The 144,179-nt window shown below is 36.1% G+C and overlaps 3 protein-coding genes and 1 non-coding gene across 10 annotated transcripts; 3 read left to right on the forward strand and 1 right to left on the reverse strand.

The window, feature by feature from the left end:
* Nucleotides 1-16,086: 16,086 nt before the first annotated feature.
* Nucleotides 16,087-107,085, reverse strand: LOC106077050 (roundabout homolog 1-like). 4 transcript variants are annotated; one of them, XM_056040314.1, is made up of 31 exons: nt 106,956-107,085; nt 59,271-59,417; nt 54,716-55,006; nt 53,241-53,341; nt 51,669-51,882; nt 50,507-50,803; nt 49,569-49,856; nt 47,768-47,921; nt 46,946-47,064; nt 45,700-45,813; nt 44,827-44,973; nt 44,145-44,260; nt 43,880-44,033; nt 42,785-43,063; nt 40,771-40,903; nt 40,356-40,525; nt 39,923-40,060; nt 39,112-39,285; nt 38,216-38,286; nt 37,751-37,976; nt 37,529-37,599; nt 37,292-37,434; nt 36,579-36,691; nt 35,697-35,840; nt 34,245-34,379; nt 31,168-31,416; nt 26,598-26,640; nt 23,871-24,066; nt 22,823-22,904; nt 21,908-22,026; nt 16,087-21,673 (listed from the first exon to the last, which is right to left on the reverse strand). In XM_056040314.1, exons 2-31 carry the CDS (start codon nt 59,380-59,382, stop codon nt 21,515-21,517), a joined length of 4,752 nt encoding a protein of 1,583 aa, XP_055896289.1. In that variant the 5' UTR covers nt 59,383-59,417; nt 106,956-107,085; the 3' UTR covers nt 16,087-21,514. The 4 variants fall into 4 exon arrangements, with proteins under 4 accessions (XP_055896289.1, XP_055896291.1, XP_055896290.1 ...); XM_056040316.1 differs by lacking the exon at nt 106,956-107,085 and adding an exon at nt 74,911-75,134; XM_056040315.1 differs by lacking the exon at nt 106,956-107,085 and adding an exon at nt 66,679-66,949.
* Nucleotides 35,277-35,409, forward strand: LOC129928457 (U8 small nucleolar RNA). The gene has a single exon (XR_008779999.1). It is a non-coding gene; the product is annotated as a U8 small nucleolar RNA (small nucleolar RNA).
* A 32-nt stretch (nt 107,086-107,117) lies between the features above and the next one.
* Nucleotides 107,118-117,534, forward strand: LOC106073813 (probable low affinity copper uptake protein 2). 4 transcript variants are annotated; one of them, XR_008779662.1, is made up of 8 exons: nt 107,118-107,255; nt 108,192-108,318; nt 110,813-110,882; nt 111,362-111,569; nt 112,316-112,431; nt 113,856-113,999; nt 115,622-115,734; nt 117,359-117,534. XR_008779662.1 is itself a non-coding variant. In XM_056040336.1 (8 exons), exons 2-7 carry the CDS (start codon nt 108,310-108,312, stop codon nt 115,639-115,641), a joined length of 567 nt encoding a protein of 188 aa, XP_055896311.1. In that variant the 5' UTR covers nt 107,118-107,255; nt 108,192-108,309; the 3' UTR covers nt 115,642-115,668; nt 117,359-117,534. The 4 variants fall into 4 exon arrangements, 3 of the variants coding, with proteins under 3 accessions (XP_055896311.1, XP_055896312.1, XP_055896310.1); XM_056040336.1 differs by having other exon boundaries at nt 115,622-115,668; XM_056040337.1 differs by having other exon boundaries at nt 115,622-115,650.
* A 3,670-nt stretch (nt 117,535-121,204) lies between these two features.
* LOC129928347 (insoluble matrix shell protein 5-like) lies at nt 121,205-134,185 on the forward strand. The gene is made up of 9 exons (XM_056042424.1): nt 121,205-121,351; nt 122,773-122,831; nt 124,714-124,829; nt 125,586-125,736; nt 127,037-127,097; nt 128,560-128,677; nt 129,399-129,563; nt 131,888-131,922; nt 133,999-134,185. The coding sequence occupies exons 2-9, from the start codon at nt 122,773-122,775 to the stop codon at nt 134,008-134,010; spliced, it is 717 nt and encodes a 238-aa protein (XP_055898399.1). The 5' UTR covers nt 121,205-121,351; the 3' UTR covers nt 134,011-134,185.
* The last annotated feature ends 9,994 nt before the right edge of the window (nt 134,186-144,179 follow it).

Below are 144,179 nucleotides of genomic sequence, written 5' to 3' on the forward strand. Positions count from 1 at the left end.
CAAACTTCCCGCAGGACGACGGGGGATGGGAGCGGGCAGGGTTTGAACTCTGGACCATCGATAAATCTGAACGACAGTCCAGCGCGCAAACCGCACGACCAGGCAGCCATCCTGATTTTTGCTTGTGATCGACTGGGTCATGAGACAGTATTAGATAATAAAAGCGGCATACAATGGACACTAACACAACATTTAGAGGACCTGGATTTCGCCGAAGACATCTGCCTCCTCTCCCATACACAACAAAATGCTCAGTCTACAAAATCTGGACTTACCTAACACTTATGTTAGATTGTTCTTTATTGATTTCTCATCAGCTTTTAATACCATGCAACTTCATTTACTGATTGAAAAGATCAAAGCGTTAGGGTAGAAATGTAATATCAAAGGCATGCATATTTAACACAGGGGCGTCCCAGAGGGCTGTGACATCGCCATTGTGGTTCATTTCGTACACCACTGATTTTCAATGCGACAGTCATTTTTGCTAAGCAAGATAGAGTTAATAATCCAAAACGATTTTACATGAGTTTTATTCGAGCGAAATCTCTTAGGGTTACAGCTGCTTGAACACAAAGATACCTACTAAGATGCAAACGATATTACTCTCAGAGAGCTCAGACGTAAACGTGTATATCAGAGAAATAGGACACATTGAAAAATACTGTAAAGATAATTTCTTATTATTGTATGTCAAAAAAAAATTATAATCGATTTTCGTAGGGAAAAGAAGGAAAATGATATTGTTTCTGTAGCTGGAGAGACAATTGAAATAGTGCAAACTTTTAAATACCTTGATACTATACTAAACAATAAACTAACTTTTACTGCAAATACTGATTATATCAATATTAGCCAAAAAAATGGTCAGCAAAGATTACGATTACTGAGAAAACTGTCCTCGTTTAATATTAGCGAAAAGACCTTGGTTATGTTTTATCACGCTCACATCTGCAATATTTTAAGTTTTAATATGACTGCCTTGTATGGTAATCTGAGCATTAAAAATAAAATAAACTTCATAAAATCCTAAATGCTGCTGGTAAAATCATTGGCAAAAAAAAAAAATCCATTTGGGTAAAAAGATTATACAAATAAAAAAAAATCACCCCTTTGTGTCAGGATTTTGTGATTTTACCATCAAAAAGAGTATAAGACACTGACAGCAAAGACAAACAGACACAAAACACTCTTTTGTTCTCCTGGCAATCATATCATTAAATAGAAACAATCTGATATAAACTTTTCACATGAAAACTATGTATGAGTCTGGTGTGAATGTACATTTTTTTTCTAGTTATATTGTTTTGTTTGGTGTAATGCACTAATTGTAAGACAAATTTCCTTACTGACAATAAAGATTATTATTATTATTATTATTATGTTAGAAATGAACGAGTAGTCATTCTCTGGCGCTGCCAGGGTCGAGTTTCGCTAAAGAGAAACAAAATTCATCGTAGTCCCTTTAACAGTTTCCACTGAGGAATTTTCTGATGATGTGGCAGGTCTGCAGCAGTACCGCCCTCTGAAAGGCAACGAAGATGTTCCTAGGAATGTTAAGGACCTTGAAGGTGTCTGTGAGGTCAGTTGTTATTATCCCCTCGGTTGATATAACAATGGGGTATATTGTTATTTTGGACAATTTCCATAGACGCTTAATCTCCATGCCCAGGTTCCCATATTTTCTTTGTTTTTCTATCTCAGTTTTTCTTAAATTATGAGACAGTGGTACGGCGATATCGATAATGGTAGCGGTTTTTTCTTTTTTATCGATGAACAGCAGATCCGGGCGATTGAAATCTACCGTTTTGTCGGTCAGAATAGGCCTATCCCAGTACAGCAGATGTTCAGTAGACTCGAGAACCTCTTGCGGAGAGTTTTTATAATAAGGGGGAGTGTCCTTACCGATCGATTTGTACGTCAAAGCCAGGTGTTGGTGTATTAACTTTGCAACTTGGTTATGGCGACCCAGGTAGGCTGATTCTGATAGGCCTGGACATCCTGCCATAATGTGTTCAATCGACTCGCCCACATTTCCACATTTTCGGCATTTGTCGACAACATTGAGTTTCAGGATATGCTTCTCGTAATTTTTTGTCCTGATTACTCTGTCCTGTATTGCTGTAACAAAGCCTTCTGTTTCAGGGTAGAGATGACCTGCTTTGAGCCATGTTATTATCCCCTCGGTTGATATAACAATTATTATTATTATTTTTTGTTTTTTCCTATTTCTGTTCTATTTTTGTTACAGTTTATAATATAATAACTTATTCATATTATGTACAAATAGATAAGAATTGAAAAGATTTATAGGTTTACAATCGACACATTTTGTTTACGATTATTTAAGTGCTCTGTTGATATTGGGCCCGGATTTTTTTAAAACCCCTTTGCGCCCTGGATACTACGCCACTACATAAATAATAAATCAAGTGAAATATACCTAGATGTGACTATATTATGAAACCAGAATGTTTAAAATATCCCCAGTTAGCTCAGCCTTTAACTCTTGCCCGTGTGTTCAAAGCTTCCAAATCTCTAGAAATAATGGTGGGATACACAGACACCAGCTTGGATCTTTAGCAACCAGAACAATCTGTTTAGTCAGGCTGGTGAAAAAAGTTCTTATTTTTTTTTTTTTTTTTTTTGCTGTCCTTGAGTTTCTTGAGCCTTTGGCTCAACTTTATTCACACTTTCAAATAAATACTTGTGGAGCCATAAAAGTCTAGAGTAAGAGGCAATTAGCATGTACAAACCTTATTTCTTTGTTCTGAGCTTTCAACAATTTATTAATAGCGAGTACAGTCAACATTACAATAGTTATTAGGAACTAACTAAAGAAGTTCCTCCCATTTCCTGGAGTGAAAAAATCCAAGGGCAGACAGCACTTATTCATTATGCAGAAGAAAAAAGAGTTTAATTTGCCATTTGACTGTTAGCAGCATCTTTAGTTCTCTTTCAGTTTTAGGGTTAAACCTGCAAGTTGATCCTACCTAGGACAGCCTGTGGGCGTTGGACGCCACTTGTTACGTCTTGATATGCAATGAGACTCTTTAACAATACAACAACGCCAAAACGACAAAATCATCTATACTGTAAAGTAGAAAGTAAGGCGTATGTATGTATGTATAATACGAATAAAACCGTTGGACCAATCTTGATAAAACGTGGCAGAAATGTTCCTTGGGTACTAACTTGGACCGTAGTGTATGTATTGTAGCTCTAAAACAAACTTAAGACCCTCAAAAAAAAAGTTGACCGACTCAATAACAGTATTGTATCTTATTAATCTAGGCTATGTTTACCATGTTGACATGAGAAAAGATCGAAAGGATTTAGATCTAGATCTAATTTTAAGAACTACACTTTGCACAGATAGTTTTTTACTTTGACACATGAAAATTACAAAATATAGTCTATTGACTTAATTATTTTATAAAAATTAACCTTCAAATTTGTGTTTCAAAAAGATTTTACATAAATTCGTTCCTTATATCTGCGAATTTAGTATTCCTGAGGTACATTCTTTAATTAGACATCTCTCTATTCCTAGGTCTAAAACTCTAATTCAACTCCAACATCTCCAGAGCAGGGCACACTTCTTCCGATTACCCCAAGACACAAGACCACAAACTAAAAAAATATGTACAGTTCACAACACAGGTCCAGTGGTCATGCTGGTGACTCAGGAGCAAGTGGCAACTAAACACGGTCTACATGCCCGTATATAACATTCTAAATCACTCCTATAATCAAAATTTACTAAAACAAAAATGCTATTTCCCCATTATGTCACAGAGGCTGATATGAGAACAGTAGCAAATAGCGTTTAATTTTCACCAACTGAATGCAGGCACCCAAAAGTGTTGATTTAACTTTGAGATCTCATTTTAAACTCATGTCATAAACATCCCAGTGCCTCCATTAGGACTCACTTTTGTTATCTAAAAATTCAGCCATGGAGTGAATCAATTTCTTTTCATATAATGACATCTATTAGAAGTGAATCAATTGAAGCTTTCTACTCAAACATTGGTAATTGTAAGTCTTCTTTATTATTATTTTATATTAGTTATCAGTGGCGTAGCTAGGGCATATAATGCCCAGTGCGGCAGCTATTCTTGATGCCCCCTCCTCCTAAAAACAAAACGAAGCAAAGCAGCGAAAAGACTATTTTTTTCAACTTTGTTAAAGTATTACTAGTTTTAAAAAAATTTACAATTTACCACAAATATCTGAGCTGCTTTCTTGCTGGTAAGAAACAGGTCCTTGTTTCAGAAGATCAAATGATTCTGAAGAAACTGCGACAAACCGTTGAAGTCTCTTTCGCTCCAGATGAAATTCGTTTTTGTCAATGTCTTCATGAGCACTATCGAGATTGAGTTCGATCTGAATATTCACTAGTTGGGATGGTGACAAATATTCATATTATCTACCACATCATGATATTGTTCATATCAGATGACATGGGCGCCCGCAGGGGGGGGGGTGCAAGGGGGTGCACTTGCACCCTCCTGGATTCTGAAGAGCCTAATTCCAGCCCCTTTTTTTGCACCATCAGGTCAATGAAAGTCCAAGTAGCAACTGAACAAGTAGTGCTTCCACTGGTGACTGAAGTACAGTTGTTGTAGACTAGCCTAAGCTTATCAGGCATTGATTGCTGACCATTCACGTGCACCCCTCTGAATTCTGGTAGCCAAATTTTAGCCAGTTTTTTACACCTTCAAATAAATTAACCACTGCTAGGAAGCAACTAAACATGTAATGCTTCCGTTAAAAAAAGTTAATAAGGATAAACTATTGTTATAATACATTGTAGTGAGCCCACCTGTCCATAGCTTACTACCATGTACGCTTATTGTATAGCACCTTAGTCGTAACAATTTGTTTTAAATTTTAATTTGCATATAATTGATATATATCATTATATTTAGTAAAGACATAGATAAAAGTGTTGTTTTGTTTTTGTCTTGGAGTAAAAAACCTTGCCAGCTGTCTTTTGATTTGATATATGTGAAAGTTTCTTTGAACAAGATTGAAGAGTGCAGTTATCGTGGTAAATGTATTCACGTTTTGCGGAGTTGCGGTTAGTGTTAGCTCTTGATAAAATAAAATAGCAGGTTAAACAGGACCACCAGTTTCTGATAAAAGAAATATTAAAAATTTAAAAAAAGTTCTTCCCACACCAAAATATACAAGCAGCAGCGTCATGAATTTACTGCGTTGTCTTGATATTTCGTTAATACAATGCAGATATCTCAGGCACTGAACAGATGTGTTTGAGCGTTGGGTTTGTTGATGGCGATTGTACTCGATTAAAATTCAACGGTTTTGCCATTGTTGTTTAGAGAGACGCACTGCCTGTGTCCATATTCATTTTCAGCGAACACATCATGTACTTTTTTTCCCATGGAGAACTACTCGGCCAAGGCTACGATAGCTGCCCAGTGATAGGTAGCATTTAAATTTGTTTTCATGCAAGGATTCGTGAAAAATATCCTAAAGCAGAAATTGTCCATAGCGAGTCCCGCAGACTTAAATGTGTTATTATTGATCTGATTGCCATTTCAGATATACGCAATTCTGTCGGAGTCATCCAGAAGATTAACTATTTCTTCCATAACAGTCCCAAGCGAGAGCGTTGGTGCTAAATTTACTTCTTTGTGTGAGACTCAATGGACTGAGAAATACGAATTCATTTGCACTCTAAGTCACAACTTTAAGAAGGTCTTTGATTGTTTTGCGTATTTTAAAATAACGGCTGTAAGTGAAACCTGACAAACTGCATATGCGCAATCTGTGCCTGCTTATAAGTTTCTGATTTGTCTTTTAATTGTCAGTTATTCATCTTTTCATGAATCAGTTTTCGTGATGTTGCAGTCTGTCCATCTTAGCATAAGTGGCCGCTTAAGAGCGAATCAGTAGTCACATTAATGACATAAATAGGCTACCAACTTGGCCATGTTGAATACTTCAAGAATGGCATCTTGAGAAAGGCGAGACTGCTGGCAGGTAAACGGGGTATTGAGTTGGTGCTACCGAGAATTTGTAGTCGGCAGACACACCGAGGAAAAAAATATATGTTTGGATTTCTGGAGTTACAGTACACGGCTTTACATGACGTCACTTTTTTCGTTAGTTTCTTCATTAACGTTTCGATTTTCTAACAATAATAATGCTTAGTTCAACTTGTTTTGTCTACATCAGTCTGCCAGATTAGCGTTTATCGAGACATGAAGCAATTCAGTAGTAAAGTTATTGACAGCTTCGGTAGCGTTTACATTTTTTGTTTGATCAACCATTGGGATGCACGGACCACACAGAGTACAGTAAATAGATTGTTCACATGTATGGGTGGCAAGGTGCACTATTTCTTTTCTTTTCTTTGTAATAAAAAAGTTGCAGTTACGACTTTGAGCCATTAGTGGCGACTTGCACCCTCCTGCAAAAAATTCTGCAGGCACCCATGTCAGATGATTATTTTTTTAACCATCCCATCCAAAGAAGAATACATTTCCATCCTTAGCTCTTTCTTGTGTGTTAACACAGAATCTTAATCTTTGTCGTCTGGCATCTTGTTGCTAATACATCTTTGATGTTCTGCGCTAATCACCAAATCTGAACACATACAAGTAAAGGTAACACTATTTATGTCTATGGGTAACACTGGCTTCGGCGATGTTCTCCAGACTAGTAGTTAAAATTGTTTTTAATCTTTTCCGCTTAAGTGCGCAGTCTCAAATCGACAATCTCTTGTTTTTGAAGGTACACTTACGCGTCCTTAATTCAGTTAATACAGGGGCCAAAAACCCAAGGTAGGTGAAAAAAATGAAGACTGCATAGCAACTAACATTCCGCCTGCTTCAGATGTAGTAGAAAAGTTTTCATCTGCTCTAGTCAATGTCTCTATAATGTTTGAAAATGAATCCATAGCTATCTTAACGACTTCTCTTCTGGCGTTCCAGCGTGTTTTAACCAAGCGCTTAAGGCTAGTTTCAGTTTTTGTGTTGGTGACGTTCTAGCGGTGAGCTGAAGTCGATAAAAAGTTGTGTAAACGCTCCAGTGTGCCGAAAAATGTTGCTGAATACATTTCAGCTTCAGCCCGAATTCCAGCCAAACTCAGAGGTTCGAGCAGATAATGAATTAAGAAGATGTCAATGAAATACTACAGAATTTTTACCCCATCATTAGCCATGATAATGTAACCTCAACATTAGGAAAAATTGATCCAGTTTTGTGATGTCAGGTGAACTGTTTAAAAAATCGAAAAATATTTAGCTAATTATCACCTAATACTATTGTATTTGTGAAGACATGTATGTGTTTAGTCTGCTTAGTTCGAAGCAACTGTTTTTTCAGCAGTGGATCGTACTTGGATAGTAATTTCACAAACGCCTAGAAATGACCTAGATTTGGTCTTTGTTATTCTTCTTCAACTTGTTCGCTATGCCCATTAGGTGCCAGATTCTGGTATTTTAGATTCTAATGCATTTATTGATAAGCTCTAGATCTAGGTGAAACCAGCGTACCGGTACTGAACAATGGAGTGACAAATAATACTTGAGCGTGTAAAAGTGCTTTGTCTTCAGAGGTTTATGTAGGTACAATGCGATGATTTTATTGAGAAAATGTATCCTAAGTTTGATGCTCCTCACCACTTGATGCCCCTCACCACTTGATGACCCTCACCACTTGATGTCACGTGCGGCCCTCACCACTCGCACACAGCGAGCAAAAACTGAACAACCCAATTTATTAGGAAACTTTCTTCTTTAAGGAAGCGCGGTGGCTGAGCAGTAGAGCGCTTGGCTTCCAAACCGTAGGTCCCCGCGTTCGAATCCTGGTGAAGACTGAGATCTTTGGGCGCCTCTGAATCCACCCAAAGTAAAGGCGGTTAGTCGCTGTGCTGGCCACATGACACCCGCGTAAACAGTAGACCGCAAAAACAGATGACGTTTACATCATCTGCCCTTTAGACCACAAAGTCTGAAAGGGGGAACTTTTACTTACTTACTTCCCCTTTAAATTGGCGGGTTTTGTGACAGACAAAAATATTTTGTTTTGTTTCTTTACCGGAACTAGTGTATGCATATGACTAAGTCAAAACCTAGTACCAGAACTCGGAAGAGAAGAGCGCAAACTCTACGAACAATAAAGATTGAGAGAGAGAGAGAGACAGAGAGAGAGAGAGAGAGAGAGAGAGAAAGAGAGAAATAGAGAACGCGAAAGTGGGAGGGAGACAAGAAGAGAGCGATGTAGAGAAGGCGATAGAAGATCTGTTTCACAAGGGAATCTTTTATAAAGAAAAACAAGATAACAAATTATCAGTAATTGAATAAATTTATAAATGTGTGTTTAGTTTTTCTACGATAAAATTGTTCGAATTTGCCCAAAGATATCAAACCATTTATCTCGCACCAATTTTAAAAATCAGAATCTCTTTCTCTTCTGGCGCCCTGGAGGCTAAGTCTTAGTCTCGGCGTAGTTCTAGGTGGAAGTGGAGTCCAAGATTCTGCTAATTACCACCAGATTATATACATACGTTGGAATTCCCTCAGCAATATAGAGTTAATAATACAAATGGGTTTTATTCGAGCGAAATCTCTTTGAGCTACAGTTGCTTGAACACAAAGTGCTAGTGGTAGCCTCTATTAAGATGTAGACGATATTAGAACGCAAATTAATCATAACGTAATCATCTTCTTTTTTTGAAGTAACGTCTGTATTATATAAGATAAGATAATTATTTAGCATATACTGAAGTGGATTTAATTCATGTTTAATATTTTTATAGCTTGCTATGAACTGTTGACATTTTAGGGGAAACACTATAGACCAGAAATATTGTTTTGTTTAATTAGTAAAATCTCTTTTTCAAATAGAAGCGATAGACCTTCCTAGTGTAATTTTTAAAAGCTTAAATGTTAAGTGTTGCCAATTCATGATCACATTTTCTTCAAAAAGCTTTATAAGTCCTGAATCTTGAGTAAGCTTCCAATACAAACTCCATTGGCCAGTCATCTTGGAAACACAAGTTTTATATTGTCTGTATAACAACATCATAAGAGTTGGCAACAGCTTTACTAACTTTTTTTTTTTAAATAACAAGATTACAAAGAGAGTTTGTGTTACACAAACTCAGAGGCGGCCCCCGTCGAAGTCGGATCCCTGTCGGATCTGCATATTCGCAAACAATATTCAAGAGGTGATTTAATTTTGATGGTCAAAAGTAATAATGTTTCTAAGATTCATTTGCCGTAAATTTAAATTTAAATTAAATAAAATATAGTATATTAGTTTTAGTATATTAAAACATTACAATATTGATCAAAACGTTTGGAAATGAAAATCTACACTTTTTTTTTTTACACTTTAAGTTTAGAAATTGAAATTCTACATCTTAATCTAGTCTATTTTAGTCTAAACTAGATCTAGAAATTCTATATCTAGACTCTAAAATAATTTTAATTAGAATATAAATCCAGATCTAGATATACTGTAATAAAAATCTAGATCTAGTTTAAAAAATCTAGATTAGATCTAAATCAATATATCATTCCTTTTTTAAACGCGAGTCACACAACGAGGCTTAGTAAACATTACTATACCGAGTTCTTTTTTCATTTCATTTGAAGAATTAATTCCATATGACGTCAAAGGAAAAAAAAAACACTACGTCACACGGCCTAGCTAGACTAAAAATCACCTTCATCAATACGAGCCTTTTATCGAGTGTTCATAGACATTGGTGCACCGAGTGCGTTCTTTTAGCATTTCATTTAAAGAATTCATTCCATATGACGTCAAAGGAAAAAAAAAAACACTACGTCACACGGCTTAGTTAGACTAAAATATGTTTTCATTAATACGAGCAATTTTTCGAGGGTTAATAGACATTGGTGCACCGAGTGCGTTCTTTTAACATTACATTTAAAGAGTCCATTCATATGACGTCAAAGAAAAAAAATTCCATTACCTCACAATAGGCTAGTACCGGTACCATAAAAAAAAATGTCTTTATTTACACGAGATATTTAACAAGGGTTCATAGACATTGGTGCACTGAGTTCTAATAGAATTTATTTAAAAAGGATTAAAGCCGCATTGTTTTTGCGTTTTGTCTGTCAGTCGGTCTGTCCGTCATCTTGATATAAAAAAAATAACAACTAAAAGTTATTAAAAATTGATTAACCTTTATTTTACGTTTCAAAACATGGCAATAATTTTTAGGTATGAACACAATAAAAAGTTTATATAATAGATTGTTCCGGATGTTTGTATAAATAGTAAAAGAAAAAGAGAACTTCAGATAAATGTAATACCGTTAATTAAATTTTTTGGATGGTCTCGTATAAAAATTAGATGTACCACAGCCATGTGGAGAGATTTTCATACCTTACTTTGGTGTTTGGATTCTGTTTTCCTTAAAAATCGGAACATAATATTAACGATAATTAGATTTTTTAATGTTTTAGGTAGAAAGTTAAATGTACTGTAAGAGAGTAGTTAGTTAAAATATTTTTCATAAAAATCCTTTAAAACATTATTTCGTAAATGAGAAGATTTTGTTTATTAATTAGAAGAGGGAGTTCAAACAATTATTTGGCGTTAGTAGATTTTTAAATAAATACGGACATTTCTGGTGACGATTTGTAAGAAACAAAATCCGGGACTTTCTTTATCGATTACAAAACTTTTATGTTATGTTTTAGCAAGAAAATTAAATGTCTAAAAAGTAATTTTCAGTAATCAATTCTAGTAAATTACTTTTATTAAAGCCCTGAACAACCTATTGTCGATATTTTTAAAAAATTGTTTAAAGATGAAAATACGGAACAATTTGATATTGATAACCAAATTATAGTGACGCATTGTCAAATAATATAAGTGTAATATTAGTACATTTTGCGATTTCAAAAATTAGTCATAATTCATGTTTTATAAAACAATATCCGGAACATTTTTACACTTAATGAAATATAAGTCAGTATAGAGATTTTGATTTAGCATTAATATGCTATTTACATAAAAAACGGAACAACATATTATTGATAATGTGTTTTTGCAACGTTTAAGCATGGAAATTGAATGTATTATAAATTAGAAGAGCAAACAAACATTTGTTGGGGTTGATTAGTTTTGCACACAAAAATCCGGAACTATCAATTTTTAGATACTTAAAACTATTGAGATGTTACGGGAGGAACATTAAAGTGTAAATCAGATTTTCAATAGCTTTTAGAGTTCTAGTTTTTTTAATCTAATCGTGACGGACAGACCGATCAACAGACAAAACGCACAAAAATAATCTTTTTTTCGGATGAGAGCACTAAACAAAAAATAAATAAAATCTGATTTTTTTTTTAAAGTAGCACCTGATCATGTAGCGACGTTACGCTACTGCACGAAAATCGCTGCATAAAAAGTCCATTACAAAAAATGTGCGTGATATTTACATACAAAATGCATTATTAGCCTTTATAAACAAACAGAAATGTTTGTTTTTTTTTAATTTTAGCAGCTAGTTGACCAGAAAAAACATCTTTAACTATTATTTATATTTGTTGTAAATATTTCCTGTACATTTTTAAAATATATTTGACTTAGTGACACTGAAAATACACAAAAATCGTTCATCTTTGCTAGCATATTGTAACATTGCCTCCCTTACATTTACGTAATAGTTTTAGAATTGGTGTATTTTTATGAAAAAATCGCTTGCATAATTAATTTTATAAATAAAACGGTTTGCTTTTAGAAAACCAAAAGTAGCCGTTGCACCTAAACTTTTCAATCCGCATTTAATGATGAAATAATATTTTTCATATCTCTTCTAGTTTTCGAGATCTGAGTGTGACAGACGGACAGACGGACATTTTGCACAAACCTAATAGCGGCTTTTTCCCCTTACGGGGGCTGCTAAAAATGATACGATATTAGAAAAGCATACGCACATGTGTATCTATTAATATATTTCTGATATTTTAAACTTAATCAAGTGGAATATGGCGACAACGTTTTTCTAAACGTAGATTCCTCAATCACTCGCATCATTTGAATACAAGTTTACAAGTCCTCAGTTAATGCTTAACAATGGCTACAGGCACTGCTGGCAATGAATCCATTACAAATCTGACCTTGCCTTTAAAGACAGAAACAATATTTCTGAAAAATGATAACTCGCTGTACTGTTTTCACGGATCAATAGATTACATCCAGCAATTCCAACAGTTCTCATGTTTCATCAACCCGGTGTTCACAGTTTTTGGTCTCACCTTAAACATCTTCAGTATGATCATCCTTCACAAACATCAACTCAAGAAGCCATCCAACTTACTTCTGTTCGCCCTTGTGATAGCTGACACAATGAACATGATAATAAATTTCAACTTCGCGTACATGCTCAAGTATTTTGGCCCTGTAAAGACCAAACCAGGTTACTGTACATGGGAATACGGTATTACTGCTAACGCCATTATCTTTGGGTATTATGAACTATGCTACTTTATAGGTACTTGGGGGCATTGCGTGAATGCGACCATACCAGTTCTCATCACACTGGAAAGAGCTTTAGCAGTTTTTTTACCTGTGACTTTTACTAAGCTGGTTACGGCCAGATCTGCATTTATTAGTTGTGGCTTGGTTTACGTTGGCTGGTTAGTATGGAATTGTTTCTCCATATCAATATATAAAGTGATCCATATCGAAGTTTCCAGTGGCAAGTTTGTTTCTATAAACACCGCCACAGACTTCTTCCGGCAGAACTACAATCTCATTTATATTTTCTTCATATATGTGGCCGAATCTTTGGCTTCTTGGGTGCCCATATGTTTGGTTATCCTAGGGTGCATCGCCATCGGAATACGGGTCCGAGTTTCCCTTTTGCGACGGAAACGTCTAACGGGGATAAAAGCAAAGCTGAAGTGGTCACCAAGGACGACTCGGACCCTGGTGACCACGTGTTTGATATTTGCCGTGACGCACGCTGTCAATTCATTTATCTCAGCCTTTGTGCCAATCAATGGCACCACTCCAGTCCTGACATACTTTCTTGTGACTCTGGCAGAGTTCATTAATCTGATCAATTGTTCTAGTAATTTCTTTGTCTACGTTCTCTGCAACAGACATCTCTGGGAAATTTTCAAAGATCTCATTAGATGGCCTAAAAAATAACAGACATTTATATGTGTATCCTGTTTTCGCGATTCATTTCATTCACCTTATTATATCTGTGATCTATCAAATGACGTCTCGCTTTCAAGAAAATTTGATAAACGACGGGCCAGGGCTAGTGTATTTGGACGCCATCAAGTGAGAGTGTGGCTGAATAAATAGACCTGTCTGCCTACAAAAATCAATGTTTACCTGTGGTTCTTTCAACCTTTCTTTATGGATCTGATTGTCACACGAGTCGAGTCTATGACCTATTTCGACCAGTTTCTAGAAGATCGAGGTCAAACCAGTGCAAGTGTCCAGCGTAAACAAGTTAATTTTAGGTATCCAATCAAAGAAAGAGGTTAAGGGAAAAAATAGCACACGTCAGCTTCTAGAAGGTCAAAGTTACTAAAATAATTAGGGGAGAAGTTTCCATGATTCTGGAATGTACGATTAAGAAATGGATAAATTAAGGGAAAGTCAGTTACACGGGGTCCTCGCATAGTAGTAATTCTTGTAGAGCGATGGTCCTTGCTCAGTCCTCGATTATTAATGGTTTGATAGAGTTATAAGTGATATTAGCGGGTCCATTAGTTAAAGTTTTATTGGTTGAAAATAAAGTTATGTATCATTTAAGTTTTATTTATGAAGTGTCAAGTCAAGTTGTTATTGAATTGAGAAGTTAATTTGATGTGAAACTCAAAGAAGTATTATTAAAGAAGTTTTAAGAAAATACAGAGAGATGTTTCTTTCTTCATTTCATTGAATTGTCAAGTTTGATATTATAATCCCCGGCAAGTGTGATCGTCACAACTGATACATTTGTACTATTGCAGAAAGCCACCAAGATTTCTTCACGCTTTCACTAAAGATGTTTGCACTTCAACAAGGACAGACGGTGGCAAGACCGCACTACAAACAGCGATGTTCTTGCGAATGCCGGTTTGGACAGTGTAAAGGGACTTCTTATAGTCCGACAGTTACGCTAGGCGCGACAAAAAAAGCTTTAAGGACCCGCAACCTTGCTTTGACTGACATAGAAGAGAGCAATTGGTTGTATCCGGCTTCAGAAAGAGGCAGCTGGAGATCACTGACAAAGGCCGCGGGAAACACATACAAGACATTGAAATAAAATACCCAGCGCTGAGAACAGGCGTAAGGGGAAAAAGAGAATCAAAATCGACCACTGGCGGACAATGGTTTTGTCTGCACTGGGTGTGGCTAAATATGTAGGTCGTAGATGGGGCTGCGTATCCACATAATAAACTATATAACTTATAAATATAAAATAAGTAAAAAAAAAAATACATACATAAAATGTGCATAGTTTTATAACAAAAGAAATACGCTTTGTGACGACTATACAAAGCACTTGCACCTATTTGTAGTACGTGGAGAGGACAATAACGTTAAACTTGGTTGTACTCATGCGACAGTAGTCTACGAAAATGAACCATACAAAACTATTTCATTGACTTTGTTTTTAAAATTGTTTATCTGCATATATATATATATATAATTTGCACACTTAATTTAAAAAAAAAGGGTTTGATGGATCGAATTTCTTTTTAATAACCTTCACACCTAACGTTATACATGAGAATAGCTTTCACATGTTAACATATTCAGGTACTAGCCGGATATTGCCTGCAGGCCTTAGTTTGCATATTACTGATCGCGATGTACAAGATTAAATTTTAATTGATCTAAGTCAAACATGGAGAATGTTCCCTTCACATTTAAAAAAAAAAAGAATAATAATTAAAATTGGAGCGTGAAAATGAATTTATTCGTCAGCAGACATATTCCTATCAAATATTCTTCTTCTAGCCAGCTTTATTGCTGCTGAGCTGTGAGCTCTTTTGCAGACTGTGCCAAGGAAAAAAAGTGTGCTGTTTTCTTCAGTTGTTCAGCACTGCAGTACAGGGTGTTGGTTATGTTGGGCTGGAGTGGAAGTAGGGTCTGCCTATGGTGGATTAGGGAGGGGCATTCAAAGAGGATATGGTTTAATAATAATAATCTTTATTATCCGTAAGGAAATTTGTAATGAGTAAAAACAAAAGTATTCTGAACATTGTATTTCGTAAACTAGTTGACTGTTTATGTAGGGTGAAGCAGATAAAAGAAGATTATAAGTATATTGTGAGTTTATTGTACAACATAGTACTCTGAATGGTAACTTATGAACTACTAAAACAAGTTTGAAATACGGTTTCAAAGGAGTGGGCGCAGTGTCTGCAAAGGGGGAGTTGTGTGGAGTTTATTTTGTTCAGATGGTAATTTAATAGTGGTGTGTGTCCTGTTCTTAGTTGGAAGATTGCAGATTGTTCTTTGCGGGGGAGGAACAATCAAATATAAACATACAGTGAAAACGGGTTTACCCGATAAGTTGCGTTTTTTAATAGAGATACAATTAGGTATTTTTAGTCTATTTTAGTGCCCTCCGGTTGTGGGAGGGACATTGAAAATACACTACGGTCTCCGCCATGATATAGGGAACATTTATGCCAAGTTTCATCAAGATTGGTATTGATTTTTATTCAGGACATAAATTCATACATAGGCCTTATTTTGTGCTTTAAATTATAGATGTTTAGCCTAATTTGTTTGTTTGTTTTGTTTTTAAAATGTTCTACATGTTTCGCATGTTCCTTCAGAGTTGAAGATAGTTTACTTCCTAGTCCAAACCTCCCACAGGACGACGGGAGATGGGAGCGGGCAGGGTTTAAACCCGAGACCATCGATAAATCCAAACGACAGTCCAGCGCGCAAACCTCACATTTCAAACCATGTTTCAAGAATGTTTCCCATCTAGTCAGCACACAATACATCTTATAAACTCATGTTCAATATGAAATATAAACATAAAATAATGTGTCTATAACAAAGTGCTCCTAAGATCAGTGTCAAAATAAAAAGTAAAAACAAAAGTCTTCTGAACATTGTATTTCATAACCTAGTTGACTGTTTATGTAGGGTGAAGCAGATAAAAGAAGATTATAAGTACATTGTGAGTTTATCGTACAACATAGTACTCTGAATGGTAACTGACGAACTACTAAAACAAGTTTTTAAAAAATGTTTCTAAAGATGTGATCAATAGTTTAGGTAATTAGTCTATCAATAGTTTAGGCGACCAACCAACCGAAGGGTGAAAATGCAACGGCGCCTGGTGATTATATATGCCCAACCTGCGATCGCAGCTGTGTATCAAGGATTGGCCTCTTTAGTCACACAAGAAGTTGCAAAGGGAAAAGATCGTCTCTCGAGACGTAAAATGCCACAGTTTAGGTAATTAGTCTATCAATAGTTTAGGTAATTAGTCTATCAATAGTTTAGGTAATTAGTCTATCCATAGTTTAGGTAATTAGTCTACCCAAGAAGAAACCGGGTGTGTCAGCTAGTGACAATTGCTACCAACAGTTATCTATGACAAAACAAAAAGTTGTAGAAACAAGTGCATGAAAGGAATGGGAGGACATCATAAAAGTAAAGAGCCCATTTCATCAGACCTTGCCATCAATAGGGCAGATACATGTTTCTCAGCCTTAAGGTTAACAAGCGTGTCGTGTGGCCGGCACAATGACCAACCGACTTCACTTTCCTCAAGTAATATCATGCACTCATTAGAATGGGGTGAACTCAGGGACATCCTCAAAGTACTGAAATTCAAAATCCCAGTCTTCACGCCGAGATTCCAACCTAGACCCCTGAGGCTTAGAAGCTAAGTGCTTTACCACCCTGCCAACAGATCCCCCCCTTTCCTCCCCCCCCCCCATGTGAGGATATATCTAGTTGAAACTGTTGCTACTAGGTTTCTGTTTACTGTGAATACTGACCACCAAAATGAACTTCCAAGTTTATAATAGAACTCATCAAAATTAATAAGACACAAAAGCGGCAATTAAAGGACAACTCTGTTTCTCTTTGTAACACAAGATTTACATCCCTTGACTGATGAGTTTTAGTAGAAAACATGCACTCTGGTAATATTCAGGCTTGATACAAAAGTTATAATAATATTTCCTATCATAAAACAATAACAAGCAAGTAAATCAAACAACTTGGTTGACATTGTTCACCTTATGTAATTACTCCTCACATAGTAAAATATTACATTGTTTCAAAAAACAGGACCAGTGGTTCCCAAACTTTCTCCTTGATGGAGCACTTCCCACATTCTGAGTATTTAGGGCAACACTTTGCTTAATTTTTTTTAGAGAGATGAATTCACGTGGTGGCCCACTATTTCACTATTCCAGTATTTCATGGAACACCTACTAGTGGAACACATAAGGTTCTGCAGGACACAGTTTGGGAAACACTGATGAAGATGATAGCAAAGTATTCTATTAAAAATTCCAGTTGACAAAGTAACTTACGATCCAAATCCAAGCTTTACTATCACAGATTATGTTGGATTTTAAATTATTTTTCTGGAATTAAATAACACTTTGGTTGAAAAGTTTGTACATTTCAATATTGCACAAAAATATACAAATATCTGGAATGACAGTCCAACAATAATAAGCTTATACAGTATTTTGATCAATAAATATTTGTATCAATATGAAATAAATAGGAACAAAATAATGACAGAAGAAGCTAATACTCATTCAAAATCAAAATATTTACATTTTAATCTTTACTATCTTCCTGCTTGGTTAATTACAAATCCTTAAACTGATATTCACTTCTCAGTTATTCCTATTATTTAAAATATCACAAACAATATCTAGACAAGAACTGTCTAGTTTGATATTTAACAAAACAGCAAAAGAAACCACCCAAAATAAATAAATAAAATTATTATAAATAAGAGAATTGTCTGGTTTATTGCTACAGTACTGTATTAATATGGGGCAAAATTTAAGATTTGGGACTAGTAATCTTAATGAATGTGGATAGAATTAATATTACAACTAGATGTGAAACCAGAATGTTTAAAATACCTAGATGTGAAACCAGAATGTTTAAAATACCTAGATGTGAAACCAGAATGTTTAAAATACCTAGATGTGAAACCAGAATGTTTAAAATACCTAGATGTGAAAGTAGAATGTTTAAAATACCTAGATGTGAAACCAGAATGTTTAAAATACCTAGATGTGCTTTTTCAGTGTTATATTAACTATGTAACATTTTAACAAAGCTGTTTTGATGCAAACTAATGGATGCTTGCGAGGCTCCTCTTCTGAATTAAAAAAAAAGCAGCTATTAGCATCAATTAGATCATTATACCAACATATGTATAGGAAGCAACTGAAGTACAATAGGCATCAGCGAGTTAATAAAAGTAGCGTCAATCTTACACTAAATATGTTAACCCTTTAAGCCAGTGACAAGAGCCATAGCTGACAGTGATATGTTTAATATATATTGCAGGGCTCCTGCCAGGCGCGGTGCCCAATTGAAGCAATGGGTCGAATCAGCTTCAGCCAGCCTTGTTTTGGCGCAAGCCATTTTGGCCCCTAAACCTCTGACAATAATAAAAACCCCCACAAAACTTTATTACCAGCATTTTTCTTCTAACAATATTTGTACTATTAATTGTAATAAAAGTTTGGACTATTTCATGAAAAACATACTGCCAACTAGAATAGGTCAGAGTCATACTTGAGATGTTGACCTGCTTCCCTCCTGTTCCAATCTTTTATCAATCAGCTGTTCAAAAGAGCAGTATGTCAAACACAAATTTTTTTATGGATAATAAAGATTATGATTTTTGTGAGTAAAAACACAAAATTGCATCCATTTTTTTCCTATCATTGTCTCTATCATTCTTTCATTTTGTTTTTGGACAATCTTAAAACCCTTACACACACATCATGAGGTTAGTCACATACCAAATGGTACACCACAAACTTGAATCCCAAATCTTAAGGGACAAAAATAGCTTATTCTTAACATAAAAAAAACCACTTTTGAATACTAATGCAAATACAAAACATTAATATTGATCACTTTTTCTTAAGACATAATAAAATGAACATATAAGATGTGCTAAAACATTTGACAAAGCGGGGCTGCCAAAATGACCACTGAACCAAATTATCCTGCTTAGGTTGCTATATTATAAACAAAAAATGTTTAAAATACCTAGATGTGGCTTAATTAAGAACAAAAAATGTGTAAAATACTTAGATGTGGGTATATTATGATCATAAAATGTGTAAAATACCTAGATGTGGCTATATTATGAACATAGAAAGAATTTATATATTGTATACCAAGGTGTGACTATATTATGAAAATATATAATGTATAAAATACCTGATGTGGCTATATCAAAGACTTGGAGACCACACATGATAGAGATCATATTAATATTAAGAGCATCGATGTACGGGGTATTAAGTACATAAATAAGTTTTGAACTAAAACAATTGATGCATTAACTATATAATACATTAACTAATTCTTCATTTTATTCAATCAAACTTGAATAAAACATTTACAGCTCAACATTATTAATTTATCGTTTTGAGTTGAATCATGTCAGATATCAAATTGCTTAAAAATTAACACATACATCAGTGAGAAACAATTATTGCCATAAGAGTGGATCTAATCAAAACCAACCATTATAGAAGGCCTGAATACTGACCTGCGATGTCGCAACCTGTGGGCAGTTTAGACCATTATATCTCATTGCCACGTCACTGGTCTGACATAATCTGTATTTTCCCATGCACTGACTAGAGGGGAATCCTCAAGACCAACAGTTCACATAGATTTCAATCCCAGAAACAACAGAATAAATCATTTACATTAGAAAACAAAAATACTAACTTTTTAAAAAATTTAACACTGGTCAAGAATCTCAGCATCTTCACCCAACTTATTTGGTTGCATACCTGGCTGATATATATATATTTATATATCTATGTGAATAAAACAACAAACCTGTAAATTATTAATCTCAAACTTCTACCAAATCTTCTTATAGTAATACACAATCTTTTATTATTTACAAATGATCTTGGAATGAAAAATGTTTGTAAAATGTTTTACATGTTTCGGATGTTCCTTCAGAGTTGAAGATAATTACTTCCTAGTCCAAACCTCCCGCAGGACGACGGGGGATGGGAGCGGGCAGGGTTTGAACCTGGGACCATCGATAAATCTGAACGACAGTCCAGCGTGCAAACCGCACGACCAGGCAGCCATCCTGGAAAACGTAATTGGAGTTTGTTATTCCGATTTGTCTTCACTGTATAATTAATAATACCATTGAAATAAAATACCAATGTCACAAAACGCCTATTATTTCACCATATTTGTATACAAATCAAACAAAATATTAAATATTGCACTGATTAATGAAGTGAAATTAGCATTTTGAAATGTAAAAATAAGCAATCAATACAGTGTAGATAAGACTTTCAATGTCAGTACTGAGAGCTTGGTATTCAGAATAATTTACATGGGACAGTTGAACCATTTATATCAATATAGAATCGTTGTAACAGAGGTGTACATGTTGACTGGATGGCACTGTGATAAATTATAGAAAAGTAAAGGCAGTAATTAAGAGAAGCAGAAGAACAAAACTAGTGATATGTTAACACAACGTCGTGAAACTATGCACATAACGTAGCTTCAGAATGATGATAGCCTCAGAATGGCGTAGCTTCAGAAAGATGATAGCCTCAGAATGACGTAGCTTCAGAATGATGATAGCCTCAGAATGACGTAGCTTCAGAATGATGATAGCCTCAGAATGACGTGGCTTCAGAATGATGATAGCCTCAGCAACGGAAGAAAGCTTTGATATTCAAGGACATTACTGGCAGATCAAATTAGCGAGAACTAACAAAGAATCAATGACTCTAATTAGGCAGCAATACCACAAGGATGTTATTATAACATCAATAAGCAATGACATTGCAGGGACAAAAATAAGAAAATCTGTTCATGAAATTAATATCACTATGCAAATGGGGGGGGGGGACACATCCCAAAGTCTAGAATAAAGGAAAATTAACATCTACAAACTTCATTTCTTTGTTTTGAGCTTTAAACAATTTATTCTAATGTGCTTGTACTAGGATAAAACTCAACACTACAATAGTCATAAGGAATTAACTAAAGAAGTTCCTCCCATTTCCTGGCATCACAAAATCCAAGGGCAGCACTTAGTTCATTGTGCAGAAAAAGAATTTTATTCCTTTTTGCCATTTCATTGTCAGCATCATTAGTTCTCTTTCAGTTTTATAGTCAATATATGCCTGCGAGTTGATCCTGCCTAGGACAGCCTGGCCACACAAGGGATCAGCATTTCAACACAGGAAGCACTAGGCATTGATTTACGATTGCAGCAGTGTTTAAACAAGGGCTCTAACTTAAGCAGCAACAATTAAACCATTGTCCTTTCACTGAAGATAACTTCTGCTTCTATTTCGTTCTCTATAAGAATGTCTGTTTCATCTAAGGGCTCCCCCTTGTGGATCCTCATGAAGGCTATAGCTGCTGCAACTTCACTACGCATCCTGTGATTACGTCGGAGTGTCTCAGACTGTAAGCAAAAAAAAAGGAACTGCTTAGTAATTGAAAATCTTTATACATGACATGACTATCCTAACTATCTTTTAATAAAATCATATCTTTTCAAATCAAACTGCGACTTAACATATTAACAGACATATCCATTGGAAGCCAAAAGAAAAAGAAACATATTTTTTTAAAACATGATCTTTGAGAGAAACAAAATATTGAAATTTAAAAGCTAGAGTTCGTTCCCCCAACTTACAGAGATTGAAGCTGTGTCAGAATAGCTATCTGATAATCCTGGGATAGATAAAAAACTTGCACTTGTCTTCTCCTTGGTTATAGCAAAAGCAAAACCAGGATTCTCATAGCCTTCAGAGACTGATCAATGAAAAATATACATGTGATAAATGTTTTATATACAATGGGAATAGTGACAATACAAAATCTTATATATATATATATATATATATATATATATATATATATATATATATATATATATAAAGAGAGAGAGAAAGATGATGATAGTGAGATAGATGTGTCCTACTTTGTTTACCAATATCCAAACAGTGTATATAATAAGGCTGGTTGTCTTTAACACTGTGACTTCAAATGAAAAATAAATAGATTGTAACATAGTATACTGAACTGAAACTGATGAAATACAATCAAACTCTTTTAAACCATGTTTCTAATTGTGCTAGTTAGGAAGTTGAAGTAGTCATATATTTGCTGACTTCATAAACATCTTAGCCACAAAATGAACATTTCTTCTTTTTAAAAAGTAACAAAAGTTTGTTGTAATTAGCTTCAGAAACTTACATTTACATTTTAGTATTGAGCTTAAATACAAGGCTATCAGTCTGAGGTTCATACCAGACAGCTACAAATTATTTTATATTTTAGTATTGAGATTAAATACAAGGCTATCAGTCTGAGGTCCATACCAGACAGCCACAAATTATTACATTTTAGTATTGAGCTTAAATACAAGACTATCAGTCTGAGGTTCATACCAGACAGCCACAAATTATTACATTTTAGTATTGAGCTTAAATACAAGGCTATCAGTCTGAGGTTCATACCAGACAGCCACAAATTATTATATTTTAGTATTGGGTCTAAATACAAGACTATCAGTCTGAGGTTCATACCAGACAGTCAATCAACTTACCATTTGCTTCAGCCCCAGGCTGATCATCATCCAGCTTTGTGTAGGCAAATGATATAGAAATTTTAGGCAATAGATGACTTTTCTGTACAAATGAAAAATGAGTACAAAATATACAAAATAAAGAAAAGTAACAACAAACATTTCTTGTCATTTGATTCCTCTTATTATTTGATTGCCATAACAAAAAGATCAAGATCTTGGGGGCTCACAGAACAACGTGTTTACTCACTAATTAGTGAGGCTGATATGTGAACAATACAATAACAAATAGCTTTTAATTTTCACCTTCAATGAAGTCCAGTATGGAATCGGCACCATAGGCGCCATTATCCCGTTGATTGTTAGAAAGGCTTTTATCCAACAACCAGGCCTGGACATGGGATTCCCCATCCTGAGTCCTGTTTGAGGGCTCCCAGTAGTAGCGGCCATAATGGTGACTATGCGAAAACCTGCCATACCACATACACAGTGCACCGCCCCCCGAAAAGGACCCACTCGCTATATAATTTTCACCAACTGAATGCAGGCACCCAAAAGAGCTGATTAAACTCTGGGATCTCATTTTTAACTCAAATCATAAACCTTCCAGTGCCTCCATTAGGACTCACATCTGTCAGCTAAAGGCTCAGCAGAGGAGTGAATCAATTTCCTTGTCATACAATTGTATCTCTAAGTGTATTTATGTTCAGGCAAACTTTAACAAATATATAACGTTTTAGTGACTATTCAAAATAACTACATAAACTAGAAAACAACTATGCTGACTTGCACTAGTTTAGTTATTAAGATATAAAGACAACAATAAAAGATCAAGTTCATGGTTATTTTTAAATCTGGGTTTTAACATAGACTGGAGTGTTTTCAAGACTTGTGCGCATTAGCTGCTTTTGGGTTAAAAATTTTTGTATAAACAAAAGCTTGATTAGAAAAGATTTAGACAACATAAATTATTGAGATAAAAAAATATGTCAATAAAATACACCCTTTTTAGACAATAAAACTGAATAAATGATTTTAAACTTACAGATAAATGTTTCTGAGAAAGTACCTGCTTTGGTTTTTCTTGGAATCCATGGCTACTGTTGGTACTACTGCTGACACTATTCTCATTTAAGGCACTTGGCTGTGTTACTGTGATGACTGGCACTGATTGTGAGCTTGTGATAGGTGCAGGCTTGGCCTCTGTGTTATCAGTGAAATGGAAGGAAGGGGTGAAGGATGACTGTACTGGAGGTTCCAAAGGTCTGCACAGCAGAAAAACAATGAGAGACACATTGGTGGATTGGTGAAAACAAACTTTCTCAAATATAAATATGTATATGAAAACATTGTCAAATATATATATAAGAGTAACACAGACTAAAAACGCAAAATACCTAGGTGTTACAATTATTAAAAAACTGTCATATTGATGAAACTATCAAAAAATCAAACAAAGCATTAGGATTTATTATAAGAAATTTCTATAAATCAAATAAGAACATAAAACTAAAATGTTATTTAACCTTGGTTAGACCAATAATAGAATATGCATCCTCTGTTTGTAACCCCTCAACTCAAGAAAACATTAAGAAACTGGAACAGACACAAAATAGAGCAGTGAGATTCATAACAAACGAATATTCACATTTGACTAGAGTAACACCATTAGCAAAATCACTCAATTTAGAAAGCCTTCAGGATAGAAGACTTAAAAGTAAAGTAGCAATTATACATAAAACACTGAACCATAATCTTCAAATACAAAAACCAAACCTAATAAAATACTCAGAAAGACACAAAGATAATGGCACATTTCTCGTTCCGTATGCTAGGACAAATTTGTAAAAATGCTGGAATGGGTTGCCTGAGCTAGCCAGTAAAACCAGTGACTTGACAGAATTTAGGTCATTGGTTAATATGCATGACTAAATGCATGACATGTAGGACGTAATCATCTTCTTTTTTGAAGTAACATCTGTATCATATAAGATAAGATATCTATAAATATATATAATCTTTTTATAAGGAACATATAATTTATAAGATTAGTACTGGGCTATGATTTAGAGGCCTCTATGGTATAAAAATAAGACTCTTGTTCGGGTGCTTAGGAACATTTTTCATTGCACTAGTCAGGGACTGAAAGAGAGCCCCAACAAGCCGGTTATGATCCACACCCTATTCCACAATGGGCCTTTTCATGACAGCCACCAGAGTGGTTAGTGTACTTTAAAGGAAAGTGGTGGAGATTCCCCAGTGTACTCTTCCTTCAGCTTTGTCTCTAGACCAGATATAAGAAAACTAAGGATGTGATCGATTAACATCTGCAGGGATGTCTCACAGACAGGAAAAATGTTTAACCAGGCTGGTGGAAGAGAGCTTCTTGCTGGTCTAGAGTTTAAGAGTTTATGGCTCAACTCTCTCAACAATTGAAAAAATTAAATCAGTATCTTCAAATTCAACAGATTTTTTATTACTAGATGTGACGTAGGTAAACTTTTGTTAAGGAATGCCTATCATGTTGTCCTGCTTCCTGGCAGTGAATGAAACACCTGACCTAATCCCATGAACAGTCTGGTTCCATTGTTACTGTATCACTACCTGATTTTGATCAATATAACTTTATATAGGTCAGAGGGCTGCCTGGTCATGCGGTTTGCGCGCTAGACTGTCGTTCGGATTTAACGATGGTTGAGGGTTCAAATCGTGCCCGCTCCCATCCCCCGTCATCCTGCGGGAGGTTTGGACTAGGAAGTAAACTATCTTCAACTCTGAAGGAACATCCGAAACATGTAAAACATTTTACAAACAAACACATTTTCTCATGGAAGACTGCGTGATTTGAATGAGTTTATTTGGGTGAAAAAATATACACATATATTTACAGACAAACATCGCATTGCTAAGTTGTTTGAGAACCATTGAACTCAATGTCTCCAGACAAACATTGCATTGCTTAGTTGTTTGAGAACCATTGAACACATTGTCTCCAGACAAACATTGCATTGCTAAGTTGTTTGAGAACCATTCAACACATTGTCTCCAGACAAACATTGCATTGCTATGTTGTTTGATAATCATTGCACCTATTGTCTCCAGGTTCCATGGATGGCTGCCTTGTCATGCGGTATGCGCGCTGGACTGTTGTTCGGTCTTGTCGGTGGTCTCCGGTTCAAACCCTACCCTCTGCCATCTCCTATAGTCCTGCGGGAGGTTTGGACTAGGAAGTAAATTATCTTCCACTCTGAAGGAACACCCAAAACAGGTGAAACATTTTACAAACTAAAACTTTTAATATTCAAACTATAAATAAGCTGATTACAATTCTTAAATTTTGTAACTTTGAGCCCCATTTGTATTTACAGAGTAAATAAATAGAATCCTTAACAAATTAAAGAGCATGACACATGGCCTAAAATCTGCTGATGTGCCAAAAATCAGGTCAAATCCTCTAAATGGAGTCTGAAAAAAAACCCACCAACTTAACAGAGGTGTTGAAATGCCAACTTTTAGTCATTGATAATCTACATATTCAATGATTCTATTGTCTCTATGTGTGAAGAAACAAGTCCTTTACGTTTAAAGTGTCTTTTAATTGTGGAACATTTTAACAAAACATATATACACGGCAACGTTATGTACAGATCTCCTGCTTCACTCGCTGACCTTTCTCTCTCTTCTTGTTTACACACTAGTCACTCCCCCAAGTCCCCTAACTCTCGATACTCAACACTTGACCGTGTGTCACGGTTGACCACACAGTAACCGTGTCACCACACTATGTTTCACCTACCTGTAAGTGCTAACAGGCTCTTCATTCTCAGCTTCTTCTACAACTGTAAATAAAGAAAAACAAAAATTAGACCAAAAAAATATTTAATAGAAAAAAACGAAACAGGTTGCAGTTCCATTGAAGACAGCTTGCAAAACAACAATGAAGATCTGCAATAATATTTTAAGTTGTAAGTATTTGACTTCAGTTGGATGTGAACATGATATAAAATAAGGTGAGTATAAAAACAGGCATGCAAATGTATACATGAACAAAGCATGATATCAAATCAGATTTTTTTGGGGCAAGATATTCAGATTAAAAAAAAAAAGAAAAAAGCAGGTTTGACATTTGATCTTCATAAAATTTTACAAAATTGTTTGTGTGTGGTTAGTTTCATAGACAGAAGTTTAAGAGTGGCTTAACTGAAAATAACACTTAGTTTTTTTCAGCTTCTATATTGTTTGAATGGCTGTCCTCACAAAAAAGTCACAAACATAAATAATAAGAAATATACATATGCAAACAATAATTAACAACAATATTAACTGAAAATAAAACTTTTAAGGGCGGTAAAAAAACTTTTAGAAATAAAAATGAACTCTAAACAAACAGAAGCATCAATAGAAGGTCAAGGCAACAATAGAAGGTCAAGGCAACAATAAAAGGTCAAGGCATCATTAGAAGGTCAAGTCTATGCAATGATTATTGGTTTTAAATACAAAGGTAAAGGTAACAATTTCAGACTTTGCAATCTATGAGGGCAGATGATGTTAAGCTCGTCTGTTTCTAAAATGACCAGCACAATGACCAACCAACTATACTTTACAACATATGAGAGGTGCCCATTACACGAGTGTCTTCGAAGTTCAAAATTCCAGACTGGGGAGTGAACTCAAATACACGCACTTAGGAAGCCAAGCACTTGACTCCTTGGCTACTACACCTAGACTTATCTAAAAACAAAATGTATTAAAAAAAACGGATCTCTTAAAAAAAGAAAATGAAAAATATACCAATAGATATTTTAATGTAAAAAAATATTACGGATATCATTTACTTTTATGAAAATTAAATTATTTTCAGTTTTATGACTATTGACTATAATGCAGTTTCTACAAATGCACAACATAAATAAATAAAAAACAAATCACACCAAAATAAGTAAAAGTTAAAAGCAAGGCATAACTAAAGTACTGGTAAATGTGGACATTTGAAAATGTATTCATTCAATAGTTGTGAACTAAAAGTAGAAACTTGTATGTTTTTTTTTAAAACTCTGCATCACATCTTAGAATATAAAGTCTTTGCTTTATGTTGCATTCTTTTTCTATTTTAAAAGTAATTTAGTCCTGATCAAGTGTCTTCTAAACTGATTTGTTTCTTCATTTGATTAAATATTGCAGCAAATTTGATTTCAATTTATCTGGGAAACAAATGTGATAAAAAAAACAACTAAAAAAAAAACAAACAAACAAAAAAACAAACAAAAGCATTACAAAAAAACCCAACACTTCCTGCATTCAATAAAGAACTATGTAACAAAAACAAAAAAAAAAGCCGCAAGGACTGAAATCATAAAGTGAAGATGATAAGCTAGTGCCTGGTGATGACATCCAAGACTACAGTGTTAAATCTTGCACCTACCACATGAGTGGAATAGCCTTGGTTAAAGTAAGCATGATATTCTGAAATAAGGTTTTAAGAAAGAGGAAATTATTTCTTTCATCAAGTTCCAGGTTACATCGATGGTTTTAAGCCAATTCAATGGTTACATTGCTATACTTGTAATACAAGACTGTTGACGATTTCCAAATTTATATTTGCACAACGGTTCATCTAACTTGTTTCATAATCTCAATTTAACAAACTCTTTGAACTCAAGTACATGGATATACAAGCTGCCTGGTCATGTGGTATGCAGGCTGGACTCATTTGGACTTCTCGATGGTCCTGGATTTAAACCATTCCACTGCAATCCCCTGTCATCCTGTTGTAGGTTTGGACTAGGAAGTAAATTATTTTCAACTCTGACGAACATTTGAAACATGTAAAACAAAACTAACAAACAAAAAAACTTTCGATAGAACTAATTGAAACAAAGTCAGTTATGGAAGACTTTCAAGAAGAAATGCACCAAGTCTTGGTTGATTAGAAAAGTATAGCTGATTCTAGAAAAGATTGATATGAAGCTATAAATGAAAAAAGGTACCAGGTACAAGCTAGATAGTTACTGTGGTTTCTACCATGACTCTATGCATTTATTACTAAACTTGATAACATAGCTCTTGAAGACTCTATATTGTGATACAAGTTCAAGTCTTCATTTTGTTTCAGGATTTCCTTTTGAACATGTCACAGGAGACAGTAACCTATTACACCGTCTCCACATTGTTAGTGACACTAACTCTCTCAAAAATTATTCTTTGTCGTTGCCTAAGTCCTAAAGGTCATCAATTCATGAACTTTAAAGAATATGTTTAAAACTGTCAAAAGGAGAATCAAATAAAGAAACTGCGGCATCAGATATAGACACAAGAAGTTTGTGATAACATGGAAATGTTCACCTGTCTCGTGTGATGCTAAAATTTGCTGAACAATCTAGACTCTCTGGATACAACTACAGCACAAGATCAAAATAATGTTTCAGCATCCACAATATGTTTTTAAAGGAGAGGAGAGTGAGAGAACAGAAACAAAAGGCAGACAATATGAAGAAGTGTAGATAGGGGGACACCCAAAGTAGAGAAAGACAGGAATGGAGAAAAAAGGCCAAATAGTCATGTCTAAAATGTTCAGTTAACAACTAAGCAGATGATGTGAAAAAGGAGATTCTGGCTGGACAACTGATTCTTTTTTTTCCACCATACTCTAAAAAAAAAAATTACAAATATTTAAAAAAACTGAAAGTACTAAATTTTTTTTTAGTTATTTCATTTTCATGTAATATTAAAATCATCTATTTCAGAGAACTATTTTCAATGTAAATAACAAAAAAAAAAAAAAGATGATGAATGATAAGAAAGCCCAACGGTACATGCTAGAGAGTCAAGACTAATAAAGAATTGTTTGTTTGCAGACAAACACAATCAGACATCATGCTTGAGGAATTGAGAAGAAAACAGACAAACAAACTGAATAAGAGTGAGCCTTATATTATGAAACAATACAAATATCAGTTCCCGGATATGTCATGCAGTAAGCAAATCTACCCATTTTGGTTTATGAAACATGACAAAGACAATATCACATGATTTTGGTCTATGAAACATGACAAAGACCATATCACTTGATTTTGGTCTATGAAACATGACAAAGACCATATCACTTGATTTTGGTCTATGAAACATGACAAAGACCATATCACTTGATTTTGGTCTATGAAACATGACAAAGACAATATCCCTTGATTTTGGTCTATGAAACATGACAAAGACAATATCCCTTGATTTTGGTCTATGAAACATGACAAAGACAATATCCATTGATTTTGGTCTATGAAACATGACAAAGACAATATCACTTGATTTTGGTCTATGAAACATATGACAAAGACAATATCACTTGATTTTGGTCTATGAAACATGACAAAGACAATATCACTTGATTTTGGTCTATGAAACATGACAAAGACAATATCACTTGATTTTGTTCTATGAAACATATGACAAAGACAATATCACTTGATTTTGGTCTATGAAACATGACAAAGACAATATCCCTTTAGTTATACTGTCATGCAGTGGGATCACATATGTATACTCTGATCCTCTAACAATACCTACATTTTTTAGTTGTGTTTCATGTGATCTATATTTCCTGAAGCCATCTTCTTGTGATTTTATCAGAATCTATTCAGCCTACACAAACAAACTATTCACCCACATGCACTCACGGTTACATCAGAAACATGCACACAAAAACTTCATAGTGAACATTCATCATGAGGGTATGTAATGGAGTTTCAGTCAAAAGAACACTAGTTTAGACTACATATACCATTCACAATTAAATCCAGGCTTCTAAATATTATTATAAATATTATAAAAAGTTTTAGTGCAATATAGATTTAGTTTCTAGAAAAGAGACTTATTTAGAAACTAGTATCAAATAAATAAACTATTTGTTCCCAAAAATAGTGTGATAAAGATATTAGTAAAATATAATAAAAAAAATATTAAAGCTATTTTTGTGCAATATTGGCTGCAATTAGAAATGTTTTTTTTTAGCTAATATCAATACAAGGCACATAACCAGTTTAATAGAGCATGCAATCAATTAAAATAAATAGTTCTAATTGACTTTATGTCATTTAGGAATAATGCATTAATGTTTTTAAAAATACAACAATTTATAGATGCATCTAACTGACCATACAGAAAATTTATTATCAATATTATTCAGAAACTTGTTAAAAATTATGTTCAGGAAATGAAACAAAAAAAAAATGATTTGAGATATTTCGGAACCTAGGTAATGTTAAAAAAAAATATTTTTTTTTACCCTTTCTAGACATAAATATAGATAAATTGATAGACAGATATAAATAGATAATTTATACCACAAATAAATAAATGCAAACAACCCATACCATAATTCAATCTTTGTTTCCTTCTGTACTTGATGCACTTAATACAGATGAAAACTGTCACGATAACCAAGGCGATGGTACCAACTATACTTCCTGCCACTATGGCTGCCAGGTTTTGTTTGATGGGGAGGTCACTTTGCTGGGCTAGGAAGAATCCAGTCACATTGCTCACCTCATAAGTCATGTGTGTCAGATACTCTGTGCTGACTTCAAACACATCACTGCTCAAAGTTGACACTATCAAGGCAGCTGAAACAAAAAAATACTTTTTATTTTTCAAAAATGCAAGCTTCAAATAATTTGGAAATATTGTTATAAACCTGGTGGTGGCACAGTTGGGGGTAGTGGTGTGAGTGTAGTCAGACGACGCAAATCGCCCCAGGCCAGCGCTAGACGAGTGGTCAGCCGTGACGAGTTACGACGGTCAGCCGAGTCGTGTGTCAACAGGATGGTTCGGGAAGGATCGCCGTCGCGAACAGAGCTCAGGAGCGTCACGAGAGTTGTAGTCATCTGACCACCTAGAAACGTCGAGCGGCGTTCTGTGCGGTTCGAGAAGGCCAGTAGGGACCCTATATAACAGCGGAGGTGTCGCAGTCAAGATGGTTCAGAAAGGAGGTTCACGACAAGAGTTCAGAACACGGTCGACTACAGCACAGTTCAGCGGTGTGGTTCTGTATGGAGCATTACAACGGTTCAGTGCGGAGTACTATCAAGTACAGTTGAGACGAACGGCGTCTTGATCTTGGTCTGCGATCGAGTCCGACACAACGAGCCTAGTGTGTGAAGTCAGTCCTGAACTGTTGAACCCAGTGCAAGCCCGGAACGAGACGGAGAGGCCAGTGCAAGAGTTGATACGGCGGAACGGTGTTATGGGAGAGATATTTGTACAGTGTACGTGTTGCCAATTGTACAGTATTGGCTGTTATTTATTCAACTATTAAAGTGTTACGTTACTTTGGAGCCCTGAGTTGTCAAGTTCTTTAAGTTGGTGGTGTATGGTGCAGTTTGCAGAGAGCCTGGATAGTGAGATTCGTAACAATATTTTAACCACTTATGTGATAGTAGTCATCATCATCATCATCAAACTCCATTTGAGTAAGGGCTTGAGAGGCTCAAATCCTCTCTTGCAAAAGCCCTGGACAGAAACCCTGCTGTCTTGCGTAGTGCATAAATGTCACCATACAGGTCGAGAATTTTGGGTTTCCAAGACCTGTCGAGACGGAGATCAGCAAGTCTGGGGCAGTCAAACAGAATATGAGGCACGGTTTCCTCTTCTTCCCTGCAGCGGGGGCACCGTGAATCAAAATTTGTCCATAGCCGCGAGAAATATGAGCCAAGAGGACAATGGCCTGTCCTGCACTGTGCTATAATAGCTTGCTCAGGCCTGGACAGCCTCCACCACGGGGAAGTGCGTCAGGGCGCCTCATGCGCTCCCAGACTCCACAGGCTTTTTGGGACTAGTCTCAGCACTCAAACCACTTTTCCATTTCTGTTTTTTGAATTATAGCCAGGGCTTGATGAAAGCTTACAGCCTGTTCAGGGGGTGGAATTTGCCCTCCTATGTGACTCGGTACCCACTGCATTAGTAGTCACTGTTTCAAAAACATTCATTTTCCTCAGTAGGCCTTTTTTTTTTTGGCTTTTTTTTTCTTCAAAATTTGTAGAAAAAAAAAGCTATACACATCTGGTTTTCACTCATAAAGAAACAGTTTATTTTCACATTCACAATGAGATATGAAGAGCTCTTCTTATATGAAAGTTTAAAAAGAATTGCTGGACACTTAATTCTATTCACATTGTATTACATTAGTTGTCTACTATAAACACCACAATCTATAGGAGTTATATATTGAGTTAAAGGGCTATACTGATAAAATAAGTGCTTCCTAATTCAAATTGATTTGTTACGGATGATGAAAGGTTGGTTCTGACAAATACATCACAATAATACAATTCTGAAAATTATTCCGAAAGAGGGAATAATTGTATTGTTTATATTTGTTTAATTAAGGTAAAATATCATTTCTATATTGTCTGTGCATCAGCCATTTAAAAATAATTTCAAAAGAAAAATGATTTAAAGCAAGTTTTAATATACTCTTCAAAGTACATTGAAAAAAATATATTATTTACAATCAACCAAGTTAAGTGAGTTAAAGAAGTTACTTTCATTGTGCCTAGAAGTAATTCCCACTAAGAAAAAAATCATTTAAAAAAAGACCCACAAGTTTTATATATAATTGAGTTAAAGAAGTTACTTTCATTGTGCCTAGAAGTAATTCCCACTAAGAAAAAAATCATTTAAAAAAAGACCCACAAGTTTTATATATAATTTATAATAAAATAAATAATGATAAATAAAAAATAATATAAATATATCATTTATGGTATAATAAATAATAATAAATAAAAATAAAAAAAAAAAAAATGTAGAATTTAAAATTTAGTAAAATTAAATCCTTTAGTAAATCCTTTCAGACCTAGCAATCTATGTGACAGATGATGTTACGGTCATCTGTTTCTTTTGCCAATGGTTAATGAGGGTGTCATGTTGCCAGCACAATGACCAACCGCCTTTACTTTTCCCAACTAAAATCAGGTACCCATTAGAATTGGGTGGATTCAAAATCTCAGTCTTTACCAGGATTTGAACCCAGGACACCAGATTCGGAAACAACTCAGCCACCACATTACCGTAATTTATAATATAATGAATAATAAAAATAATAATTAAAAAATATATAATATATAATGTAATAAATATTAATAATAAATATATAATTTATTATACAATAAATAAATAATAATATAATAATAATAAAATAAATATATAATTTATATTATAATGAATAATAAATCACACAAAAAAATAATAAATGTACAATTTATAATATAATAAATAATAATAATAAAATAATAATAATATATACTTTATCATATAATAAATAATAATAAATAAAAAATGTATAATAATATAACAAAAATAAAATAAATATATAATTATTATTATAATTTTATAAAAAAAGACAAAATCAGACAGAAATATTAATCACAAAGAGTGTATATGCAATGCTTACATGTAGTCACAAGAATATGAATGGCTTCACCACGGCCAGCACCATTCACTGCTTGTAGACTAATACTGTAGTTAGTCTCCGGTGAAAGACTAGTCAATACTAGACTGGTCGCTTCTGTTTGGAATATCACTTGAGCTGAAATACAGACACAGAATAGCAATGAATACTTGCAAATCGTATGTTGTAAATTTTATAGGTGTTGTACATGTAAGCCCCAAAGAAATAGTCAGAAAGGGATCTAGAATAAAAAGAATTGAATAGATTCATTGCACAGCAAACAGGCACACTGATATTCAATATTAATCTTTTCTTTTAAATATGTATTTTTTGAGGTGATATAGACTCTCAATGATATTATTGATTAACTCTTTCTCTCCTAATTGAAGATGCCATCGTTGATTTGACCTCATTAAATTAATTTAATGTTTAATTTTATAAACTTTACTTTGTGTTATATAGAAAAAAGCATGAATTCCATTTTCATTCTATAGGCCCCTATCTAATAAAACATTTTCTGATAACAAATGACAAAGTTATTGAAGCTTAATCATAACTAGTGAAATAGTAACACGCAAAATGAAGAATTCTGGAGAAACTTGGAAAAACAATTAAGAAGAGAAAAGAAAGAGTTAATATTACAATTTTAATGAAATGTAATGTCAAAAAAATAAATAAATAAATGAAATGATTGAAAAACACAATGTTGTTACCGAGAGTTGAAAAGGGGGGATAATTCATGAAAATATAAATTTATTACAATTCTAGTCCATTTACTCAAGGGAGGTAAAAAATATCACTTACATACATGTAATTAATAGATGGTTTTTGTTATCAATTATTTTTTATTTATATCTATCTAATTTTTAAAAATTATATTCTGTTTTTGCAATCTTATGTTGCATAAATAGGCAACATGTAAACAAAGTGTAGTTTTTAAAACAATATATTTGTACTTTTATGCTGATTATTTAAACCTGAATATTAATTGTAAAATTCAAGTACATATAATCCTCCCATTCAAAGTTTCTTTGTCTATCAGTAGGTAATTCTGATCTGTAAGCCCTTTGGGCTTCAGAAAAGAATGATGATGACCGCGGTACATGACTGTAAGTGAGTTAAAACCGCAGGTGGAGAGACGTAACGACCCTCTCCTCCTACCTCTGATCCTACTGATAGACCCCTATTGCTCATACTATGAAAATAATACTTAAAAATAATGAAGAATCACCTAACATTCTTTTGACAACTATGTACTATACATGGCTCACTTACAAAGAACTCACAAGTTTATCCTGAAAAAAAAAACATAGCTTCCTTTCTCTCCTCCCCCTCCCCCCCCCCCCCCTTTTCTCACAGGTCACAGCCAATCAACTTTGTTTTTACTAGTCTATGCTGAACACAGCCATCTTTCCCTCTTACACAGAAAGCAGTTTTTATTTTTCATTAATTAACCTTTTGTATTTTCTGTGCTTGTGGCTGGGTACAGAGCGACATCATAGCTAGTCACATCCCCTTTGGGCTCAGCAGGTGGTTGCCACGACAACCAGATGCTGTCAGAACTAGCTGAGTAGTTTGCATTAATCACAGGACCTGAAACTAGAAGCATAAAATTTGTTTTATAAATAGTCCTTTTAATTTGCTACAATTAATACTTACAAAAACCCAGACCAAAGAAATTATTTTACCATTATTTAGTGTGCTTTATAAATTTCAGATGTTCCTTGAGCAATGAAGATTATAACATCAAGCCCCCAACAGGATGGTAAGGAATAATGGAAGGCTGGGTTTGAACTTGGGAACAAAACATCCTAATACCAATTTACAAGGCAGCCATTAAAATTGACTTAGCAGATACCTAGGCCTATGAAGATGTCCAATGGTGCTGTGTAAACTTGCATTTAGTGATTTTGAAATACTGTTAATTAAAGAAAGGTTTTACAACAAATTATGGACTCTTTTATTGTTACATAACATCTAAGGTTAAGTGCAAGCCTACAGTGGAGAGGATAACTTACATAAAGTTTCTAAACAAAATCTCCAGGGCGGGCTACAAATTAGCCTAGAAGTGCAACATGGGCTGCAATTAGAAATGTTTTTGGCCAACGACCAAATTTGTTTCCTTGACAACATAAATCTCACATATCTAATTTTCCGTATTTATCTTAGGATTATACCCTTAAACCAGTTTTTTTTTTTTTATTAAGGTTTTTATCAATGATCACATAATTAATTAGTATTTCATTCCTTGCTAATTAGGAGTCCCAATAACACTTGCTCTCCTTGGCAGTTGCACATAATCTAAATCAACGTATTTGAGCTAAAAATGCTTCTTACTTCCTTGTAATGTTTTTGAAAGAAGTGGGTATGTAAAGGGACCTAATCCTGGTGAGACATTGTCACAGTAGGCTGCTAATCTAATTTCATACGAAGTCCAAGGATTCAAAGAGCTGTGGATGGAAAGAAAAAAGGAAACAATTCAAACACAATTAAAACATAGTGCATACAAAAAAAAGCTATATCTATTAAGTTTTTTTTTCCATAAGTTTTCTATGTTTGTTCAGAAATAAAAATTATTACATCCAAGCAATTTACTTCTACAGAATGGCAGGGGAAGAAAGTGAGACGAATGGTCATAGTAGTCCTGAATACTAACCTGTGAGGTGGCAACCGCAACGTATAGTCAGGGGAGACCAATAGTTTGTAGCCATGTCGCAGATCTTGAGACATGGTCTCAAGCTATTGGTCTCCACTACCCACAGATTGCAATGTCACAATTACAGGACAGTGTTGAGGCCTACTATAATCATTGGTCTTGATGGAAACAGGCAGGTTCAAACTTAGGATGATTGTGATGACAGTTTGAAGCACATAAGCATGACATAGGAGCCATTGCAATACACACAGTATTACAGTATTCACAGGGTTTTACATCCTAATTGAACAATTCTAAAGGTACAAATAAAAATGAAATAGTATCTTTTGATAAGATCTGAAACAGCACATGTGTACCAGTCAACAAATCACATTTCAAAATTGATCAAACTTACTCAAGTAATGTTTCGAAAAAGCCAGAAAACATAGTAACATTGTAGGAGGGAATCCAATGTTCAACCCAATCAGTTTTCCCTTGAACTCTGAACTGTAGATTGTATCCAGTTATATTACATGTCTGCAGACTTACCTCTACAGGCTGGAACAACAAATAGAAGAATAACATAAGTATTTATAATGAATGTTCACTGATGTAGAAATGATCACTCTAAAAAATGACATTCTAAACTAACCTTCCACTGTAGTTTAAAGCCTGTGGCAAAATAATCAGTAACTGTGAATGACGTCGGGGAAGCTATTGGTGCTGAGGAAAGAACATACAATAATTGAGACAGTAAGTTTTGTATAAGTTGTGTAGTAGTCTAGTCATAGTGTGAAGAAAAAGTAATATGGTAAATAGATGGAATTATATATGAAAAAATTATTTTTTTTGCAAAAGAAGTTTTCAAACTGACCAATAGCTAGAGTCCATATAGAGATGGCCAGTGACATTGGACCAGCCCCAGCCTCATTAACGCCATACACTTGGACACTATACATTCTCCATGGGTGAAGTCCAGAGATAAGAGCTTCTGTTACAGATTTATCTACCTTCAGAGTGGTATTTAGTTTAGATTCGTTGTTGAGGCAAATGATATAATAATATAAAATTGGTCCATTCAGGTCCTGAACAGAATCAACCTTAAAGAAAAAACAAACAAACAGATTATCCTTTCTAAAAAAATAAGTACCGGTAAAAACTAAATAAAGACTCGTGTTAATGAAGGGATAGATGTCACCATTTGTTTTAAAGGAACATCTGTAATGTATAGGATGCTTAGTGAAAATGCTTTAAAAAAAAAAAAGCAAAAAATTAAAAGATAAAATGACTTCAAAATCAAATACAGTACATTTTGTACTGATTTTGAAACTTGAATTACCTGCCAGAGCACTTTGATAGAGTAAGGATCAGCAGCAAAACCTTGTACATTCTGTGGTGACTTAGCCGGCACTAGAAGAAAAGTAAATCATTTTACAAGCAAGAAGAAACTTTAATATTCATAGAGAATATTTTATATTATGATTGTAACTTTTGAAATGTATAAGATAGAATGGTAGAGAAGTGGATTGAAATGGAAAGCAGGGGAAATAAACCCAATGAATTTTTGTGATCAATCTAATATCAAAATAATTGAAATAGCTTTATAAATGATTATTTATTGCTTCTTAGAGATAACACCTGCAGTGCGGTAGAGGAGGAAAGACTTTGGAACCCCAATGCTAAATAAGATGTAGACAGTAAGTAATGTATTTGAAACATCTGGAAATGATGACTAGAATGAAGATTTGCTCAGCTTTGTTGAAGTCAAAATTCTTTGATGGTATGTACATGTAACATCTAACAAACTTTCAATAAAAAAAAAAAACTTTTTAAAAATGTGACTGTAGAATTGTAGATGAAATAGGAAGACATAAGACAAGATAAGTGGATGACAGTCATTAGGATTAAACCATCCTTTCTTTTAAAGAATCATTGAGAATACCCTGTACTGGAGAGCCTGGACAGATGGTGCATGACTAAATGCATGACGCGTAGGACATAATCATCTTCTCTTTTGAAGTAACGTCTGTATTATATAAGATAAGATAAGAAGGTGTGAAGTTGTGTATAAAACAAGAAGAATCATCGCATATGAAGCAGTTCAGAACAACATTTCACTCAGCCTAATTGTAAGATTTAAAGAAAGTTTGAATAATCCTCAATGAAACCTCTGCTTGTCTGAATGAAAATGATTATTTAATAATAATTGCAGACACATATTTTTGTCTTACTTACATGAGGGTAAAGTTTGGAATGTAACAGGAGTGGAGAAGTTACCCCAGAGTTCCATTCTATTTTCAGTATTAGCAGCTTGAACCTGAACTATATATTGTGTATAAGGCAACAGTGGTGACATTAAGATCTCAATAGATGGAATCTGGGAAGCTGTTATATTTACAAATACATAATCTGAAACATAGCGTAATAATCAATGAAATTTAAGATTAAAAAAAAAGATAATGCGAATATTATTACTAGTGCTACATAGATATTTGTTTCTATACATTTTGGGCAGCAAAAGGTTTAGCTATTAGAATGTTTACTAGGAGATTTTTAGAACACTGAATGTTGTAGTACAAATGAATATATTCTAACAATCTAAATTCTCAATAAAAAGTGTCTCAGAGTAGGATGCAGATGTTTATAAAAGAATTATGAAGCCTTTTGTCAAATCAATAACTATATATAGCTAATTGCTTTAACTGAAAGAAAAGGTGAAATTAATTTGTAAGGAAAATAATAATAAGCATTTGAATTAGAGGGATTTTATAACATTGGCAGCCTTAAACTGTTTTTGGTAACCTAGAAATGGTCATGAGCAGAATCCAGATATAATACAACTGAAAGAAACTTTTAAAGGGTTACAGAAAAGAATAATTTCTAAAGCAGCATTCTTATATTTTGTCACAGACTCTCTGGAGACATCAATCATATTATAAAATACAAGTCCAGATTATTGCTACAATGCATGTTTTTGTTTTATATAAGAGTTGCCAATGATGATATAGCTTTAAACTATCACACTTCAATATAATGTAACTTTTACCTGAACTTTCTCTGGCTACTTTGTATCTCATCAGGTACATCCTGACTATGCCATTTGGTTCACTTGGAGGCTCCCATCTCAAAGTAGCAGTCACAGATGTGACATTAGAAACTAACACATTAGAAGGGGTGGAAGGATCTAAAAAAATATCAGAATTTTATTGTATCATGTTAAAATAAAAATGCTACAACAGTAATTATTAAGAAAATTTTAAGATTAATGTACATTTTTTTATAGTAAAAGTCAAGCATACAAGAAATGTCAGATTCTTAAATAAAAAAATGTTTTCTAATTAAGAATGTCAAAACCTCCATTCTTCTTTCATCTTTCAACTATACCATTATATGTTAGTATTATTAATATATCAATAAGAATAACAGAAACCTGTTAGTAAGTGTATTACATTTTAAATGAGCTACAACAACATTCTTACAGGACTGATTGGTGGTAACTGTCAAAGGGTTGCTGCTGTCACTGACGCCAGCGTCATTTAGAGCAGTGATAGTAAAAACATACATGGTGTATGGTTTCAGACCCGATACAAAACCTTGAGAATCATTAGCAGAGTATAAGGTGGGAGATACTACAATCACCTCATTTAGTCTGAAAAAAAAAAGAATTATAGAAATAAAAAGGTATAATGGATGGTAGGGCGATGAACTGAATAGACTTAGGAACAATATTTATTATAAGAAATTTTTATTAACAGAATGGTTTTAATGTGGTTAGGGCTTCCCCGTAGAGAATGTAGCATCAGACAGAATTTAAAAAAAAAAAGGAAGGAGAGGAATTAACATAATTTTAGTTTGTTAAAAGTTTTAGAATTTATTTTTTTTTATTAAAGTTACTTTTCTCTGTAGGATATTTGAAACTGATCCACTCTGTTGGTCATGTCCCCTTGATTCGACCAATTCCATTGTACGCTGACAGAGTCAAAAGTTCTTGGAGAGACACTTGATAAGCTGGGAGGTGTTGGAGCACCTGGAAGTACAAAGGTTAGATCCCTAAGATTTAACTCTCATAACGACAACGTAATTTTCTTTTTCTAAAGATTAAGGTATTTCCCATGGACATGTAAACCCAGTGGTGACTTTCATATTTTCCCATACCAAATGCAGACAAAACTGCTGTCTACTGAGGATCTATTAAAGTTACAACCTAGAAGCAGGTCAAATATGCATATTGTTATAAACCTGGTGGTGGCACAGAGAGGGGTAGTGGTGTGAGTGTGGCCAGCCGACGCAAATCGCCCCAGGCCAGCGCTAGACGAGCGGTCAACCGTGACGAGTTATGACGGTCAGCCGAGTCGAGTGTCAACAGGACGGTTCGGGAAGGATCGCCGTCGTGAACAGAGCTCAGGAGCGTCACGAGAGTTGTAGTCATCTGACCACCTAGAAAGGTCGAGCAGCGTTCTGTCCGGTTCGAGAAGGCCATTAGGGGCCCTATATAAGAGCGGAGGTGTCGCAGTCAAGACGGTTCACGAGAGACAGTTCACAACAGGGGGTCGGAACACGGTCAACTACAGCACAGTTCAACGGTGTGGTTCTGTACAGAGCATTATGACGGTTCAGTGCGGAGTACTGTCAAGTACAGTTGAGACGACTGGCGTCTTGATCTTGGTCTGCGATCGAGTCTGACACAACGAGCCTAGTGTATGAAGTCAGTCCTGGACTGTTGAACTCAGTGCAAGCCCGGAACGAGACGGAGAGGCCAGTGCAAGAGTTGATATGGCGGAACGGTGTTATCGGAGAGATATTTGTACAGTGTACGTGTAGCCAATCGTACAGTATTGGCTGTTATTTATTCAACCATTAAAGTGTTACGTTATTTTGGAGTCCTGATTTGTCAAGTTCTTTAAGTTAGTGGTGTATGGTGCAGTTTGCAGAGAGCCTGGATAGTGAGATTCGTAACAATATACATGACCTTCGCAAGTGAGCAATATGACAAAAAATGTCAAGATATTAGAGAAAGCGACCCAATATGAAGAGATGTCCTTGGATATTAAGATGTTGGTATCTTTTGAAAAATGAAGACAAAAAATGAATGCTGCTTTAGACCTTACTATTTATGTTCATTTATTCTATGTAAAAAGAGTTACGCAGTAACCCTGTGTCTCTGATTATAAGTATTAGAAGCTTTTTTATGCATATGAAACTATTTTTTTTTCTTTAAAGAAATTTAGATCCAATGCTGATTACTGTCATGTCATAGGCAATAAATGTTCGGCACTGCCTAATTCCTACCGGGTTTTATTTATTTAACCAACAAATAACAGGTTCGAGCTGAGTGGACTCAGAAATATTTAATACTGTAATAACTTAAGGGAGGCAACTCAATGAGGCAACGATGTTTATTCACTGGTCATCACAAGTGCATAAAACATGTCTTTAGCACAGTCTCTTCATATGGGCTCTAGGCTTGGGAGGAAATCGTTTTCCTCTTTCTAATGTCGACATTCTTTTCAGTCCAGTCTTTAACAGTGCGCATACTTCTGCACTATCTTAAATGGCGGTGTGCATGGTAGGGTTATAACAATACAATGCATTAAAAGTAAAGTTCCTCTTTCAGGCCTTGTATAGAGCAGATGATGTTAAGGTAATCTGTTTCTTTGGCAGGTGGTTAACGAGTAGGGTGTCGTGGCCAGCACAAAAAACAACTGGCTTTATACTTTCCCCAAGTCAGATCCCATAAAGTTGGGTGGACTCATGGGTGCCCTAAAAATTCTGAAATTCAAAATCCCAGTCTTCTCAAAGATTTAAAAACAAGGATCCAAGGTTTGGAAGCCAAGTGCTTAACCACTCAACCACCGATCCCAACACAATGCATTACTTTAAAAAAAAAAATTAAAAATTCAACTCTCACCATAAACAGTTACAGTTGCTATCTTGTGGTCTTCTCCAGCACTTGAACTGGCCCAACATTCATAGGCACCACTGTCATTTTTTAATGCAAACTCCACATTCACTACCCCCATCTCCCTTGCTTGGACTCTCCCATTGGCAGATGAATTGATTGGCTGTTTCTGGAATATCCATTGTATTGTAGGGGTGGGAATGCCTGATGCTGTACAGGATAAAACAAACCTGGAGAGTTGTCTGACTAGACCTTGAGGGAATGTGATGGTAGTGACTTGTGGAGGTACTGAAAACATTTTTAAAAAAAATTCAAATGTAATGTTTCAGATTGTTTAAATTTGATATTAATGAATAAAAAAAAATCATTTTTTCTAAATCAATTAACTTCTTTTTAAGTTAAGTTCCCAGTATCTGATGATTCTTTTTTGAACACGAGACAGAAATTGATTAGTAATCCTGAAATCTAAGTTTACTTGTACTATAACAATAATGTAGGAGCTATCTAGGCCAAGTGGCCAACAAAAAAATGATAAATAAATTATTAAAAGTGTTAAGGTAAAGACTTTTTACAAAATAAACAACCTTAAGAATAAATAAAACACAACAATTTTATGTATGATAAAATTAATGCTCAATAAGTATAGGAGAAAGCTTTATAATATAGGTCAGCTTAAAAAATACATGCCGAGTGGCAATAACCACTTGGGATCAAGAGGGCTCAAGTTGGAATTTAAACTTGACATGAATTGTGTTTGCTGAGCACTTAAACCCAGCATGGAAACCTTCTCCCAGATACCCCCCCCCCCCAACATGTTTACAAATAAGATAGGACCATATGCAATGTGGGATGTATGGCAAAGTGGTAATTGAGTGGCATAAACCGCTTAGGGGTTAACATTCGAATCTGGGCTCGAGTTGAGTTTGCTGAGTGCTGAAAGGCAGATACCCAGATACCCACTCAAACACAAGTTTACAAAAAAGATTGGACCATATGCGCACTGAGCATGCTACAACATGAAAAATTCACTATATAAAAGCACTTTAAAAAGAAAAAAAACTAAACAGTATGTTGATACAGGAGAATGCTGAAAACGTGTAATACCTTGGACATTGAGGTAGGAATTTGAGAGCGCTCTGCCAACTATGTTCTCACCCATACAGGTGTAGACTCCCTGGTTGTCCCAACTAACTGGACCAATGGTCAGTGAACTGTTCTTCTGTCCCAGCCTGGCATTACTTGGTACAGGTAAACTAGACTTGAACAAAAGATGGTAAAAAAAAATATTTCTTTCCCATTTCAATAACTGTTTAAGGCAGAGTGTAATTGAATAAGAAATACTAGACAAAAGGTTACAAAAGTTACTTACATTGAACAACCAGAAGATGAAAGGTGAAGGCTGTCCATCAAATTCACAGGTGAATGTTATGTACTGACCAGTCACAACACTAACATTTTTCAGGGGCACTGACACAGATGGAATCACTTGAAAAAAAAAAGGTGTACTTTAGTTTTAACCCAACAACCATTTTAACATTTTAACTATTTGGTAAGTGAAAACACCTCAATGTTTTAGACTAGTCTAAACAATATTTTACAGCACTTTATCCCTAACTAACTGTTTCTAAATGATTTTCACCACAGTGATAAGCTTCATTTGACTTTTCCAGTTGAAGACATACATAATAAGACACAAAGAGACTAAGTAAATCAAAGTGATATGCATATTATATCAAAAGGCAATTATTGGACTTTAATCTCAATCCCCCCTGATATGAATCCTGCCTGCCACAGTCCATTGCCATCCTGTAGGAGGTTTGGGCTAGGATGTAATAATGTTCAAGTCTTAAGGCAACCCATTCCATGCTCTAATAGCACTAAGGAAGAAGGAGTATTGGTACAAATTTGTCCTAGCTAACATCATTATATAACTTCTTATTTATTTTGCATAATGCAGCTTATTAAGTGTTAGCAAAACATTTAGTCATGTACTAGCCACATATAGACTCTGTACTCAAATTCATGTCAGCAGAGTACTCTCTGAAACCTACCATTGACTGTCAAACTGCCAGATGATGTAGCATTACCAGCCTCATTGTATCCCAGGCAGGTGTACATCCCAGCATGCTTGGTGGTTACATAGTCTATATGTAATGAAGTATCGGATGTGGTACTGAGCTGAGATACACTTGAGCCATCTAGAAATTAACATTAAGCTTGGTGATTAAAAAAAAATTGTGCTCACTAGAAATTAAATTTTGAAAATGAAGACCTGAGGACTAAATTATAGATCTTATGTCAGCAGTTATTCAGCTAAATTACATAAAGTTGTTGTGTGGTCCATAGGAAAGAAAAATTTAAAGTTTCTATAATTTGCTATAACAAATGTTATATTTGAGCTTATATTTTATATAAGATGAATACCAAAGGTTAACATGCAAAACAATAGCGATCAATAAAGAAATATGCAGGACCCTTGTTAACATTTTCTTGATCTATCTATAAACCAGTTTATCTTTTGTAGGCCATTATAGTATACATCAGCATGTTGTCGTGTTCAATGGACAGAAGAAGAAAACAGCCAAGTGTTCTAGATTCTTTATCTCAATGCAGCAAACTTTTGAATTAAATACACACAGTATGAAGTGATTCCTTGGACGATTTAAGAATCTCTGGGTAAAGTCACTAGAATTTCACACAAAATTTCAACTGTGGACTTATTGCCTTAAGTTTATCAAGCTCCAAATGTGTGTTTAGCTTAAATTGGAGAAATGTGACAGGTCATTGTGCTGGCCTTAATAGAAACTCATACTTTATAGACCAATTTCACTTTGCCTGCCCAATGAAAATAAAGAAAATTTTAGTTTATTCTCAATTTAATTAAAAACTGACCCCCAGAAAGTGTAATGAATTTCTTTACTTACTTAAAAACCAGACTACTGTTGGCTGTGGATCACTGACCACATAACAGGGTATCCTCAGTGAGTCTCCAACTTTAGACACTATGTCCCCAATAGAACTCAGTGACACAGGGGCAACTGAAGAAATACAAAATACAGAAATGACTATAGATATAAAGTTGTATAATTTACTCATGCTTTTTTCACTAAGTGTTAACATAAGTTAAGATAAGATACAATTATTTTACTGGTCCAAACAAATGGAAATCAGTTTGACTACAATTGTCCACCTCAGCGTTACTAATATAACAACAACTAGATATAGATGCTGAAACAAGCAGCATTCACTAACACACACACAACCAGCGCTTTATGAATTAGACTTCTATATAGTATTCAGAGACAACAAATAACCTTACAACACCCTGACTAAAAGCGGAATAAAGGAGTTTCAAAATCTTTCTGTTCTAGCCTTAATGTATGACCACTTCATCCAGATCAATTATTGTAACTGTGGTTTAATGGGTGCAAATAGTCACAAGGAGTGCTGGTAAAATGAATGAGCAAAAGATAAAAATTTTCTTTCAGCCCGAAAATTACACCAGGGTGACAGGGGATGGTGGCAGGCAGGGTTTGAACCCAAGACCATCTAAAAAGCAGTCAAGAGCACATACCACATGACCAGGCAGCCATACAAATAGAAACAGAAATATTATGCAAGGAGTCAAATATAAAATTGAGGACAGAATGTTTAATACACAAAAGCTAGGGAGAATTAAGACTTAGATCCTCCTGCACCGTTTGGTGCACAAGGTGGCAAGCTGTTGATTCTTCCTGTTTCTGTAACAATATTTCAGTTCATTGGGAGAACAACATTTTAAATTGGAACTGTTCTTGAATATGTAAACTAAATAGATCGTCTTATACTTTAAAATATTTTTTTTGGTTAAAAAATATTCTTTATTAATTCACATTTCAAGAGGAGTACACTACTACACATATGCGTTCACTTCCATTCACCTTCAATGAAAGCTAAATGTAGTTTTAGGTACAAAATATATGTAGGTATTAAGGAAACAATGTTAGAAATTTTCTACCAGAGCAAAAGGTCCCCACATGTACCATGTTTTATATCAACAATAACTTAATGCAAATTTTGTTTTAAATTAATGAAATAAAAATATTCAGACATTTGAAATCTAACATTGATATGATTCAAACATGAGGTAAATATTAAATAAGAAGCCAAATTTGAATTGCATGACTTTACCAATGACAGTGACTAGAGCCTCTGCTGTAATTGTTCCAAACTGATTGCTGGTCACACAAGTAAACTGGCCTTCCCATTCTTTCCCCATATCATTGATCCATAGCACCTGACCTTGTTCTCTGGGGATTATATAAGTCAAAGTTGTATGATTTATTCAAGAAATCGATACTAAACATACTGATATATCTACAATTGTTGCATATGAAAAAAGGTTGACAAGATTCACACAATCAGTAATATTTAATGGAATTATCAGCTAAAATGTAACATCAAAGGTTGGAAACATGTAAACAATGAAAAGGGCTAGAAACAAAAAACATTGTTTAACTCATTTACTAGAAAATTTAAATGTGTAATAAAATAATAGTTATAGTGTGGAAAATAAGTTACAAGTAGTTATCAATAAAGAAGTCTGGTAAATAAACCAGCCGACACTGTGGAGAGTCAGTGGAAACAGTGACGCATCTCTTGCAAGAGTGTCCGCAGCTCCGAGAGCTGTGGGGTAGTTTGTCTGCAGAGTCACTTGACCTGTATGGAAGCTTAAAGGCACTACACCTAACAGCAGAGTTTCTCGCCAAGGCTCTACGGGAGGACTGATCCTTCCAGCCTTGTCACCAATTGGAGTTCATCTCAGGTAAATAAACCATCTTTCAACAGCACTTAAAGGATTACAAATATCTTTATCATGATTTTTTAAATTTTATTAATTAAAGATAAGAATTCCAGTGAATCATTAAAATATAGTAAACATCATAAATGACTAACTTGAGATTTAAAAAAAAATCTAACTTTCTTTTTAATAGAATAAAAATATAGACCTACACTAATGTGACTGTTCCAGTCTGTGTGAGATTTCTGCCCTGAAATAACCATGTGGTTGTAGGGAAAGGTTCACCATCAACTCTACAGGTAAGCTGAAGTGGTTTACCTCGGACTATTTTGGTGCTCAGAGGTGGATCCATTATAATTGGTGGACCTGTAGAAATAGATGTTGAAAGATTATTTTCTATTTAGACCATGAATCAATAGAATTTAAAAAAATAATAATGATGGTAAAATGTTCAGTTAGTGTTGAGCTACTGAAGATAAAATACTGTTACGAATCTCCCTATCCAGGTTCTCTGCAAACCGCACCAGACACCACCAACTTAAAGAACTTGACAACTCTGAGCTTCAAAATAACGTAATAGTTCAATGTCAATAAATAACAGCCAATACTGTACAATTGGCAGCACGTAACACAAGACTGTACAAATATCTCTCCACCATATCAACTCTTGCACTGGTCTCTCTGTCTCGCCTCGGACTTGTACTGAGCCGTTGTAACAAACTGTAGATCGGGAAGTTGTGACTCTAGTGGACCTTCCTTCATGAACCGTCTTGACTGCGACACCTCCGCTTTTATATAGGGTCCCTACTGGCCTTCTCGAACCGGACAGAACCCCGCTCAACGTTTCTAGGTGGTCAGATGACTACAACTCTCGTGACACTCCTGAGTTCTGTTCACGACGGCGATCCTTCCTGAACTGTCCCGTTGACATTCGACTCGGCTGACCGTCGTAACTCGTCACGGTTGACCGCTCATCTAGCGCTGGCCTAGTGTGATTTGCGTCGGCTGACTACACACACACCACTACCCCCATTCGTGCCACCACCAGGTTTATAACAATACTAATGAAATCACAAAACAAAACAGAATTATGAGACTTTTTTTCTTTTAAAAATGTTGACAATTTTAGTACCTCACTATTATAGCTTTAAACATCACTGACAGATAGGACTGATGGTGCAAGTTAAAGTAGCTACCCTTTTAGCTAATCAGAAAAATATTGAAGATTATCACTGTGGCTAATCATCAGATGGGCAGATCTGCCCTATGACCTATCAAGTCTGATTAACATGGAAAGATTGTTGACATCACACTTACACTCTGGCTGAGTGGACATAGGAATGCAGATATTCTGATTGGACATAGGAAAGCAGACATTCTGATTGGACAAAGGAATGCAGCCATTCTGAGTGGACATAGGAATGCAGATATTCAGAGTGGACATAGGAATGCAGGCATACTGAGTGGACATAGGAATGCAGATATTCTGATTGGACATAGGAATGCAGATATTCTGAGTGGACATAGGAATGCAAACATTCAAAGTGGACATAGGAATGCAGACATTCTGAGTGGACATAGGAATGCAGATATTCTGATTGGACATAGGAAAGCAGACATTCTGATTGGACAAAGGAATGAAGCCATTCTGAGTGGACATAGGAATGCAGATATTCAAAGTGGACATAGGAATGCAGGCATACTGAGTGGACATAGGAATGCAGATATTCTGATTGGACATAGGAATGCAGATATTCTGAGTGGACATAGGAATGCAAACATTCAAAGTGGACATAGGAATGCAGACATTCTGAGTAGACATAGAAATGCAGACATTCTGAGTGGACATAGCAATGCAGATATTTTGAGTGGAAAAGGAATGCAGCTATTCCTCTTAGTAGCAAATCATGTCTTCACAAGGACATTTGCTAAGATACCCCAGTTTAGATGCTAACCCAAATTGTTAATGGTTAAAAAGAAATTTGAATTAACTAATTTTTTTTCTCTCCTTACCTTTGACAGTAAGTTGAGCTGTGGCTGAAGTCCTGATGGAAGGAGAACTCCAATTGTTTATTGCTACACAGTAATAAATGCCCCTGTCTATAAGTTTTGCTGAGTACAAGTAAAGGCCATGCCCTAGAAGTCTGATTCTGTTCGAAGTCACATTCAAGGGAGAATAATCCTTGTACCAGATGACTTCTGCTGCAGGAACACTGTCAGGTGGATCACAAAATAATGTGACATTATCTCCCAAAAAAGAATTTGTATCTGATGGCTGCTTTCGGAATGCAAGTGACAGGTCTGCAAGTAAAAATAAATACATACATGAAACTTAACAAACAAAACAATGAAGATATTTATTATCTTTAGATGTGCTTGATGTTGTAAATGTTATTACAATGAAACAAAAAATGAGTCAAATTTAAATTGCAACTTTTGAATGAAATATATAGCAAAAAAAAATGTACTTAATCTATTAACTTATAAAATTACATAAAACTGTATTTCATTTGATATCTATTAAGAAATTAAAATAATTTGCAAATTAGGCATTAATTTCTGAGTTAGCCTATAGCAGAAATAAGTATAATTTTACTTAAATGCTTAATTTTGAAACTATTTCAAGATTTCATAGATCACTGAATGTCTTCAAGAAAAAATTAATAATATTGTATTTTCTAGATATATATTTTATAATACATGGTATGGTTAAAAATAACTTTATCTTATCTAAGCTTATAAAATGCAGATGCTACTTCTAAAAAGAAGATGTATATCATATGTCTGTCCTTAGGTCAACCAAGTCATGCATGTTAATCAATGACTTAAACTGCCAAGTCGTTGGTTTTTCCGGCTGACTCAGACAACCCATTCAATGCTGGCAACCCATTCCGTTACCTTATAGAGTTATATTGTTTCACATAATATTTCAAAGATGAACATGAACTTACATGCTGCTGTCAGTGAGATACTTGGAGAGACAAAAACCCCAGCAGAGTTTGAAACAGCACAAGAGTAATTCCCATTGTCACTGGCTAGGTAAGGAAAAAAAGCAAGGCTTCGATTGGTCAAAACATACACTCGACTTGTGGCATTCAAGATGGAATTTTCACGATACCATGTAACGATGGGTATTTCTTTGCTAGGCTTTGTCATGCAAGGCATTATGAAGCTAGAACCTTCTTTTAGTATCAGTGAAGATGGAAGGCTCCAGTCAAGTGCTGATGTATTTCCAACACTTGGGATATCTAAAGGTTAAGAAAAAAAAAATTTAAATTGATTAATTATAATAATAATCATCTGTAGCAGTATTCTCCAACAAGGTGGTAGATTGTTTTGTTTTAATTTTAGAAATTAGTATAATAATACAAGTATTTTTAAAAATTGTCATTTAAGTGACATACAAATCTTTATGAAGACTTGTGCTATGGCCTAAATGCTAAATTCCAAAGTGAGTTAATGCTATTAATAGGTTTCTTTTTTTTTTGGCATTAAATGAGATAAAACTGGTGATAATTTCATCTAAACAAAACTGTTTTTAGAATCATAAAGTATCTCCATTAAAAAGCAAAAAGCTTAATACAGGTTGTGTGTATTTTTGAGAAATTAAAAACCAGCACAGGATCTCATATTTAAAGACAAATGATAAAAAAAATTACTTTAAATTGAAGTAAATGTCTCAAAATGTTTTTATTTTAATTATTAGAATAAAAACAATTTTAAATAATTTCGAACGAATTCAGAAATTTCTGAGATTTTAGTAAATATATCTTTTTTTTTTACATTATAAGGATTACAGATAAAAATAATATTTATTACAAATACACCAACCATATTACACCAATAAGTAAAGTTCCCCTTTCAGACCTTGTGATATTATCTATCTTATAAAATACAGATGTTACTTCAAAAAATGTAAATGTCATTTGTTTCTGTGGCCTTTGCTAATGAATGTGTCCTGTGTCCAGCACAACAACCAACCGCCTTTATTTTTCCCCAACTAATGTCAGGTACCCATTAGATCACACATATTAAACAAGCTAAAACTGCATCTATAATTTAGTATTACGCACATTGGTACATTAGATACAAGAAATACCCTCATAACCTTACCAATATAGGTTACATTGGCTTCTTTACTGAAGACAGAGACAGACAACATCTCATTGGTTGCTTGGCAACTGTAGGCACCAAAGACATCTTCAGAGATGTCTAATGTCAACTTCATTGACCACTGCACAGTCAAACCAGTTGGATCATAGTCACCAAATGAGGCTATCTGCTGGAAGGCTTTCTGAAACTCGCCACCATTTCGTAACCACTTTACCTGTTGGGAAATAAAAACTTTGACTGGAATTCAAAGTTTAAAAAAGTATTTTATTGAGTAAAAGGGCCTCTAAAAATAAAAATTAATAATTCAACTAATCCAGTGCATCGGGAGAAAGCTAATAAAATGTGTTCAATGTTGCAAAAATAACATGCAATAGCATGCTTTGTAAGATGTTTTGAGAAGCTGGTAATTATTGAAACTAAAAAAAAAAAAAATAATGACTTCATTTTAATAAGATTTGTGACATAAACTGTTTGGCTAATCTAACTGAGAGGGCTTGAGATTAAATCCCAATGTGGACAAGGAATTTTCAATTCAAGATTTGACTTAAACTTAGCTGTGTGTACCTTTCCCTCCTATGAAAAAGATTGGACCTCAGTGCCCTAAACCTGCGATAGAAGCATGGAAGATGCACTATATAAAAGTAAAATACTATCTGTTAAAATAATGTATATCAAAAAAAAAGAGGAAGAATAAAAAATGAATGTAAAAAAACAAAAAATATACCACAATTTTTCTAATTCAAAATGAGTTTTAAGTTTTAATATCACTGCCTGGTATGGCAATCTGAACATTAAAAATAAAAATAAACTTCATAGAATCCTAAATGCCGCTGGCAAAATCATTGGCAAAAAAACAAATCCCATTTGGGCAGCTGTTTGAGACAAACATTCATAAAAAAAGCTAAAAGAATCTAGAAATAAAAAAAAAATCACCCTTTTGTGATTTTACCATCACAAAAGAGATACAAAACACTGATAGCAAAGACAAATAGACACAAAAACTCTTTTGTTCCCCTGGCAATCAAATTATGAAACAGAGACTATCTGATATAAACTTTTCGCATGTAAATTATGAGTGAGTCTGGTGTGAATGTATTTTTGGTTTTCTATAATTATAAGGTTTTGTTTGGTGTAATGCACAAATTGTAAGACAAATTTCCTTATGGATAATAAAGATTATTATTATTATTATATATAATTATAAAGTTGCATAATTTTAAAAAAATGTAGGAATACACTAAAGTTTAGTAAAAAAAAAAAAAAAAAAAAAAAAAAAAAAGAAGGTAAAGTTCCACTCTCAGACCTTGCAATCTGTAGGGCAGATGATGTTAAGGTCATCTGTTAACAAGCAAGGTGTCATGTGGCCAGTACAACGACCAACCACCTTCACTTTCCCCAACTAAAGTCAGGTACTCATTAGAGTTGGGTGGACTCAGATGCGCCCTAAAAATATGAGATTCAAAATCCCAGTCTTCACCGAGATTTGAATCCAGGACCCTTGGTTCGAAAGCCAAGGGCTTAACCAGTCAGTCACCAAGCCCCCCACTGAACTTTAGGCTTCAATGCATTTACCTTAATTCTTGGCGAGCTTTTACCAGTGACACATGTCAGGACGACAGTGTCACCAAGGCTGGCAGACACTGAACTTGGATTGATAATGAAAGGTTCGAGATCTGAAAAATAAAAATATTAATCTGAGAAAACAAAAAAAAACTAATTACAAATTACTTAATCCTGCTTTAAAGTTATAATAGGCTACATCTTGTTTGTGTTGATTAACAACAGCCTGTTACTCTAATTACATAATAATTGTAAAGACCTGAACCTAGACTAACATACATTTTTATATCACATTTTTATATCTTAACTTCATTATCAGAATGGCTGGAAATCTGTACTTCTCTGGGAGTGTCATGTATTAATCACAATGGGTTTTTCGGTTGTTGTTGCTGATTTTTATGGTAGGCTTTTGGGACTCTTCAGAAATTTAATTAAGTGTTCATTAGAAAAGGTAGATCTCTATTGTTGTTAAACTACTAGATCTAGGGGTAGTGGACACATTTTATAAATCTAAATGTTAAGATTATTTATGTTTTTAAAACATAAATCTGGGAAGTCTAAAAGTCTCAATTTTGTAGTTTTGATAGCTAACATTTAGATCTAGACAGATTTCAAAGTTTCTTACCAGAATTCAAACATTGTAACAAATACATTAGAACAATAATAAGTAAAACAACTAAAATAGACTTTATATCTTTGTTTTTCTGAGTTAAACAACTAAAAAAAATGGTTGGGTTGAGGTTGTGACATGTTAGCTTACACAGGGGTAAGTTGACACGTGATAGAAAGTCACACACACACACAAAATCATACGAGTTTTGATGTGGCTAAATGCAATATCAATAAAGCAAAATATAAAAAATACTTTAAAAAAAAAAAGCTTATTGAGTTAAGTTGTATACTGTATACATTATTTTGAATCCATCAAGTAATTACTTTTTGGTAGATCTAGATTCTAGAGTATTCTAGAGTCTAGACCAGGGGTTCTCAACCTGTTGGTCATGACCCCTTTGGGGGGTCAATCGACGATTTGCCAGGGGTTGCCTAAGACCATTGAAAATACGGACTGTTATTGTCTACTCTTCTATTGCTGTATGTGTGTGTGTGGGGGGGGGGGTCGCGGCAGAGTGAGGGATTGTAAAAAGGGTTGCCGAGCTTAAAAGGTTGAGAACCGCTGCTCTAGACTAACAATAATAAACACATTTGTGCAATTGGGTTAGTTTTTTTTTTTTTTTTTTTTTTTTAATGTTATTGCTTTGTTTACCACAACTTTCATGCTTATATGCGCTATGGCCTAATCACTTTGTTTGTATCAGGTCCTACATCTTGTCTACCCTACCCTCCCTTAACACTTGAAGATAACCACACACACAAACAGGAAACATGTAAATGTAGACTAGATAGATCTTATCATCTAGATTTTAGTGAACAATCAAACTGGCAACATAAACAAAACACAAAATGAAAAGCAAAAAAAAATAAATTACAAGATTTTATGAGTAGCGCGCTGGCAGACACAGACTCTAAGACATTTCCATTTTCTGTGACCCTTGATACTTCACAAGTGTATACTCCAAGGTCAGCCTCTGTTAAACCTGGTACAAACAGAGAGTTGTTGGAAAATCTGGACACCCTGTCTTGTACTTTGCCGCCATCGAAAGACCATCGGTAAGCCAAGCTGGCAGATGTGTCGCTCGCATCAGCAGACTTGGCCAGGCAAGAGAACACAACATCTTGTCCCAGAGGTAGTGAAGTATTTTCTGGTTTGACGACCCATTCTAATCAAATAAATAAATTTAAAAAAACATAAATTAAAGAGTTAAAAAAATAAACAGGCCTAAATACTGTTTGAATTTGGTTTTATGTGAACAGGATGCAATATTAATAATAATACCAGTAACAAATGGTGATTAATAGGCCTAAAACAGGATGGCTTTCTGGTCGTGTGATTGACGTGCTGGACTGTCGTTCGGACTTATCGATGGTCCCTGTTTCAAACCCTGCCCGCTCCCGTCACCCGTTGTCCTGCGGGAGGTTTGGACTAAGAAGTAAATTATCTTCAACTCTGAAGGAACATCCGAAACATGGAAACCTTTTTTTTTTTACAAACAGTTTAACAATAATAAAGAGCTACTACTCAGAAGTACGACAGTGATGACCATAATAATTTCTGAATAAGAATAAATTGATTTTATTACGTAATGCCTATGGTAAAAGAAGTATAATTTAAAAGTAGAGTAATGTGACTCAAGTTCTCGCTTCTGTCAGACTACAGTTTGCAGCTATGGGTTAGTCTCTATTTTATCTGGTAAATAATAATAGTAACTACGCAAGCCCAGTTGTGACCTGCATATTATTCCAAATATAACCAGACAAAATCGTTGTCCGCCGTGGCTCTATTATGTACATATCTTCTATCAGGTTAACATTAAGAAGTAGTCAAATAGATTTAAAAAAAAAATATAGTCAATGTGATAGGCCTACACTTCGTCAAACAATCAAAGTAAAATCAATTTTGCCTACATCACAGAGGTTAGTTTCTAATCTTGTCATCTAGATCTACTTTCTAAAGTCTAGCGCTTGTCAACACATTGTTTTCCTTTGTTGTTGTTTTTTATTAGGATAACTTGGAATTCATATCATTGTAAGCCTACTGATCTGGCGTATCAGATGCACTATTAATTATCAGTGATCATTAGTGACCCGGCATGATTTAAAAGCGGTTCTCATGTCCGAAATAGTAAGAGGCATTTGTAGTTAAAGAATATGAATAGTGATAAATAGTATACAGTTTGACTTACTGTTTCCTATGTTACATAAGCTTTTAGATCAATAGTTCTCAATTTATTAACATTGAGGCTCACCTAAACCCTTGATTTGCCCCCTCCGCCATCGTTTCTGAGCTTCAGGAATACATTCTCCTGGCGTGTACAATGCATTATTTTGTTCCTTATAAGAAAAGCGCAGTTCAAATACAGTGAAATTAAGAAGAGAAGGGATTTGCTGATAATGAAGTGTGAGAGACATTCAATGAATGCGAGAGCATGAACATTTGTCAAAGGATTGAATGTCGTATATTCTGCTTTGTGTTCAGCTAGACCTCTTGTAGCGGACCTGTTTCGTACACGCAAAAGACGCCAACACAGCGATGCTACGTATTTTGGAAAAAGTCTGCCATTTTGAAGTAGACTCTAGAATCATCTTCTTTTTTGAAGCAAGGTCTGTATAGGATAAGATAAGATAAAAATTGGCAAAGCACATTTTGTATTGGATCTTTGTTATATATGCCTCTCACGAAAACAGTCTCCATGGCCCTATGTAGATAATTGAATGACGTAACTTGATTAAACATTTTAATTTTTTAAATATTGGTCAAATGCCTTTATTTCTTCATTGATACTCGGATACGGATTTATAAATACGATACTCAAGCAATCGATATTTTTCGTCCATTAACAAAATAAGACCGCCTTCGGATCCAAATGTCAGCATCTCGCGCCACCCTACGAAGGTGCATATCTATACAAAAAAAACATGAAACTTAATAATAATTTTAAATATGTTTGAGGAAATGTGTCTGACAAGGTGCATTTTACATAACAGATACACTATAAGGGCAAAGGAATCCTAGAATAAAATACTCCAAGAGAGTATGAGATAAGGTGTATGGTTGTCATTACTTCGGTCAAGGAGGGAGGAAGGTAGAGAAGTTTTCCAGACGTAGGATATTGATCAGACACTTGGGTCATGCACTGGGGGGCGTGGAAGGGACGTGAGTGGTCTTAAGGCGATTAGGGCTTAGGGTGTAGCATCAGAGAGAGATAAGGAGAGGCACAGAGAGAGAAGAGAGGGAGAGACAACGCATAATGAGAGCTAGTCAAAAGATTAGGCGACAATGTTAGAAAGGAAGATTGGAGAGAGAGAGACAGATGAACGCGATATAATGAAGCAGGATACTAAACAACTGATCATGAAAAAATATATATATATGACATTTCGATCTGCCTAACCTATCGTTTGGGCAGGGGCGGACTGGCTATATGGGCGTTCGGGCAAATGCCCGGTGGGCCGGTACCCAATCGTGCCGGTAGGACCACCTGAAGGGCCTCAAGGATGTCATTATGACTAATATGACACGTATTAAATTGAGGTTCTATAATAGTATTTTATAAAAGTGACTTATGAGCGTCGTGTTCAAAAAATCTTTTACAGTGTAATACTAATTTAAGCTAACACATTTTTCCGAAATAATATAATAGCCTACACCCTTAGACAAGAGGCTCGGTGGCTGAGTGGTAAAGCGCTTGGCTTCCGAATCCTAGTGATACTGTGGTTTTTAATTTCAGGATCCACCTAGCTCTAATGGTTACCCGACATTGGTTGGAGGGTGGGGGGAGTTAGGGCAGTTGATCTATATTATCTTATCTTATATCATTATGGGCAGGATTGCAAAGAAATGCCCGGGCCGATTTTGACACCCAGTCCGCCCCTGCGTTTTGGGATTGGGTAAATTTAAAGAATGACCAGACGAGAAATGACTTTCTAAAGTTCAAAATGCAGTGAAAAGTCTGGAGCCGCAACACGTCAAACTGGTGATGGTGGGGGAGGGGGGGGGGCTTACAGTGCAGGGGCGGATTGCCCAAATGAGCGTTCAGGAAAAATGCTCGGTGGGCCTAACACAATTGGCCGGTGAGGCTGCAGCGGAATAGGTTACTTTGAATGAAAGTAAGAAGCTATTTTATAGTATATTCCTATATCGTGATTGACCTCCGTCTCGCTTTTTGTACAAGATATTTTACAGACTAGACGGTGTAATACTAACCTGTGAGGACAGGTACGAATGATGCATATCATATGGAAATCTATTTGTGGGTCGGATTTTGACACCCACCCCGTCCTGTTACAGTTATCTTATTGCGTCATTGTTTGTTGTTGTTTTGTGAACACTACTAGTCCGGAAGTGACGAAATGAAATGAGACCTTGTTCACTTCTTACACGTAGTTGTCTATATTAATTCATTCTTATGTTTCTTAGTTTACACCGCGCCCCCAGATCCACCCAAAGGGAGGAAAGGGGGCGCGAACGTGATTTTTCTTTTCTGCAGTGGAACGTCACAAGAAAAAGTTTGAGAAACACGGATTTATCTATAAAAACTGGTGTTATGAAAAATGTTTGTAAAATGTTTTTGTAAAATGTTTGTAAAATGTTTTTGTAAAATGTTTGTAAAATGTTTTACATGTTTCGGATGTTCCTTCAGAGTTGAAGATAGTTTACTTCCTAGTCCAAACCTCCCGCAGGACGACGGGAGATGGGAGCGGGCAGGATTTGAACCCTCGACCATCTATAAATCCGAACGACAGTCCAGCGAGCAAACCGCACGACCAGGCAGCCATCCGTGAGTTATTCAAACGACGACAATTGGGCCTCACGAAGGCCTGCTGACCGTAGTCAGAAAACGCAATCTCAAACAATATGGCCATAACACCAGGTCGTCAGGGCTTGCAAAGACCTTCCTGCTGGAAACAGTACCAGGGAAAAGAAAAAGAGGAAGACATAGAAAAAAAATTATAGCTTTTATATAGCGCTACTTTCATGCTTGTAGCATGCTCAGAGCGCTATGATCCAATCTAATTTGAGGACCAGTTGAGGGGAGGAGGTATCTGGGAGAAGATTTTCCGTGCTGCCTTTAGGCGCTCAGTAAACACAACTCTGCTCGAGTCGGGTGTCGAGCCTCGAGCCGCCTTCATAGGTAGCCAAGCCAGGCAAGCGTTCAAGCGATGGGAAGATCACATCAAAGAATGGACTAGCCTGTCATTGAAAGAGATTCTAGTCAATTCAAAAGACAGAGAGGAATGTGGAGAAACGGTCGTAAGATCATAAGTGGTGACCAAAACTGTACAGCAGACTGAGGAAAAGGTATAGAAGCCACCCCTAGTTTGCTATAGTATAATTAAAGAGAGGAGGAGAAGGAAACTCTGTGTTACTGTTAACGTAGTTAGGGACGCTTTGAGCAGAGCTGAGCATGTGTAGACATCACTTACCTATCAATGAATGAGCTGAAGTTATGCAGATCAATAGTAGTGCTAATCGAATCTGGTGACCTCCCCTGGGAAACAAAGCGGACATGACGAATACAGCTTCATGTCTTGTCATTTGAGGTGGACATTCTAATGGACATCATCTGGGCACTGTTGGGGAAACAAAATTTAGGGGGAGAAAGAATCATTAATACTAACGAACTAGGTAAAGTATAGATCACATCATTTAATTACACAAATCGATTCTATTTGACAGTTTTTAGTTATACAAAAAGTATTGATTACATTATCTTACAATAGTCGATTATATTTGACAGTGATACTTGTGCCGAGTATAAAATAGGACTTATTAAAAGCATTAGGGTTATTTAAAGAAATTTTTACAAGTCAAATAAGAACATAAAACTAAAATGTTATTTAGCCTTGGTTAGGCCAATCATAGAATAAGCATTCTCTTTTTGGGACCCCTCAACTCAAGAAAACATTAAGAAACTGGAACAGATACAAAATAGAGCAGTTAGATTCATAACAAAAGAATATTCACATTTGACTAGAGCAGGGGTGGGCAAATTACGGCCCGCGGGCCACATGCGGCCCGCCGAGGTGTTTTATGCGGCCCGCCGACACCTACAGAAATCAGGTCTGCCCACAATATATAGATATAAAAATGCAAATATTTTAAAAAAATATCTATATAAATTATTGAAACTGTCTCGTTATAAAAAGTTTTAAGTAAACGAAGATTATGCTTATTGGCTACACATCAATACACTCAATTCAAGACACAATGTCTGAGTGTTGGGTAGGCTTTCAACAAGATGGCTAGTGTAACAACTGATGGAGCTCGATTTTTTGACTGAGAACCATAAACTTGAAACAGGAAAGTTTGCACAAAGCTGCATATAATTTAAATATTAAATAGGTAAAGCAGTTTTGTGAATTAAATTTACTAGATCTAGGCGAGTTAACCATGGGTAGTTCATATTTATGACTAAATAATCCAATGTATCCGCTGGCTTAGCATGGGCAAGGCAAAGGAGAAGAATATAAAATCGCAAGGATGAAATTATGTTACTGGAAGGACATTGACTGTGACGTTGTTAACAATATTTCTAATGAAATTTTAAAAAATCGTAATACAGTGTATATATGAATTAAAAGACATTCTACACAGCAAGCACATCTTTCTAAGATATATATATATATATATATATATATATATATATATATATATATATATATATATATATATATATATATATATATAGTTAGATAGATAGATAGATAGATAGAGATAGAGATAGAGATAGATGTAGATATAGATATAGGTATAGATAGATAGATATTACCAAACTTTTTTAATGCGGCCCTCGATACCAAAATGTTGCCCACCCCTGGACTAGAGTAACACCTAGAGTAACACCTTTATTAAAATCATTGAATTTAGAAAGCCTTCAGGACAGAAGACTCAAAAGTAAAGTGGCAATTATACATAAAACACTGAACCACAATCTTCAAATACAAAATTTAATAAAATACAAAAGATAAAGACACATTCCTTATTCCATATGCTAGGACGAATTTGTACAAATACTCTTTCTTTCCTAGTGCTATTAGAGCATTAAATGGGTTGCCTGAATCAGCCAGGAAAACCAACGACTTGACAGAGTTTAAGTCACTGATTGCAATGTATGACTAGATTGACCTAGGGACATGCGTAGGACGTAATCATCTTCCTATTTGAAGTAACGTCTGTACTTTATAAGATAAGACTGTTACGAACACACGTATGGATTTAAAATGGTTAGAACAAGTAGATTTGAAGTAGTTGAGAGACCAATGAAAGATATTGAAGCTCATTTAGCATCACGTGACGTTATTTGTATTTTGTGTATTTCATCACTGACATAGATAAACCTTGTAGATATGTGTAATAAATAGCAGTGTTATTTTTGCTCATTATAGAGGATTTCAAGGTTGTATTCAAATTTGTGTGTCAGTTATGTCTACAGAACAGAGTAGATTGGATTAGCTGTTTGGTGCTACATTTAGAGTAGATTGGATTAGCTGTTTGGTGCTACATTTAGAGTAGGTTGGATTAGCTGTTTGGTGATACATGTAGAGTAGGTTGGATTAGCTGTTTGGTGCTACATTTAGAGTAGGTTGGATTAGCTGTTTGGTGCTACATTTAGAGTAGGTTGGATTAGCTGTTTGGTGCTACATTTAGAGTAGGTTGGATTAGCTGTTTGGTGCTACATTTAGAGTAGGTTGGATTAGCTGTTTGGTGCTACATTTAGAGTAGGTTGGATTAGCTGTTTGGTGCTACATTTAGAGTAGGTTGGATTAGCTGTTTGGTGCTACATTTAGAGTAGGTTGGATTAGCTGTTTGGTGCTACATTTAGAGTAGGTTGGATTAGCTGTTTGGTGCTACATTTAGAGTAGGTTGGATTAGCTGTTTGGTGCTACATGTAGAGTAGGTTGGATTAGCTGTTTGGTGCTACATTTAGAGTAGGTTGGATTAGCTGTTTGGTGCTACATTTAGAGTAGGTTGGATTAGCTGTTTGGTGATACATGTAGAGTAGGTTGGATTAGCTGTTTGGTGCTACATTTAGAGTAGGTTGGATTAGCTGTTTGGTGCTACATGTAGAGTAGGTTGGATTAGCTGTTTGGTGATACATGTAGAGTAGGTTGGATTAGCTGTTTGGTGATACATGTAGAGTAGGTTGGATTAGCTGTTTGGTGATACATTTAAACACACAGTACACACCCACCAACAGATACATAAATAAAACCTAGCATAACAGTTTCAAATTTAGCTCATTTGCAATTTAACCACTTTAGTTAAAATCAGTTTAAACACGTTTCCCGCGCTTTTTCAAATGACGTTTGGTCATTTCTGTTTCGATAACAACAACGGACTGATGAGTGTTGATAATAAAATTAAATCATGTTCATATGGTAACTTCCTGTTCATATGGTAACTTCCTGTTCATATGGTAACTTCCTGTTCATATGGTAACTTCCTGTTCATATGATAACTTCCTGTTCATATGATAACTTCATGTTCGTATGATAACTGCTTCCTATACACTTAAACAACTTATCCGAACAATATCTACATATATATTGAGTTAACAGATTTGATTATATATTTGTCTCAATGATTAGAAATATATTCTGTTGAATCTGCTTGTAGAAATTCTTATATCAGGTCACATTCTGCCCATTTCTAATTGTCTGATTATACGTTGTTTTTTTTTGTTTTTTGTTTTCTTTTATAAACAGCGATACAAAGTTTTTTAAGGGAACAATGATATAAATAAATAATGCATTGCGTGTCATGGTGCAATATAATATGAATGAAACACAAATCAGCTAATGGAAACGCAGGATCTCTATGTAAATCAGAGAAATAAGATGCACTATCTACTTCACCATACGATTAGAAGCACATGTAACCATGCATGCAATCCTTAAGACTAACGGTCCATCGGCGGTTTTAAGTTAACCCTTGAAGACTTGCTGTCCAAGGGGCTTGAGATGAACAGTTAAATTAGGGTGACATTTGGACAACGATATAAACTTTCCCAGAAAAATAACAAGTACGGCTTAGATCTCGGAAGACTTAACGTTCTGTACAGATAGACCCTACCATCAAGCCATGATATGATCAATTGACCTATATTTCATCTTTGCACTGAGCCCCCAGAGACAAAACAGAACAATAAACATTGATTATTATTGACGCCCTAAAAAGAAATGAATGTATCAGTATTAAATTAGATCTGAACTGGAGACCATTAGTTTGACACAGAGAAGAATTATTACTCAGACACATTGTAACAAATACTTTAAACAAAATTTAAAGCCAGTGCTGTGTGCAAGTGAGCGTTCTAGATTAAAGCGTGAGTAGAAGCCAGGGCCTAGATATTGCAGGTGTTAGAAGCATGTTGACCCAGGTAGTCTACTTAAAGGTTAAAATGCGCATTGAAGACTTTCATAGAGAAAGTTTTTATAAGATAAATCTTGACATGAAATTAAATGCCAGCTTTATACAATCTACATTTTAATATAGTCTAAGGAATTGTTTATACAATCTAAATGTTATTTTATTATTATTATTGATGTTAAAAAAGAGTGTCTGGTTCAATGTCTATTTACGTCAATCTCGAGTCTAGTCATTCTTGTACATTAGAAATGGCACTTATTGAAACTGTCACAAAGATAAAAGCACATTTCTTATTCTATATGATAGAACAAATGCTCTTTTTTTCACTAGTGCTATAAGAGCATATACGAAAAATGATCGGCTCATCTGCCACCAAAGAAAAAGTCACCTTGACCTGCAATGTTTGTGTACGGAAGTGTCTCTCCCAAAATAGGGCTCCACAGTCATATGAAAAAGTGTTCGAGATGAACCATAGTCGTTCTACGACTGAAGGAGGCCGATAATAATATCAGAGCATGGAATGAAATGCTTGAATAAGCCAAACAAACCAAGGACTTATCAGATTTTGAGTCTCTAATTAAACAGCACGAATCGATTTTAACAAATGGACACACATAAGATGCAATTATTTTCTGTTTCGAAGAAATGTCTTTAATTTATAAAACATAAACTAACCAATGGCACGACCAAAAATTAGACTCTCGACTTCCGAAAAGACTTTTATATGGGGATCTGTTGGTGTTTTTTAAAGCGTTCACAGGGTGCAAAGATACTTACAAGAGCTCCATCAAGGAATGCGACAACCAAGCCGGGAAACGGCGGAGCGCTGTGAGTGTCGGCAAAGAGGAAAGCCCGCGGACACGAAACGAGGACAAATGCAGGCGCGTCTCACGTCCGCGAGTCCGGAGTGCCCGAAGCACTGGAGATGACAGTGTCAACGTGGACACAAGTTAGAAGCCGGTGAAATGGAGCTCTTGTGATTTTTAGCTGGCCTAGAGCTTCAAGAGGTCTAACTCTAACTGAAAGTTTTAAACGGTAACATTGCAATAGACCCGGGGTCGGCAACCTGCGGCTCGCGAGCCACATGCGGCTCTTTGGCTGTGAAGCTGCGGCTCTTTAGTTCCATACGCAAATATTAATTATTTTAACGAAACATTAAAAAAAATAGTTCTGAAATGTTTAACTAGTATTAGGCACCGATTCTATTTCTCAGCCTCTTGTACTCGCTTTTCACCACACCCCTTCCGCGTGACACGAGTCGTCACTGTCGTCAGTCCGTTGGAAGCTCTCGACTGACTTAGTCGTTGGATGTTTTTATGTAGGTTTTAATTCTCTTTCGACGCAAGACAAAGTGGCATTTTCACCACACGCTATGGCTGTGACGTATAGTGTGGTGTTTTAAGTAAATGAGTTAGAAGCGATTATCTTCTCAAAGTTAGAAGCAATCTACGAGTAACGCTAATCTGGTAGACTAGAAATTGCACAAAAAGAAACCCATTTACAGATGGTATGTCAAGACTGCTTCCTGCATGCATCTGAAGAACTGCTTCGTGATTTTAAAAACTAACCATAAATCTTAAAAAAAAAGATTTGCCACTATTCGCTAAAACAGTGAGAGATAGAAAAGCTAAAATGTTTTCAAATGTAACATATTTGCAGGTGGAAGATATTCAGCTTTCTTCTGTCTTATCACTTGTTGTGGATGAGTCTTGCGGAATATACACAAGGTGCAAGGTGCCCTTTTTGTCAGGATTATATCTTCCCAAGCTCCAAAAGAATTACTTCTAGGATTACTACCATTCTCATTACAAACTAAAGGGAAAGATAGAGCGAACGCCGTGCAAGAATACCTTGAAGACAATAAGATCGATTTAAATAAAATCATTTCAAAAGCAACTTATGGAGCCAGAAATAGGACAGGAAAAAAAAAAGGGACAACAATGATTCTTCGAAGCAAACTAAACCATGGAATTCTTACATTTCACTACATAATACACCAAGTAGCGCTTTGTGCCCAAAACAATTCCAACCGAAATAGTTAAGGTCATAAATTTGGTAATCAAGATTGTTAACAGCATCTTGTCAAAAGCATCCTACCATCGTCAGTTTAAAGACTTTTTAAATGAAATGGAGACCTTTTTTTTTTCAAAATAAAGTGCGATGGCTTTCCAAAGGTTGAAACGTTTCGCTTTGTGCTTGAATGAAATGCATACATTCCTAAATGATAACGGCATAAATCCCCCTGAATTAGAGAACGGGAAATAGTGGCAAAAAGTTTACTTTATGGTGGATATAACAGAGAAGTTCAATAAGCTGAATCTAAAACATTGCCTATGTTTTGGTAGTAGAATTGGTTTGTTTTGAAGAAAAATTTATTCTTTTTACAGAAGATATTCAGAGCGGTAAGTTACTTCATGTTCAATGTCTAAAGCAGTATCGCTATAAAAATCAGTGCAACTTTTGACACGAATTACTTCAGCACAGTTATAAAATAATCAAAGATGAATTTCTTGACAGACTTGAGCAGTTCAAAACCAACAAAACTATTCTAGCATTCCTGGTACAGCATCTCAACACAAATATTCACGAAATCTACACAAAGGTGTATGGAATTGATGCTGGATCTAATGCAATTGCTCGATTTAAAAAGTAAAGCTTTGTAGGGTAGGAAATTTACAGAGTTAAAAAGCAGAGTTAAAAAGCAAGTTGGAAGTGTTGGAGGTCCAGAAATGTATGTACGTAACGCAACAAAAGTGGACAGCTTTAAAAGGAATGCCGCGAGTTGATTCTGTGCATGGAATAATCTTCCAGATTTCTATAAAGTGTGGTGAAGAAGTTGGCGTTTGGAATGCTGACTATCTTTGGATCGACATATTCGTGCGAGCAAGCATTCTCTTGCAGGAATATTATTAAAAGAAAAGTATGAAGCCAAATAATAAATGAAAATTTAGAGTCGTGTTTCAAACTAAAAACAAGTTATTAGCTAAATTGATCCAAACTTTCTAAAACCTTTGCAAAGCCATCGCTCCCATTGCATTTATTTGCTCAATTGTTTGTTATTGAAGAATAAATAGTGTGAGTACTATTTATAGTTGGCAGGCGAGAAAAAACTTTTGTGGCTCTTTAAAAACTTTTAAATTTTGTAATTTTGTATTTTTTGGCTCTTCCGACTCATAAGGTTGCCGACCCCTGCAATAGACCAAACCAATCCGTGATTGATTGTGATCGGCTTTTCGAATGGGAGGCAGGACTTCCTTCAAATTCATAGGAGATGAGATTGTGCTAATTTTAACAACGAAGATTATGTAAATATATTAATATATATATAAATAATACATTAACTGACAAACATTTTTGACAACATTCAGGAGACAGATGGAAGAAGATGTTAAGATGTCTGCTCAAATTTTTAGTTTTCACACCAACTGTATAAAGAATACATGTTTCAAGATATAGACTCACCCCTGTGTTACTTTTCATTTAATGGCCAGACTTTTTACGCAAGTGTGGGCATAAAAACTCCATACAACTTTGCACTCATAAATCAACAAACATAACAAATCATAACACAGTGTATCGAGTCCCGTCAAGTAAGGATAAGATCTACGGCCCTACATTTTATACCTCGACCTGAACCACCAGAGACAACAAACAAAACAAAATATCGATTCTGTCCGCGTGAGTGGTTTGCGCATGCTAGTATAGCACGTTACGGGACGGTATCGATTCCTGGTGCGTGACTGGCATGGCCCAGGCCGGTACAACAGAGTCACGTGGTGAATCATCTTTACCTCGCCCCGTTACACCGTTAGTAACCCCCCCCCCACCCCGCACCGCCGTCTCTTTCAGTTTTGTCATGTCCAGGTATAGACCCCCCCCCCACTCCACACACACACTTTCTTCTTCTCTCCCTCTTTCATCTTGATAAAGTAATTAATGAAAGTATTAATTATTTAGAATCACCTGCAGTCTTAGAGTGTGTCTGACAATCCCCCCCCCCAACCAATTGAAGCACGCAGACACACACACACAGTTTGATCTCTATCAAATGTACTTCAGACACGAGACCAAAGAACACCAATCATTTATTTTCAACTTACTATAGCGACAGTACAGATACATAGACAAATGAAAGCGCATTTTTTTTTATTCCACAAGCATTCGTCCATATATACATATATCATCTATGTATGTATTGCATTTTTTTACCCTTACTACCGTGACAGGTTATAACTGATTCTACTTCTAGGATTCGCTGTTTCTCGAAATAACAATAGCAGTCTATTTTTTTAACCTAGAAAAAGGTAAAAAGGAATTGAGAATAAAAAAACTTAATATAAAACAATACTTTAAAAACATAGCTTATTTAAGGAGAAGAACCGCAAATCACTGTCATATATATAAATACTACAAGATTTAAGTCTCTTTTTCGATATACAGCGAAATAATTAATTACCATTAATTGATTAACTAATTAAGTTGTTTTTTTTTTTTTTATGAATTAGAGTATTGTCATCAACTTTCAATATTTGAGTAAAATTCCATCTGAATTCGAGATTGGGAAATGGGAGAAAAAACGTGAACAAATGTGTACCAGACGGACATACGGACAGACGGACTGAGCTAATATAAGCTTTGTAAAAACAAGATATGTGTTTATCTTCATCTTCAGACTCCATTTGACCGAGAACTTGAACTCAAATTCATTTTCCCAAAAGCTCTGTAAATAAAATCATGCTGTGGTAGGCACTTCAAGCATGTTACCACACAGGTCAAGGGCTTCCCTGTCCAGACCAAGATCAGCAAGTCTGGGTCAGTCGACAAGAATATGAGACACGGTTTCCTACTTCTCCCCGAAACGTTGATTAAATTTTCAAATTCCTCAAATGGCCATAACAACGAAATGTGACATACTACAATACATAGGTACAAACACATGAGCGATAACTGATTATAATCTGGGATCTCTCTCTCTCTCTCTATATATATATATATATATATATATATATATATATATATATATATATATATATATATTCTTTTCCAGTATGGACAGTATAAAGCAGCGGTTCTCAACCTTTTATGCTCGGCGACCCCTTTTTACAATCCCCCTATCTGCCGCGACCCTCCCCCCCCACACACACACACATACAACAATAGAAGAATAGACAACAATCCATATTTTCGATGGTCTTAGGCGACCCCTGGCAAATTGTCAATCGACCCCCAAGGGGGTTGCGACCAACAGGTTGAGAACCCCTGGTATAGAGGGACTTCTTATGGTCCGACAGTTACGCTGGGCAGGGCACGTATCCCGTATGGGAGACGAACGTATGCCAAAAGCAGTCTTTTTTTTTTTTTTTTGAAGAGCTAAAAGGTGTTCGGCGTAACAGAGGTGTCCCACAGAAACACTTTAAAGACCAGCTTAGGCGCCAACTTGCCTTAGTCGACATAGAAGAGAGCACCTGGTTGCATGCGGCCTCAGAACGAGGCAGCTGGAGGTCGCTCACAAAGGCCGCGGCATACGCATTTGAGACCAAAAGAAAATCCGCTGCCGAGGACAAACGCAGACGACGAAAAGAAAATCTCAATCGACCACCTGCGGCGGACAATGGTTATGTTTGCCCTGGATGTGGCAAAATATGTAGGTCACAGCTGGGGCTGCGCAGACAAGGGAAATACTGCATTCCTCACTAATCTTCAGACTCGAAGACAAGCCTTATTATTAAAAGAATGGAAAGCATAAACGTCCAGCATTTCTCAATTTATGTTTATGTTTTTAAATACAAACAAATATACATTTATCAATGTGTAATCTAATTATTAACCCTTAAAGTGCTGAACTGTTTTACAATGAGTGCAAACACAAGTCTGATGTTTAGAGGCTAAACTACTACACGCGTTTTTAAGGGTTAAAGACTCGCATTCACACACACACACACGCACACGCACACACACACGACAAGAAAGCGACCGAAAGTTTCCATTAAACACACAACGAGAAAACGGTTTGCGTCTTAAATGACCTAAGAAGTAGCCAGGCCAGATGGACACCAAAGATCCAGTCCCCCCCCCCCCCCCCACAAACGTGATGACCATGGGGCTAGCCAGACAAATTACTTGGGGATCAATAGAGCAAACGGGGATCCACGATTAGGAGCTTGGGGGACAGAGAGAGAGTGTGACCATGTTTTCTGGGTGGAACTTAGCCTCTGGCCTCACAACAAAGAGCGGAAGTGACTAATGCAGACTATACCGGCTTATATGCACAGGGTAAAAAAAAAAAAAGTAAAGTTCCCCCTTTCAGACCTTGGGGTCTATAGGGCAGATGATGTAAAGGTCATCTGTTTCTGTGGCCTACGGTTAACAACGGTGTCATGTGGCCAGCACAACGACCAACCGCCTTTACTTTTCCCTAACTTATGTCAGGTACCCATTAGAGCTGGGTGGACTCAGAGGCACCCGAAGATCCTGAAATTAAAAATCTTCACCAGGATTCGAACCCCGGTCCCCGGCTAGGAAGCCAAGCGCTTTACCGCTCATCCAACGCGCCTCCATACACAGGATAGACTCGTCTAAATTTACCATTCTGTTTACAATGTCGAAAGACAGGGAGAGATCTTATGAATGTTGACAAAGAATTCTTTATGATAATACAAGTCAAGAAGGCTTAAGAAAGTTGAAGTCAACTAAGGGCTAAGTGGATAGCTGCTTATGTAATATTTTGCCAGCAATAGATAATGGACCTCATTCACAAATCGTAAACAAACAACATTTAGTCACGTGATCTTATTGATAAACCAACGGGAAAAACGGTCACGTGACAACCATCATGAATTAAACATGAGATCGTAAATTATATAGAAGAGATAGAGCACCACGTGGCTAAATGTTGTTTGTTTACGATTGGTGAATGAGGTCCATTGCTTGCTTGAAGAGTTACCAGGCTATATTTGCCTTTACATTTTCGGGTGAATGTTAGTGCAAACACTGGAGTTCGTACCAGCAGTCATAGAATCTACATAATTATGACTGACCAACAGTTACAGAAGGCCTGAACACTGACTTGCAACGTCACAACCTGTGGGCTGCGAAACCAAAAGCTCGTTGCCATGTCGTACAGACCTATGACGTGGCACAAGACAGACAGGAATAGAGAAATACGGTCAACAGTGCCAAAACTGTTCAACAGACAAAGGAAAAGTTGAAGAAGGCGAATTGAGTAAAGGTACATGGTACAATCTGGAGTTTAGTTCAAGAATTGTTTGTTTGTATTTTAGAACCACAAATCAGCAAGTCATGACAGGCAGAGTATCAAGTTTTAAATCAATTTTTTGCTTTCTCTCTTTATTATATATTTACCTCGTGCTGAAATAGCGAAGCTGAACGAGTTGCTATCACGAAGAAAAACATATAGACCATTTACAACCCAGATTTAACACAAGCATACTACCCAGGTCTTACACTATAATACAACCCAGATCTTAGACAATTATACAACCCAGATGTTACACAATTATATAACCCAGATCTTACACAACCATGCATTGATGTTATCCAACAAAAAGAGGAACGCCCCTTCAAAAATAATGACATTTACTCAGAAGCTATTATTGTACGCGAGAGACAGTCTCCATTATTAGATAGTTTTAAACATACCATATAGCTCGAGATATGGATTGCCCTGACAGGGCCCCACCCCGCATTAAAATAAAACAACAACAACTCAAAACATGTTTTAAAATAGCATTACTATTTGACACAATAACAAAGAGATTTTAAAAAGAGAGGAAAGAGAAGGGATGAGCAGAGGAGAAGATAGAGGAGAGAAAAAAAAAGGGAGAAGACAGAGGGAGGAGAAAACAGCTAGAGGAGAGAAAGAGAATATAAGAGAGAAAGATAGAGAGGAGATAAACAAAGGAGAGAGGAGAGGAGGGAGGGAAGACAGAGGGAGGAGAAAACAGCTAGAGGAGAGAAATGAGAATATAAGAGAGAAAGATAAAGAGGAGAGAAACAAAAGAGGGAGGAGAAAACAGCTAGAGGAGAGAAAGAGACACGGAGAGGGGGAGAGAGAAGAGAGAGAGAGAGGAGATGAGCGAGGAGAGAAAGACGAGAATAAAATGAGGGAAGAAAGAGGGAGAATAAAATAGAGAGGAGTGAATGAGAGAGAGTATGGAAAGAGAGAACGAGAAACCATTACAGCAGAGATACTGTATTGCTTTGTTATAGTGAGTCAATAGTGAGTGCACTCAAAGACAGAACGTGTGCGGACCTCTAGTATTTTGTTTAATCCTAGACCTGACTCCATTATGTTATATTCTTTTGTTCTCCTTTTTAAACATGTTGACTGAATTATTCAGGGATGTTGTTCCGTAGAATCCCTGGTGAACGAATGTAATACGTTGATAACGCCAGCTCTTTTTCTATTACATAACTGTATAATTCAGAACTGAAGGTATCACGCAGTCTAGGGGGTAGGGAGGACAGTGGGCAAGCAAGGGACAGAACCCGACGAATGAGTATGAACACATTGAAATATAATGTATTGAAAGGTCTAATAATTTGAACAAAAAAATACATATACAAACATTCTTCACTTCTCTATTTCTGTCCATATACAAACATTCTTCACTTCTCTATTTCTGTCCACATACAAACATTCTTCACTTCTCTATTTCTGTCCATATACAAACATTCTTCACTTCTCTATTTCTGTCCATATACAAACATTCTTCACTTCTCTATTTTTGTCCATATACAAACATCCTTCACTTCTCTATTTCTGTCCATATACAAACATTCTTCACTTCTCTATTTCTGTCCGTATACAAACATCCTTCACTTCTCTATTTCTGTCCATATACAAACATTCTCCACTTCTCTATTTCTGTCCATATACAAACATTCTTCACTTCTCTATTCATGTCCATATACAAACATTCTTCACTTCTCTATTCATGTCCATATACAAACATTCTTCACTTCTCTATTTCTGTCCATATACAAACATTCTCCACTTCTCTATTTCTGTCCATATACAAACATTCTTCACTTCTCTATTCATGTCCATATACAAACATTCTTCACTTCTCTATTTCTGTCCATATACAAACATTCTCCACTTCTCTATTTCTGTCCATATATAAACATTCTTCACTTCTCTATTCATGTCCATATACAAACATTCTTCACTTCTCTATTCATGTCCATATACAAACATTCTTCACTTCTCTATTCATGTCCATATACAAACATTCTTCACTTCTCTATTCATGTCCATATACAAACATTCTTCACTTCTCTATTCATGTCCATTTCTTTCTTGCCCTGTCTTACTGTGTATTACTAACGTCCTAGTTTCTCACCTCCGAGTTGTGCTTTCAAACGGAAACGTCTCGTGTTTAAAGACGTCCCTGAGTCCAGCTGAAAGTAAAGGCGGTTGGTCGTTGTGCTGGCCACAAGACAGGCTTGTTAACCGTCGGCAATACAAACAGAAAGCCTTTACTTCAACTGTCCCATTTATCAAATGGCCTGAAAGTGGTACACTTAACTTTTATAGGGCACACAAGAATAACAAGTGTTCCGGAAAAATTAAAATTGGAACCAGCACTGCACGTCCGTGTAAAGTGTCACGTGGAAACGTGGGGTCATGTAAGCTACATGCTTTACCGAGAGGCCAGAAGAAGGTAGTAGTCCCCGACCACCTGCTAAGAAAGAGAACAAACTGTGTGAAGTGCTTGATTAGGGTAATCACTGCGCAGTTCAGCTCAGATTTAGTAGCCTAATGGTTGTCTGAACCCAGCGACTTGATCAGGAGAACAAGGTAGAAGAAGAAGAACAGAAAATAGAACAAAAAGAGAAAGAAGAAGACAAAGAAGAACAGAAAATAGAACAAAAAGAGAAAGAAGAAGACAAAGAAAGAAGAAGACAAAGAAAGAAGAAGACAAAGAAAGAAGAAGACAAAGAAAGAAGAAGACAAAGAAGAAAAGAAAATAGAACAAAAAGAGAAAGAAGAAGACAAAGAAAGAAGAAGACAAAGAAGAAAAGAAAATAGAACAAAAAGAGAAAGAAGAAGACAAAGAAAGAAGAAGACAAAGAAGAACAGAAAATAGAACAAAAAGAGAAAGAAGAAGACAAAGAAAGAAGAAGACAAAGAAAGAAGAAGACAAAGAAGAAAAGAAAATAGAACAAAAAGAGAAAGAAGAAGACAAAGAAAGAAGAAGACAAAGAAGAAAAGAAAATAGAACAAAAAGAGAAAGAAGAAGACAAAGAAAGAAGAAGACAAAGAAGAACAGAAAATAGAACAAAAAGAGAAAGAAGAAGACAAAGAAAGAAGAAGACAAAGAAGAAAAGAAAATAGAACAAAAAGAGAAAAAAGAAGACAAAGAAAGAAGAAGACAAAGAAAGAAGAAGACAAAGAAGAAAAGAAAATAGAACAAAAAGAGAAAGAAAAAGAAAGAACCAAAAAAAAAAAAAAAAAAAAGAAGAAGACAAACTGTGTGTTCACTAACGCTTGTGTCACAATGTATATCCAATATCTAGGCGTGTCACAATAAGTACACATATGCATTTATGCCTGTTTGTTATGTGTGTTCGTCTACGTGTGAGGGTTTGTGGTATACTCGTCCAATTCTATCACTATCAAGTTCTCTGTGTGTGTGTGTGTGTGGTGGGGGGGGGGGGTCATTGTTGAACAATCGTCTTGTTATAGTTCCGATTTAATTACTCAGACAAGGGACATAACCGCGATACAGAGAAATGTCATCTTCTGTCAGACTACTAAGTCCTTGAAAAATGTATGGCCTGAAGTTAACAATGACATTTCAGTTGTCAGTAAACAATGGCAACATTATATCTTGTCTGTAAACACGACTGTCCCTGATCCAATGTTTGTATTGACTTCAATGTAGAGGTAAAACTAGGTCACGACGTTAGTCTGACTTGAAAAACGTAACACACCAGTTCACCTGTCATATAGTTTACAAAGGGGGATTACTTCAGATCATCACTGAATTATTTAGTCGGGCCTAATTAGTGTCTTAATTCATTCCAGTTGTCGTTCTTGGAGCAGAAATGATTCATTTACATTTAATACTATAATTAATGCTAATGGACAATTACCTTTCGCAATATAGGTTTAGAGTTAAAGCATCTGAGCTCTCAGAAAAATGTTAAGAATGTGATGATTCTGTAATAGGGATATTGTGTAATGCAGTCATTGTATGTCATAATCATGTCACTGTGTAGTGTGGTCCCTGTATGTAATGGGGTCGTCCATAAAATGGTAAAAAGTAGTAATGTCGTAATGCTGCTGGCGATACTGTTGTCCAGTTTAATTATATATCATACAGAGAGGAGACAGAGTGGGGATAAGTGTATGTGTGTTTGTGTGTGTGAGAGAGAGAGAGAATGAAAAGAGACATTTAATGAGAAATTACAGCAACACAAAAAGAGAGAATCTGTAAAATTGAAAGAAACAGACAGACAGATAGATAGACAGATAGACAGATAGATAGATAGATAGATAGATAGATAGATAGATAGATAGATAGATAGATAGATAGATAGATAGATAGATAGATAGATAGATAGATAGATAGATAGATAGATAGATAGATAGATAGATAGATAAATAGATTAAAACAATCCATAACTACTTTTAAAAAGCTAAGATTGTTATCTCAATTAACTTACCAATTAAAAATAAATGTGTTATACAATGAACAGACTATTCCACATAATAACAGTATTAGATGGCGTACAAACAATCAAGTTCTCAGTAATATTACACACACCAGAATGTTAGGTCTGCACTTCTCGTGAGACAGTAACAGCGAGCAAGTTGATACCAAGAATCAGACAAGTGAACCATTTCCTTCCAAAAATGACGCATGTCAAGGAGAGACGATACCGACTGTCAAAGTCAAGTCGATATCTGGTCACGCTCTAATTACTCCAGTCAAAAAACAACTTACTATATAGATCTAAAGTAGGACTGACACAAATAATTCAAATCGTGGCGTACGCTGAAGGGTGAAACTGGTAGGTCAAAGTGTGGGTGAGGGGGGTAGTCGGGGCGCGGGTCAAGGAGTCTAAGTGATAATGTGCGGATTGAAACAAAAAAAAAAGTATTTCCCCATGAAGTGCACTAGCACACTCCCACATATAAAGTTAAATATTATGACGTAGGAGTCGTGGTGGCTGAGCGGTAAAGCGCTTAGCGAATGAACCGGTGTCCTGGTTCGAATCCTGGTGAAGCCTGGGATTTTTTTTATTTTCTGGATCATTGGGCGTCTCTAATGGGTGCCTGAAATAAGTGTTGGAAAGCAAAGGCGATTGGTCGTTGTGCAGGCCACATGACACCCTCGTTAATTGCAGAAACAGTGGCCTTTACCTTATCTGCACTCTAGATGGCAAGGAATGAAAGGAGAACTTTACTTTTAATTGTGACGTAAAATTAAAGTTTGCACCCGTTTTTATGCCCGTTTTGTAATTGGTTGGCCTCCTTCGGTCGTAGAACGACGATGGAAAAACACTCGTAAAGCACTCTTTTATGCGACTGCAGAGAAACTGCTTACTCCGGAGAAACCTTTCGTCCACACACAAAGCAGTGTGATGGATGTTTATCCTGTACTGAAGTCAACTGTAGATGTTTGTTAGATTTCAATCAATTACTCAGAAGGCGTTTGGGTTTCTTGTTCGGGTGTATTCAATGTAGTTAAACAACAGCACAAAGATAACACACATCTATTTCAACAAGTGAAAAGACGTGGTCAGCACTGATGAACAATGAATAATACGTTTAATCCACTAAAAGGCCACAGTCAAGAGTTTCTGTCAAATAAAACAATAAAACACGTCTTTACCCAAGAGAATCCTATCGCTAACTGATTTTCCAGTCTCTAACCCAAAATATCCCAAGCGTCACTAGTCCCGTTCAATATACGTCTTCTATGGTGCGTCGCTAACTAACTAATAATATAAACTAGGTGCGCAGTAAATGAGTAGAGGAACACCAGGCATTTTTTTGCGCGGCATTCTGTTCTTTCAGAGCTGATGCCATTGCTCTTTTGCTGTCCATAGCTTTCTATGTCACCACGTCTTTCCATATAGTGGGGTCTAGGGCTATGTCTTCCCAGTAGCCAACATCGATGTACGTAGTTTTGAAGTCCCGGTTTGGTTACATCCACTTTACCACAGGTACTTGTCGTTTTAGATATAGACACAGGCAGATTTTCAATAATTTCCATAATTTCATTTTTGCGCTGTTTTTTTTTTTTATTTCATTTAGGGCCACCAAATTCACTTCGTCCAGGGCCTCCAATTATCTAAGGCCGGCCCTGCTGTGATGGCTGCCTGGTCGTGCGGTTTGCGCGCTGGACTGTCGTTCGGATTTATCGACGGTCGAGGGTTCAAACCCTGCCCGCTCCCATCCCCCGTCGTCCTGCGGGAGGTTTGGACTAGGAAGTAAACTATCTTCAACTCTGAAGGAACATCCGAAACATGTAAAAGCAAAACAAAACAAACCCTTTGGCAGGTGCGAGTTCGTATTAATATTTATCTATTCCTCTTTTAACACAGTCAGCATACCTTCACAAGTTTTCTAGATGTAATATTGTCACTACTCATTACGTAGATCTAGACTAGTATCTCATCAATATCTTCATGATCGTAATGCATGAGTGTAACTCAGTTCAACCTATACACTTGACTAGAGAACTAGATAAAACTTACCTTGAATGGATTATATGTCTTCGGGTATTTCCGCATTCATTCAAGACAAATCTAGTCGGACAGTCTAGGTTTTTTTTTTCTGTGTTTTTCAGACTTAACATTTACGTGTCATTTAAAGATTGAGAACTGAACGAAACTTCTTGATGTGCCCAAAGGGCACTCCCAAAGTACACGTGTATGTCCAGTCACGCTCACAAGTCCGAGCCTTATCTAAGAGGTATTCAAACCAAGGACACGATCGCCCTTCCCACAACGGCCACTTAGGGTCCTTACCCCTCCCCTAAAAAAAAAAACTATAATACGACCATGTTTTATATAGAGAGAGATTGGACAAGGATCTTATCTTCTTATCTTATATAATACAGACGTTACTTCAAAAAAGAAGATGATTACGTCCTACGCGTCATGCATCTAGTCATGCATGTTAATCAATGACTTATATTCTGCCAAGTCACTGGTTTTCCTGGCTGGCTCAGGCAACCCATTCCATGCTCTAATAGCACTAGAGAATAAGGAGCATTAGTACAAATGTGTCCTACTACATGGCACAGAAAACATCAGTATATCTTTGTGTCTTTCTGAGTTTTTTATTAAATTTTGCTTTTTTTATTTGAAGATTATGGTTCAGTGTTTTATGTATAGTTACTACTTTACTTTTGAGTCTTGTATCCTGAAGGCTTTCTAGATTTATTGATTTTTGTAAAGGTATTACTCAGGTCAAATGTGAATATTCGCTGTTAAATAGTATCAAATGTTTCAAGACATTTGCCGATATAAAGTTTCTACTAGATGCTAGATTGTGTTGTATTAATATATTTTTAAAACAAAAAAGATAAAAAAAAGATTTCTTATAGTAGAGCTCATATAAAAATAAAAAATGGGCGTATATAAAGTGTTTGTCGGTCTAAATGTTTCTATGTCTAAATGTTTCTATGTCTAAATGTTTCTATGTCTATATGTTTCTATGTCTAAATGTTTCTATGTCTATATGTTTCGATGCCTATATGTTTCTATGTCTATATGTTTCTATGTCTATATGTTTCGATGCCTATATGTTTCGATGCCTATATGTTTCTATGTCTATATGTTTCTATGTCTATATGTTTCGATGCCTATATGTTTCTATGTCTAAATGTTTCTATGTCTATATGTTTCGATGCCTATATGTTTCGATGCCTATATGTTTCTATATCTATACGTTTCTATGTCTATATGTTTCTATGTCTATATGTTTCGATGCCTATATGTTTCTATATCTATATGTTTCTATGTCTATATGTTTCTATGTCTATATGTTTCTATGTCTATATGTTTCTATGTCTATATGTTTCGATGCCTATATGTTTCTATGTCTAAATGTTTCTATGTCTATATGTTTCGATGCCTTTATGTTTCGATGCCTATATGTTTCTATATCTATATGTTTCTATGTCTATATGTTTCTATGTCTATATGTTTTTCACTATCACAGATTACTTCCCTTCACATCTTTGCAAGTTTCCATGAAAAAGAAGGAGATCAGAAATGTCTAGCACACATCTTGAACTTAGTTGCTATGTCTAGATTACTTAAGGTGCATGTCTTAAAAAAAAACACTTTTGTTTTTTAAGGACACTCATATAACAATCTAGATCCGTTTTGGTTTCTAGTTTCCTTGTTAACGCCAAGTCAACTAGTCATGTATAGCTTTACATCATCTGTTTATGAAAAGTAGAAGAGTGTACAGTCATCTACTGTTTGTTTCAAACTTACTTTCAATTCAGCTAATACCATCACTTGAGTCAAGTACATTTTCTTTCTTTCGAGATACCAAACAAAACAATTTATAACCAATGTCTAATTAACTATCTGGTTCATTTTTTTTATTGATTGTCGTGTCGTCACGTAAAAGAGATAATTGTGTAAAATTTCAGCTGGACTCGATATTGGGTGTCGAATAAATATTGTATACAATTATTTTACCAGACAGACAGAGTGAGTTAATATAAGCTTTGTAAACCAGTACTTTTTCAAATACAATATTGAAATCGTTTGTAGACTAGATCATTTAGAGGTGAACACAATTAAAAGGCATGGATCAACAGATTTAGATCATTTCTGTTCATTCAGTACAAATTATTATAACGATTTAGATCAATGTTCCAGGTTGAAACCACTATTCAGAACATGTTTGATATATATATATATATATATATATATATATATATATATATATATATATTAGTTTAATGCATATCGTATAAATAATGAGGATGAATGTCCTCTGGCTACAGGTGATTCACCTAAACAAGGCGAGACTCTCAACTACAAAATGTGTTTGTCCTGCTGATCATAAGCCCAACTTATTGAACCACGTTAAAACTACACATGTAGCCACACATAGCCTCAAGCAAGACACTAGCTATAGAAATATATAGATTTCAGTTTTAAAACACAGACACATACGTTAAAGGGTGATCTGTGTTTTTTTTAACTCTAAAAAACACCAACTTATGGGGTTAAGGAAGAGGCGCAGGAATGTCCAAACTTTTTGTGTATTTTGTTTGTTTAATTCTGGGTGGAAGTGCGATAGTAATGAAGAAAAAAAAGTAACAAAGTGAATGTATCAGATTTTGCGTTCTATAAGGGCAGATAGGGGGTCATCACTTCCACGGAACTACGGTCAGCGTCCCTAACACAACGACCAATTGCCCTTAGTTCCTCAACGTATGTTAGGTACCCATTAGACTCAGAAGACTTAGGGGCCAGCTCTTACAGTAAAAGTAAATTTTCCCCTTTCAGACCTTGCGATCTATAGGGCAGTTGATGTAAAGGTCAACTGTTTCTGTGGCCCACGGTAAACGAGGGTGTCATGTGGCCAACACAACGACCAACCGCCTTTACTTTTCCCCAACTAATGTCAGGTACCCATTAGAGCTGGGTGGACCCAAAGATCACGAAATTTGAAATCTCTCAGTCTTCACCAGCCACCGCGCCTCCAAGCTCAACGTGGTACAGCCTTTATTTACTCAACGTTTGCCAGGTACCCATTAGGGTTGGATGGACTCCAGGTACCCATTAGAGTTGGATGGACTCCAGGTACCCATTAGAGTTGGATGGACTCCAGGTACCCATTACAGTTGGATGGACTCCAGGTACCCATTAGAGTTGGATGGACTCCAGGTACCCATTACAGTTGGATGGACTCCAGGTACCCATTAGAGTTGGATGGACTCCAGGTACCCATTACAGTTGGATAGACTCCAGGTACCCATTACAGCTGGATGGACTCCAGGTACCCATTAGAGTTGGATGGACTCCAGGTACCCATTACAGTTGGATGGACTCCAGGTACCCATTACAGTTGGATGGACTCCAGGTACCCATTACAGTTGGATAGACTCCAGGTACCCATTACAGTTGGATGGACTCCAGGTACCCATTAGAGTTGGATGGACTCCAGGTACCCATTAGAGTTGGATGGACTCCAGGTACCCATTACAGTTGGATGGACTCCAGGTACCCATTACAGTTGGATGGACTCCAGGTACCCATTAGAGTTGGATGGTATCCAGGTACCCATTAGAGTTGGATGGACTCCAGGTACCCATTAGGGTTGGATGGACTCCAGGTACCCATTAGAGTTGGATGGACTCCAGGTACCCATTAGGGTTGGATGGACTCCAGGTACCCAATAGAGTTGGATGGACTCCAGGTACCCATTAGAGTTGGATGGATTCCAGGTACCCATTAGAGTTGGATGGACTCCAGGTACCCATTAGAGTTGGATGGACGCCAGGTACCCATTAGAGTTGGATGGACGCCAGGTACCCATTTGAGTTGGATAGACTCCAGGTGCCCATTAGAGTTGGATAGACGCCTGGTACCCATTAGAGTTGGATGGACTCCAGGTACCCATTAGAGTTGGATGGACTCCAGGTACCCATTAGAGTTGGATAGACTCCAGGTACCCATTAGAGTTGGCTGGACTCCAGGTACCCATTAGAGTTGGATGGACTCCAGGTACCCATTACAGTTGGATAGACTCCAGGTACCCATTAGAGTTGGATGGACTCCAGGTACCCATTAGAGTTGGATGGACTCCAGGTACCCATTAGGGTTGGATGGACTCCAGGTACCCATTACAGTTGGATGGACTCCAGGTACCCATTAGAGTTGGATGGACTCCAGGTTCCCATTAGAGTTGGATGGACTCCAGGTACCCATTACAGTTGGATGGACTCCAGGTACCCATTACAGTTGGATGGACTCCAGGTACCCATTACAGTTGGATAGACTCCAGGTACCCATTAGAGTTGGATGGACTCCAGGTACCCATTAGAGTTGGATGGACTCCAGGTACCCATTAGAGTTGGATGGACTCCAGGTACCCATTACAGTTGGATGGACTCCAGGTACCCATTACAGTTGGATGGACTCCAGGTACCCATTAGAGTTGGATGGACTCCAGGTACCCATTAGGGTTGGATGGACTCCAGGTACCCATTTGAGTTGGATAGACGCCAGGTACCCATTAGAGTTGGATAGGCTCCAGGTACCCATTAGAGTTGGATAGACGCCAGGTACCCATTAAGTTGGATAGACTCCAGGTACCCATTAGAGTTGGATAGACGCCTGGTACCCAATAGAGTTGGATGGACTCCAGGTACCCATTAGAGTTGGATGGACTCCAGGTACCCATTAGAGTTGGATAGACTCCAGGTACCCATTAGAGTTGGTTAGACTCCAGGTACCCATTAGAGTTGAATAGACGCCAGGTACCCATTAGAGTTGGATAGACTCCAGGTACCCATTACAGTTGGATAGACTCCAGGTACCCATTAGAGTTGGATGGACTCCAGGTACCCATTACAGTTGGATGGACTCCAGGTACCCATTAGCGTTGGATGGACTCCAAGTACCCATTAGAGTTGGATGGACTCCAGGTACCCATTAGAGTTGGATGGACTCCAGGTACCCATTACAGTTGGATGGACTCCAGGTACCCATTACAGTTGGATGGACTCCAGGTACCCATTAGAGTTGGATGGACTCCAGGTACCCATTAGAGTTGGATGGACTTCAGGTACCCATTACAGTTGGATAGACTCCAGGTTCCCATTAGAGTTGGATGGACTCCAGGTACCCATTAGAGTTGGATGGACTCCAGGTACCCATTAGAGTTGGATGGACTCCAGGTACCCATTAAAGTTGGATGGACTCCAGGTACCCATTAGAGTTGGATGGACTCCAGGTACCCATTAGAGTTGGATGGACTCCAGGTACCCATTAGAGTTGGATAGACTCCAGGTACCCATTAGAGTTGGATGGACTCCAGGTACCCATTAGAGTTGGATGGACTCCAGGTACCCATTAGGGTTGGATGGACTCCAGGTACCCATTACAGTTGGATGGACTCCAGGTACCCATTAGAGTTGGATGGACTCCAGGTACCCATTAGAGTTGGATGGACTCCAGGTACCCATTAGAGTTGGATGGACTCCAGGTACCCATTAGGGTTGGATGGACTCCAGGTACCCAATAGAGTTGGATGGACTCCAGGTACCCATTAGAGTTGGATGGACGCCAGGTACCCATTAGAGTTGGATGGACTCCAGGTACCCATTAGAGTTGGATGGACTCCAGGTACCCATTAGAGTTGGATGGACTCCAGGTACCCATTACAGTTGGATAGACTCCAGGTACCCATTAGAGTTGGATGGACTCCAGGTACCCATTAGAGTTGAATGGACTCCAGGTACCCATTAGAGTTGGATGGACTCCAGGTACCCATTTCAGTTGGATGGACTCCAGGTACCCATTAGAGTTGGATGGACTCCAGGTACCCATTAGAGTTGGATGGACTCCAGGTACCCATTACAGTTGGATGGACTCCAGGTACCCATTACAGTTGGATGGACTCCAGGTACCCATTAGAGTTGGATGGACTCCAGGTACCCATTAGAGTTGGATGGACTCCAGGTACCCATTAGGGTTGGATGGACTCCAGGTACCCAATAGAGTTGGATGGACTCCAGGTACCCATTAGAGTTGGATGGATTCCAGGTACCCATTAGAGTTGGATGGACGCCAGGTACCCATTAGAGTTGGATGGACGCCAGGTACCCATTAGAGTTGGATGGACGCCAGGTACCCATTAGAGTTGGATGGACTCCAGGTACCCATTTGAGTTGGATAGACGCCAGGTACCCATTAGAGTTGGATAGGCTCCAGGTACCCATTAGAGTTGGATAGACGCCAGGTACCCATTAAGTTGGATAGACTCCAGGTACCCATTTGAGTTGGATAGACGCCTGGTACCCATTAGAGTTGGATGGACTCCAGGTACCCATTAGAGTTGGATGGACTCCAGGTACCCATTAGAGTTGGATGGACTCCAGGTACCCATTAGAGTTGGATGGACTCCAGGTACCCATTAGAGTTGGATGGACTCCAGGTACCCATTACAGTTGGATAGACTCCAGGTACCCATTACAGTTGGATAGACTCCAGGTACCCATTAGAGTTGAATAGACGCCAGGTACCCATTAGAGTTGGATAGACTCCAGGTACCCATTACAGTTGGATGGACTCCAGGTACCCATTAGAGTTGGATGGACTCCAGGTACCCATTAGAGTTGGATGGACTCCATATACCCATTAGAGTTGGATGGACTCCAGGTACCCATTAGAGTTGGATGGACTCCAGGTACCCATTAGGGTTGGATGGACTCCAGGTACCCAATAGAGTTGGATGGACTCCAGGTACCCATTAGAGTTGGATGGACTCCAGGTACCCATTAGAGTTGGATGGACGCCAGGTACCCATTAGAGTTGGATGGACTCCAGGTACCCATTAGAGTTGGATGGACGCCAGGTACCCATTAGAGTTGGATGGACTCCAGGTACCCATTTGAGTTGGATAGACGCCAGGTACCCATTAGAGTTGGATAGGCTCCAGGTACCCATTAGAGTTGGATAGACGCCAGGTACCCATTAAGTTGGATAGACTCCAGGTACCCATTAGAGTTGGATAGACGCCTGGTACCCATTAGAGTTGACAGGACTCCAGATACCCATTAGAGTTGGCTGGACTCGTGGGTGTCTATTAAAATCCCCTAGTTAAACAAACATTCACAGGAATTTGAACTGGAGGACTCTCAGCCAAGCACTTGACCACTCGGTACAATCGCATTAGTCTACCTGATATGCATAGTGTGGTCAGTACATGCATTTTGTAACATGACTTCCAGACATCTCTTGATGTCACTGTGAATAAGTGAGTGGTGAGTAGCTAAACCTGCGCGTGTGTGTGTGTGTGTGAGACAGAGAGGTAGAGTGCGTGTGTATCTGTGCGCGGGAGCAGACAAATGAGTGGTGGAAATTTCCTTCAAATTATTGATGTTTAGAAAATCAATGGCCTGCAACAAAGACTAAAAGAATGATGAAGCGGGAAATTCCAGCGATGATTCAAACACAACAGACGTCAGATGAAAAAATAGAAAAAAAAAAACATAAATGAAACATTATGAAGTAAATCCTTCCTTCAGATAGTTATTTTTATTAATAAATCAAATGAAATAATATACATAGAAAGATATGATAGTGCAGTGATGCCAGCCTACGGCCGGTGGGCCATCTCCAGCCATACAACGCTGTGCTACTCTGATATCCGGTCCTCGGAATGTGAAAAAAAAAAACAACAAGAAGAGAATGTCAGGCGAGCAATCAAAAGATGCCGGCCTTACTATTTAGAAGAAAAAAAGTTCCCCTTTCGGACCTTGTGATCTATAGGTCAGATAATGTAAAGGTCATCTATTTCTATCGAAGTAGGACGTTTTGTCGCGGCCGTTTTGATGCGAAGGTCGTTTTGGCGCAGCCGTTTTTGGCGCACGTTACGTTTTGGCGCGAAATGTTTTGGTCACATTGTTTACGTTCATTGTATAATCTATGTGTGTGTTTGTGTCGAACGTACTTTTCATGTACAGAACAATACATATGTTTGTCCGTTATCTTTGGTATTTAAGTTTCCTTATTAAGTATTGTTAAATCAGTGAATGTGATGTCAACAGGAGTGCTAGAAACAGATTACCGTCAGTACCAAAGAAGAGAAGAAGAGACAGAGAAAGCGACGGGAAGACAACATCAAGGAATGGTCAGGTCTATCACCGAATGAGATTCTGGTTCAGGCGAAAGACAGAGAGGAATGGAGGAAGACGGTCGAGAGATCATGTGTAGGGCCCCAAAGCCCCCCCCCCCCCATCAATGGGATAGGTGAACGCGAAGGTGAACATTCTTGCGAGGTCAGTGTCTGCGACACTAGGCACAAAACTACAGAAAATAATGTAAAAATCATGAATAGGTTATAACTTGCAATTTGAGAACCTCTGCTTTCTTTAAAGCTCTCAAGAAAAGTTAAACAATTTGGTTACTGATAAAGTGATCCAAGCCTCAAGTGTTAACAATATCGTTCATGCTAGTTTGACAGTTTGATTAAATTCTACGGAGAACCAAACTTGTCATACTAAATCTTTATTTATGTTGACTTATTAACGCAAAGCAAATGAAGGGCAGAGGTTCTCAAAGTGCCTCGGTCTTACGCCCTAAAAAAGAATATACCCCATTTAGGGTGTCAGAATCTTTACATGTTGAGAGACCTGAGATTTTACTATTTTTAACGGTTTTGAATCCTAATGAGGGATATAACTTGGTATGTTATAAAGATAAATGTGATACGTGTCATAATGGCTTTTACGGGTTTAACTAGGGCAGTGTTTCTCAAAGTGGGGTACGTGTACCCCAAGGGGTACGGGAAGAGTTTGAAGGGGTACGCGTTCCACATATGCTAATTTAAAAAAAAATGCCCATTTAGTTTATAAATTTGAATAAAATATAAGTTTTAAATCCCTTTTATCATTTAACTCTTTCTCTCCTAATCGACGATACCATCACTGATTTGATAATCATTAAATGAAATTAATATTTAATTTTAAAAACGTTTCTATACGTTCTATAGAAGGAGTATGCATTCCCTTTTAACCCTAGACCAAATAAAACATTTTCTGACCACAAGGAAACAAAGCTATTGAAGCCTAATCATAACAGGGTAGTGAAATACTAATGAGCAAAATGAAGAATTCCGTCCGAATGTGAAACAATAATTACGGAGGGAAAGAGTTAAGTTTTTATAAACTCAAACACGGTGCTATTTTACATTGCAAGACGAATTTCTACCAAGACCAGGACATGGCTAGGGAAGGGATGTGACAACTAAGTTTCCATTTTTTTAAGAATGTATTTGATGTGTCTCTGAAGCATGCAAAAAAATAAACTGACGCAATTCTAGGAGGAGTACACAAAAGTCAAAAGTTTGCGAAACACTGAACTAGGGGAGGGAAACACTGAACTAGGGGAGGGAAACACTGAACTAGGGGAGGATATAATGAACCGGGTTGCCCACCTCGGCAGGCTCATGTGTAGATCAAAGAACAACAGCATCACCAAGTTGCATGATAACCGAACTAAAAATATGTGGTCAGCGATTGAAAATATTTAATACTAAATACAAACAACTTACATTCAGAATGTGTACAAATCATGGAATAATAAAGTAATGCAGTTGTTAATTGTACAAAAGCACACAGCATGTACACTCAGCTCCGGCCACACTGCCCGGCAGCTTCAAATAATACAACACGCGATGCAAAGGCTCAAACTAATCAAGGGCTAGTCACTGCTCCAAGGACGAGCTCAAAAACCACACACTCCATCGTAGCCCCAAGCGTTAAAACGAGGAAACAGTAAAAACTGAAAGAATCTCCAGCCATAACACCCTCTCCACTAAAAGAATTTTACCTTTACTTATCCCTTAGTCTGTTGGACCGTTGGGGCACCAAGCAAGACTCGTCAACCGTCTTTCTCCATTCCTCCCTGTCTTTTGCCTTGTTTAGAACCTCTTTCAATGGCAGGCCTGTCCATTCTTTTATGTTGTCCTCCCATCGCTTTCTCTGTCTGCCTTTTCTTCTTTTTCCTGGTACTGTTCCCTGAAGGAAGGTCTTTGCAAGCCCCGTGGATCTTGTAATATGGCCATAGATTTTAATCTTGCGTTTCTTTACAATAGTTAGCAGGTCGTCATGGGGGTACGATCGCTGCAGTACCCCTGTCTCTAATCTCTAGGTTTGTGATGCGGTCTTTGAAAGTGATGCCTAGGATCCTAAAAGAATACTACAGGAAACTAAGCATGACTTAAAAACACACACTATTCTTGACAACAAAACACGACCCAATGCAAAATGACTCCCATACCTAAAAACACGACTATTTAACAACAGAACACGACCCAATGCAAAATGATTCCCATACCTAAAAACACGACTATTTAACAACAGAACACGACCCAATGCAAAATGATTCCCATACCTAAAAGCACGACTATTTGACAACAGAACACGCCCCAATGCAAAATGATTCCCATACCTAAAAGCACGACTATTTCACAACAGAACACGCCCCAATGCAAAATGATTCCCATACCTAAAAGCACGACTATTTCACAACAGAACACGCCCCAATGCAAAATGATTCCCATACCTAAAAGCATGACTATTTCACAACAGAACACGCCCCAATGCAAAATGATTCCCATACCTAAAAGCACGACTACTAGACAAGAAAACTCGCGCACGCGACAATATGAAGTCGATTCGTTATTCCTACTCTCGACAGCGCATACATGGCTGTAAACTCATGAAGTTAATTAGTTTCTAGGTGTCTAGAGAAGCCCGGGTCGAGGCCTTGACCAGTTGTTGTGTAAACAAATACGCTGGCCAGCGAGGGAAAAAAATACTAAGAAAATTCAAAGAAAGGGTCAACAATCATTGTAGTTTCTAGAAAAGGTCTTTATGAAAAAAATAAGCGAGATATCAAGAGTTTGCTGTAGATCTAGTTCATTTGTACAAAGCTTAGATTAACTCTGTCTGCATGGTACACATTTGGTACACGTTGTTTTCCCCACGTTCGACTCTCGTATCAAGTTGAAACTTATCACAATTATTCCTTGTCCCTAACATAACACGAATTAGTGAAAAATTAACCAAAAAAATTAATTTGTGATAATTAAGCGCTTGATATTGAAAAGGGAAATACATCTTACAGTATTAAGATAATTGCTTGTACAATTATTTCCCTTACATACGATGTTTGTCAAGAAGTATATTTGTGTATTTGGCTTGTTCATTGTTCGTTTCTGTAAATCGTAGTTGGTCACGTCATAGAGTCGGCGAAACTTATCATAAATAAAGGTTAATAGAAAATATTAAAGAGATGCCTGGTCATGTGTTATGAACTCTGAACTGTTGTCTAGCTACCCGTGTTCGAACCCAGCCCGCTGCCATCCCAGTCTTTGAATTTTGAAACAACATCTGAAGCATATACAAACAAATAAAAGAATACGTCTGAATGAAAGAGAGATAGGTATTGACATGAAAGAGAGATAGGTATTGACATGAAAGAGAGATAGGTATTGACATGAAAGAGAGATAGGTATTGACATGAAAGAGAGATAGGTATTGACATGAAAGAGAGATAGGTATTGACATGAAAGAGAGATGGGTATTGACATGAAAGAGAGATGGGTATTGACATGAAAGAGAGATGGGTATTGACATGAAAGAGAGATGGGTATTGACATGAACGAGAGATAGGTATTGACATGAACGAGAGATAGGTATTGACATGAAAGAGAGATAGGTATTGACATGAAAGAGAGATGGGTATTGACATGAAAGAGAGATGGGTATTGACATGAAAGAGAGATGGGTATTGACATGAACGAGAGATAGGTATTGACATGAAAGAGAGATAGGTATTGACATGAAAGAGAGATAGGTATTGACATGAAAGAGAGATGGGTATTGACATGAACGAGAGATAGGTATTGACATGAACGAGAGATAGGTATTGACATGAAAGAGAGATAGGTATTGACATGAAAGAGAGATAGGTATTGACATGAACGAGAGATAGGTATTGACATGAAAGAGAGATAGGTATTGACATGAAAGAGAGATAGGTATTGACATGAAAGAGAGATGGGTATTGACATGAAAGAGAGATAGGTATTGACATGAAAGAGAGATAGGTATTGACATGAAAGAGAGATAGGTATTGACATGAAAGAGAGATAGGTATTGACATGAAAGAGAGATAGGTATTGACATGAAAGAGAGATAGGTATTGACATGAAAGAGAGATAGGTATTGACATGAAAGAGAGATAGGTATTGACATGAAAGAGAGATGGGTATTGACATGAAAGAGAGATAGGTATTGACATGAAAGAGAGATAGGTATTGACATGAAAGAGAGATAGGTATTGACATGAAAGAGAGATAGGTATTGACATGAAAGAGAGATAGGTATTGACATGAAAGAAAGATAGGTATTGACATGAAAGAGAGATAGGTATTGACATGAAAGAGAGATAGGTATTGACATGAAAGAGAGATAGGTATTGACATGAAAGAGAGATAGGTATTGACATGAAAGAGAGATAGGTATTGACATGAAAGAGAGATAGGTATTGACATGAAAGAGAGATAGGCATTGACATGAAAGAGAGATAGGCATTGACATGAAAGAGAGATAGGTATTGACATGAAAGAGAGATAGGCATTGACATGAAAGAGAGATAGGTATTGACATGAAAGAGAGATAGGTATTGACATGAAAGAGAGATAGGTATTGACATGAAAGAGAGATAGGTATTGACATGAAAGAGAGATAGGTATTGACATGAAAGAGAGATAGGCATTGACATGAAAGAGAGATAGGCATTGACATGAAAGAGAGATAGGTATTGACATGAAAGAGAGATAGGTATTGACATGAAAGAGAGATAGGTATTGACATGAAAGAGAGTTAGGTATTGACATGAAAGAGAGATAGGCATTGACATGAAAGAGAGATAGGCATTGACATGAAAGAGAGATAGGTATTGACATGAAAGAGAGATAGGTATTGACATGAAAGAGAGATAGGCATTGACATGAAAGAGAGATAGGCATTGACATGAAAGAGAGATAGGCATTGACATGAAAGAGAGATAGGTATTGACATGAAAGAGAGATAGGTATTGACATGAAAGAGAGATAGGTATTGACATGAAAGAGAGATAGGTATTGACATGAAAGAGAGATAGGTATTGACATGAAAGAGAGATAGGCATTGACATGAAAGAGAGATAGGCATTGACATGAAAGAGAGATAGGCATTGACATGAAAGAGAGATAGGTATTGACATGAAAGAGAGATAGGTATTGACATGAAAGAGAGATAGGTATTGACATGAAAGAGAGATAGGTATTGACATGAAAGAGAGATAGGTATTGACATGAAAGAGAGATAGGTATTGACATGAAAGAGAGATAGGTATTGACATGAAAGAGAGATAGGTATTGACATGAAAGAGAGATAGGTATTGACATGAAAGAGAGATAGGTATTGACATGAAAGAGAGATAGGTATTGACATGAAAGAGAGATAGGTATTGACATGAAAGAGAGATAGGTATTGACATGAACGAGAGATAGGTATTGACATGAAAGAGAGATAGGCATTGACATGAAAGAGAGATAGGTATTGACATGAAAGAGAGATAGGTATTGACATGAAAGAGAGATAGGTATTGACATGAAAGAGAGATAGGTATTGACATGAAAGAGAGATAGGTATTGACATGAACGAGAGATAGGTATTGACATGAAAGAGAGATAGGTATTGACATGAAAGAGAGATAGGTATTGACATGAAAGAGAGATAGGTATTGACATGAAAGAGAGATAGGTATTGACATGAACGAGAGATAGGCATTGACATGAAAGAGAGATAGGCATTGACATGAAAGAGAGATAGGTATTGACATGAAAGAGAGATAGGTATTGACATGAAAGAGAGATAGGTATTGACATGAAAGAGAGATAGGTATTGACATGAAAGAGAGATAGGTATTGACATGAAAGAGAGAAAGGTATTGACATGAAAGAGAGATAGGTATTGACATGAAAGAGAGAAAGGTATTGACATGAAAGAGAGATAGGTATTGACATAAAAGAGAGATAGGTATTGACATGAAAGAGAGATAGGTATTGACATGAAAGAGAGATAGGTATTGACATGAAAGAGAGATAGGTATTGACATGAAAGAGAGATAGGTATTGACATGAAAGAGAGATAGGTATTGACATGAAAGAGAGATAGGTATTGACATGAAAGAGAGATAGGTATTGACATGAAAGAGAGATAGGTATTGACATGAAAGAGAATTAGGTATTGACATGAAAGAGAGATAGGTATTGACATGAAAGAGAGATAGGTATTGACATGAAAGAGAGATAGGTATTGACATGAAAGAGAGATAGGTATTGACATGAAAGAGAGATAGGTATTGACATGAAAGAGAGATAGGTATTGACATGAAAGAGAGATAGGTATTGACATGAAAGAGAGATAGGTATTGACATGAAAGAGAGATAGGTATTGACATGAAAGAGAGATAGGTATTGACATGAAAGAGAGATAGGTATTGACATGAAAGAGAGATAGGTATTGACATGAAAGAGAGATAGGTATTGACATGAAAGAGAGATAGGTATTGACATGAAAGAGAGATAGGTATTGACATGAAAGAGAGATAGGTATTGACATGAAAGAGAGATAGGCATTGACATGAAAGAGAGATAGGTATTGACATGAAAGAGAGATAGGTATTGACATGAAAGAGAGATAGGTATTGACATGAAAGAGAGATAGGTATTGACATGAAAGAGAGATAGGTATTGACATGAAAGAGAGATAGGTATTGACATGAAAGAGAGATAGGTATTGACATGAAAGAGAGATAGGTATTGACATGAAAGAGAGATAGGTATTGACATGAAAGAGAGATAGGTATTGACATGAAAGAGAGATAGGTATTGACATGAAAGAGAGATAGGCATTGACATGAAAGAGAGATAGGCATTGACATGAAAGAGAGATAGGTATTGACATGAAAGAGAGATAGGTATTGACATGAAAGAGAGATAGGTATTGACATGAAAGAGAGATAGGTATTGACATGAACGAGAGATAGGTATTGACATGAAAGAGAGATAGGTATTGACATGAAAGAGAGATAGGTATTGACATGAAAGAGAGATAGGTATTGACATGAAAGAGAGATAGGTATTGACATGAACGAGAGATAGGCATTGACATGAAAGAGAGATGGGCATTGACATGAAAGAGAGATAGGTATTGACATGAAAGAGAGATAGGTATTGACATGAAAGAGAGATAGGTATTGACATGAAAGAGAGATAGGTATTGACATGAAAGAGAGATAGGTATTGACATGAAAGAGAGATAGGTATTGACATGAAAGAGAGATAGGTATTGACATGAAAGAGAGATAGGTATTGACATGAAAGAGAATTAGGTATTGACATGAAAGAGAGATAGGTATTGACATGAAAGAGAGATAGGTATTGACATGAAAGAGAGATAGGTATTGACATGAAAGAGAGATAGGTATTGACATGAAAGAGAGATAGGTATTGACATGAAAGAGAGATAGGTATTGACATGAAAGAGAGATAGGTATTGACATGAAAGAGAGATAGGTATTGACATGAAAGAGAGATAGGTATTGACATGAAAGAGAGATAGGTATTGACATGAAAGAGAGATAGGTATTGACATGAAAGAGAGATAGGTATTGACATGAAAGAGAGATAGGTATTGACATGAAAGAGAGATAGGTATTGACATGAAAGAGAGATAGGTATTGACATGAAAGAGAGATAGGTATTGACATGAAAGAGAGATAGGTATTGACATGAAAGAGAGATAGGTATTGACATGAAAGAGAGATAGGTATTGACATGAAAGAGAGATAGGCATTGACATGAAAGAGAGATAGGTATTGACATGAAAGAGAGATAGGTATTGACATGAAAGAGAGATAGGTATTGACATGAAAGAGAGATAGGTATTGACATGAAAGAGAGATAGGTATTGACATGAAAGAGAGATAGGTATTGACATGAAAGAGAGATAGGTATTGACATGAAAGAGAGATAGGTATTGACATGAAAGAGAGATAGGTATTGACATGAAAGAGAGATAGGTATTGACATGAAAGAGAGATAGGTATTGACATGAAAGAGAGATAGGTATTGACATGAAAGAGAGATAGGTATTGACATGAAAGAGAGATAGGTATTGACATGAAAGAGAGATAGGTATTGACATGAAAGAGAGATAGGTATTGACATGAAAGAGAGATAGGTATTGACATGAAAGAGAGAAAGGTATTGACATGAAAGAGAGATAGGTATTGACATGAAAGAGAGAAAGGTATTGACATGAAAGAGAGATAGGTATTGACATGAAAGAGAGATGGGTATTGACATGAAAGAGAGATAGGTATTGACATGAAAGAGAGATAGGTATTGACATGAAAGAGAGATAGGTGTTGACATGAAAGAGAGATAGGTATTGACATGAAAGAGAGATGGGTATTGACATGAAAGAGAGATAGGTATTGACATGAAAGAGAGATAGGTATTGACATGAAAGAGAGATAGGTGTTGACATGAAAGAGAGATAGGTATTGACATGAAAGAGAGATAGGCATTGACATGAAAGAAAGATAGGCATTGACATGAAAGAGAGATAGGCATTGACATGAAAGAGAGATAGGCATTGACATGAAAGAGAGATAGGTATTGACATGAAAGAGAGATAGGTATTGACATGAAAGAGAGATAGGTATTGACATGAAAGAGAGATAGGTATTGACATGAAAGAGAGATAGGTATGGACATGAAAGAGAGATAGGTATTGACATGAAAGAGAGATAGGTATTGACATGAAAGAGAGATAGGTATGGACATGAAAGAGAGATGGGCATTGACATGAAAGAGAGATAGGTATTGACATGAAAGAGAGGTATTGACTCACGTATGGATTTAGTTTTCTGAAGAGTTTACTTCGCTGCAATACGCTTGGACATATGCATATGTTCTATTGATCGAGCTCAATGATCGAAGCATTGATCGATCATGTTAAGATTTGTGCAGGCCAGAGAACGCTATTTTTTTTTTTAAAGGAAAAGTCTGTGCATAAGGTACGTCAATTAATAATAATGATTAAAAGAGAAGTAGGGTTATTAGCTTCAAATACAAGAGCTCATCTAAGATATAGATGACACACCCACTCAGCCGACCAACGAAAACGTTTCTAGAACACCCAACCAACAAGAGAATGATTCCACGTCGGCAATAAGCAAGCAGCTACACTCTGAATTTTCTACTCTCATTGACCTTTGTAAAAACACCAACCTTAACTCTAGGCCTCTCTGAAGCATGCAAAAAATAAACTCACGAAATTCTAGAAGGAGAAGAGAAGCTTTGAGGGTGTCCCTGAAGCGCTTTCTTTGACCACCTTGCGAGCGCTTTCCTTGGCTTAGTTGGCCATACAAGAGTCGTTTAGGGATGCGGCGGTCTTCCATTCTGCAGACGTGTCCTGCCCATCGCAGCTGAGACTGCATCAGGATTGTGTGGATGCTCTGCAGACCCGCTCTTCGAAGGACTTCAGTGTCTGGTATTTTGTCTTGCCATTTGACATTCAATATTTTTTTCAGACATGTCATGTGGAAGTGGTTCAGTTTCTTTGCATGTTTTCTGTCCACTGTCGACGTTTCTGAGGCCTAGAGCAATGTAGGGAGGATGACAGCTCGATAGATCCCTAGCTTTGTATTTGTGGTGATACCTCGTCTGTTCCAGACGTTTTTAGACAGTCTGCCATAGGATGCACTGGAATCTGGCGATACGCGGGTCGATTTATTTGGATGCTTGGATCCGAGGGGCAGGTTAATATAAGACTTCAGTTTTTCTTGTGTTAATGATAAGGCCAAATTCTGAGCATGCTCTTGAGAAGTCATTGACGATGCTCTGCAGATCATTTTCAGAGCAGACATTTAGGGCACAATCGTTATCAAATAGCAAAGCTTAGCACACTATCTGTAGATCTGTACAAGTTGCGAATACCTATTATATTTCCTTTGATGTATTTACAAATACATCATCGTTTGAAGTGTGCTCTAAATAGGTGGCTGAATAGACAAAACAGCTAGACTACATGCCCAGGGGCAAAACAGAAACCTCCCGGATAGTCTTACCACCCAACACGCTAGTCTACAAAAGAGATTGTGCCATAGCGCATTGAGCATGCTATAAACATGCAAGCAATTAAAAAAATTACACACGTACATTTGGAAATGAAGTTGTTTGTTTGTTTTTCAAACATACATACTTTTTATATAGAAAATGGTTCCCATTTCAGACCTTGCGATCTATGGAGCTAATGATGTTAAGGTCATCTGTTTCTACGGCCAACGGTAAAAGAGCAGGGTGTCATGTGGCCAGCACAACGACAAACCGCCTTTATTTTCCCCATTAGAGTTGGCTGGAATCAGGGGCGCCCTAAAAATACTAGTCTACACCAAGATTCGAGCCCAGGGCCCCAGGTTCGGAAGCCAAGCGCTTAACCATTCAGCCACCGCGCCACATCATCACATGGAGGCCAAGTGGTCCACCCAGGCAGGCTTCAATATTTTCAGAAAGAACATCCGAATGAAATTATATCAAAGACAAATGAGAGATAAGAATGGAGAAGGAAGGTTAACAGATCTTGTGTAGTGCCCCAACGGTCCAGCAGATCAAAAGATAGGTAAAAGTGAATGTAAAGTTAGATGTGAACCTGGCAGAACTAGTTCCCCTTTTAGACCTTGTGATGATGTAAAGTTCATCTGTTTTTGTGGCTTACGGTTAACGAGGTTGTCATTGACCTTGCGATCTATGGAGCTAATGATGTTAAGGTCATCTGTTTCTACGGCCAACGGTAAAAGAGCAGGGTGTCATGTGGCCAGCACAACGACCAACCGCCTTTACTTTTCCCCAACTAATGTCAGGTACCCATTAGAGCTGAGTGGACGTCCAAAGATTCCAAAGTTAAAAATCCCATTCTAAGCCAGGATTCAAGCCCGGAACCCCCGGTTCGAAAGCCAAGCGCTTTGCCGCTCAGCCACCGCACCTCCCCTGGCCTGATGTCTTATAATTAACACAACATTATCTTACATTATTCAATCGCTGAAAATGAAGTTTACAAGATTACTAATCGTTTTAAATTATGTCTAACTTATAATGCATACTAATTAGCTTTTCCACTTTAAAAAACTGCTTGCATAACTGATTTTAAAAATTAGATTTTTCGCTTTCAGAAAAAAAAAAAAAAAGTAGCCGTTGCATCAGAACTTTGAATGGTCTAAAATATTGTATGTCGGATTTTCACTATCTTTTCTAGTTTACGAGATCTAAACGGGACGGACAGACAGTCGGACAGACATTTCGCACAAAACTAATAGCGTCTTTTCCCCTTTCGGGGGCCGCTAAAAAACAGCACGTGTGACACAAAGACTAGTTCCAATGAATACCTATTGCTGTTGATCTTCAGTAACTGTAAAACTAGTGGAATACATTTGAAGCCTCGGCCACACAAGACTTGGTAAATCCTATCAATCGGCCTAAACCAGAGTGTGGGGCGGGAAGGGAGAAGTAAACATTTTGTAATCGTGTGCCCTTGAGAAATGACAACTATTTATGTGCACGTATTTGTATTGAATGTCAGGTCTATGTTTATATTGAATGTCCAGTCTATGTTTATATTAAATGTCAAGTCTTTGTGCGTCGCCCTGAAGTGAAATATTACAATTCTTTGACACGCATTTATCGGTCATATCTCACATCGATCCTACAACTTTTAAAAAAAAAAGGGGGGGGGGCTAGACTATACGTCTTTGTAAGAGTTGAATGTGCTTTGTTGTAAAGACTGTAATCATTTCCAACACTACACTGTACTTAATCTCTAATCAAGAGAATACTTGTTGGCCTACATTGTTGATTTGTCTAAGTGATTCAATATTGTTGGAAACTAAAATACCGTAACTTGGCAAGGGAATGTAACTCTCTCAGACTTTGGACAAAACTGGACAGCGTTGTTCTATACGAAGTCTACCAGATTTCGCCACATCCGCGACGTCTTTTTACAATCACTTAGATCAGTGTTTCTCAAAGTGGGGTACGCGTACCCCCAGGAGTACGGGAAGACTTTGGAGAGGGTACGCATTGCAACTCATTAAGTGTGCTGATATTATGTTATGTGGCTCTGTGAAGACTAGGATTTTTAGGGCGCCTCCCCCCCCCCCCGACTCCAGCCAACTCTAATGGGTACCTGACTTTAGTTGGGGGAAAATAAAGGCTGGCCACAAGGTCTGAAAGGGGAACTTTACTTTTTTACTTATTTTGTTCTGTTAATAAATTAAAGGGGGGGGGGGGCGAGGGGTACTCAGCTTAGACAAGAGGTTGCCACGGACTATATGTTTATAAATAGACCGGATCAGCCTATTCTAACAAATTCACCTACTCCTTTTGTACTCTACAACTCTACATAAACACATATTAACAGGGGCGGACTGGCTATATGGCATTTGGGCAAAAGCCAGGTGGGCCGGTACTCAAATTGGCCTAAAGGGTCTCATGAATGCCACTATGCCACGCATAAAATTGCTAAAGGTTTTATATTATTCCCTTATATAATGGGCTATATGAGCGTCAAGTTAAATACACCTTTTACCGACTACAGTGTAATACTAATTTAATCTAATACATTTTCAAAAATAATGTATTAGCCTACATCAGTAGACAGTGATAGGCTTCATCCTTTTGGGGCCAACAAACATAGCCATTCAAAAGCAACATAAGGCTTATATTTCTTTTAAAGATATAAAGCATGCATACAGTTATCGATACGTCATAAAAAAAACATAATGATTTTGAGAGCAAATAGGCACATAATTGGAGGCCCATCATATGATATACAATTTACGAAATGTATAGAAATGCCCGGGCCGATTTGACATCCAGTACGCCCCTGCATATTAACATAATATAATAATGAAATCCATATAAACAGACGTGGCACAGATATGATCACATTCGTTTCCCATCATACCCATCACTATTTAGTGTTCATTTCCGTTATAATTTCGTTCATGTCTAAAATGAACGCCATGTAACTCCCACTTTAAAAAAGTAGGTCGGATATTTCGCAACCGTTGGTTTTATTGATGAGTAGTGTTATTGCACGGTTATGAGTTCGGCGGGAAAAGTTGTTTGTTTCATAAAAAAAGGGACAGTTTTGACTTGAAGACAATGACGCAACGAATTAAAAAACAAGACGATGAATTTAGGAAGGTTAGCGAAATATAAACAGACTACTTTTGACGGCTTAAGAGAGAGCCTGTACGTAGAGATTTAGCTTGACATTCGACAGTTCTCTTCGCTATTATTTAACTTCTTTTTCGGCATTAGCTATCAGCGTCGGCTAACTTATATTGTTTGCCTTTCGCCTGTGTTATTTGATTTCGTTATTTGAGTTTTACCTCCGTTTGACTTACCTGCTTAAGACACAGCACGAAGCGCATGACAGTAGGAAATCTTAATAGTGTACGTGATACAGTGCAATGAAAACAGATCAACAGATTCTAAGTTAAAATATATTGTACATAGCTCTGGTAGTATAGATTCAGTCTAGAATTAGACTGTTCAAACACACTATTTGAAATCCCAGATACCAATCGGGTTCGAGCGAGAGGCTGTTTAAGTTCGGTGCACAAGCTTTAAGACGGTCTTCTGATCAAGAGTACCATAACCGGTGTGCTAGTAAAGTTGCCTAACAGACGAGTGAGATGACTCTGACGCCAGGTGGCTTTCTACAGATGAATTTTCTGTAATATTTTCCGTAACAAAAAGTAACAAGAACGTTGAGGACATAGGTTGAGACTTGTCCTACCCCCCTCCAAAAAAATCCTGCGAGTGCCCAAGCAGACGAGGTTGTTATCTTCTCTTGTTATTGTTTAGGATGTCCTCTTTGTTGATACATGCGATCGAACAGGAAAGACAAGTCACACCTAGATCTAGCAATGGCTAGACAGCCTTGTGTGTATAGGGTATTGTGTAAACACGGCCATCTCCTCTTTGTTTTGTTCTCGGTTGTTATGGACAGGTTTACGTTAACTAGGCTACATAGATTTAGAAGAGAAGGCGATAGGGGGAAATGTGTTGAGGGGGTGAAACATGGTAATTTAAAGAAAAAAACAAGATTTGGAAATAAACTTATTAAACAATGCCATTGACGCTTTTATTGAAAAATCACTTTGTCAACCAAAGAACGAAAAATTTACTAGTAGATATACGCGAAAGACATTTAATTTTACAGAGCTAAAAATGTATAAATGCCTTTTGAAATAGGCCTATAGGGCTTGTCAAGTCGTCTTACTCCTATGTACACCAAAATAGATATTTAGAGTTATGCACCTTAGATGCACATCTCCAATGCTTGTGCAATCAGAGTCAATGATCAAATTACAGGCTAACTGTACTTAATTGCAATATGTTTATTATTAGCCGACTTAGTAAAGACTCATTTTCAAAGAGGCGTGTAGTGATCTTGTTCTAAATCGTTTTGTTTGGCCGACTCTCAAGTTCTCGTCGCTTCAAAGGCTGGCAACACTGAAGCATTTGGGGACGCTCTCTAAAAACAAAATTAGTTGGGTGCTTGTTATTTATTGAAAGTACGTGAAAACACCGGGGAGAGGGGACGTTTTTATCTTATATAATACAGACGTTACTTCAAAAAAGAAGATGATTACGTCCTACGCGTCATGCATCTAGTCATGCATGTTAACCAATGACTTAAATTCTGCCAAGTCACTGGTTTTGCTGGCTAGCTCAGGCAACCCATTCCATGTTCTAATAGTACTAGGGAAGAAGGAGTATTTGTACAAATTTGTCCTAGCATATGGGATGAGGAATGTGCCTCTATGAAAAACTAACAGGAATTGGCTTAATTTCATGAATTTGCGTGCTTAGGTGCTTAATACATAACAATCTATATACATATATAGGTCTGTGCGTTGATAAATCGTGGATAAGAATTTGTTTCCATTTTCCAGTCTAGATATAATATATATAGGTCAGTGATATTTCATCTGTATTAAAACATCATGAAATTATTTTGTGCTTTAAACGGAACAACTTAAAAAGTTGGATTCCTTTGAGGAAAGCGTGTGAAGTCATGTTCAAATGTAGCTAAGTATTCAAGTATTTTGTTTTTTAATAGTGTTACTTATTTGTGATTAACTATAGAAGTGATTATCATTTTTTTTTTCTATCTTATATAAATAAACACTTAATGTTATTTTCATTTTGAAACACTCATGGGCGTCAATTATTATAACAATAATAAGTTAATTTGTTTCTGACAGACCGGATGCGGGTAACATACAATTAACACATTGAAACAATGACAGGTCAAAGGAATTTTCGGACGGTTAGAGAACTCAACAGAATTTCTTGGGAACTTTGTCACGCCCCTCACGACAGGGGAATAATTGATTGAAAGCAATCAAATCTTTATAACATCGAGTCGATACCTAGCATATAGGAGAAAGGGCTATTGATTAGCCGATGGACGACAGGATGATGAAAGAGGGGGGGGGGGGCGGGGGGGGGGGGGTAGAAAATGGCTTAAATAGTGTGTGTGCGTGCGTCCGTGTGCGTGAGAATTAAAGTTTTTGGAAGAAAGGGCATTTGCCAGGTACAATGATGCATCCGCTGGGGAAAATAATAGACATTTGTTTCGGTGGCTGAGAGGTAAAGCGCTCGGCTTCCGAGCCGGGGACCGGGGTTCGAATCCTGGTGAAGACTGGGATTTTTAATTTCGGGATCTTCGGGCGCCTCTGAGTCCACCCAGCTCTATTGGGTACCTGACATTAGTTAGGGAAAAGTAAAGGCGGTTGGTCGTTGTGCTGGCCACATGACACCCTTGTTAACCATAGGCCACAGAAACAGATGACCTTTACATCATCTGCCCTATGGACCTAAGGTCTGAAAGGGGAACTTTACTTACTTTTTTTTACTGTTTCGTACATAAATCTCAGAAGTTCGTCCACATCCGGTTTAAAAAAGTATTTGATAGCAACAGAGAACACTCATTACAACAATATTTGTTACTTTTTTACCTCCCTTTGTTGTTGTTTTTTTATATGCCCTTTAAAGACTCGTAGACAAGCTTTATTATTATTATCCCCGGGATACATATAACGGATTATCAAAGTTAGTAAGTTTTAAAGGTCGGTAAAAGTTCGTTTCGTTAAAACTAAATGAAACTACTGGAGTGAAATACTTTTTAAATTTTCAATTACACAATACGTATACCTAGGTGCCGTCCACACACAAGACCAAAGGAAACACTGTATTTGGGCTATATTTAAATATATTCACATGAACAGGTATGAATGAATGCGGATTAGTAATATATTAGATGATCTGTTTCTTAACGAGGGTGTCACACGTCCCATTTTCGGATCAAATTAGACAATGACACTTACAAAACATCAATCAATAAAAAAAATATGTATTTATTTATCGGTAATTAATTGATTTTGTTTAATGTAAAAAGGCATATACACAATACAGTATTGAGATATGACAGGAAAATGTGCAGTTCTTCCCTCATATATATATATATATATATATATATATATATATATATATATATATATATATATATATATATATATATATATATATATATATATATATAAAACGTTTTTTTTTTATTTTGCTTGTATTTTTTTATCCATTCTGGACAACACTTACAAAAGACCTCGACGTTTAAGGTAAAACAGCATTTGACCAGACAATGAAAAAACGCTATATCGACTCCAGGCTAGACCTCGCATTGTCGTGGATATGACATGCGCGTCTTCAAAGCCAAGTTAAAGTATTCCACGTCTCATATGACAACGGCTTATTTTCATTGACTTGTTAACCAAAATATTTATTACAATTCTTTAATATATAGATATAGGCGTACACAAGCAGGAGAAGACATGAGCTGCAATTATTCATTATTAAAAAAGACTTCCGGTGAGAGATGTTGGGTAAAAAATTCAATGTAACAGACACCCTTGCAGAAGTAAATAATCGATACCACCTAGATCTAGGGGGAATTACACAGTGCGTCAAGACAGTAAACTGTAACCTCATGGGCACTGACCTGCATAATGTAAGAAAACTGTTCGAGATGTACTTATTAATTAATGTAATAAAGAACAGATGCTGAAGTGGGTGGACGCATCTGGGGAATAGGGATAACTCTTAACGTCTGCAAGTATAACATGACGTCAGTTCCCCTGGATGAAAAAACAAAAAGGTTTAATTTGGCGGTGTACTTATTGAGGCAATGGATTAATTGTGCGAAGTTTCAACTTGATCAGAGAAGGGCAGACAGGCAGACAAAGTATGTTGGTGTAAGCTTTGTAAAAAATCTGGCACTAGTGAGATCTGCACGAGGTTAGGATTAGTGCATGCGTCACAGAGATCTAATAATAGTTACTGAAAGAAAAAAAGAAAAAATTCTGAAAACTTTTGAAACAAACTAAAGTTAAAAGTAGATTTTTTTTTTAAATGATCAGATTAAGAGCATTCAGACAAATCAATAGCACACTATAACAATGACTTCTCATGTATAGCTGGCAATGTGCTTAAAAAAGTTGAAAACATGAACTGAATGGTGCATCAATTTTGTAAAATCCAGGGTCAGATGGAGGGTGTCTACAACAACCTGCTAAATCCCCTCCCTTACTCTCTTGGTCTCTGTCCCTCCACGTCTCTCTCCCCCTTCCACTCTGCCTCTCTCTCTCTCCATCTATATATCTCTCTATCTGCCTCCATCTCTCTGTCTCTCCTCCTCTCCCCCTGTCTCTCCTCTCTCTCTCTATCACTGCCTCCATCTCTCTGTCTCTCCCCCTGTCTCTCCTCTCTCTCTCTCTCTCTCTCTGCCTCCATCTCTCCCCCTTGTCTCTCCTCTCTCTCTCTCTCTGCCTCCATCTCTCTGTCTCTCCTCTCTCTATCTCTCTCTGCCTCCATCTCTCTGTCTCCCCCCTGTCTCTCCTATCTCTATCTCTCTCTCTCTGTCTCTCGTTCCCCCCCCCCACTGTCTCTCCTCTCTCTATCTCTCTCTGCCTCCATCTCTCCCCCACTGTCTCTCATCTTTCTATCTCTCTCTCTGCCTCCATCTCTCCCCCCTGTCTCTCATCTTTCTATCTCTCTCTGCCTCCATCTCTCCCCCCTGGCTCTCATCTTTCTATCTCTCTCTGCCTCCATCTCTCTGTCTCCCCCCCCCCCCACTGTCTCTCCTCTATCTATCTCTGCCTCCATCTCTCCCCCCTGTCTCTCATCTTTCTATCTCTCTCTGCCTCCATCTCTCCCCCCTGTCTCTCATCTTTCTATCTCTCTCTGCCCCCATCTCTCCCCCCTGTCTCTCATCTTTCTATCTCTCTCTGCCTCCATCTCTCCCCCCTGTCTCTCATCTTTCTGTCTCTCTCTGCCTCCATCTCTCCCCCCTGTCTCTCATCTTTCTATCTCTCTCTGCCTCCATCTCTCCCCCCTGTCTCTCATCTTTCTATCTCTCTCTGCCTCCATCTCCCCCCCCTGTCTCTCATCTTTCTATCTCTCTCTGCCTCCATCTCTCCTCACTGTCTCTCATCTTTCTCTCTCTCTGCCTCCATCGCTCTATCTCTCCCTCTCCCCTTGTCTCTTCTCTCTCTATCTCTCTCTCTGTCTTTATCGCTCTGTCTCTCAATCTCCCCCTGTTTCTCTCCTCTCTCTCCCTCTATCCTCCCCCCTCTACCTCTCTCGCCATAAAACAAATGATCGAACCAATGCTCGCAAATGCTGCGCCTGTGTGTCAATCTCTTGTAAAAAAAAAATAAAATAAATGAGTACCTTGTCCTTTTGGCACCGCTATATTTCATGTTAGTTATTTATAATACCGCGACATTGTTTATAGTGAACACAGACGTTTTGGAAGGGATTAGAACCTTACAACACACGAAGTCGTCTCCTGTTCTATTTATTTAACAGTATTGTCTTTATCGATGATCAATTCTATGCATTAAACAAAACTCTTTCAAAAAAAAAAACAAAGAGAAAGAAAAACAAAAAAAACATTAAAAACATTGTTGTTGTTTTTAAATCAATTCTTCCCTTATGAAACATCATGGCGCGCTAGAACTTCGCATTCTATTCATTTCTTGCATTGAGTCACCATTGACAGAAGTCTTTCCAGTGAGCATTGCACCGTCAGGTTCTTCCAGCTAATAATTTCTACACAATTTAGCAAACTCTCCAACGAAAATTGCCGACATCAGGAAATACCCGAAAACGTGTAGAGTCTGTTCAAGATAAAGATTTTCAAGTTCTCTAGCCAAATATTATTTTCTTTTTATACTTTGAACAATTATAACGGTCAAACCATAGTTTTCACAGTGTGACTGACGAACTAGTCAAATTTCTAGGAAAATCGTTAAAGCCGTTTTCGAGAATCGCGTCCAACCAACCTTTGCCCACACAAAAGGTTTCACTCTGAAATTGCATGATACGTATGACGTAATCGTCTTTTTGTCTTTTTTTTTTTAAGTAACTTCTGTATTTTATAAGATAAGATAAGATAAAGTGTGACTTGAATAGAGTTATTGTAAAAAAAATAATCTTTCAAGCACATTGAAGGATCTCCAATAACGTAAAGCGTGTTAAGAAAGGATTTCGACTTTGCTTTCTATTTTAACAGCTTCCGGAATCCAAAAGTTCAGACTCAAGAGGGCGCCACGGATGTCTCTGCACAAACATCAGGTTGAAACAGGCCACCGCGTGCGAGGATTTGGCGGGAAAAAAAAATAGCACCCTATCTGGCTCGATCGTCTGCGTACTTATGTAATGGACGTGACTCCAAGTGCAGGTCAGGCACGTGACCAGCCAGAAAGAAAATGTCAATGGGGCTATGGAATTATTTGTTAAAAGTTAAGCATTTGACTGGTGACTAGAAGAAGAAATGAATTATTTAGCTGTGGCGACCTACCACTGAATTCTAGCAAAGAGCATCTTGCAGACAAAAAAAAAAATTTTAAGTCCAATGTTTCGGCTAATCGGTATGATAATGTTTGTGGAGTTTGTATCATTTTTAACAGTTCTTTTGCTTACATGGAGGCGTAGTGGCTGAGTGTTCAATCGATTGGCTTCCGAAACGAGGGGTATCGGGTTCGAATCTCGGTGAAAACTCAGATGTTTTAGTTTCGGGATTTTTAGGACGAGTCCCTGACATGAGTTGCTTCTAATGCAGGTGTCTGAGTGGGTAAAGCGCTTGGCTTCTGAACAGGATCCTGGTGAAGACTAGGATTTTTTTAATTTTGGGATCCTTGGGCGCCTCTGAGTCCACCCAGCTCTAATGGGAACCTGACATTAGTTGGAGAAAAGTAAAGGCGGTCGGTCGTTGTGCTGGACACATGACACCCTCATTGACCATAGGCCACCGAATCAGATGACCTTTACATCATCTGCCCTATAGACCACTAGGTCTGAAGGGGAACTTTACTTTTACAATTGTAAGACATTTTTTTTTTTTTCACGGATAATAAAGATTGTTCTTGTTATTATAATTCAGTCACCAGCAGCGCATGCGAATCTTTAAAGACAAAACGGAAAGAAAATGTGCAGGTATATAGATCTAGTCATCAACATAAACAAAGTCAGACGTGTGTGCTCTCCTTGGTCATGACGACATTCCTGCATAGTGCGTTCCAGGGTAAAAGAAGCATAGGAAGTCAGATCCGATGGGAGGAATGGAAGGGCCTATCTATGGAAGAGACTAATCCTAGTAAAAGACCTGAATGGAGAGAGACGGTTGGACATGTGTGATGCCCCATCGGCCCAATTAACATACTAAGAGACAGGTGAATCATGGGACCAGTCGCGACAGCGAGCCCCTTTTATAAGAGAATATTATTAAATGTTTTAGTCTTTCTATAATTTCAAGCGTCTCTTTCAACGTCGGCCCACAGGGTGCCGTCCACCGGGCATTTTACCCTAGAGCCAGACCGCCCCTGCCAAATCTTCCTCAGGACAGTGTAAGATGCCGGCGGGCAGCGTTCGAACCCCGGACTATTGAGACGACAGTTCGAATAACATTCCACACGACCAGCCAACGATCTGTAAAATGACTACCAATTAATTAATTTATCCGATTTAGACACATGATTTACATTGTCGTAGCTGTCATACTTTTAATTTAGCGACTATTTTGTTATTAACCCTATAGACTAGGCTATATGATAACTAATAGCCTAAGTCTACATCCAGTTTGTTTAAGCACAACATAAAAATATGTAGGCCCTAATATTTTTTTCACTGAAACTACTGTAATTTACTGCAGTTGCCGTCAATTATGTATGCTTAGCCTAGAAGTAGAACTCCAGCTTGTCTGTATGCCTATTTATAAGTAGACATTTGATACTTTTTGTAAACTCATCTATCATCATTATATAGGCCTAATATAAGTTGGGCCTATCGGCGTATGTAACTACTTATGCTATAGGCCTACGCTATAGGCCTATACTATTACTAGATCTATATGCCGTTTTGCATCATTGCAAATAAAAGTAATTAAGACAAATATGAAGTACAAGTAGGCTACAAAGATTTAGGCCTATGTCAGTTAAATGATAATAAATGGTAGTAGTCCCTGTATGTGTGGTCTAGATTCGAGCATAGTCTAGGCCTACATCTAAAATATATATCTAGATCTATATTTTAGATATAGACTCTAGGCTCTTGACTAGAGGCTAGAGCCGCTACCGCAGAACGTTAAGTAGTGAATCTAACACTAATGTCATGACATTTACGCCTCCTCGTAACCACCCACTTTTGGTTACCACAACTCAGCGATTTTACCTGCGACTTATTAACGAAATTTGGATAATTGAGAAAACAAAAGCGCAAAGAAATATTTATGAAATGAAAATCTTACTTGTTATTGGTGTAGATAATCCACCTCTGTGATTCTTGTTTAATAAAATGTACTTTCCCTAAATAAGTACTATTACACTTGATTCACGGTGGAAACTTAATTCGTTTCGTTTACTTTAAAGACTTATTTTTATAAAAGCCAATATAAACAATGTCATATGGCTTATCATGTGACACATTTCTAGTCTTGTTTATATTCACGTACTGACCTAGGATTGAGACCTGCATATGATAGTCTATATCCAATATTTTAAACAATTTCGAACTCACTACTAGATTCTTTCTACATATCTAGATCTAGGTCTATAATCTTCTTTTTTGAATTAACGTCTATATTATATTGATAAGATGTTAAGTATAGAACTCACTAGCAACATGAGTCTATGATTATACTTTATAGTCTATGAATAGTCTATAGTCTATCATACTCATAGTCTATGACTACTAGATCTAACTATGACTATGGTAAATATAGTAAGTTAGCCTCAATGCGAAAATTACCTCTGGCTCTAGTGCTCTAGTGACTATAATAGTGCTCTAGTCTAGTGTAAAGTCTAGATTTGAGTCTGTCTCAGTCTAGAAATGTAGAATAAGTATAAGAATTAGTAGTCATTGAATAACGGAGTAAGTCACTCTAGAAACTATATATATAGAGACTCTAGTCTATTTATATAATAATGTTATAAAAGTTATATAGATCTAGATCTAATTATTATAATTATGGTATAATAATTATACTATATTATAAATATAATTATACTAGAACTATTATTAACCATACTATAATAATTATAGATTCTACTTCTAGATTTAGATCTAGTAGATTATATTTAGAGAATAGATCTGTAACTGATCTGTCTTAGAGTTAACGTTAGACTATACTCTTAACTCTAAGTCATCTAAATTATTGAATAACTTTAATAAATCTAGATTTATATAGATACTTACCCTATAAACATGCCCATTATGGCCCAGTACCATTTTTGATTAGGGCTATCTCCCATTGCCCTATAATTACAGCCCCCTGTGGGCCTAATGAGCGCAATTATCCTTTGCACATTTGCATTATTAGGGGCCAATAGGGGCAACCCTAATCCATGTGTTGAATCAATTCTTGTTATTTGTTGATATTCAGTATTTGACAAGATCTAAGTGTAAAATACCTCATTTTAACAAAAATACTAACAAAATGCTAGAAAGAATATGTATTGATAAGTATAATTACTTTTTTGTGCAGACTGATGAGATGTAATATTGTTTGAAGTTACAAGATAGATTCAGGTGTTTGATGTTCGAAGAAGTCAGTGGCGTTATTACTTGATGTTTCCTCTCACATCACTATAAACATTTTGAAAATGATGGGAGTAAGTATTTCCTTTCATTTTTTAGTTCATTCAAAAGAGCTTTAAAAAAAAAACCTTTTAACAATTTGTTTTTACAATTAAAGCTTATATCAACTCTGTCTGTCTGGTAAAAAGTTTTAACGTGTTATTTCTCCCACAACCAATCTCGGATCAAGTTGAAACTTAGCACAGTTATTCATTGGCGAAGACAATACATGAATCAATTTAAAAAGTTACCAATTAGTCAATTAATTACTGGTAATTAATTATTTTCTTGGATACCAACAAGAGAAATTAATATTTCATTATTCTAAGATATGGCTTAATATTTGGGGTTTTGTCCCCTTAGATAATTGTACATGTTATTTCTCCCACAAACATTCTCTGAATGAGTTGAAACTTTAACTTTTATTTATTGTACCTAAAAAAAAACATGAATCAATAAAAAAAATTTACCAGTAAGTCAATTAATCATTTGCAATTAATTATTTTGTTATGATTGTTTTGACAAAGGGAAATAACTTCTACTCAGTTGAAAGATATATAGATCTATTGTAAATGTAAAGTATTTACCATTAGATAACCTTTTTTTAAATTATATATTTTGCTTATTTTTAATTGAACTTATTTGACTTCAACTGACTCTGACCTTGCCTTGGGTTAAGTTGAGCACAATCACTCACGCATTTTTCTACCAGGGCAAGAAAAGATACAGAAGACCTCCTGCAAAGCATGCACATAATAGCCATGACTCAGTCTCAACTGCTCTGGACAGGCCATGACTGTAGAATGAATTATTCTCACTTCCCAAACAGGCTCCTGCTAGGCCAACTAGCAATTTAAGGAAAGTAAGTTCAAGGCTTAAGAATTAAACCATTCAAGGAACACACAAAGTGTCCCTGAGTTTGCAACACAGACTCTATTCCTGGAAGACTTGTGCAAACCATAGAACATCATGGCACTACAAGAATTGATGCAAAGCAGCCTTAACAGAAGAAAAGCATCATAACAGCTCCAGCTACTATAGTGTGTCTAGTATGCAGCTAAACATTTTGGACTCAGGACTCACCAGCAAAGTGCACAGCATCTGCAGGCACAAAACTGCAGAGTCAAGCCCTCATTCCATGGATGACAGAAGTGGTCATTATTAAATATTGATGGATGAATTATAAATTATATATCATGTTTCCATTTGATCATTTGGAATGAACACATTCTTATATGCCCACTAGGCACGACATGGCCTAAATTGTGCCAATGTGCCTAAAATCAAAATCAAATCTTATATGCCCACTAAATTATTTAAATATTTTGTTGTTACAAAACATCTTATCTTATAGATTACAGACGTTACATCAAAAGAGAAGATACTTGTGTCCTACGCATTTCATGTTTCAATCTAGTTGTGCATGTTAATCATTCACTTAAATTCAGCTTAGTTATTGGTTAGCTGATTTGCTGTAATTCATTAAATTTATGGGGATTTATAATGTGTTTCGGTAGGGCTTAAGAAAATCTGTTTGTTACTGTCCTACGCATTTCATGTTTCAATCTAGTTGTGCATGTTAATCAATCACTTAAATTCAGCTAAGTCATTGGTTAGCTGATTTGCTGTAATTCATTAATTTATGGGGATTTATAATAAGTGTTTCAGCAGGGCTTACAAAATCTTTTTGTTGCTGTTGTTACTGGGGGTTTTTTTGCCTACAGTAACTTTCATATTAAGATAATTCATTTCTTATGTTACTAATTTTTAAATTTTGTCCAAACGTAACTTTTGTTTAGCCTCTAAGGTCATAAGCAGATCATAAGCAGATGTTGCATCAAAAGGTAGCTCACGGGACAATTACCTCCTAAAAAGCAACAAAATAGAATGCTGCTTTATTTACTTGTATTTGTGATTCATTTTTTTTCTCTAACTTTCTTTGAAGCTTATAGCATGCTTAGTATGCTGTAGTCCAAACTCTTTTGTAAACCTCTGGGTGGAGGTTTCTGTTCTGCCTTTAGGACTTAAGCAAACACAATTCTGTTCGAGTCGCAATTCAAACTTGAGCCCCCTTGTTAGGTGGCCAAATAAAAGCCAAGCAGTTTTGGCCTTTTAGCCACGCATCCCAAGCATTAAATGTTAAGCTTTAATATGTTGTATTTATGGACATTTTCTAGGGCCCCCCTGATGGGTACCTGACTTTAGTTGAGGACCTTGCTTTTATTGATTTAACTGTATGGAATTTAGCTCTGGTGATATGAAGCTAAATTGTGCCGATGTTACAAAAACTAAAAAAACTAAAACTTTTAGATGCGGAAAGTAAAAGCGGTTTGTCGTTGTGCTGGCCACATGACACCCTGCTCATTAACCAGTGGCCAAAGAAACAGATAACATTAACAACCCTAACCCTGCCCTGTAAACTGCATGGGCTGAAAGGGGAACTTTACTTTTACTTTTTATGGACATTTTTATTTATTTTTATAATTTCTTTGAGTGTTTTGATTAAAGTTGTTTTTTTTTTTCTTTCAGATGTATTTTGACACAACTGTACTGATGAACAATATCCTTTTTGAAAACTGGAATACAACTACAGCTGGAGGTTTGTTCATAAAGAGTTTAATTTGTTCAGTTTGACTTTTTAAAATTAACTGTCTAGTTGGGAGTTAATTTATTCAGTTTGACTTTTTAAAATTAACTGTCTAGTTGGGAATTAATTTGTTCAGCTTGACTTTTTAAAATTAATTGTCTAGTTGGGAGTTAATTTGTTCAGCTTGACTTTTTAAAATTAACTGTCAAGTTGGGAGTTAATGTTCAGCTTGACTTTTCATTAACTCCCAACTAGACAGTTAATTTTAACATATATAGAGTTTTAGTTTACCTTTTTTACAGTAGTTAGCAGGTCATCGTGGGGTTCAATTGCAGTGTTAATGCTGTCTCTAATCTCTTTGTTTCTGATGCAATCTTTGTATGTGATACCTAGGATTTATCTAAATTCCATTGCTAGGATCCTCTAGTATATTTGTAAGGGTGTGCTAAATTATTCAATACTTAATTTGTTTATTGATAATTGTTCTACAGGTGTTGTTTTAGCCTCATTTCTGTCTTTCTTTTTCACTGCCTTGTTTGAGGGACTTAAAACTCTCAAATCCTATGTCCTGCTTCTTCGTAAAAGTGACCCATTTGATAAGGAGAGCATAAAGAAAAGAGGACTCCAGTCAAGGGAGTCTCAGATTGATCTTGTGTCTCAGAACTCAAATAACCAAACTAAAGGTCTCAAACAATGGAGGTCAGTTGCTAAGTTTATAGCAATCTTTTCACTATAATCTTATACATTTTTATTAAAATATATGTAATCAACTTAAGATGTTTTTATCAGGATTGTCCTAAACCACTGAGAATGACATGAAATGTAACCACAAGCACTTGATCAGACTAATGGGCTCCTGCTTATGGTTACAATGCTATGACTGTAACTCGTGGACTTAAATAGTAGAGTGGGAAAGAAAGTCCAAGGTATATTAATGAGAAGCTGTAGACATTTACCAGCCATTATTTACCAAGACAAACTTTGCACTAAGGAAACTTCTAAAATGACTAATAATTATTCAATGGCCTTTGTTATACTTTTAATTATGTTTTTTCAGCTGGTACAGGGATTTCACTTTATCATTAGGACTTACACAGAGACATACTTACAACATATAATTCTAGAAAAAGATAAAAAGAACACTTGTGCTTCTCTATTAATCAATCATACTATGCAATGATTGAAAATTTTTTTTTTAGAAAAGGCTAAAAGTATATTTTAAAAAATATTGATTGCAAAATGTGAATTTATCTTAAAAGTTTGATTTTAAATAAGCAATATTTAAAATTTATAAACTGTAAGCTATTAGTAAATAAAATATTTCTATTGTTTTAAATTTTTTAATGGTTAGATTATTGTTAATTATACTTGATTGATTGGCATGAAATAGCTAGCAATAAACAGTAGGAGAATCTGAAATTTATTGTGGTGTCGTAATGTTTCAGAGGAATCATGTTTACAGTGGAGTCAGTGTTGAATCTTGTTAGTTTCTTCTATGCCTACCTCCTGATGCTCATTGTCATGACCTATAGTGTGTGGCTTGTTCTAGCTGTGATAATTGGTAAGTTCAACCAAGACTACTAACTTCCTTTGCTCACCAATGAATTGTAGGGTGTTTATTTGTTTATTGTTTATTGAAAACCATGCAATGACTTGCCAGAATTTAAGCCATTGATTAACATACATGACTAGATTGACCTAGGGACACGAGTAGGATATGTAATCATCTTCTTTTTTGAAGTAATGTCAGTTTATGCTCCTGAACTGATGGGATTGAATTTATAGTCATTTATCTTATCTTATATAATACAGAAGTTACTTCAAAAAAGAAGATGATTATGTCCTACGCGTCATGCATCTAATTATACATGTTAACCAATGACTTAAATTCTGCCAAGTCACTGGTTTTCCTGGCTGGCTCAGGCAACCCATTCCATGCTTTGATAGCACCAGGGAAAAAGGAGCATTAGTACCAATTTGTCCTAGCATATGGAACGAGGAATGTGCCTTTATCTTTGTGTCTTTCTGAGTATTTTATTAGATTTTGTTTTTGTATTTGAAGATTATGGTTCAGTGTTTTATGCATAATTGCTACTTTACTTTTGAGTCTTCTAAGGTTTTCTATATTTAGTGATTTTTCTAGTTAGTTATGAATCTCACTGCTCTATTTTGTGTCTGTTCCTGTTTCTTAATATTTTCTTGAGTTGAGGATGATGCATATTCTATTATTGGCCTAACCAAGGTTAAATAACATTTTAGTTTTATGTTCTTATTCGATTTATAGAAATTTCTTTTAATAAACCCTAATGCTTTGTTTGATTTTTTTATAGTTTCATCAATATGGGGATTCCATGACAGTTTTTCATTTATTATAACCCCTAAGTATTTTGTATTTTTAGTCTGTGTTACTAGTTTACCATGAATAAGATATGTGGAATTAATTTGTTTTAGTTTTATTGTTACTCTTAATAACTGACATTTTTCTGGGTGGAAAGACATGCTCAAATTTGATTCCCATTTCTGTAGTTCATCTAATTCTCTTTGTAAAATTTCTATATCTTGTGTTGATTTTGTTGTTCTATATAGTATTACTGATTAAAATTAAAGCTGTTTGGATTCAGAGGTTCCCTAAAGATCCTAAAATTGAAAATCCCAGTCTTTATCAGGAGTCAAACCTGAGACCCCCTGGTTTGGGAGCCAAGTGCTTTACAACTCAGCCACTGCGCCTCCAAAGAAATGCTTGGTTCAATGTTATACTTTATTATTCTGTTGTTTTTTGTTGTTGTTTTTTCTACATTTTTTTATACTTGCTTAGAGACTTATAATATGTTTTTATTTTCAAAATTATTGCGCATCAAAATTTAAAACCTGTGCAAAGCTGAGTAAATTACTTATAATAATTTATAAAGAACACAATTTTTATTTATTACTTGGTCTCCTCATCATGTGAACTAGTGAGACTTTCTACTCTTTCTTATGTTTCAGGTGCAGGTGTTGGTTACTTTTTCTTTCACCCCATTAGTGAAAATTTGGTAGTGAAATTTGCAGCAAAACCAAGTCCACCGAAGCCAGTTAGCTGTTGTTCAACTACAGCTGATGCTAGTAAAGGCTCACAGGAACAACCTAAAGGTATTTAGAGGATATCTGAACTAGCGATCATTTTTTTACAACTCCTTTATTCAGCTTGCAAATTCATTGGAAACTGAAAAAAATATCGGCTATAATGATTTACCTAAAAATTTGAAAGTTAATGTATATGTCTGGTAAAAGAATAAATAGCTGATTCTACATACTGGAAAAACTCTAGTTTGACAGATATAATTTTTAAAATATTATCTTCTAAAATTAAATTTGGTCATAAAAATATTTATCTTGAACAGATTTGTCAGTGGATTCTTCGGCATATAGGCTCTATTCATTAAAGGTTTATAAGTCTGAATCTATAGGCCTGTCATTAGAATTTTATATACTCTTACATTCACTTCACACTTCCTTGTTTCATGAGGAGGGGGGGATTAGGGTAAAAATATTCCTTTTTTTTTTTTAAAATCTATTATTGATTAGTTGCTAAGAGTAAAATAATCACTCTTATCGGCCTGACATTCATTGAAAGAGGTTCTAACTAAGGCAAAAGACAAAGAGGAATGGAGAAAGACGGCAGACAAATCTTTACATGGTGCCCCAACAGTCCAACAAAGGGATAGGTAAAAGTAATGAAAAGTCATCAGTTTCTTTAAGGAGGATTTGTCTTTACATTTTTTTTTCTATTACTTGTTTATGTCATTGATATTCATATTCATATTAAAAAAACGTTTAACTTTTAACTATAGCAGCAGCTAAGTATTTAAAAAATTAATGTTAAGAAACAAGAAAACAAGAAAGATGTCTCCTGAGATGTTTATGGGTATAGAGCCTTATCATTGAGATTTAGCATAAGTTGCCTTCTATCTATGTGTTTAGAACATAGCTTTTGAAACCTGCCACATATAAAACACCAAGTAGTTATTGAGACAGTCAATAAAACATCTTTTCTCTGATTTGCTTTTCTTTTAAAATCTAAATATGACTTCAATCAATATATATAGGACATTAAATTTGACTTTAATCAATCAGACATTAAATTTGACTACAATCATTCAGACATTAAATTTGATTTCAATCAATCAGACATTAAATTTTACTTCAATCAATTGGATGTTTAATTGGACTTCAATCAATCAGATATTAAATTTGATTTCAATCAATTAGACATTAAATTTGACATTAATCAATATCTATAGGACATTAAATTTGACATTAATCAATATCTATAGGACATTAAATTTGACTTCAATCAATAGGACATTAAATTTGACTTCAATCAATAGGACATTAAATTTGACTTTAATCAATATCAATAGTACATTAAATTTGAATTTAATCAATAGGACATTAAATTTGACTTTAATCAATACCAATAAGACATTAAATTTGACTTCAATCAATAGGACATTAAATTTGACTTTAATCAATACCAATAAGACATTAAATTTGACTTTAATCAATAGGACATTAAATTTGACTTTTATCAATATCTATAGGACATTAAATTTGACTTCAATCAATAGGACATTAAATTTGACTTCAATCATTAGGCTATGCCAACTTTGTTGTATCTTCTTTTAGTTTTGTGTGACTCATTTAGTTCTATTTTTCTATTTTGTATTTACTACTTATAGAAACTAATTTGTTTGTTCCCTATGCTTGCCCAGGAAATAGTATTGTTATTTGACAGGATCAGGTGCAGTATAAGACCAAAGTAGATCCAATCTACATTGTATCATTGTTTGAATTTCAACTTGTTTCCCACTTTTGTAACCATCAAGTAAATAACCACCACACAAACTAGTTAATCTCAAACAATAAAGAATTCAACTCTTTTTTTGTATTCTCTTTTACCTGTATTGACCTTTTTTTTTTTTTATTTCATCCTTTTCTATTGAAGCCTAGATTTTAAACCTGCTTTCGACATTGCCCTATATCAGTGTTTCCCAAAGTGGGGTACTACACATTAACTATGCTTCTCCTTCTCATTAATGCAAATTAAAGTTATATAATAAAACATTTATTTATATTTTTTTATGAACAATTTTACTTTTCATTTTTTATTATCTATAATTTTATTCTTTGGGGGGAGGGGGTACTCAGGAGTTACGAAAATTATTGAAGGGGTACACATATGTTGATAGTTTGGGAAACACTGCCCTATATCATACTTTAATAACTTGGCATAATTCATAGTTGGACATTGTTAAATGTCTTTATTTATGAACATTTTATTTTTAAGTAGTTCATTTTCAAAAATTGTAATTTAGATATTTTTTCCCAATCAAAATTTCAAAAGCATCAATAATTTTTTGTTTGTTTTGAAAACGTCTTTTACACATTAAGAAATATAATTTTAAAAACAATGGTTGGGGGAGAGATTTGTATAAGTTTTAAATATTAATTTCTCTTAGCACCACAAATGAATCTTTATCAATTTTTCACATTTTATTTTGAATCCTTTTATTTTTTTCCCGGCAATTTATTGAAATAGTTCAATGATATGTGTGTTCCTCTCTGGAACAAATCCCTGTAGCACTTTCTTACTTTTTAATAAAGAAACTATAAAGCATGCTACTCTAGCAAAAATTTTATGACTGTAAAATAATGTATGGAAATTGTGTGGAAAACCCTGCTTAACTCTCTCTCTCCTAATTGACAATGCCAACGTTTATTTGACCCCCCCCCCCCCCACTAAACTAAATTGATTTTTGGATTTATAAACTTTAATTTGTGTTGTGTAAAAGAAGCATGCTTTCTCCTACAAGTTGATACCAAATATAACATTTTCTGATAACAAACAAAAAAGTTATTGAGTTTAATCATAATATGATAGTGAAATACAAATGAGCAAAACAAATAATATTGCTATCGAAAAGAGGAAAATGATTACGGAGAGAAAGAGTTCAGATGATTTGTATTGATTATATTGATGTATTGATATGGCATTGGTTTGTATAGTCTCCAGTTATTACGGTGCACTTTAATTTTTACTAAAATATTACCAAATTAAAATGTAATCATCATCATCATCAAACTCCATTTGAGTGAGGGCTTGAGAGGCTCAAATCCTCTCTTGCAATAGCCCTGAACAGAAATGTAATAGCTGTTGCTATTAACACAAAAAAGCAAATAAATTGATAACATAACTTTAGTTGTTTTTTTTTTCGCTATTCTACTTTATTATTTATGTTAATTAATATGTCCATTTTAAAAGCATACAATCATAATAAATAAGCATTTTAATTTTTTGTTATCAATCGCCAAATATGGAAGTACATTTTTTTATACAATGCATTCAGATTGACATAAGTACCAAATATTAATTCTAAGGCTTTTGTAATTTAGATCTTTTAATATTTTTTTTTGTAGTTTAAATTTTCCAAATGTTTTTTTCTCCATAGAACATGCAAGACTACTCCAGGCATCAGTGAGAGATTATCAAGGAATTAAATAAATAATATTTGGAAGATTCTTTTTTTTCAAAGTGAAGAATGAACAGCAACAAAGTTTTAATTTCACATCATTGAAATCCTATTAGATCATTCGTACAATTTTTATCATGAATAGTTTTTTTTTTTTTAAATAAAAAATCAAAACCTTTAAATCATGAAATTAAAAAAAAAAATTAATGAATTTTTTTTAGTATTTAGGAGTTTCTTCTATCTTCTAAATACAAGCCATGAATTAAAATAATTAATTGTTGATCTCTGTTTGACTTAAATTATATAATGGAACATACTTTATTCACAAGTCGAAATGAATAAAATGAGTTTATGAAAAAAAAGTTTGATTCAAAATCTAAAAAATTTAGTTATTGATATTGGTTTAGAGATTATAGTTCAACTAAGTGATGTCAGTAAAAACAGTATCAGTAATAAATTTTACATATCTTATTATGTTGATAAACTTATATATATGTTATGATAAAATTAATCAGGAAATTCATCATTTATATATATGTATATGGCATAAAATATTTAATATTTCCGCATTCCAAACGTCTTTCATCATACTGTTTTGTTTTATTTTGCGATATTGTGATTCCTAGCTAATGATTTCCCTCAAGTACATTTGTAACTTGTACTATGTAACCAGAACATTTGGAGCATATTACTTAATTTTGTGGAAGGCTTTAGTAAGCCTATTTTACAGCATTACTGATAGCAAATAATTTTAAGTTCACTATATCTAAAATAGAATAATAAAAAGCACATGTCTTTGGAATATATTTTATAAATAGATCAATTTTCAAGAATCATACTTTATTTATGTTAAATATCATTGTTTTATTTAGAAATATCTATTAAAAGAAGTTTTTATTTCATTTTTTTTTAATTCTGTAAAGCTGTTAAGACATTGATATTTGAACTTACACGACCTTTATATGCATGGAAGATGTTAAAAGCTGATTGTTTATTGCAGCGTATGAAATTAAATTACAATTACCAATCCGTACGTAGACTGATACATGTATAATAAGATGATTCTTATGTATCAAATAACATTTCTTTATAATTCTTGCTAATTAAGTTACTTGAAATTCAAATCTTTATTGTATTATTGTTTACCAATAGCAACAGAGTGTACCTTATATTTGTATATGTATTTTATTTGAAGAGGTGATGTCAACCAACAAATGTTGTAGACTTCATTGTTGATAGTAATGTTCTATTCATATATGCACACTTTTATTGATTAAGTCTTAACTAATAAGAATGTATGATATCTCAATGTAACATTACTTTGTTGAACAATATGTGTTTTGTGTATATTTTTTTTAAAGGATTTGAAACAAATACTCTTATTGTAACAATAATCAATTGGAAGAAGTGATTCTGTGGTGATCATCTGTTCTTAAAGTTCATGGATTTAATTTTTTATTTCTGTAAGTTTAGGTCTGAATTGAGCCCCCTGAATTCTTCTATATCTAACTGTGTACTTGTCTTAAACAAAGAAAACTTGACTTTAAGACTAAGACTGCTTTATTGATCCTTATGGAAATTTGTTGTGATTACAAGGACTCTTTTCTCATATAAAGACAACACAACAGGAAAACTTGACTTTTACAAGGAAGTCTTGACTTTAACTAGGAAAGGAGTTTTCATCTTTTTTGTACTGGTCACATATAACATGTTAACTATGTAACCTTACAAAAAAAAACAGGCAAACTTTTACATTTGAACATTAGATTTTGAAGAACCCTTTTTTAAATTGTTTGATTTAGATTTTATTTATTAGACCAAAAATAATCAAAATGCTAAAAAAAATTATTTGAAATTTTGATGTCATTGTTTTTATATGATAAACTTTACAGATGTTGTTACATGTTATTGTTTTCTATTATTAAAGATAAACAGAACCTTTTGCAGTCTCAGATGTGTTGAGTACAAACAAACTATATATTTAGAAGACTTTTACTAATTAAAGAGTTTCTTTCCCCAAGTGTTATGACTATGTTGTACTACTGCACACCCTGGATGTACTTATTGCCTGCTCTTGTTTGTTATCCACTTTGAACTATCATCATGATAGTTTCTTGTTCAAACTCCGACAGTTGTCATTCTCTTCTTGCAAGCAGTTTGGTCTGGAACCTTCTTCATTTTATATTGCAGGGTTCAGCCTAGTAATCATATATCTGAGATATAACTGCGCAGTGGTTTCCAGATCAGGCAGTTCTCCGTATAGTTTTACTTCTATATGAGGGTTTTGTTCATTCCTCTTGACGCATATTGGCCTGGGAGCAAATAATTTTGATTTCTGATGAAATGCCTAAAACTTAAAGTAAAGAGCTAGTTTAGTACGAAGCTTATATCAACTCCTTTGTCTGTCTGTCTGGTACACATTTTGTCTCTCACTTTCCATTCTTGGAACAAGTTGAAACTGCACAATGAAACAAAACACGAATCATTCAACAAATGAATTAATTAGTTGTCATTCATTAATTTTGTTTGATATAGAAAAAGGGATTATCCATATTCTTGAACCTATAGTCGAGTTTGCAATCTAATAGGAGGAATAGTAAAAATGAGGTCAGCGGAAGTAGACAATCAGAAGACTTTCACATTAAAAGGAACATAAGTCACACTTAGAAGGAAAATAGCAGACACACATAATAGATCTAGAACAAAACGGCTACACATGTAGACTAGATCAATCTGGTGACACGGCGAACAAGGCTTCTTCCGGACCTCCTTGGGTGAGCTTTTTGGTTTCTCTCTGTGTGTGTGGGATTGAACTAATAGCCCGGTGACCTAGTCCAAAAACAAAAAATCGGCCACGAATGGGGACGTCATAGCATGGGCGCCTGTATTTGCTGTTCTTGTGGCGGTTAAAGTTGTTTAGGAATGTTGGGTAAATCCCCCGTAGCCAATTAACTCAGCCTTCGGCCGCTGATAGCTAGCGATGGCTATGTGCTATCTAAATGCACACCACCGATGGTCTGGAGGGTGAAGAGTTTCCGGCCCCAGCCTGGATAAAAGCCTTTGAACGTAATCGAAGCTGAGAAAAACTAGAACAACTAAGAACATAAATAAATTATAGCTTTTGTATAGCGCTACTTTCATGCTTATAGTCCAATCTCAGTCGTGCGGTTTGCGCGCTGGACTGTCATTCAGATTTATCGATGGTCCAGGGTTCAAACCCTGCCCGCTCCCATCCCCCGTCGTCCTGCGGGAGGTTTGGACTAGGAAGTAATTATCTTCAACTCTGAAGGAACATCCGAAGTATGTAAAACATTTTTTTACAGTTGTGGACCAGTAAACACAACTCTGCCCGAGTCGGGGTGTCGAACCTCGAGCCCCATTCATAGGTAGCCAAGCCAAGCTTAAGTTCAAGCGCACTTAGCCTCTCCAACACGCTTCCCACATAATGGGACAAACAAGAGAAACGATTTAAAAAAAAAAGTGACGCGGAGTAAAGCAGACGACATAGACAGATATAAATTAATATGAAATGCAAGATTCACTCGAAATAGAACAATAAATATAAGCTTAAATTACAGATGTTGTTGTTGTTTTTTTAGAACAGTATAATCACAATATACTTAGGCCTAAAGCACAAGTCACTGAAAACAAAAAAATATAGCTAAGTTGAATGTCTTTCAGTCCTGAATTAAGAGCAAAGATAATCATGTTATACTATTTGCTCTTGTTTCCTTAAAAAGAAAATTTTAATGAAAATACGAATAAATCCAGCAAAAAAAAAAAAAAAAAGACTGAATGTTGAAACGTTACATTAGTCAATGAGATTGTGGCAGATGTATTCTAGATAAGAGTTGTAGACAGCTGAATGTCTAGGAACAGACTTATATCAGGCCATATACGTGCTTCACTTGACTGTGTCGTTAGAGTCATTACTAACATTGGGATAAAATCTGATCTAGACAAGTCATAAAGGTAGGTACTAAAACCCTTTGTGATCCTTAAATACGTGAATGGCTCGTCAATGAGTTGATTTGTCGCAGTAAAGAAAATAAAGTCGATTTGATAACGATCATAGTAAGAATTGACAACCAGCCTATTAAGATTTTTAGAGTCACATTTCATTTTTGTTTTGTTAAATCATTACAATTAATTAAAAGCTGAATGTCGAAAAGAAAAAAAAATAGCTAAAGTTTTTTTAAATTTATTTTTGTTATTACAATACCTCTATTCTACTCATAGCTTCATGGAACCTGTGTGGGCTCAAAAACCTGGACACCGATTTCGAAAACGGCTCTAAGGATTTTCCTAGAAATTTGATAGTTGCTGTAAATCGTTGGGAAAAGAATTAATAGCTTGTTAGCCACACTGGGTAACGCTAGTTCGACCGTTATCATTTTTCAAAGTAAAGAAAAAAAATTAATTTGGCTAGAGCTCGGAATATACGAGTATGGTGTATTCATTCGAAGAGTTTAATACATTATTTTTCAGGAACACTTTGCGCATCGTCTTCTAAGTCTAGATCTAAAGGCCTATATCTTTGGAATATTATAAAGTGTAATACCATAGACTTATTATATATATATATATATATATATATATATATATATATATATATATATATATATATATATATATATATATATATATATATATATATATATATATATACATTCGCTTAACTAGGATTCTTTCTGAAGGGGGTGGGAATGTGATGGGGTAAAAGTTCCATTTTTAGAATTTAGCATACATTAGTCATAAGTTGTATAAAGGAAAGTATGGTAATTTTTTAAAAATAAAAAGTATTTCTGGTGTATTTCTTGTTTTTGTTAGAAAGTCTCTCGATGGTGATTTTTGCCTCAAATGTGAGGCAAAAGTCCCCCCCTCCCCCCACCTTTTTAAATATAATACAATAATTTGAAAATTTCTTGACAATGGCCTATAGATTTACTCTTCCGTTAGTGGGCGAGGAAAATCTGTATCATTACCAGAACAAGACGTTGAAGATAAATTGATATTAATATTGTAGCGTTAGCCTACTAACTGAGGTTTCTTTCACGGGGTTTCTATGCCAGACCTTAACTTAGCCTACTAACTGAGGTTTCTTTGACGGGGTTTCTATGCCAGACCTTAACTTAGCCTAACTGAGGCTTCTTTGACGGGGTTTCTATGCCAGACCTTAACTTAGCCTACTAACTGAGGCTTCTTTGACGGGGTTTCTATGCCAGACCTTAACTTAGCCTAACTGAGGCTTCTTTGAAGGGGTTTCTATGCCAGACCTTAACTTAGCCTACTAACTGAGGCTTCTTTGACGGGGTTTCTATGCTAGACCTTAACTTACAGTAATAATGTTTAACGTTACATAACGAAAAGTATTGTTCTTTATTTGACTACAGATGAAGGCTCTAGTTCTTGTCATCTCCTGCCTTGCTGGACTATGTGCCTGTCAAAATGAGTAAGTGTTTGGTTTTCATGCATAAAGCTAAATTTATAATCCCAGACCTATCTGGCAGCATGGTCGTGCGGTTCCCAGGTACGCTGTTCTGCCTCATCGTGGCACCCGGGTAGAAACGACCATTAGAGGAAGTGGTTAGGCTAAATGAATGGCGAAACAAAACTCCCGTGGGGGTGTCCTCGGGTAGGCGAGAGCTTACCCATTGCACGGAGCGAAGTTAAAAGAGAGCCCTCACGGTCCTGTCGATAATCCATGCGCCGTTCTTCAAGGGACCGTTTACACTAATGGCGAGTCCTCCACGGTTAGCTTGGTACAACATAGGAAAATGGCAGAGGTTCCCGGTGCACTCGGCCTTTGGCCGTGCATCGGAAATAGCAATGCTTTACATAGGCATTGACTTGGGTCTCTTCCAGACAGAACTGTGTGTTCACATAGGTTTTTTTTTTTTACTGTTGACGCTCAAACAGGATTTTTTTCAAACTTAGAGCTCGAAGAGCCTTCGGCTCAGTTCTTAGACGATCAAATGGTCGTGCGGTTTGCGCGCTGGACTGTCATTTGGATTTATCGAGGGTCCTGGGTTCAAACCCTGCCCGCTCCCATCTCCCGTCGTCCTGCGGGAGGTTTGTATTAGGAAGTAAACTATCTTCATTTCTGAAGGAACATCTGAAACATGTAAAACATTATACAAACATTTAGAATGAGTATTTTTTTTTTAAAGTTTAATAAGATAAGATAAGATAATTTTTATTGATCCAATCTAATGGAAATTCAGTTTGACTACAATTGACAAGCTCAGCGAAACTACTGTACATAAACAATATTGATTAAAAATTCGAACAACATTCACACGCGAAACACATACATACACATTCACAACCAGCGCTTTATGAATTGGACTTCTATGTACTTCTCGATGACGACAGATGATCTTGTAACACTTTGACCGAAAGTGGGATAAAGGAGTTTTTAAATCTTTCAGTTTTAGTACTAATGGAAAGGAGACGACTACTTCGTTCAGATCTTATGTAACAGTGGTTTAATGGGTGCAGGTTGTCTTTAAGAATCGTGAGTGATTTGGAAAGGCATCTTTCTTGGAAAAGCTCTTCAAGAGATGGCAGGACGTCGGTCTAATATCTAAGATGAGATAATTGTTTACATTAAAATATGTTGAACTATTTCGTGTAAATTATGGTAACAATTATTATTTAAAGCTGTATAGAGATTCGCCCCCATCCTTTTCTTTCTGTTTAACATTTTTGACTTGTTTTTATGTGAGTTTAACAGATCGTGTATGTTTTTTTTTTTTTTTTTAGAACTGGGGGTAATTGGATGAACAGCTTGCTTTACTTATGGTATAACCGGTGCACAATGTAATTAGTAAAAAAAAAATAATGAAGCACTATTGCTTAGACTGAGAGAGATTCCATGACATTTTATATTTGTCTTCAAAATCTCTTCAGATCTTTGTCTATTCTGGTCTGCGGGTTTTCTCAGTGCACGGACCTAAGGTTTGGAACTCACTCCTCATTGATCTCAGACAGACAATATGCTACACTACTTTTATGAAGAACAATAAGACCTAACTGTTTAAAACGTTTTTAGATTAGTTTTGTCATTTTTAGCGCATTGAGCCTACATTTTGTTCGTTAACAGCGCTCTATAAATCAAATTATTATTATTATTCAATTTCTGACATTATTCTTCAGTTTCCATTACATCACTTCCACATTTCCGTATTTCGCTTTTTCTTATTCTCTGTTACTTTAATGAATGGCTTTTCAATATAAGCCGGATCTTGAAAATCTAATCGCCTACAAAGAGTAGTTTTAATTTTTAAAAATCCTTTAATTGAGAGACCTACATTGAATTTCCTTCTGCCTAGCAACATGGACATGATGGGAATCATTAACATGCTGTACATCAAAGCTGACCAAAACGCAGACGGGAAAATAACGCCGGCGGAAATGGCCAACATTTACCAATTTATGGACCAAAACCGTAAGTAGCTTTATCCAAGCAATAATTTAAAATAAAATGTAAGTTCTAGTAGCTGAATGGTAAAGCGCTTGGCTTCTGAAAAGGGATTTGGAATTTTTAGAACCCCTCTGAGTCCACCCAACTCTTCTGTTATCTTTTCGCCATCTCCGTCTGTCATCGGCAATGGATTCCCGCAGCCTGTGTAAGAAACCTCCTGCTGTCTCATTTGAAAGTCGCCTGCTGCCAGGTTTTTTCTTCAATGCTAGTTAAAGCAAGTTGCCGCTTTAGAGTTATATAAGCTTGCCTTTATCTGCCTGTCTGTGGGAAAGATCCAAGCAGGTGTACATTATTTTATCCCTATTACCGATGGCTCGTACCCCAAGACGCTAGGATTAAAAGCGATGCAAAAGGTTGAGAACACAGGGGAAACTTACCCGTATAATAAAACGGCCCCTTGAGGAACGGTGAATGTTTGTTGAGGGCTTTCTTCCATCCCTATCAGTGCAATGGATTCTGTCAGTAGGCACCACAATGGGGATTCTTTTTTTGCTTTCTTATTGGTCTAATCGTCTGCTCAAACGATTGTTTCCACTCGAGCGCCACCTTGAGGCTGAAAAGCAATGCCAGAAATATGCCTGGCTTTATAGAATCCTACAGTTGAATTTATTTTATGGACTTTCAGTGGAAATAGAAAGCTACACAATTTAAAAACAAACAAACTTCTACGAGGCTTTTAGACTGCAATATAATATGTTTACTTTGTGATTGTTTCGTCAGATGATGGGGTCATCAGTAGGACAGAGTTCACGACCTTGTGGGCAGTACTTACTGGCTACGACCAAGAACTGAGTACAGCATACTTCTTTCTGTCGGACCTGAATGGGGACGGATCCATTGATAGGTCGGACAACAGTAACATCTTTGCCAGGTACTTGAGTGTTAACAATAGTCTTATTAGTAGGCCTGCCAATGAAAGAGTTTGGTTAAAAATCTTTAAATGACACAAACCTTTCAAACTTACCCTTTATAGAAACCCATTTTCTTGGAATTGTTGATTTAAAAAAAAAATTGAAAAGTCCAAAAACTCTCGAAAATCTTGTTCATAAGATAACGTAAACTAAACTACCCGACACGCGTTTTAGACAAGCATTCAAAACGTGACCATTTACATAAAATCTTACGATGTATTTTAAAGAGTGTTCCTAAATCTCTGCAGTCAACTGAATGAAAAAAAGACAACAGACAAACAAGCAAAATATATCAAATATTTTAATTTAAAAAAAACGTATCTAAGGGGAAGAACTCCAGCTATATTTCTCAATAATGTAAAATGTATTTCCCCTTTTCCCTTTTTAGATAACAAACAAAATAATTAATTACCAATAATTATTTGAATATTTTTATGGCACCCCAATATGGACACTGCCATCATGACCTCACGCAACATAAAACAAAGCTATGGCACCCTTGTTATAATGCTGTGGTTACTGAGTCACATAGGTGTGACTGGCAACACTATTGCAGACTCCTTGGCCCACCAGGGAAGACAAACACCACCCACCGAACAGGCTGTGAGTTTTCATCATGCTCTGGCTATAATAAAAAAAAAAACAGAAATGGAAAAGTGGTTTGAGTGCTGGGACAAGTCCCAAAAAGCCCGTGAAGTCTGGGAGCGCATGAGGCGCCCTGATCGCACTTCCCCGAAGTGGAGGCTGTCCAGGCCTGAGCAAGCTATTATAGCACAGTGCAGAACAGGCCACTGTCCTGTTGGCTCATATTTCTCTCGGCTATGGCCATATTTCGATTCACGGTGCCCCCGCATGAGGGGCAGAAGAGGAAACCGTGTCTCATATTCTTTATGACTGCCCCAGACTTGCTGATCTCCGTCTCGACAGGTCTGGGAAACCAAAAATTCTCTACCTGTATGGTGACATTTATGCACTACGCCAAACGGCAGGGTTTCTGTCCAGGACTTTTGCAAGAGAAGATTAGAGCCTCTCAAGGCCTCACTGAAATGGAGTTTGATGATGATAATGATGATTTTTTTTTTTGATTCATGTATTGTTAGGTACAATGAATAATTGGGCAAAGTTGTAACTTGATCCATGAATGGGTGTGGGAGAAATTACGTGCTCAGATTTTTTACCCGACAGACAGAGTTGATTGATATTTTTTAGTTGCAATTTGTTCAATAAAAAAAAATAATGATTTATCATCTATGTAATCAGGTTTGATTTAAATGGTAACGGTGTTGTGGAGTCGCTGGAGTTTATGCAGAAATATTCTCAGGTAAATATATATATATATATATATGTATATAATCTCAATCTATTTCAATAAAACGTAAAATTGTTACATGTAAGCTAGCATTTAAGTGGAAATGAAAACTGATGTGCTGTTAGGTCATTACTTTGCTGATTTTTTTTCTTTAGATCGGGCGTGGTGGGTTCAAATCTCGTTCAAGGACTTGGGATTTTTAATGTCGCGACCTTGAGTGCGCTCCTGAGTCCACCCAACTCTGATAAGTACCTGACTTAAGTTGAGGCTAAGTACTGGCCACATGACACCCTCGTTAACCGTGGGCCACAGAAACATGATCTTTACATTAGCCGCCCCATAGATAAGAATAATCTGAAAGATTTTCTTTAATTTTTTTTAATAACCCTAGACCTGAAATAAAAATGTATTATGCTCTTCTAAATGGACTTGATCATGCACGCTTTATGTACAAGGGGACACAATTTTATCACGGCTGGGTTAGGGGCCGCAACCACACCTCTCCACCGAACTTTGTTTTAAGCAGTTTTCTCCATCTGCTCCCATGTCATTCCAGTATCCCCAGCTTCACTGATGACTTACCTCTTTGAGGTTTGCTTGGGTCTGCCACTTTCCTCTTTCCCTCAGATTCCGATCAAGTACAAGGGTAAGTCTTGACCCATTCTACTTTTTAATATCTTGCGCTATGATTTTAAAATAGTCTTTTTTTCTCTCTCACAAGTTGGCACTAGACATCTTTTCAGGCCACCTGATTCCAAGCAATAGGCGTAGGCCACTGTTTGCGAATGTCGAGTTTTCTTTTCATGTTTTTGTGACTCTCCTCTCTCGGCAGTGGCGTAGCTAGGGTGGGAGGAGGAGGGGGAGAATTGGACTCCCCCCGTGCCCCCACTCTAGGGGGGCCCCCTAATGAGTGTTTTTTTTACATACAAATTAAATATTACTCAAAATGAAGGCCCCCTCCCAAAAGGTCAAGCCCCCCCCCGGGCCCCCAAACGATGGAACATTCCTAGCGACGCCCCTGTGTGTCTCGGTACCATATAGAATGAAGGATCGACTTAACGACTAGGATTAAAATCGTGCTCATCAATATTTTATGTTATACACTTTGGTGTCCAAATAATACGTTATTCAGCTTGTGCTTGCACTGTAGCTTTATATCTTGAGTTTGAGTAAAGAATTAAGTGGGACTCTATTACTTCCCTTGTCATGCTTGGGTTAACTAATGAAAGTAATTAAGGTGGTTAACAAGGAAAAAAAACAAACAATAACAACAAAAAAATAAAATCTGTTCTATGTACAATGCTAGTATTAGACCGGATAATGCTCCTTTATATATGTGAAAAACTAAAACTTGTGATGGTGGCAAGTGCGTTCGATTAATTTATGATTGTCCACTAGATCTACGGCATGCAGAGTCTGTAGTGATTGTATGTCTATCAGTACGTACAGAAAACTTGTTTTATTGTTTTGTCAGGTCTACCATGAGGTACCGTTTGTTCTGCTGTTTGAGAGGGTAGAAAGAAGCAATCAGAATGACCAACATTTAAGTAGGACTGAGTTCTCGCAACTGTTTAAGTCTCTGACCACATCAGGTATTATGTAACACTATCTTTGAAGTGTGAAGATGTTTTTTTAAAAAAATATGAATATTATGAAACTATTACTGTATTATTATTATTTATTTCTCATAGGCCCACTCTTCCTTCTTTTTTCTTCGTTCTTTCAATTATATTTCTCTCTCTATCTCTGTCACTTTATTTTTTTTTTCTGTCTCAATTATTCTCACTTAATCTCTCTTTTTTTCTGTCACTTGTTCTCTTTGTTTCTCTTTCTCCCTCTCTTACTTTCGCTCTCTCTTTCTCTCTTTCTATCTCTATTTCACTCTCTCTTTCTCTCTTTCTTTCTATCTCTCTTTCTATCTCTCTTTCACTCTCCCTATCTTTCTTTCTCTTTTTCTCCCTTGCTCCCTCTCTCTCTCTCTCTATTTTTCTTCCTTTCTCGTTCTGTCTCTTGTACTCTCTCTATTTTTCTCTCCCCTTTCCATTTCTTTCTTTCTCTCAACCTTTCTCTCTCTCTTTATCTATTTTCCCTATCTTTCTTTTCTCTCACTAGTTATTTTCCTTTTCTCTCTCTTTTCTTCTCTCACTCTCTATCTTTCTTTCTCTCCCTTTCTATCTCTCTCTTTTTCTCCCTTCTTTTTCTTTCTTTGTACATGTTTTCAATCAGCCACTACCAGGTTTTTGTTTCTTATGGTGACTCTACCCTTCGGCTAAATGAGACGAGGCCTATGTTTTCACACGTTGAACTTTTCAGCCGATGGTTCTGTCAGAAAAAGTGACTTCGTCAAAGTGTGGACTGACAGTAAGTTTGGGTCACAGCAAGATGCTGAGAAAGTCTTTCAGTCCTTCGACACCAATAAAGACAACGTCATCACCACAAGTGAAGTGTCCTCTAGGTTTGATGCTTTGGATCTGAATGGTGAGTTATTGTTTAATCACAGTATTATACAAAACTATTCTGTGTAATGTAGCTAATAATCTCTTTCATCCCTTAAAATAAATAATATGCCCAGTTAGAAAGGTTATAGTTATAATGTTTTTTGTTTGGTGTAATGCACAAATTGTAAGACAAATTTCCTTACGGATAATAAAGATTATTATTATTATTATTATTATTATTAATTCTCTTATGTCCTGTCACAAGCTAATGTCTCATTCGCGATCCTTCTTTGATTGCTTGAGGGATTGTAGGCCTACAACAAACATCGACTTATAGTAACCTTTTCCAATATTGTCTGTTTTCCGTATGTTCGATTCCATTTGATTTACATGTTTCGAACGTTCATCAAAAAATGAACATTATTCAGGGCCGGTCCTAGCGATTGCGGGGCCCTATGCGAAACAAATTGCGCGGGGCCTAGTCTGGGTGGGAATAAGGATAATAAGTGAAAATTAAGATTTTGTATTAGAAAATAAATTCGGCTTTGCATTTTATTCATCCTTTTCTAAGCACAAATTTGCGATCAAGTTAATTTTACTTTACCAATCTTGCAACCTATGGCATATTTATATGCCAGTGACTATAAAAGTAAATACGTTATTGGAACTCTAGGTTTAGGGGAAAATTCGTCCGATTATTACATTTTATTGCATGAAAGCTGACACTGTCTTTTTTTTTTAATCGCGCGTAGGAATGGCGTTTTCCATAATGAATGACACACACAAATGATAATTTTGTCTATTTTTTTATGAGTTTTCAGGAAATTTTAGTAAGTGCAGGTTATTTCCAGGAATTTTTCGTATATATTTTGCAATTAATAATTACACATAAAATTAGCGCGGGGCCTATGAAAGCGCGGGGCCCACTGCGACCGCATAGGTTGCAGTGGCCTAAGACCGGCCCTGACATTATTAGCCTACATCCTAGCTCAAATCTCCCGTAGGACGATAAGGGATGGCAGAGGGCTGGGTTTGAACTTTGGGCCAGTGTGATGACAAACCGAAGCGCATATCACTATATCAGACAGCATTTTTAAAGGTTCGCTAATACCCGGTACTGCCAACTGCTTGCGTACCAAAACGAATGGTTCTCATTCACCAATCGTAAACAAACAACATTTAGCCACGTGGTTCTCTATCTCTTTTATATAATTTACGATCTCATATTTAATTCATGATGACTGTCACGTGACAGTTTTTTTCCATTGTTTTATCAATAAGTTCACGTGACTAAATGTTATTTGTTTACGATTGGTGAATGATGCCCATTATGCGAAACTCAAAGCTTCTTTAAATAAATGACAATTAAGGTTAATTACAGTTATCTAAATGGAGCTACTAGCAAGAGGGCGCTTATAAGGAGGTTTATCAGCACTTCGCAAATAGTGTCGATAGTTTGCGTAATGAGCAGTACTATTTTGTGTCTCGGTACTCTGTTGATAATCACAATTTTAGTGACGTCTCGAGCGTGTGCAAATGGGGGGGGGGGCAATGGTTGAGTGGTTAAGCGCCTGGCTTCCGAACTTGGGGACCTGGGTTCGAATCTCGGTGAAGACTGTGATTTTGAATTTCGCGGTATTTAGGACTCCCCTGAATCCACCCAACTGTAATGGATACCTGACTTAAGTTGGGGGAAGTGAAGGCGGTTGGTCGTTGTGCTGGCCACATGACACCGTGCTCGTTCCCCGCTGACCAAAGAAACAGATGACCTTTACAGAATATGCCCTATGGATGGCAAGAAATAAATAGGCGATTTAGGCTACTTGTACCTTCTTCTTCCTCTAGGCCAGGGGTTCTCAACCTGTGGGTCGCGACCCCCTTGGGGGTCGAATGATGCTTTTGCAGGGGTCGCCTAAGACCAACAGAACCATAAATTACGATTTTATAACATTATCAAAAGCGCTGTTACTTTAGAATATTTACGGTTGGGGGTCAACGCATGGTGGGGTATAGTAAAAAGGGGGTCGCCAAGCTAAATAGGTTGAGAACTGCTGCTCTAGGCAGCTTTTTGCTGCTGAGCCGTCAGCTCTTTTGCAGACTGTGCCAAGGAGAAATAGTGTGCTGTTTTCTTCAGTTGTTCAGCATTGCCGTACAGGGTGTTGGTTATGTTGGGCTGGAGTGGAAGTAGGTTCTGTCTAAGGTGGGTTAGGAAGGGGCATTTTTTAAGGAGTTACTTGTACCTGATTGTATAGAAATCGTATTGTATTGTACTGTGAACCTTTTTTATGGTAGTAGGCTACATTTGTTGTTACAATAGTAAGTTATTATTAGATCCAGCAAAACAGGATTTTTGTTCTTTCACAGGGAATAAGACCATTGAAATTTTAGAAGCAGTTACGGTAAGAAAAAAAACATTTTTTTTACAAATCTTATATCAACCCATTCTATTTGTCAGTCTGTCTGATATAATGTTTGTACTCGTTATTTCTCCCACACGCAATCTCGGATCAAGCTTAAATTTTGCAGAACCTTTTCTTTTACCTGACAATACAAGAATCAATATAAAAAAAATAAACCAATTAGTTATTGAACTATTGGTAAGAAATTACTTTGTTTGGTAGGTCGCACAAGTGAAAGAAATTGTAATTGAATAAAATATAAGCTGAATTAGTTCCCTTTATAGGTCGTCGTCTGAGTCTTAGTGAACACAAATTTGAAAAATAGGAGGAGACTGTAGAAACAATAGCTTATACAATCTTCCATGTCTATAAGTTCTCCACCAGGGGAGTTGTTACCGTGTCGGCTTGAGAAGGCAGGTTTCATTATTTTCAGCAAATATATCAGAAACTATGAACTACAAACTATCAACAACTACAGCACTATCCTCGTCGATACAAAATGAAGAGACCTAAGCGTATTATCTTATCTGAGGCCCTATATATTGTTACGATCTTCTCAATCAGGCCTTCTGCAAACACTACTTAACTACACAACACAGCACATCTAGCTCAAGAACTTGACAACAAGAGCTTAAGTAACAAAGTGGCGGTTTAATGACAATTACATCAACAGCCAATTCAACACAATTGGCTACATCAAATTCAAATGCTTTAACACAATAGAACTGCTTAACATTACAAGTCTCTCTAGCTCGTACAGCTACATTCTCGAAGACTCAAAGGTACCACACAGTCCTTACTGCTTTGCTGTCCTGGACTCGCTGTCGATAGTCCGTGCAGGCTCTCGATCACATGACCACAACATGGGTCATATTTGCGTGAACTAGCAGTACTGTCCCTTGTCTATCGACAGCCGTTGACCCCTGTGATTGGCCTGAGTCGTGTGCATCAGTAGGCCGCACACACATTAACCCTTTCAGTCCGCCACTGGAGTTACAACAATATATACAGACGTACAGACGTTACTTCAAAAAAAAAAAAAAAAAGAAGATGATGATTACGTCCTACGCGTCCTATTGCAAGTGTTGCCGATAAACCTCTGCTTTGTTAGCCCAACTGATGACATGATCCCACTAGATACGGACATTTATACATATTTTTATTATTATTACTTTGTTAATATTCAATCATTGGCCTCCTTCAGTCGTAGAACGACTTTGGTTCATCTCAGAGCACACTTCCTCATGTGGCTGTGGAGCCCTATTTTGGGGAGACACTCCCGTCCACAGATAGCACAGGTTAAGGTGGCTTTGGCTTCGGTGGTAGAGGAGCTTTTTCGGATTGTACGTTTTTCTTCCTGGGCTGAGACCCATGTACTTTCACTGTCCATAGCTTTCTTGGTCACTGTCTCTCTCCATCTGTTGCGGTCTAGAGCTATGTCTTCCCAATTGTCAGTATTGATGTTCACAGATTTGAGGTCACGTTTTATTACATCTATGTAACGGAGGTGGGGGCGACCAGTTTTTCTTGTGCCAGTCGCGAGTGGACCATAGAGGATGACTTTCGGGATGCGCTTGTCCTCCATCCGGCGAACATGTCCAAGCCAGCGCAAACGGCTTCCGGGTTCCGCAAGGTTGTTAACGCCGGAAGTGGTAATGGTCTTAAGCCCATCATTACCTATAAAGTGCTTCCAGTGGCATGCGTCTCAAATAGCCTCTGGCAACCAGTCCAACTCCTAATATTCAATAAGATGATAGTTATGAAGGTATGGTTTAATATGAACCTGGGTCTAACTGAATATAAGTGTTTTAATTGTATTGTTAAAAAAAAAGGAGGGGGGGGGGCAATCTCTCATTCAAGCCCTCAAACAACAAAACTTTTACTTTTGTATGTGAGTATTATCGCAATAGGATTAAGGTCCTTGACTATCCTGGCTTACGTTGCTCACACCAGGGACTGTGAGCTAGTCTTAAATTTGTCTCACATTTCGTAATGTTTAACTCCTTTAAAAAAAAATTATATAAAATGTTTTATTGATAACTCGTTTATTAATTCTAATATTTTATATATTTTCAGCTTGGACAATGATTCAAATTAAAATGATTAAAATTGCTCTGTTACTCAACAAGCAGCGTGACAAAATTATCCGAACGCTGGAAAGGAGTAAAAGACTATTTTTAGTTCACCTATGGGCTGTACATAATATTTGTATGAAAAGTCACTAAAAATAAAGAAAGTCATTCGTTAGAATGTTCTATGTTAATTTTTTTGTTTTTGTTTTATTAAATTGAAACATTGAAAACAAAAACACATTTGTTTGTTTGTTTTACATGTTTCGGATGTTCCTTCAGAGTGGAAGATAATTACTTCCTAGTCCAAACCTCCCGCAGGACGACTAAGGATGTGAGCGGGCAGGGTTTGAACCCTGGAACATCAATAAATCTGAACGACAGTTCAGAGCACAAACCGCACGACCAGGCATTAATTGTGCTATTTGTTTAGTTTTTTGTTTTTCTGGATCAAATTCTTATAGTCCTATTTTAAATCGGAAAGGAAACATTCGCATTATTTCATTTTGCTTAAATAAAAAATTGCATCCAAATTAAAGGTTTTTGAAATAAAATATACTCCCCTTTACCACTTGAGCTATTAATACATAAAGAAGTGCATGAAAATATAATTAAATAACCAAGTAACTTGTAGGGGATTAATTCTGACAGACCGGAAGTAAGAGCATAAAAATCAATACCATGGACATATGATCAAAACAAATTCTTCGTTATCAAGATGAAGACCATTACGTACACCATGTACATGTACTACTGTCGGCCTACACATGTCTCTCATCGCCCCTACCCCTGTATAAACATACTAGTCGACCGGCGGCGTAGCATACGCCGCTATTTTGCAGGGCCAACCTTAGGCCACTGTAACCTAAGCGACATCAGTGGGCCCAGCACTAATTTTAGGTGTATAAATTATTAAATTAAACCATTTTATAACTTATAACAGATTTCCCGCGGCCTCCTGTCGATTTAACAGGAGGTCCTGGAAATCTCCTGAAATTGCAAATTATACGAAAAAGTCCTGACAATATCCGCAAAATTATTAAAATCTTTTGGAAACTCTTATAAATCTCCTGAAATATTTAAACAAAAATTATCTTTTTGAGGTGTCATTCAATATGAAAAACGCCAATCCTACGCGCGACACACAAAAAAGAAACTGCATTATGCAATACCCGTAATTGTGGAATCTAGTGAAAGAAGCTTCTCACGCCTCAAACCAATGAAGAATTACTTGAGGTCAACATGTCTCGTAGATAGATTGAAACATTTGGTAATTCTTGCTATTGAGCGTGATCTATGTAGGAAATAGAATTTGTATGATATACTGTATGACTTCGCTACACGCAAGGCTCGTAAAGTCATTCTGTACGTAGTAAAGAATGAATAAAATGCAAAGACGAATTTATTTTCTAATACAAGCACCTAATTCCACTTATTATTCGTATCACTACCCAAACTTGGCCCAGCGAAATCCGTTTTGCATAGGGCCACACAATGGTTAAGTCCTGCCCTGCTATTTTGTGACTGGTGAATACAGAGTAGACTACTTGGTCACAATGATTCACTCCCCCCTCCCCCCACACCCCTCGTTTTTTTCGCCTCTTAAATTACGTACGGTAACTCTAACCCGTCCGACTTGCAAAAACAAAAGAGCGATCTTTCCATTACGTACCGTGATGTCCAAACTTTTGAGCCATGAAGAGAATTATATTTATAGATTTTGAAATTGATGATAAACTTTTAGTTTAACTACTTTATTTTAGTTGAAAACTAGTTTTAGTTTAACTTTTAAAGTAACTTTTTAGTTCCCATCACTAGTCACGTTACGTTTAGTATCTTGTAAGTTACAGAGGATTCTTCTTAGCATAAGATAATTACGTCATACTCAAATCCATGTGTCAATCATGTTATAGAGACATAAACACGGCTAAGTTCTGCCTGAACAGGAAACCCATTCCTTTAAGGTTCTAATACAAGTTATACAACGTCTTGGGATACGAACCACTGGTAGTAAACATGTCACAAATTACATCTGCTTTGGTCCCTCCCAAACTGAGCAATAGTTAAGACAGGCCGATGAATGGTAGCCTTCAAGATCTTAAAGTTTTAAATTCTTCGACTCAAACTATTAGGACAATTACAAGGCTTGTCTTTGAGTCCAAAGATTAATGAGGAATGCAGTATTTCCCGTGGCTACGCAGCCCCCACTGTGATCTACATATTTTGCCACAACCAGGGCAAGCAAAACCATTACAAAGACAACTAGGAAATACACATCTGCCTGTTCACTGTCAATTTCACAGATACCATAGTTGTAGTAAAAATAATCCTCATGTAACTTGTGGGAGCTGTAGCTGTTTTAGAGCTTTGGTAAGCCAGGATGCATAAGTTTAAATTACTGTTTGCAGTCTTTGTGTGAAAGTTTTATCCGGTTATTAAAAAGCAGCATACAAATGTAGTTATGTCAGTGTATCTTCATACTGTTTGAAAGTCTATTGAATGACAGCATACAAATGTAGTTATGTCAGTATCTTCATACTGTTTGAAAGTCTATTGAATGACAGCATACAAATGTTATGTCAGTATCTTCATACTGTTTGAAAGTCTATTGAATGACAGCGTACAAATGTTATGTCAGTATCTTCATACTGTTTGAAAGTCTATTGAATGACAGCATACAAATGTTATGTCAGTATCTTCATACCGTTTGAAAGTCGAATGCAACTTTTAGTCTTGTCTAAATCAATTTGAATTTCGTTATTTCGACTTAAGAATGACCAGTGTGTGTACTTTGAATAGAGGGCAAATAAACCTGTAATTGAAGGCCATGTTGTTGACTGAATTACTGTTTGATAAAGGTTAATTTTTGTTAACTCTTATCTATCCACTTTTAGTGGGTAAGTAAATTGAATGTTTGGTAGTTTAGAAAAATAGTCAATTGTTACAATATTGTTTTATGGCCTGAGTCCCTGACTAGACAAGATGACACTTGAACTGGTACTAGAAGCAGCTGATGAGTTTGATTCTTGATGAGGTAGAGAATCTTGATTTTGAATATCTGCCATCTAATCAAGTTTACATTTTTGTGGGTTTTGATTGATTACTACAACTGATTACCAGTACTATTTACCTTTTCATTTATTTGATATATCCTATGTAAATAAGTTCTTTAATCATAGAAACCATAAGTTATGTTCCTGACAGTTTCACTTGACATCTTTCAAACAAAATCACATTAACTAAAGAAAAGAAGTTAAAATATTTTTATTTTAAGAAATGTTACACATAATTTTAAACAAAAATTACATACTTTAGTGGTTACTAAAACTAGTTTTATCTACAGTTATAAAATGATGAATGTAACCTATATAACAACTGATAAAAAATATTTTCATATAGTGCAATGAGATCTGTAAAAGTTTAAATGCTATTCATTTCATTATGAATTAAGATAATATTGTACATGTTTCTAAGAAACTAACTAGCAAAATAAACCCAACACCCACTTTAGCATCATCTCATGCTTTAGAAAATAATGTCAACAATAAATAAGTCATAAAAATGGTTCCATGTTTAAGAAATGCCTCTTTGGGATTATGAATTGAACAATATATAAACACTATCTGGACAAGTTATTTATCTGAACAAAGGATCTTTTGTATCTCTACTATAATGTACTGGACCTAGTTTAGGAAACAGTAATCATACATTAACAATATAATACAGTACATAACACATTTTTAAAATGAAATTTTATTCTAAAACATTTAAAACAACGCACAGATTTCTTAAATTCTTGTTTAATAGACATAAAGTAAAGAGCTTTCCAATCAAATTTCCTCATTGCCGATGAAAAATAATCTGAGGTTAAAAAAAAATACAATAATAAAGAATACATACACCAAATCTAGAGCACAAATATAAATTACGAGAAATAATTTAATTGAATTAGTGTCGTTAAACAGAATGTCTCAAAGTGACAGTTTGCTTGCCATCAAAGACTGCATGACCATGGTTGACACAGCACTCAATCTAGGCCTAACAAGAAATACATTTATATTCAAAGATAAATGAAAGTGAAAAAAGGTTTTTCTTTATGAAGGAATGGTGCACTGCCTGTGATTCTCTCACTTTTCTTTCCACACTTAAAATTCAAATCCTCAAATTATCAAAATTGAAGATTAACAATAATTTAAAGTAAAGAAAAAAACAATTTATTACTAGTCATAATTCAGGTAATTTAATGCAGAAACTAAAATAAAATAATTAATAGAATATTTTTTATCTGCAACTACAAAGTGTTAAGTGAATTTTAAAATGATTTTGACATACATACATCTTGTGTAACAAATTGTCATTTCCTGCTTTATTCTTACAAAACATGGTGGACTGCCCTGTAAAATGTATTAAGCTCATAAATTAATCACTCATGTATTTAGCCAGTCAGCCAAGACTGTTGCCCAGGATGTGGCATTCGAGGAGCCATACATGAGCTAGGTACTTGAGACATTTAGGTGAATGACTATTCTTAAGTTGAAAGAATATGGCTGTCATTCCCCTTTCTCACTACCCTACACCCCGGGTTAGTAGTTAGTAAAAACAAGGCTGTCCGCGTCGATCGATAGTGAAATTTCATTGCGCAACAGATTGCAACGGTAGAAATCACATTCTGCGAGTCAAATTTGCTCCCACACAAACCTAACGGCGAGTTACACTTGCTTCTAATTTCACTCAAAGCTCACAACCAATCCTAACGGTGAGTTACACGTGCTTCTAATTTCACTCAAAGCTCACAACCAATCCTAACGGTGAGTTACACGTGCTTCTAATTTCACTCAAAGCTCACAACCAATCCTAACGGTGAGTTACACTTGCTTCTAATTTCACTCAAAGCTCACAACCAATCCTAATGGTGAGTTACACTTGCTTCTAATTTCACTCAAAGCTCACAACCAATCCTAACAGCGAGTTACACTTGCTTCTAATTTCACTCAAAGCTCACAACCAAAACTAACATGCAATCCTAGCCTTTGCCTTTCACACAAAACAAACAATTCATTTACTATTTCTCGAGTTCACTGTCATCGGCATTAGTAAGGTTAATAACATGCACACATGCACAATAATAATTTCTTTCTACAGAAGATTCTGAAACAAAAACAAAAGTACATTACTTTTTTTTTATCTGGTGTAAGAGATAATTCAAAAATATTTTGTCAAATCTAGAAAGCTAAAAAATAGATTAAATATAAAAAGATTAGTCATCATTGTAATCCAGTGAATCTACACTTCATTGTATTCAATATGTATTATAATATATACATGATATATATATATATATATATATATACACACAATTTTATAAAAAATTATAAGGCACCACGTTGACGTAAGAGTGGGTTATTCATTTGTGGGTGTGTGGAGTGGAGCTTGAACTGATTAACTTACATCTATAATATTACAATACAACAACAAAAACTTCCAATATAAGCAGACAAGTGATTAAATGAGCACAAAGAATAGAATCAATAAAAATAATATTATCCAGACATGTGCCGCTGGCCATACAAATAGTTATCACTGAATATATCTATGTATGGACACTACGACATGTCTCAAAATACAATATGTCATATAGCCCTCTCTCTACTAAAGTCCAAAAGTAACAGGCAGAATCATTGAGTTAATATAGGGAAAAACTAACATTTAAAAAGATCACTTGTATATGTGCACATACATACCTGTGGATATAAACCAAGTAAAGAAGTTAAATATTCACTCTGGCCATACCTTCCCCGGACAATAACCCTTTAGGAAGAACATTTGTAAGAAAAACAAAATATGAACACATGTATTAATGTATGATTCCTTTCAGTGATGAAATGAACACATAACCAATTGTATCGTAAGACTACTATTTAACATTTGTTTAAACATAAAGCTGCATGTTGTTTACCCACAGAGTGAAGAGATCACTATATTAATGTATCTCTATTGTATTGAACAAAACAGAAGAGCAGACTATTTTCTCACAGGGAAACTCAAAGATGGTAAAGATATTACCTTAGAATACCCCAACCAGATGCCGTAATTGCATTGTATCACAAAGATGGTAAAGATATTACTTAGAATACCCCAACCAGATGCTGTAATTGCATTGTATCACAAAGATGGTAAAGATATTACCTTAGAATACCCCAACCAGATGCTGTAATTGCATTGTATCACAAAGATGGTAAAGATATTACTTAGAATACCCCAACCAGATGCTGTAATTGCATTGTATCACATTGCATTGTATCACAAAGATGGTAAAGATATTACCTTAAAATACCCCAGCCAGATGTAATTGCATTGTATCACAAAGATGGTAAAGATACTTAGAATACCCCAACCAGATGGTGTAATTGCATCACAAAGATGATAAAGTTGATAAAGAGATAGATTAAGAGGAAAAGGACTGTATAACGTTAGTGTATGATCACAAGGACAAACTGACCCAATGCTGGATCTTGTTATATATAATTACTAGCATTGACATACAAGGGAAGGTACAAAAGTTTGAGTCATGTTTTTAAAATCAGAGTTGATGCATTTTTCTCTTGCGTTAATTGTATATAATCGTTGTGTTACAACATTATCTTAAATCTCTTATTAGGAAGTGATATAAAAAGCTTTCGATTCAACCAAGCATTGTGTTTAATAACACATACCGGTACCCCAGTTGTCAACAAAGCAAACGATGTACAACGATTTAAAAAAAAAAAAAAAAATGTGAGGTTTAGCATTTCAAAACTCGACAATTCCCAAATCAAATGTGTATTGTATGGCAAAAGTTCTGAGCAAAGGGCAGTGTGAGTGTGGACAAAAGTTTGCCAGGGAGGAAAAAAAAAACGGGTCAATAGTCCTACTAAGAATAACTTCAAGGCAATTTGCTAAGGCTGTCCAGTAGTATTAAACCAAGAATCATTCAAGACCATAAAAATTATAGCTTGTCTAGCAAGACCAAGATAGCTTTCAAATAAGCTTATAAATTGCGTCACTGTAAATTATGATGATGCCGACATAAAAATCTACACAAAATATGTCCCAAATCGCCTATAAAAGAATGCTTCGCGTTTTGATTGTGTACATTTGTACACATATATATTTCACAACAAAACTAACTGCGGCATCCATATACATCCAACTTAAAGAAAACTAATTATTACAAGACCCCAATTGTGTGGTAAAACTACTACAGAATAGCAAACTATACATCAACACAAGTCAATATAGAAAGACTAGGCAGACAGCAAAATAATTTTGTATTAGACCGCAGACCAAATGCAGGTCACACCTGTGGTGTATACACGTGAAATACAGATTTTTTACTCAAGCTATATATGTATGTGTGTGTATGTATGTGTATGTATGTATGTGTATGTATGTATGTGTATGTATGTATGTGTATGTATGTATGTGTATGTATGTACAAGTTTTAGTTGATCAAAAGAAGCATACAACAAAATTGACAAACTGAGTTTATTGTATTTTTTAAAAAGGGACGATATAACTGTTTTAAGTAAAAAAAAAAACTTCCATCCATTTAAATACAAAGGATGTAATACAAGAGTTTCATATTTTTACATGTTCACAGCAATCAATCACTCGTCAAAAGATCAAAGAACTAAATCTCACATTACACAAGGTTGAACTATATACGGTACTATATTTTAAATCAAAAGTAAATAGTCTGATGTATATTACTTTATATACATAGATAATGGAAATTATGGTCCTGTAAAGATGCAACATATACTCTAGTTAGAAAGCAAACAAACAAAAGTATTCTTTCGAGTCCTAACAAAGTGTTTCAATGACGTACAGTGTCACGTAAAGAAAGGTAACATAACTACTGCACGTATTAGAATGTAACGGGAGGTAACAAGAACTAATGCATTTTCAATCCAAGTGAAGGTAACATACAAACTGTGCTTCAGTGCAAAGTGTAGTACTAAAAATACTGTTCCAATATAAAGGGAGGTAGAATGTTCCAATACAAAGGGAGATAAAAACTGCACTTTTCAATACAATGGATGATATCAAACTGAAAGCAAAGAGTAATAACAAAAAAAAAAAAAACTATGTTTCAATGCAAAGGGTAGTAACATACAAACTGTATTCGTTTCAATGCAAGGGAGGTATCCAACTGTTTTCAAATACAGAGTGGCAACATATATCATTGTTTCAATACTAAGGGAGGTAAAGACGAGTTTCAAAACAAAGGGAAGGTAAGAAAAAACTGTACATATTTCAATGCCAAGAGAGGTAAAGACAACTTTTTAAATGCAAACGGCAGTAACATAAATACTATATTATTTGTTCTAATGCAAAAGGCCAAAGGAAGTGAAATAAGGGATTCCACTTTCCTATATAAATTTGTATACAGCGACAAGAGTAATCATATCAGCCAATACTATACAGGTGTACAGCAAAACTAGATAGGGACAGAAGTCATTGGCAATGTACTCTCCAGTTGAAATAAAAACATAGACAAATTGTGTCTGTGTGTGTGTTTGTCCATGTAGAAGAGTTAAAATGAGACATAGAAGAGACAAGAGCAAACCCAGAATATAGAAAACAGTCCATGTAATACACACTGTTGCACATCTTTATTAGCTTAGTTAAGTTTAGAAAGCTAGAAGAATAAAAAAAAAAAAGTCTCAAAAACAATTTTGTACCAGGTCAAGGCAAATAAAATAAAAGTTATGATTGCTGTGCATGTGTGGTAAGTAAAACTGAAGTCATTTAGAAAGTACACAAAAATGTATTACTCTGAAACCATTTTGAAACAAGAATCATAACTCAATCTGTGATAAGTAAAGTGATAATTAGACTGAATAACAAAAAGCCTAAAAATATGAACTAAAAAAGGGTGCACACCTGTCCTAGTGGTCAACATGTTTTAAAAAAAAAATATGTCAAGGAAAATTATGGAAACATTGCAATTAAAGACTTAAAGGAACTTTTATCACCCAGAGATACAGATTTTGTGCAATGTATTTTGATTTAATTTCATTATAATTTTTGTGAAAAATATCGTAATGGTGTGGTACAAATATCGTAAAGCAATGTTAAGACTTACCATGTAGGCCTAATATTAAAGTAAATAGGCATTTTTTTTAAAATCTATGGTAACATTACTATTGAGTTAGTCATGTGCAAAGTAAAGTTGGTACAAGAAACAATAAGTAAGACAAATTTGTTTTGGAAAATTGATGTATAAAGCAAGACAGACTTAATTACAGTATGTGTGTGTATTTAAAAAAACAAAAAAAACTTTTCATTTTACTTGATAAATATACTAGTCCAGAAGTTCAGAGTAACAGACAGACCAAATAGACTCAGTTGTACATCAAACTAATATTGTGTGTATTATGATTTAAAATAGAATATGAATTGAATACAATGATATTTATACAATGATGTAGAGTTGAATGATATGAATGAGAAGTAATGAGAAATAGAAAAAAAAGTATGAAAATAATAAGAGTTAAATCCATGAGACTCACAAAGTCAATTTCATTCTAAGTAATTACCTACTTAAATAGCACCAATAAAGTAATCACCTTATGTTATGTTGCTTGATAACATTGACTTCAATGAAATCACAATTTCTTCACTTCATAAAAATATGCTAAGGCTGTCCAGTAGTATAAATAATTCAAGGCCACAAAAGTCTAGCTCACTATAAATGCACCACAAAATAAGAGCTTATAAATTATGTCACTCTAAATTATGATGATTCAACAAGGAAAATAACTACACAAAATAAAATTTCACAAATGAAGTCATCGCCTATAGAGGAAAGTGGTGCTATTTGATGGTGTACATGTTTACAAATATACTCCACAACAAAACTAAGTGTGACATCACTATACATCCAACTTGAAGAAAATTATTACAGACCACAATTGTGTAGTAAAAATACACAAGTCAATTTTAGAAAGACTGCAGACAGCAAAAACAATGTATATCATAACTGTATGCATTTCAATGTAAAGGGAGGCAACGAGAACTACAGCATTTTCAATACAAAGGGAAGGTAAAAACTATGTTTCTATGCAAGGGACAGTACCAAAATACTGTATGTGATTCAAAGCCAAGGAGGGTAACAAAAACTGATGGTGGTAAAAACTGTTCATT

This window comes from Biomphalaria glabrata, chromosome 9, assembly GCF_947242115.1.
Source record: "Biomphalaria glabrata chromosome 9, xgBioGlab47.1, whole genome shotgun sequence".
NCBI classification, from domain to species: Eukaryota; Metazoa; Mollusca; class Gastropoda; family Planorbidae; genus Biomphalaria; species Biomphalaria glabrata.

What these genes read in the sequence shown, in the direction of transcription:
- LOC106077050 (XM_056040314.1), bottom strand. Translation starts at nt 59,382, where the DNA reads ATGACAAGACATGAAGCTGTATTCGTCATGTCCGCTTTGTTTCCCAGG. An exon ending in TCATCTTCTGGTTGTTCAAT is followed by an intron (nt 44,034 to 44,144) that starts GTAAGTAACTTT and finishes CTTTTGTTCAAG; the next exon opens with TCTAGTTTACCTGTACCAAG. An exon ending in CAAATATCCTACAGAGAAAA is followed by an intron (nt 40,526 to 40,770) that starts GTAACTTTAATA and finishes TTTTTTTTTCAG; the next exon opens with ACTAAATGAGGTGATTGTAG.
- LOC106073813 (XM_056040335.1), top strand. An exon ending in AAAGGTCTCAAACAATGGAG is followed by an intron (nt 111,570 to 112,315) that starts GTCAGTTGCTAA and finishes GTAATGTTTCAG; the next exon opens with AGGAATCATGTTTACAGTGG. An exon ending in TGTTCTAGCTGTGATAATTG is followed by an intron (nt 112,432 to 113,855) that starts GTAAGTTCAACC and finishes CTTATGTTTCAG; the next exon opens with GTGCAGGTGTTGGTTACTTT.
- LOC129928347 (XM_056042424.1), top strand. Translation starts at nt 122,773, where the DNA reads ATGAAGGCTCTAGTTCTTGTCATCTCCTGCCTTGCTGGACTATGTGCC. An exon ending in CTATGTGCCTGTCAAAATGA is followed by an intron (nt 122,832 to 124,713) that starts GTAAGTGTTTGG and finishes CCTTCTGCCTAG; the next exon opens with CAACATGGACATGATGGGAA. An exon ending in TAAGTCTCTGACCACATCAG is followed by an intron (nt 128,678 to 129,398) that starts GTATTATGTAAC and finishes TGAACTTTTCAG; the next exon opens with CCGATGGTTCTGTCAGAAAA.